Source organism: Balearica regulorum, chromosome 11 (genome assembly GCF_011004875.1).
Source record: "Balearica regulorum gibbericeps isolate bBalReg1 chromosome 11, bBalReg1.pri, whole genome shotgun sequence".
NCBI lineage: Eukaryota > Metazoa > Chordata > Aves > Gruiformes > Gruidae > Balearica > Balearica regulorum.
This window is the reverse complement of record NC_046194.1, coordinates 23059430-23183204: the sequence shown is the minus strand read 5'-3', so window position 1 is coordinate 23183204 and position 123775 is coordinate 23059430. Positions and strand designations below refer to the sequence as shown.

The 123775-nt window shown below is 50.3% G+C and overlaps 5 protein-coding genes across 9 annotated transcripts; 2 read left to right on the top strand and 3 right to left on the bottom strand.

The window, feature by feature from the left end:
- Nucleotides 1-2895: 2895 nt before the first annotated feature.
- On the bottom strand, nt 2896-11202 carry LOC142603320 (uncharacterized). The gene is made up of 9 exons (XM_075763047.1): nt 10194-11202; nt 9267-9359; nt 8576-8680; nt 7776-7885; nt 6666-6860; nt 5252-5414; nt 4236-4401; nt 3958-4052; nt 2896-3326 (listed from the first exon to the last, which is right to left on the bottom strand). Exons 1-9 carry the CDS (start codon nt 11050-11052, stop codon nt 3241-3243), a joined length of 1872 nt encoding a protein of 623 aa, XP_075619162.1. The 5' UTR covers nt 11053-11202; the 3' UTR covers nt 2896-3240.
- A 5350-nt stretch (nt 11203-16552) lies between these two features.
- Nucleotides 16553-22344, top strand: LOC104631121 (cis-aconitate decarboxylase). The gene is made up of 6 exons (XM_010310774.2): nt 16553-16668; nt 17270-17324; nt 19726-19913; nt 20094-20186; nt 20481-20686; nt 21426-22344. Exons 1-6 carry the CDS (start codon nt 16648-16650, stop codon nt 22342-22344), a joined length of 1482 nt encoding a protein of 493 aa, XP_010309076.2. The 5' UTR covers nt 16553-16647.
- Nucleotides 22345-26411: 4067 nt separating this feature from the next.
- Nucleotides 26412-28022, bottom strand: GLOD5 (glyoxalase domain containing 5). The gene is made up of 3 exons (XM_010301554.2): nt 27858-28022; nt 27173-27328; nt 26412-26966 (listed from the first exon to the last, which is right to left on the bottom strand). The coding sequence occupies exons 1-3, from the start codon at nt 28020-28022 to the stop codon at nt 26814-26816; spliced, it is 474 nt and encodes a 157-aa protein (XP_010299856.2). The 3' UTR covers nt 26412-26813.
- Nucleotides 28023-30207: 2185 nt separating this feature from the next.
- Nucleotides 30208-58941, bottom strand: LOC104631629 (exocyst complex component 1). 5 transcript variants are annotated; one of them, XM_075763742.1, is made up of 18 exons: nt 58888-58941; nt 55747-55954; nt 54259-54386; nt 50210-50369; nt 49206-49399; nt 44825-45052; nt 43164-43296; nt 41936-42045; nt 41128-41277; nt 40398-40491; nt 36006-36124; nt 35670-35783; nt 35256-35326; nt 34525-34765; nt 34184-34367; nt 33419-33618; nt 31135-31329; nt 30208-31020 (listed from the first exon to the last, which is right to left on the bottom strand). In XM_075763742.1, exons 2-18 carry the CDS (start codon nt 55868-55870, stop codon nt 30865-30867), a joined length of 2601 nt encoding a protein of 866 aa, XP_075619857.1. In that variant the 5' UTR covers nt 55871-55954; nt 58888-58941; the 3' UTR covers nt 30208-30864. The 5 variants fall into 5 exon arrangements, with proteins under 5 accessions (XP_075619857.1, XP_075619859.1, XP_075619854.1 ...); XM_075763739.1 differs by having other exon boundaries at nt 30209-31020; nt 49206-49402; XM_075763743.1 differs by having other exon boundaries at nt 30209-31020; nt 35670-35780.
- A 19420-nt stretch (nt 58942-78361) lies between these two features.
- LOC104634300 (BTB/POZ domain-containing protein KCTD12-like) lies at nt 78362-82296 on the top strand. Its single transcript, XM_075763738.1, has 2 exons — nt 78362-78490; nt 80134-82296. The coding sequence occupies exon 2, from the start codon at nt 80158-80160 to the stop codon at nt 81046-81048; it is 891 nt and encodes a 296-aa protein (XP_075619853.1). The 5' UTR covers nt 78362-78490; nt 80134-80157; the 3' UTR covers nt 81049-82296.
- Nucleotides 82297-123775: the final 41479 nt, after the last annotated feature.

Here is a 123775-nt window from a genome sequence, read left to right as displayed (position 1 = left end):
CTCTTTGCATGAGCATGTTGTCAAAGAAAATACCATTGATGGTTCTTCCTGAAACGAAGCCGTTGTCTGAAGCCAACAGGGTCCTGCCATTTTCTTACCTTGCTCCTTTTATAATGTAAATTATAGATTTTTCCATAGCTCTGAAGTTGCAAAATAATAGTTTCTATTTTAACCCCTGATTTTCCAATCACCACGATGCTCTCAAGTGCTTTCCTCAAGGGCTGAGACATCCCAGTCTTGATTTACCTGCCAAATAGCAGCAATGCAAGGCAAGAGCTGCTACCAAAATGCTCACTGTGCAACGTCCCAGGAGCCCACAGCCCCCACGGGTAACTTTTCCAGCTGGGCTAAAACTTGCCTTGATTTACCAAATCCTGGTCCGTTTGATGTGTGCACTGATCACGGCAGATGGGGAACACCACACCCCTCCCTTGAGCTGAAATGTCCTTCTGCCACCGACATGGAGACGGTCTAACACAGACCCACATCGCAGAGGTGACAAGGAGGGACCTTCTGCTTTTTCATTTCTTGTTCCAGCAGTTTATGGCCAATATTGAAAAACCTCATTTGCTTGGAAAGGTCAAGCAGTTTTTCAAGTATTAAAACATGAGAGAAGTCCCATGTTGTGGAACTTCACCACATGCTTGAAGTTAAGCCTCTTCTGGATGGTGGTGGACCTCAGCTGGCACTGAAATGCATTTGTTGAATAAGTACTTTATTGTACTGGGGCTTGCAGGAGGTTAACAGCTCTTTGCCCTACACTAATAACCCGGTGTTAGCGGTGGCCGCTCTCCTTGTTTGTCCAATGTAGTTACCTAATATTCTGTGGCAGCATCTGCAGCTGGGATGCAGATACACTGGGAGCACGAGAACCACGGGCAACTCCGTCCCGGTGAAGCAGCAGGACTTTATTGCACTGCCTCACTGATGACTTTGTTCTGTGCCTTTTTGGGTCCAGGCCAGAGAGGATGATGGTATTTTAAAACTTCCCCAGAAACCCCCCCCAGTAATCTTCAGTTTTCCCCAGTCTCCTCTGGTTTCCTCCTCCCCTCCCAGCTGGTCCACCTCACCCTGGCAATGCGATGCTGCTGACTTTCCCCTCATGCCAGATGGAGCTGATCAGTCTGATCCGTGCCGGGAGGTGCGGAGCATCCTGGAGAGGACAAAGGGCTGGGATGAGAAGGGGGATGCCTGGTCCAAAAAATCAGGGAGAAGGGGTGGCACAGAATTCTGCTCCTCACCTGAGGCTGAGCGTAAGGGCAGCAAGCCAGAGCCCTGGGCAGCCCCTGGAGCCGGCACCGACGAGCAGATGTTTGCTCTGCTCTCACCCCTGCGGTGCCCTGCCAGCACGGAGCCCGGACGGCACTTTGCGGAGGTTACGGGGACGTGCTGTCCGCTTACAGCAAGAGGAGTGAGCCGGTTTTAACCTCCGGGGAGGAACAGGGGCTCTTGACACACAGACTGGCCATATAGGTGCGTCCCGGCCGACGGCTCAGCGAGGCAGAATGCACGCTTGTGTGCGAGAGAAGGGCTCAGTGTGTGCGACGGCTTGTTTAGCTGTCATAAGGTATGTGCAGGGAGGAGGGCATGACTTAATTCCACTTACAGATGCTGGCACAGGCTGGAAAACCGCAGGAGGCTGGGAATACCCGGCTGTGCCTGAGCAGAGCGAACAGTGACTGCCCTCAGCCCGGGAGCGGAGGGTGCAAGTGGGTTTGCAGGGTCAGAAGGCTGCAGCGTGAAGGGGAGCCTGTGTTCAGAGCCAGGGAACGGCCGCCAAGGATTTTTAATCAGGAGTTTGGGGAGCTGCTTGAATGAAGGAACATCTGTCACCTGGAGCCAGAGTAAAAGCTGCTATTTATGGTGACTTCTGAGTGCAAACTAAATAGCAGGCTGCACCTCGTGGAGGATCAGATGGACAACAATCCCAGCGCCAAAGCAAGCTGAGCACGGTTAAAACTGGAGTTACTGTTTACATGTTAGTAACGAAGCGTGGGAGGAATCCAGCCCCAAAGGCTCCCAGGTTTGGCTGCTCAGGTCCCGGAGCAGTGTCGGGTGAGCAGGGAGGGAGCGAGCTCCTGCCCGGAGATGTAGAGGGGGTATGTGGCTTGAAGTCCATGAACAAGACAGAGATGCTCCAAAACAACAAAAAGGAAGAAAAGGGAAGGGGCTTGTCCCTTGGGTGGTGGGAGGTGGCACTGTGGTCATGCCAGGAGAGCAATCTCCCTGCCCAGAGGAGGAGAAGGAACAACTGCAGGGAACGGGCAGAGACCTGCCACTTGGACACTGCCTCCAGTACAGGAAAAAACATTACAGACAACCTCCAAACCTGTAATGCACATCTCAGTGTTTTGAAGCCTGTCTCTTACCTCTGGGCCCTAACTCATTGTTTCCTTGGTTGAGGGATGTCTTTATTAAAAGTGAGTTTCCCTCATCCCTGACTCCCCCTGGGTCTTATTTGCTTTGGGGGAGAGGAAAGTTCTGCTCTCTGCTCTTGGCAGAAAACTCCTTCCCCACCTTGTAATGCGGGTCCGTGTGCCTGGGGACCAGCGTGGGGACGGCCAGTGGCCCCCCAACCTTCTGCAGCTCCCAGCTTGGCCACAGACCCACATCAGCCTCCGCACGTTACGAGGAGCTGAGTGCCCGGAGAGCAGCTGGGGACTCACCTGGGCCAAGCAGGGAATGGCTGGGAAGATGCCAGAGAAGGACAGGGGGTGAGTTACTTGCTGTAAGCCTTCTGTCAGAATTGCACCTTCCAATATTTATTCCTTCCTCTAGTGCTTAGCTTGGTGGAAATCAAATGAAACTCAAAGACTTTTCCTTATGTTCCAAAAAGAGGATTTATTTAGTGGGTTTTAGCAGTTTAAAATACACAGATCTGAGTGTTGTGGAAGGGGATATACAAGCAGGCATGACATTCACAGTTCAAGGCGTTTAGGAAACACAGGCGCTCTGGGAATTCCTGCAATAAAGCATCAGCTCCTGATCCTGCTGGCACTCTGCGGGCAGGTCTCCCGGCGGTTTCAGGCACTTACTGGAGATAAACAATAAATCGCCGCAGAAAGCTCCCAGGAGAGACGCTGGGTGGGGACGTGCTACTGTTTCCCAAGGAGGTTAAGTGCTTGATTAGAGAAGGTATGGCTTTCACAAGGCCACGTGCTCCAGTGAGGCATGGGATGCCTCATGTCTTTTAGTGAGAGCAGATGCTGTGCCTTTGCTCGGGGGAAGTTTCCTTTGGTTTCAGACCGCTCTATTTTTCACTCTTTCAAATATCTGCATCACCTTGCCTGCTGGTACGCAGCCTTCTCTCACGATGGTGATGCCACCTTCCCGGAGGAAGAATGAAAATGTTAGCGTAATCCCCAAAGGGTGGAGGAAAGGGGTGGGGATATAAAGGAATATCTTGGACCGGTAAAGCCATCTAAATGCTCAGTACATCCAGATAATAAAGTTGTGTAGCAAGTGGGCCAGACACTTTGTCAGAAAGCAAAAACACCTACCAACGCTGACCCCACACTTTATTCAAGAGTTTAGTTTTCCACTGAAGAATCCCACTCAAATGACAACCCAGACCCAGCTAACGACACCTCAGCTTGTGCTGTTACATCATTGTGGTTGAGCTCCTCTAACGCCTTCGTTCTGGTGGTCTGCAAGAGTATATACACCCTTCCTTTCAGGAGCATCCACCCTCCCACTTGAAGCATTTTTACTCTTACAAGGCAGATTTTCCTTGCACAACCTTGTTTCTCTTCACTGCCTTGTTCTCTGTCAACACAGAGGTCCTCCAAGGACGCCTTTTGTTTGTTCCTCTTCATCAACATGTTTGCAAATGTCCAGGCACTCAAGAACTGTTACTCTTGGAGCACACTGTGCTGCCAGATTGATACTTTTGAAAGGAATAGAAACATCCCAGGAAAACGCAATTGCTGACATAGAAAGGGTGGTTCTTACACTCACTTTCATCAATCTTTGTGCAGTTGACCACAGTGGATGCCACCACCTCATCAGATTCTCCGTCACAGAGAACACCCTCCAGCTTATGGCCAAGACGCCTGTAGGGGAAACAAAAAAAAAGAATAGCAACAACACTGCACAGTACTTCATACTACATTGTGCCGAAGGTCCCCTCAATGCAGGGCATCAAATCATGATTTATACGCCGCTTAAACTTGCTGGCCGCCCACCTGGCAGGAGGTGTGCACTGCGATAGAAATGCCGGTGAACGGGGTACTCACGAGATGACCATGTCGTGGTGTGTGCTGTCAACCTCTCCACTAGGATTAGCGGATGTGATTGCCAAGGGTCCCGTCATGTCAATGAGGTGCACCAGGACAGTCAGGTCAGGCACTCTGATCATGATACTGTCTTGAGTTCCCACTCTGCTGTAGCCCGCTCCAACCCCTTGAAAGACAGACAGAGGACGTTGGCTTAGACAAGACTGGCACAACACCTGGCATGGCAGCAGAGGGACACCCCCTGTTTTCTTTGCAAGTGACCCTGCTCCATACCCCAACCAAAATTGCGAGTCTCTTTGTATAGTTTCAGAAAAGTTTCTTGATCAGAAATCCACAAGAGCAGCTGTAAGATTTGGGGACTAACTGCAAAAGGAAAAGATTAATGGCTGGAGATCAGCATAGCTGCCTTCATGGACATAGGAGCTACCTGTATCACAGAGTCTAACTCCTTGTGATCGTTGCCTACCCTCCCAGCCTCTCTCAGATACCTCTGCCTGTTAAGCACGCATAACTCCTACAGTTTCTTCAGTCTTTAATATTTTCACTGATTCCCAGAAGCCAGATTTGAGTGCGAATCATTCTGCTGCTCAGTGTTTTGACTTGGTCCATATGGCAGGAAGGAAGAGGCAGAGGAGATGAGAAGGGATGCCCATAGGAACCACGTTGTTCCCCCCCAGAACCTCGAGTTTTTGATGCTCCACCCAGGGGTTGCTCATTCTGAGCTAACAGCTATGGGCTTGAAAGAGGTGACCCTCCCAGGCGATGAGCCTCCCTTGCTTCGAGTCCGACTGGGTTAAGGAAACCATCGTGCTGGCTCACACTGTTAATGAGTCATTCCAGCTCATGAACGCTCTCTGCTAAACATTTACCAAGGCATGTAAGAGCTCCAGAGATGATTTCTCAGGATAAAATGAACAGAACCTCTCCCCACTGACATCCAAAAGGGTGTGTGGATCGCAGACCTGCTGTGCTGAAAGCATGAAAGAGGGAGCGAAGGGCTGTCCTGTTCATCTCACCTAACTTCTTTAGCCACTCTCCTTTCTTGATAATGCAGCCAATGCCACCAGGGTAAACATTTTCCATGAATTCCCAAAGCAAGGGGCTGATAGGGGGAGCAGCTGCTCGCAACTGGTCCAGGTTTGAGATAAAGATGCAGATGGGCTTCTCTTGAGGCCTGTCCTGCAAGAACCAGGAAGAGAGGAAGGGAAAAAAATAGATGAAGAGAGAAAATTTGTGTTGAGAAGATCAAAGCCCGCTGAAGTCCTAGTTTGCGTGCTTCCCAGGGACCAGGAGCCCCAAGCAAGCAAGATGCTATCTCTGCACAAAATGCTGAGCACAGGAGAGGACTGCATGCTGTGATTGATGCCACAGCTCAGATCTGCATGTGCAAATTGAAGAAGAGAGAGAACAGCAATCTGCCCTCGGGATCTTGGCAGGATGCATCCAAATCTCCCGCTTTAGACACAACCAACGCGGGGACAGCGATGCTCTCCTCGTTATCGGTGCTTTTAACATCTTGTATACCAGGGACCCGATTTTTTTCTTCTGACTTATGCTGGTATAGATCAAGGTCAAACCCACCAATTCATGACAGGATAATGGAAGGAGAGCCTAACCCCCTGGAAACCAACATCTACATGACCACTTCCTCAGCTCTTCACTGCTTTGAAATAAGCTTGCTGTAAAAGGAACAGTGATATGGAGGGGAAATCAAAAGAGCTCACAAAGAGGTGTCATTTCAGACCTCAACTGACATCAGTTTCAGCGGGGCCAAATGACTAAGGAACTGGGCATGTATTTACATTCTGTTTATATTATCTCATCGACAGGGAAGGTTAGCATTGGCACCAAAGCAGGACAGAAAAGACTGCCTTTGTTGCTGATGTTCACACTAAGCGCCAGCTGAGATAGTCTGTTATGCTTATTTCTCCAGGCTAGCCAGGAAATTGCCTCATGGAGAATAGACGGGGCCAGGCTGCAAAAGTTGTATTGAAGGTGCAAATTTTGGGTCTGATTCCAGCACGGAATGTCTCCAAAAGTCTGGGGAAATTGAGACCTGGGATTCTGATTCAGCACTTTGTAAGACAGAGGGGACAAATACAGGTTTGGACCCACTTGTGACAAGCGTCAGGGCTGTTCCAGTTTGGGTTTGTGCTTTGCCCCCCCCCAGTGAAGCAGGACGTAGATGTCTAATTCCAATTTCTAATTACCCAATGCCCAGAGCAGGGGGTGCTTTACCCCAGGTTGCTCAGCTCAGAAAATGGTCCATGGTGCTTTGGTGTGGCTGCTCATAAACTCTATCCATGGTCAAATTCTGAGTCTTAGGACAACTTTAAACAAGGGGCTCCCATTTCTGCTTCTGTACCTATCATCTCATCCGCAGGACATAAGCAGGATCCAAGTAACAAGACGACAACCTTGTATTCGCACCTTGATTCTGTAGACCTTCTCGATGGCTAGAGGGTGTTTGCAGGAGGCTGCCAAAGCATACACAGTGTCTGTCGGGACCCCACATACGGCCCCTGTGTTCAGCAACTCAGCAATGGTCCTCAAGCCACTCGTACGGTGGGACTTGGGGCAGATGCAGGGTGGAGGGTCTTCGGTGTCCTTCTTAGAGCTCTCAGCCTGGCGATAATGGTGGGAATAAGCAAACATACGAAGCACAGGGTAGGATTCAGTCCACCCAAATGCAGGTATCTCACTGTGCCATGCTCCCTTGATACTCAAAGGGCGGAGGCAGCACTTCTAGGGACTCTTCACCTAAAGTAGGTGAGATGGATTACAAGGCAGAAGTGATTAGTTCTGTCCCAGTAGTAAAGAAAGTCAAACAGACCATCTCGGGTGCAGACATTTGAACTGCTGATGCCTAAAATTACAGGGAGATGAATCCCACCCGTCACAGTGACTGCTTCCTGGAGAAATAACTGCTCTCCAAAACAACCTGAGAAAACTGCTAGGGTGTCTTAAATCCAGAGGAACTTGGGTAAGATCAAGTTTCAAGTAGTTTCTCATAAGTCTCCATGGTTAGAAGTGCTGATTTAATGGAAATGTCTCTCTGCAGCAGGAATTAGAGCTGTCAGATGAATCAGCCCAGTTAGGTGGAACTGCCCTGGTCAGACATACAAGATGGTAGAAAAAGTTTAAAGTTAACGGATACAGTGGGGAGCTCTTGCTGTCCACTTTGGGCAACTTTTAACTCCCTAATTGCCTGCCCCCAAGGTTATGGCCTTTGAAACTTCAGTCTGTCAACAATTCTTGGATTGGACATGGCTAATTCCGCAGGACCGTGGGGATAAGTGTTTTGGAGCGAGGTAGGAGTTTTGTAAATGCCTATTCCCTTTCTCCAAGTTTCCATACATGTTATTCATAATAGAAGAAATCTTGTTTTCAGCTCATAGCTCCCTACAAAAATGCTGTGACTGGGATTTTAAATGGCACTAAGGACATTCAATGGAAATTTTCTCCCCTAGGTAAGACCAAAGACCCTGGGAAATCCCTCCTGACCAGGGAAGCCACATTGTCATGCAAAAATTCTCTTACTGTGAACAGAGGGGGTCCCATCATCATAAGATCCTTCCCAAACATGCTGTTTGCAAGCGATGCTGTTGCTCCGTAGAAGCAGATGATGCTGAAGATGCTTAGCATCGCAACTGGAAAAAAAAAAAAACAAAACAACAACCCAGAGAGTCAAAGGCAGGAATGGTGATGACAAAGTTTTATTTTCTTCTATGTCTCATGACTTCCCAGCATTGCAAAGTTACTTCAGTCTTTCCTGTCACGCAACGTTTGCAATCCAGCATATTTGTGGGTCTAAAAATTCAAGGCATTTCCAGGCTTGCCTACCTGTGCATCTTTTGCCGTATGACTTTTTGTTTTGTTTTCCCTAGTGGAAAAGCTTCTGCAAAGCATCTTGCTAAAACTCTCTATGTAATTACAAATTAAATTCTCACTTGCTGCAAAGCCAATGCTTCAACAGAACTACAGCCATTCACACCGGTGGCATCCCAAATCTGAGCTCACTGAACAACTACTAGGAAGTAGGACTGTACATAACCTCCGGAGGTTGTCTTGATTCAGCAGTATCGGCCACACCTAAATGTTTATTAGAAAGCTCAAGGACCTGGGGACGGCACGAGGAAAGGTTTCCTCCTCCAGTTACGGAGCCGAAAGGCTCAGCATCTGTAGCTTGCACACACACCATTCTTCTAGGGAAAGATGACGCACTCTTGTGCTTGCTTTTTTCTGTTTTGAGCTTGTGCAGTACATTGCTCCCCAACCAGGGACCCACTCTCTGCACTCTGTAGGTGAAGGCTTGAGGGCCAAGTTCGCCTAAAACTCACTTTCAACTGGCAAAGGGAGGTTCTCCAATGTAAAGAGCAGAAAACAAATGGTCAAGATCTCCATTGCAAGGGTCGTGCACAGAAGCACCACGTTAAATGAGGAAGCTGTGAAAAGAAATAGAAACAGGAAGGACTTACATCAGACAATGGCCCATAAAAATGTGTATGAACCAGCAGAAGGGTTCCTAAATCAATTTAATCTTATTTGATTAAACTGAGCCGTCTGTGATCTGACTTCCCTGTTCATGGAGGAACAGAGAGGTACAGCTAGGGTTTGTTCAGCCCTCAGCTTTCAAGAGACAAGCTGCCAAACCCTGAATCTGCCAGTACACTGTGCTCACATGGAAAACACTTCTCGGGCAGCCAAGAAGATTCTGATTTACAGCAGCTGGGCTGGAGGATGACTGCAGATATATGCCAGTGGTCCAGTCCGTCTAACACTTTAACCTTATTTGAACCTTTTATTTTCTTTGAAATGTTCTTCCGTTCCCTTATGACTGTTTCTTCTAAGCCCAACTCAGCTTCTGTTACTGGCTGTGGGGGAAAATATTTCAGTTCTTGCTTAATCTTGACAGAGAGAACTGAGATTCCCTCACTTGTGCATCTCCACCTCAGAGTGATCACAGATGCAACTAATGATCTGGCCCCAAACACCCCTCAATAAACAATTACATGTAGTACTGAGACTTACCTAAAATAATTAAAAAAGCATTGAGCACCAAAAAGGCAATAGAACCAGCAGTGAATCCTTCACTGTTCTCCGCACTGATATTCACCAAGTGGCCTGAAATAGGACAGATTTGGTTGTGAGCAAACCGTGAAGCATGGTGTAACAGAAGAATCCAACATATCTGCAGTTGGCATGACTGCAATCCAAGCTAATTGATGGTGGCTGCTATAATGAAAATCTACCACACTGACACCCCTTGTTTCTCCAATGCAAAGCATTTGAGGTATTAACTGAAGAGGTGGTGATGGTTATCCAAAAAAGCTGATGATTTTACCTCCAGCTTGTAATAAACGGGGTCTGGCTGAAAACATTAACAACTTCTTGCCATACCTCTTAAGCAATAGCTTTAACTTTCCCCACAGGTGCTCATTTTAATAGGACCTGGCATGGAGACTGTATGAACGTGCTGCCCACCTGGAGTTAATAAGGCTCTTTAAAGCCCAGGACCATCATTCTGAGATCTTTCATGGCTGTGACTAAGAGGAATTGCTCCAGACTTCTGAAGGATAAATCCAGACCCTGGAGTTTTCTACTGCCTAAAAAGTGTCTCCTGAACTGTTATTCTGAGATAACAGCCCAGAGATGGTCTGAGTGCTGCCTCACAAGAGGTTAGCAAGGAAATCTTGGCCTCTGTTGGAGTTGAAGACACAACTCCCAGGACTCCTGGGAGCTCTGGGAGTACCAAGTGACTGCAGCGATGGCAATCAATCACATGAGTACAAGCTGGCATGTTTGGTCATTATCTTTTTTACAAGGAAGAATATTGGTAAACCTGGTGTCATTCAGTCTCCTGGGAGAAGGAGTTATGTTGGAGAAAGCAATCTGAAATTTCCTAAAAACATCCCTTTTTTTTGTGTAAGCAAAAGAGTAATCCTGACCTTGCATTACCTGCAAACCGAAGCCAGGTCCACGCTCCCCAGAAGGCAGCATAGCAGAATGGAAGAACACAACCAGACCTTCTCCCTCCTTGAACCTGGATCCTGCAGACGTACAGCTGTATTATGGCTCCTGGGATGAGCACAGAGGGTATGGAGAGTTGCTGTCTGCTGGGGTCACTGAAACTACCCTGGATGGCAGAGACCGCAGCCAGGCCATTGCAGATGTAGAACAAGGCATCTGGCACTTCAGCCCTGGTGCCGCTTGGGAAATTCTTGGATCTTGTGAAGAAGATTTTGGCAGCCATCAGCGTGGTTTGAAGGGCTGAGCTGGACATAGCCTGGACACCAACTGGAATCAAAGCCTTCTCCCCAATGGAGTTGATAAGGCTGGCAAAAGTGGCATACATTGAAAGAGCAGTGCAAAGGCTGCAGGCAGCCCCGAGGAACAGGTCAGCACCTGGCATTGGGATCTGATGGATGGAGGCGGTGGTGAGGATGATGAATGAGGCATTTTGCAGCATCTCCAGGGTATCTTTGTGGGTAGACATCAGAAACAGCATGCAGGCAATGGCCAGGAAGAACCACCCTCCAAACATTCCTAGCCTGCTTTCCTGAGCCTTGGACAACCCAAGGAAGGTGGTGAGTGTAAACTCTTCCCAGGACATCACCAGCCAGTAGAGGCTGTGGACACCAAACTTGGTAGTGTAGTAGACATCACTTCTCAGATAACTGTAGAAGCTGGACAGCAGCTGACAGCAGGAGATGATGGATATCCACGCTGCTCCAACACAGAAGTTCTTCATGTACCCAAAGAAGTAAAATGCAAATAAAAAGGGAGAGACAGTATCACAGATGTTGCCTAGGGCCATCGGCTCGGCATACTTTGTGTTCTTTTTCTTTTCTTCCCCAATGGCCTTGGAAGAGCTCTTCTGTGCTGACCCCAGTAGCAAGACATTGAAGAGAGGGTGCCCAAAGCCTGGAAGGACGTACCGTTGTGTGATGCCCTTGAGCAGGAGAGCCACCGCTCCGTACAGCCCACACGTGACAATGACAAGCTCAATGACACCTGACACTACCAGGGCCCACTGGCCAAACAGCGCAACTGCTTCAAACACCAGGGCAAGCGCGATGGCCCCGAATATGAAGGGCATGATGTAGTTCACTGTGGCTGAGCAGAAGGAGAGAATAAAGGAAATGGAAATGTATGCCACCAGCCCAGCCACCGCGCTTTGGCTGGCAGAGAGGTGGGCCATGCCAGTGGGCAGGAGGTGGCTGGCATTCCCAGAGGGCAGCGTTACGTTCTGCAAGGAGGGGTAAGCGGCCGCAATGATGCGTGTAGCCCCGTAGCTACTCCACAGAGCAGAGAAGGTGAGAAAGGCTGCACCTCCGAGGTGGTCATACTTCCGGAAGGCAAGAAATCCTGCCAGGAGCTGGACAAAGCCTCCAATCAAGATGAGGTGGACACCTGAGAGACACATGAAGAGGTCAGGTAGGAAGCAAGTCACAAGGTAGGAAGCTACGTCTCCAAGCTCTGAGGAACACCCTACCGCAGGTCCCATAACCTTCTTGTGACCAGCCCTGTGGCCTCTGTCTTCCCCTCTCATCCCACCTTATGACAAATTTCTGTGCTGAGCCTTGGTGCGTGGCCACCAAACCCCTTGGTATGCTCAGTATGTTGAGCAGGTCCAGGGATAGTTTGGATCTACGCAGGTAGGGTAATGGTCCAAACCCTTAATGGGCCATATTCCTGGCAGAGTTGCTGGGGAAGGAGGAGCAGCCACCCTAGGGAGCACATAGACCTTCTGTACTTTGGGGAAAGCCTACATTTCCCCACCTGTCCCACCAGTGCTGCCCATTAGTCCATGGGGATGACTCTCATAGAGTCCATCCCGCCTGGTGCTCTTGGGGAAAGGTCACCTCTGACCAGCAGCCCCAGTGTCCCCCCAGGAGCAGCATCACCCACCTGCGAGGATGTCCTCTGCTCCCTGTGGCCTGAGGCCGGTGTGCACCACGGTGAAGTTCTGCAGGCAGAGGAGGAAGGCGCTGACCACATTCGCGAGGAGACCCAGCACCGCCGGCTCGCTGTAGAAGACGGCCGCGAAACCCGCTGTGCTCGCCATGGCCCTTCCAGACAAAACAAGAGCGTCGGCGGTCGCCCCCACAGCCTCACCGTTGTCGGCGTCTAGACCAGCGCTGCTTTGGCTCGGGCGCTCAGCCAGCCTTCAGAGCCGTGTCCCTGCTCCAAGGAGGGAGAAACTGGTGACAGGCTCAGGTGTTTCCATAGTGCCTTCCCACTCCTTGCTCCAGACAAAGGCTCAATTCAAAGCAGAACTTTAGGTGCCTACTTTCCGGAGTCCTATCCAGAAAAAACACACACAACCTATTTAGGCTACAAGGATTTCTGGCAAAAACATGTTTAGGTGCCCCAAAGCGCTGCAGGTGGTGGTGATGGTTCCTGCCCCCTCTTCTCCAGGCTGCTGGAGATGGAGAGGAATGAATAGCCTAACACAAACGAACAAACATTCAGACGAAACCCACAAGGTATTTTTGAGCCATTCCAGGACATTTCTTATCCACTGTTACAGACAAACAGGCAGGCACGATGCGCACATACACAGTCTCCCTTCCAGATGGAATTTTCCAGCTCCATCCCTTTCTTGAAACCCCAGTGACTAAATAGTCTATTTTCAAACCCTTCATATTTCTACCATTAACTCGTCTATTTGCAGGCAGCCCCCACATTTCCATTCCTCTGCACTCCTGGGTACCATGAGCTGGAGTTTGCTCTCTGGAGGTTTTTGTTAGGAAACAAAGATGAAAATAAAACAGCGACGCTCTTGTTATTTTGGTATTTTTAGAACATTTTATGACCTAAAGGAGCTGGAAAAGGAGAAAGTGATGTATTCTGTTCTCAGCCACTCCAAAGAAGCCTTTTGGAAAGAAAGGAAAGCATGCAGCACTACTATTGATATGGGAAGTGAGGAGGAGTAAAGGAGCACAACCCAAAGAAAAAATATTTTTGTGAATATTAATGAACCTAAATCCCAGTGTCTGCTCTTAAACACACAATACTCCTGGGCAGACATGCACATTATGGAAACATCAGTGGCCTCTGGACTCCTTTGTTACCTTAAAAAAAAATTTTTTTTCCTTCTCTCCATTTATTCTAAAGGACATAGTTTTCACAAAAAAATGAAGAGTGAAGGATAAATTGACTCCTAAGTTCTGAACCGATTCAGCAACTTAAACTCTCATGAAATGTGGAAAGGGTAAAAACTTTCAAGTGAACCTTGGGGGATAATTAATTAATTCATTCAATTATTTGGTTGTGCTAAAGGTTAGATTTTTTTTTTTTAATTCAGAAAGAGAGATGCACCAAATCACAGTTCTGCAGGAGGAACACTCTTTTAACGTCGAGCATCTTATACCCTACAGACCTGAAGGAGGCCCTAAGAACCGATGCACCCTTAGCTGCAACCGAGCAGCTACCTGTGGAGTGCATGACGTTGTCGTCTTGTTTTTTGGTTTTTTTTTTTTGAAATGACATTCAGATATAAATAAGCGGTTTGGTTTAAATGGTTATACTTGGAGGCGGGCCACAATATTAAGTTCCTCCAGATGTTTCACTCTGAAATAGCTCAGACAGTGGCTTTCTAGGCATGCTGCAACAAGCCCCTGTTTTGAGCCGGTCTCTGGAGGAGGATGAGATGGGTTTTCTGGAGGAAGATGGGCTGGCCAGGTGACTGCTTGGCTCGCAGAAGTGGTTTTCAATTTGCCAAGGCTCGCTTTGTTCACAGTTCCCGCATAACTAGCCGTGTTAGCAGTTTTAGAGCCTGCAACACACAGCTTGGTTTTGTGAAGGATGTGGACACACAACTAGAAGGGATGTTTCCCTGCAGGGCAATCCTTCATAGGACATCTGAGAGGGGGAGGAAGAAATACCAGAATACACCGTGTCAGGCTACAGAGGTGTAAAGGGAAAGGATGTGAGAGGATTTAGACCAAGAGGTGGAAAAGGAGGAGGATGAAGGACTTCCCTTGGGAGGAGAATATTTTTTGGGGTTAGAAACAGCTGGAGACCTACCCACTGCTCACACCTACCCACAGCATCCCCCCACGCACTGCAAACGCACACTCATGGTCCCCGTCCTAAGACCATTTCAGCATTTGTGCATTGCTTCCCCCCTCTATTTCGTGCAACATAAGGATCCATCAAACAATTAATCCCCTCCCGTTGCTGTCTGAGGGGTGGCAGCACTAGTAATGCTGTGGGCTGCACCAAGACCTGGAGAAACGAGGGTCTGCGTGGAAACACTCGGAGATGTTTTCTGTTCAAAGCAAGCCCAAGCTTTGTTTGTCCCTGGGATAAAACCGCTCGTCGCTGCTGTCACTACCCGTTTTGTGTGGCTGCTGCCTCGGGCTCTTTGTAAGGACCTGTTTCTCTGCATGCACTAGAGAAAACTGATAACGTGGCACCTCTGCCCCCCACTCCGTGCAGCCCAGCAAGGAGGGATCTCCCTCCAAGTCTTTCCTTTGTGCTGAATTCTGCACGCTGGGCACGCTCAGCTGGGACTGATGCAAAGTAGCTCTTTGGGTAGAGATTGTGCAGGCAGCGCAGGGCGGTGTGGAGGCAGAGGAGGAAACGGGACGTCGCTTTCCAACGTGTAGGGGTTAGCAGCTCTCCGTACACACGGGGTACCAGCCAGCACAGCCACTGTCCAGGAAACCATGAGGATGGAGACCTCCCCATGGCGGGAGGCACCTGGGGACCTGGGGTGCTGCCAGGCCTTTCAGAGAGCTGGCTCTACCGAACGGATGGGGCGATCCTTCCCTTGCACAAATCCCTTGTGCAGCGAGGGCAAAGCCAAAGCCACCCTCTCGCTCACCCAACCTCCTCCGTCTTCTTTCCTTCTCCTGCTTGCCCCGGACATTCTTCAGCCTGGGGTTTGCAGAAATGGCTTGTGAGGTTCTCCCTCCATCCTGGCTCTTCTCCCCTCAGCGTGACCTCTGAGCCGTGCCCCTGCGGCCGGCGTGCCAGCTGGGCTGCAGCCTCCGAACATCTTTTCCTTTACTTGCCACCTTGTTTGCAATAACTTCCCTTCACCCCCTCCAGAAAAGGTCATTCCCCTCTGCACCCCCTTTCCACCTTGCTGTTACAGCCGGGCTTTGCAGACATCTCTCTGTACATCTGCCTTGCACTGGCATCTGCTGCCTGCGCTGCTTTACCTTGAATAATATTAATGGCAACACGCTGGTGCATGGACATTGTCTACGCAGGAGGTTGGAGCAAGGCTTAGCATGCCATGGGACACATATATAAATACCAAAACGTTAAATTTTCAGACACTTATTCCCCAGGGGCATTTTGCGATTAGTTTTCCATCCCACCTTATTAACGATAACAAATGTTTACACAGCTCTGAGAAAATACTGTGTCTCTCAAGATAAACACGTTAAGAGAAAGAAATGCAATTCTTTTTGGATAAGCACACAGCAAGATTAACAGTGCACAGCAACGCTACACAGCTGGAATAAATATCACAACCCTGACTCTCCTCTGGTGAAAAACCAGCACGAAGTTGCCTGAGATGCATTGCTAAGTTCACAGTGATCAAGGGTCTGCCTAGTATTCAGTAGAAAATTCAGGCTGGTTTTAAATGCAAGAGGTATCACACTAGGCTGTTATTCTGTACAAAATAACATGCAGCGTGTTAAATGTCCCCAGGTTTCACTAGTGGACAAAGCAAAAAGCCATGGAATTCCCCCAAAGTCCAAATATTCATTTGGGAACGACGGATCCCCACGTCTCCTGGAAGCTACAGAATTCATGTCTGCACTAACATCTCAACGAACCGGCAGCACATGGCAGGCACCGCAGAGCTGAGTATATAGAAGAAGGAGAGCTATGAAAAAATTCAGCCAAATGACAAAACACTGAATGTATTCGAGAAAAGCATCAAAGAAAACCACCAATGCCACGCTTCTCCCTCTGCAGCTTGGATTACCTGGTTTGGTGACACTTCAGCTCAATGGGAGGATGCTCTTGTCCCTCTCATTTCCTGGTAAGTACCAGTTTTATAGTCCTCCTCTGTAGGAGGAGCCTGGGACCAGTTACTTCACACATTGGCACCTGTGGCATTTTGGAGACAGGAATTTCCTTGAACTTTGTCGGTTATTGTCCTAAATCTTTTTTTTTATTATTATAATTTCCTGAAACCAGGGGGGTTTCCCTTCTGTTCAGCAGAGAAAAACCACCCCTCCTCATCTATTCCCCCCACCCTCTCAGTCCCCAGAGGCTGATGTCATCACACTTGAAATTCAGTTGCAAAAAAACAAAAAGCAAATTGCCTTTCAGAAGCATATATAAACCCTGACACCAAAGCACCTTTCAGACAGCCACCTCTCCCATCCCTCGAATAGAGCGGTGCAGAGCTGGGGATTAAGCAGTGGTAACAGCCACCAGCATGGTCTACTTAACCTTACAGGTAACTACTATTTCATGTACAAAACCTATTCATCTCTAATCTTTCCTTTTTCATTTTAAGGAGGGAATGTATTTTCCCGGGCGGTTCCTCAACTGGTCAAAATTGTCGTGACATTAAATGGGAACCTGCCCCAATACTAACAAAATCAGATGGTTTTCACAGACACTTTATTCATAGTTACTAACCTGCTCCTTCCATGCCTGTTCCTTTTATGTGTCCCAAACGTGTTTTGTACAGTGCCATGGCGGGGGGGTTGTTGTTGTTGGGACGTGCTGTGTGGTTTTTTTTCCTCCTCGTGTCCACTCTGAGCTGGTCCTGCTCGCGGCCGTAAGAGGATTTCATGGTAGGTCTGAAAGGGCTGCGCTGCCCCTTCTACTGTACGGCTTTATTTCCCTGGCTATTCTTGGCACTCTTGCTGGACTGAGCTTTGGAAAGTATTTTTTTTTTTTTTTCCCCTCCTTTCAATATGTAGTTCGTTTTATCCGCTCGTTTGATCTGTGAGTGTCTTACAATGCCATGTTAGAGGCACAACCAGTAAAACGGCTCTGAAAAAGTTCAAGGAGCTTAGGTGACAAATGCTCTTTCTCTGTCTTTACTCTAGAAATCCCAGAAGTTCTTGGCAAGCTCCCGGCAAGTTCACAAAACTGCTGCTCACGGTTTGTATCTCTCTGCAGAACAGCATTCCCTATCCTTTTCTAAAGAGCATCCCAAAATAATCTGGTCATTACTTAAAAAAAAAAACAAACCAAAAGTGCTGGGCTAAGCGCACTGAGATAAATCACTCAAATTCTTGGAAGACAAAGCATGCTTGGGGGGGTCTTGTGATGATTATTGCCCTCGGTTGCTGAAGAACAAGGAGAAAAGCAACAAGTGGTAAAAATATTGATTTGCTAGTCCTGCGCTAAAACGGACACTAACTGATTTAGAACCAGACTTTCCAAATTCTTACTCTTTGCTCATAAATGGTAGCTGTCATTGGGTTGCTCAGATCCTTAACTCCTCCGTTTGTCATTATCTCTTTGTTACATCTGATCTTGCTATTAATGCTGCTTGAAGGGATCCACGGATCCTGCTCCACGTCTCCCAGCCAGCGTGCTGCCTCCTCCTGCACCGCACGTCTACGGCTTCTCTGCTTCAGAAAATTAAGCAGAGCTTCGCTTGGTCTATTACAAGTTTGTCTATAAACTTATTTTAAAATGCATTATTAATACAATAAATGTAATGCATGTTACTTAACACTTGAAAACAAGAGAAATAATAATAATAATAATATAATCCACGCAGATCTATTTGCTCTTGGACAGCCTTATTAGAGTCTTTTTTTTTTTTTCTTTTAATTAATTTCTGCAGCACAGCTGCCATACCAGCACAAAAAAAAACCCTGGAGCCATGAAACGCTTTTAACTGAAGGGTTAATAAATATCGCTGCCTACTGAAGTGACAAAGAGCATTTGACGGCAGGAAGGAAGCAGTCAAAACTTTATGGGTGTAGGGTGATTTTAGCAGATTTTCCTCCAGCCTCTCCAATCTGGTTTGACTTCACCGTCTCCTTCTCCTTGAGGGCGTTGGTGCTTTCGTTTGCGGTGTACTGGAGATGCTCTCAGAGTACACAGAGAGGACGCGGGTTTTTGTCAGCAGAAAATTTCCAAACTGCTGAGTGTTACAGATTCCTATAGCAATATATTTCACGGAGCCGCTGCGAGGGGTGGATTTTATTTCGGTGAGTCACAGCAATGATGACATTCTCAGCTGTGTTTAGAAGTAGTTTTCAGACTCCTAGGCTCTAGGTGAGTCCAAATACATTTGCAAGCAACTGTGAGTCAGTAGGCATGACATTTAAGAATGAATACACACTAGTGAAATTAGGGAATGGCCTTTTTTTTTTAAATTGGAATATTTTCTGTTTAAAAAAATAAAGTGTCATATGTACCTGCTGATTTTGATGAGTGCGATGTTGTAGCAAAGTATTTTTATTTTCTTGCTTCATTCATCTTGACTTTTTCATGTGAATAATTTCATCTGGACATTGATACCATCTTTTATCTGTGTGCATCTGTGTGTATACCCCCCACGTACATATATACGTGTATATATATGGATTCGCAATCACGTAAATGTTAGCTATATTGAACTCTATAGTTTTTCTACAGATATTATAAATTACAGTGGGTCATAATAATTATAATTCTATGAATTATAAATTCATGAAAACAAAGCAATTTGTCACTGAAATTAAAAAGTACAATGGTCCCAAATCGGATATTTTCCGCAGAACTTTTAACACCTCCAAAGCTTTGGAAATGGTGACTTCCAAATCCAAAAGTGCCAGTAGTTCGTGCTGTTTGCCTGGCTCTACCTTACAGGTCATAAATACAGGCACCGATTTTGCCTTGGGAAGCTCAACCTGTTGTTTCTTCTCTATCAGCAAAGGTGTTTTCAAGGCAGGAAAAACTCCCTCAAACATCAAGCTCAGGAGATCTCCCAGCTCAACCCCCTTCTGAAGCCTAGGCTGAATCCTCTGATACGCTGAGCTCTGCTACGAAAGAACACAGAAAGTCTCTTTTTTTTTTTTAAGCACTAGCATCCTTTTGAATGCATAGGGCTTAAGAGCTTTGCTGGCTGGGTCGAGACACCTCAGTGCCTTGTAGGACCAAACTTCTGGATAAATCCAGGTTTTGGGTCTAGTCCTGCTTGCCAAAAAATAATGGAAGCTGTAGGAAGTTTTGGGTTTATGTGATCCACCCCCAAGAGGGCACCAGCAGTAATGTAGCCAGGGCACCTGTGCTGCCTTTTCCCCAGATAAAGGGGGATAATTTGTATTGACCCCCCAAAAGATGCGTGCTTGAAACCCGGGGTGGGGGGATGTGGCTGAGCCCTGAAACTGCTTCACTTGAACCTTCTTGAAGCCACCCCAGGGACATGCTGGGCAGATCCTGCACTCTCCAGCTGCCTTTGCCCTTCAATAAATTCAGTGAGACCAGAGGGTGAAGATGTGTGAGCTGTCAGCACAAGTCCCACATTTGTCTTTACCCCCTCCCCTCTCTCTTGGTGCTGCAGTGGTGGCCAGGAGCGCTCCGGAGGAGACCGTGACCAGCAGCTTTGCCTCCTTCATCCATGCAGCTCGACCCGAGCACTTGTCCAAGACCGTCTGTCACAGAAGCAAGAGGATGATCCTGGACAGCATTGGGGTTGGCCTCGTGGGCAGCACGACGCATGTGTTCGATATCGCTCTGCAGTACTGCCGGGTAGGACCAGCCCCATATTACCCTGTGGTTACATGGTCCCCACCCTGACATCACTGCCATAACCAAGGCTTTATTCCATGGCTGATGTAGGACTTTTGCCTCGCAGTAGAGGAGCGTTCTGACTTCACACAATCCCTGCTTCACTCAAGGTCCTCACCTGAATTTCTCTCCCTTTCACAGGAGCTGTACTCTTCGGTTGCCGTGAGCTCCGTCTATGGCAAGCCAGGCGTAAAGCTCTCCCCCACGCTGGCTGCGTTCACCAACGGAGTAGCGGTAAGGCAGGGTCTTCCAGGAGAGGCTCCACTTTGTGGTGCCTTCAAAGACACTAGTTAGTATTACAGGAAGCAGACTGGTGACCGGGAGGGGTAGTGGGGGACAAGAAGTCATGGGCTCCTCTGCAGTCTTGCACACCACTTTTAGAAGGACCAAACAGCCACCGTGGGGACCACAAGGTGACTGGGTGGATGCCGTTACAGACGTAGCCTCAGCAATATCAGCAAGGACCCCTAGCTCCCTCAGCTGCCAGCCCCCCACACCAGCATGTCCTTACCTCCATTTCTCTGGCAGACTCACTCCATGGACTTCGATGATACCTGGCACCCTGCTACTCACCCGTCAGGGGCTGTTCTGCCAGCTCTGCTGGCAGCTTCCCAGATGCTACCTCCAAGCACCAAACCCAACGGCATGGAGTTCCTGCTGGCATTTAACGTGGGCCTGGAAGTGCAAGGAAGGCTCATGCATTTCTCCACTGAGGCTCACGACATTCCCAAAAGGTAAGCCTCCTTTTCTTTACTGAGAAGGAAGAGGGTTGGTGAGTCGACTCTGGGTTTCAAAATGCTAATTTACGTCCAGCTGAACTCAGGATTGGAGTAAAGCCCTACTGAGAGCCAAATTCCAGTTCTGCCAGAGCTGATGAGGCACCACTTATTTCATATTCATTTGGTGACCTCCAGTGATCTTGCCTTAAAAATAAGCATCTACCACTGAGTCTGCCACGTCACCATCTAAAGTAACCGGGGCAAGAGCACAGGACAGGCAGTGGCCCACAGCCATGCAGGCAGCTTAATCGTGGGCACAGTCCCTGGCACAATTTCTGCCTGTGCCAACTGCCATTCACCAGGCAGTGCCCTGGTGTGGTCCAAGGGGTAGCATCGACCAGGAACTGTTACCCTTGGGCATGTTGGATGAGGCCACCTTATTTGTCTGGGGGGAGAAAGTTTGGCTGTATGGGCATAAGCCACACCACCTACTCTTAGGGAAAATTAAAAATTTCTTTCTGGAGATGCTGAGCTCACTCTGTTGTCTCCAATGAAGTTTCAAGTAGACGCTTAGTTTTTAGATGGCTAAATTTCGAGTTAGGTGAATCCCACCTGCACCAGAGCCATGAGGGATTTCCACTGGCTGACTTGGCAATTCATTTCCAGTCCCACAGGTAGGTCTGGTAGGTGAGGTGCTTGGGTGCTCCCCGTGCCGAGCAGGCAGGGATGCTCACATCTGCAATTTCCCCTTCAGGTTCCACCCTCCCTCGGTGGTCGGTACCATGGGCAGTGCTGCGGCCACTGCAAAACTGCTCTCTCTCAGCACGGCCCAGTGCTCACACGCTTTGGGCATTGCCGCATCGCTTGCAGGGGCACCCATGGCAAACGCCGCCACCCAAGCCAAGCCATTGCATATTGGGAATGCTACTCGGCTGGGCTTGGAAGCAGCGCTGCTGGCTGCCCGAGGGATGGAGGCTAACCCCTTAATTCTGGATGACATCCCTGGTTGCTCTGGATTCAGTGCTTTCTACAGTATCTATCAACCCAAACCACTGTCCACACCAAGTGACCATCACGAGTTCCTCTTGGAGAAGCAGGATATTGCTTTCAAGCGATTCCCAGCCCACTTGGGGATGCACTGGGTGGTGGACGCTGCCTTGTCTGTCCGGAACCTCTTCATCAACTACGCAGGGTCCTTCTCGCCCTCTTTGATCCGTACCATTGTGCTGAAGATCCCAGTGTCAAAGTACATCAATCGACCTTTCCCCAGCTCTGAACACCAGGCTAGACATTCCTTCCAATTCAATGCCTGCACTGCCCTGTTGGATGGTGAAGTGGGCCTCAGCTCCTTCACAGAGAGCAGCATCCACCGACCCGAGCTGAGGGAGCTGCTGCACAAAGTGGTGGTGGAGCACCCTGAAGATAACGTGGCCAACTTTGACAAGATGTACGGAGAGGTGGCGCTGCTCCTGCACAGCGGGGATGTCCTGACAGGCAAGTGTGACACTTTCTATGGGCACTGGAGGAAGCCTCTGAGCAAAGAATCGCTCCTGAAGAAGTTTCGATCCAACGCCTCTCATGTGCTTCCAGAAGAAAAAATAGAAACCATCATCACTATGGTGGACAACCTGGAGAATCTGTCAGATAGTTCCCAGCTGGCCTGCAGCCTGTGAGGGAACAGCAAGCGGGTTTTTGATAAGGGACTTGTCCTGGTGAAACTCTGATTCCTTTCTTCATTGGTGCTTTACTATTGATTTCCAATGTCAGGAAAGTTCTCACCCCTTGAAGTCAAAGTAGATGCTTTAATACTGAAGGAGCCCACAAGGAAGGAGGTGTGTCTGTGTCAGTAATTAGTACACAGATTAAATTTCAAGTCATGGTTGATGCTGTCTGAGTAGCTGAAAGGCCACCACAAATACAAAATAAATCCCATGGAAATCTATGAGATCCTGGGGTATCATCTGGAAGTCGGTTCCCCAGAAGGAACTGTGTCTAGATATTTTTTAAAGCTGCATTCAAAGTTTTTTCTGTGCAGAATGCCTAACCGCTGAGTCTGGGAAGAAGAGGAAGTTTAACTGCAAAATGTGTGCTTTTCTTAGTGCTCTTCTGGGCACTTTTCAGATCATGGTTAGTCAGTCATGCTGGCCAGATGAAAAATCTATCAGTTACTGTAAACAGCCCTGCCTACAAAACTCTCGGGCAGAGAGGGAATTTTTTTTCTTTTCCAGTAAAAGCCTCCCATTTCTCCAGCACTTGGGAAGTGTTTGTCACTTCTCTGTGTACAAGGGATGGTTCAAGGACCCTTAAAACCTGTATGTCTTTTCTGAATGAAAGGCAATCGGTAGGCAAGGAACCCTACATCAGTCCTACACCTACATCCTACGCCTCCCGTGAGGTGACCCCTGCCAATCCTAGGGCTGCACCACGTCATCCTCTCGGGCTTTGCACAGGTTGCCCAGGCACCTATTCAGAGCTGGCTCACCAGAGGTGGTCTCTATAGTCCGTGCGGAGATGGGCACCTCTGGATGGTGACTTGGGCACGTTCACGCTGTGACTCACATTGGGAAATTCCTGTTTCACCCCTCTCAGAGGAGGGAAAGCTTACCGAGGCTCAGTTCTTAACTCATCTTTCCAGCTGGGATGAAATCGGTACTTGTGCTCCTGAGTAGCCATTCACTGAAAGGCTTTCTTACCATACACACTTTCTGAACAGTGAGGTGGAGAACTGTGCGATATTAAACAAATACTGTGATTGCGGATCCAAAGGACTTGTTTCCAAATATGATCTTGATATAGGTACAGAATCTGTTGGAGAAGTGAGGGTTGTGCAAGGGGGAGCGAGATGGGACTAGACAGGCAAGAAGGAATGTGGGCCGGTTCCTTTTTAGCTTGCTGGTAGTGGTCTATGCAGAGAACTTCCCAGCCAGAGCAAAACTGTTTGCCCACCTGTTAATCCACTCTCTCATACTGTATAACATATTCACACTGAATCTTTCTGAATAAAGAACTGAAGTAAATTCATTTTCTGCATAAAGATTTAATGCTAGATTATGTAGACCATCACGTTTTTAGTTTTAAACTGATCATATGCAATACAGAGGCTTTTCCAATAGATGGGGGACCCAGCAGAGGCTAGGACAGGGCCAGCTAGAAGGCTGATCTGTGGCCAGTGATTTCTCCAGTCATATATTTACATTGAGCACGGGAAGGCTGATCGGTCCAACTTCCCTTTTATTGGGCCCCTTATCAGTTGAAGCAGTAAGTGGCTTTTCCAGAGCATCTAGGAGCTAATGGCATACCTGAGATTATTTTCGTTCATGCTATTTGCTCCAAAAGCCTAGGATCCTGAAAACGCCTCCAGTATCCCAGCCCAGGAAAGTCTCTCACTCATTAATTCCAGTTTCAAACAGCAAACATTTCATATCCTTAACTAATTAGGAGGTCCAAACTGCTGGCAAGGAAAGCGAGGTCTTAAAAGAGGCAATTTAAAAACTGGCCTGTGAAAATTATAGAGCAGCTTGTGTGACACTGAGTGCATTCAGCGATTAATGTGGTGCCACCAAAGTCCCTGACTTCTCCTCTCAGGCTGAATAAGAAAAGAGCCGTTGTCCTTCTTTCTATTGCTGTTCCAAGATAAATGACACTTAAAATTAAGAAAAGGAAACCTTTCTCCACAAACATATTTACGGTAGCAAGCTCGTTGAATGAAAGGACACTTGCAGTGCAGAGCCAGACAGGATCTGTGTTAGCAATCAATAAATACCTACAATCCCACGCCAGAAATTAATAGGGCTCCGCTGGAAGAAGAGAAGCCCTGACCAGTAGAGAGTGGGAGGGGGAAGCTGACGGGGGGAGCAGGATGCCGCCATCAGCCTCTCCCGTGGGCATCGTCCCTCTCCCGTGGGCAGGACCCACCCGCGGCAGGGCCGGAGGCGGCCGCGGGCCCTCAGCACCCTGGAGAGCAGCCGCCGGTCGGGGCCGCCGGGGGGGCTCCGCTGGCCGGGGGGTCCCGCAATGGGGGTCCCGCAATGGGGGTCCCTCCTCCAGCATCCTTCCCTGGGGGGTCCCTCCTCGGGGTCCCTCCCTGGGGGTCCCTCCCTGGGAGTATCTCCTCGGGGATTCCTCCTCAGGGTCCCTTCCTGGGGGTCCCATAATGGGGGTCCCTCCTAGAGCATCTTTCTCTGGGGGTCCTTCCTCAGGGGCCTCTCCTCGGGGTTCCTCCCTGGGAGTCTCTTAATGGGGATCCCTCCTCGAAGGTCTCTCCCTGGGGGTCCCACCCTGACGGTCCCTCCTCGGGGTCCCTCCCTGGAGGTGCCTCCATGGGGGTCCCTCCATGGGGGGTTCCTCCTCGGGGTCCCCTCCTGTGGGATCCCTCCCAGGGGGTCCGCTCCCAGGGCTCCGTTCACAAAGTAAGTGTTATGAGCTGCCTGTGTTTTTTCTCCCACGGCATCTCTTGTCTTTAGTTCCTGCAAATGGTTCAACTCGAGCCGAAAGCAGGTTTCATCCCTACGGTCACCACCAGCACAAGCTTTTGATAATCTGGAGCACTGAATTTTTTAGGGCTTTGCATTTTTTTTGCACCATGGAGAATTTTGGGTTTCCTACAAAATGCCAGCAGGAAAGAAAAAAAAAAAAAAAGAAAAAAAAGGAAAAAAAAGTACAATTCAAGGTTTATTTCAGTTTTAGAGACAATTTTGACCGTAGAGGTCAGAAGAGTCCTCTCTGCCTTCCAGCACCATTTCCGTGATGATAACATTGCTACCGCAGTGTGGCCAGCTGGGGAACTGCTCTCCTTGAAAACCCCCAAGTCTTTATTGTTTTATGCTTTTTAAATTATCAAGGAATTGCTTTTTCAATAATTAAAGAAAGAAGAAAACTTAGGACAGCCCCACAAGTAACTGAGTGCCATGAGTCAGAGTCAGAGTGGACTCCGCTGCGGTAAATCCCTGCCCCAGCTCTGCTGAAACACCTTCCTCCTCACCGGGATGAGCCATGCCTCCCTCCATGCCATGCAGGCAGCTCCATGAGCTCCTGGACAGAGGAAGACAAGAGTGTTGGCCTTCCTCTTCCCTGGTCCAGAGGTTCTCCCAAGCTCTGGACATGTTGCCATGGAGGGGTCAAGTTTTACCAGGAGGCTGCTGTTCCAAAAATTAATGACTGACTGTTCCAAAAATGAGTGACTGAGAGAAACAGTCCACAGGAACGTGTCATGCATGGGGATGGAAAGGAGGAGCGAATCCCTCCCAGCTGTAGTACAAGGCTGCATCCTTCCCTCGGCAGCTGGTGCAAGGGCCAGAGCAAAGCCCTGTTGCTGCCTCACTGGTAAAACAGGGCAACCAGGGCTGCAAGGAGGAGCCAAAGTTTTCTGCCTGATGCCAGTGTCTTCTTAGCACCTTGTTTCCCCCTTATTCTTGCATAAATCTAGGTGATCTCACTGACTTTAGACACTCTCCCCCCGTGCCATGCAGCTGTCTCATCTCTACACTTTCCCATCCCGGGTGACAGGAACCCTGTAACTATTTATGCAGAGCTGACTATGAGGCACAGAACTTCAGCTTCAGGAGTGTTTTGTGTGTCAGACACTGAGGCCAAAATCCCAGTTCCCAGGCAGGAAGCAGGTTTCAACAGTCACAGCTGGATTTAAACCACTGGCTTGGTGTGAGAGCCACCAGTGCCAGCCAGCCCGTGTCAAGCCAAGCAGGCAGACCGAGAGGAAGGGAGACAGAAACCTTCAGCTGTGTAAAAAGTGACTATGGAAAGAAGAGGAATGACAGGTTCTTTTGTGCTCATGGTGGACAGTGCAGAAATGAGGGGCTTCAACTGCAGCAAAAAGGGTGTCAGACATCAGGACATCTTGTCCCAACAAAAGTAGTGCAGCAGCAGCAGGATGGATCTTCCAAGAAGGTCAATGAAATCTCCATTGATGGTGATTTACCAAAGTGGGATTCACACCCAGGGGTGGGAACTGAGCAGACTGCCTTGGGGAAACTCTCAAGGTTGATGCACCCCCTACTTTTATGGCTGGGATTTGAGACTTGTCCTAGGTTTGCAAAATAAAAGCTTGAACCTGTAAACTGGCCATCAAAAGCCTGGCCTCTGCATCCTGTCTCCTGCTGGGACACAGGCAGAGTGTGGGTAGTGGTTAGGGTTCCCCTCCATCAACTGCAGTCGCATCTGTGCAGTACCTGGAAACCTCAATCAGGTTCTCATCGGGGTCTCGGAAGTAGATGGATGTTATTGGACCCACAGCACCGGTTCTGGCCACGGGACCTTCTTCAATAATCACCCCACAGGCCTGGGAGGAGACATAAGAGCAGGGGTTTCATGCTTAAGGTAGTCTTATCAGGGCCTTGTGCACTCTCCCCTCCTCAGCCTTGAAAACATGAGCTGTTGGGTGAGACAATTCTGACATTCCCCAAGACACAGTCCCTGAAAGTGTCACTTGGGAGGCTCTGGCTTCATGCCTCCCACCGCCCTTTGCACACTCTACACCTTCCTCACCTTCAGATGATCCTGCAGCTGGTCCAGGGGCACCTGTGTGATAAGGCAGATATCTGCAGAGCCAGGGACTGGGCACCGCGCCTTGGGTTCAAACTCCTTCCCAACCTCATGCAGGTTAAACTTCTGGTTGCCAAAACGTAAAGCTTTGCGATTTCCCTGTCTCCAAAGAAACGAATCAAAGCACAATGAGACTTGCTGGGCTGGAAGCCTTCAGCATCCACTCACTTTCATAGCCCTGAAAGTCCTGGGGACCTGGCTGTAGTCCTGCTAACTCTGGGCTCTTGCTGTGGCAACCCAAGACAAGAACTGGCCACTGCAAGGCTCCTAGGACATGCCTGGAAATGTGGAGTGACCCAAGAAAGTCCTACAGCCTCATGCAGCTATTTCCACACCGTAATGACGTATGTTTTCAGTTTGGGGCACTCTCCTTCCTGCCTGTGGGGCAGCCACACAAATAATGCACAGGCTGACACTGCAGTGGGAACAAAGATGAGGGGTGAGGGGAAGAGGGTGAGGAGGGAGATTTTTGGAAACTCAGAGCTTGATGGCCTGCAGCTTGTGTTGGTACTACCATCCCCACCCCAAGGAGGTGCCCCAGAGACCCTACCAGAGCTCCACAAAGACCAGCCACTGGCCCAGAACTGCAGCTCCAGGTCCCCTAGACCCAGCCTGTGCCCCATGTTACCTTGAAAGTCACCACCTCCATGCCCAGGACTTTGGAATAAAAGGCCACAGTGTCCTCAATGCTCTTCACAGTCAACACAAGGTGGTCCAGGCGCTGGATGAAACATGAGGGTGGACTCATACACTCCTCCTTCCAGGACATCCTCTCAGGGCTGGGAACCAGCATGCAAAACCACAGAACATGAAGGTTATGAGCAATGAGCTATTCAGGGAAATGGTCCAGGCAGCTGTGAACTGAACTGTGAATGGAGATCAAACAGGTTTTGTTTTGGCCTGCAGGTGGCACAAGTACAGAAGCAATAAATTCTCCTCCTTGGAAGGGCCTCGGACCTCCTCCGCTTTGCTCTGGTGGGACCTGAGCATGCCAGAGCCCCTGGCTGGGGCTAGATCTGGAGCACCAGAGGGGTGACCTCGCTGAGGGCTGATGTCACCAAGACACTGAGCTCCCGATGCTCAAAAACCTGTGTGCACCAAGGATGGACCATGTGTGCGATCCTTCCCTCCAACACCCTCTGGTGTCCTCCCGACCTCCTTCGTGTCCAGGTGTGCACACTCATCCAGGTGAAGCAAAGACAGAGAGTTAAGACAAGCTTGGCCCTGTCAGTGCGGTAGGCAATGTCTCTGGGGGAGGAATATTCCCAGAAGAAAAGGGTACCAGGGCTGAAGCAGCTGCTTGGTGTCCACATGGAAAGGGGCTGTGTCATTATCTTACAGGAAGGGGACAGAATCCCTTCTGGTGCCTATACAATGTAGATGTAAAACATGGACCATAAACAAGGACCATGGTCCTGACCAACACCATGAGGACGGGAACTTGCCACCAACATGACTGCGCTGTGGGACTGAGCCCAAGGGGCAAATGGCTGAGGGCTGTGGGACTGTGACATGGTGCCTTGGCAGGGGAAAAGTCACTTTTAGGAAAATGAAGAGTGCTGTAAATGTTTCAGTGGCCTACTTGTCACGTCTCTGCTTCACTTCAGCCCCATCTGCACCAGAGCAGGATGCCCGATGATCCTGCTCTGGTGACTCCGATGACCCTCTGAAGATCCCCGAACTTCTCCCTGATCATCAACACACATTTAAAGCAGGCTCAGGCTCCTCAACTCCATGGCAGCAGATCTTCCTGCTGTTCCCCAGAGCCTGGGGGTACCTTTGCACCAAGCTGTAAAAAGGAAATGGATTTGGCCCTGGTGGCCCTCAGCATGAGGGTACGGGGGACTCGGTAGCCTGGTTTTACAGTGGGTGTTCTATGTTGGGTTCATATCCTCTGGCGTTGCCCTTCTGCAGCAGAGTGCATGGGAAATGGCTGGCAAGGAGAGATTTCAAAGTCCTGCTGACACAGGAGCAAGGTCAGTGTAAAACCAGGTGCAGTTTCACTGGGTCATCTGCTCACTGCAGTCACAGGAGCTTGCTTGGAGCAGGACCCTGTTGTCCCCAAGCCCAAGCTGGGACTGCAGCATGGCCTGGACCGTGCCCAGTGATTGCATGGTTTTCCTGGGTGCTCCCACATTGCAGCACCCTCATGTCACAGCCTGCAGCTCCCAGCTCCTGCCGAGCAAACCTCACCAATACAACCCTCTCCTCCCACGTGAGCCCCTCAGCAAACAACTGCAAGGAAATGGGACTGCAAAAGTAGTCTGAGTACCTGCAAGAGAGGACAAAGAGCTGGGCAAGCGGGTGCTGGCTGGTTCCCTTATGACCGTCCTCTTCCTGCTGCCCCGAGCTGAGCTGTGCGAGCAGCAACGTCAGCGGAGAATGACGGGGCACGGGGAAAGCAACAAGATTAGAAACAGGAACTCCAAGCACCGCTCCCTGCAGAGGTGTACCTTGACCCAAAGGAACTGAAAGTCCAACTACACAAGAGTTGCTTGAAAAATTCTGGAAAAAGAGTCTGGATATTTTAGCCACCTTTAGCCATCTTTCCCTTTGCAAGGGGAAAATGCTCTGCGAGGCACTTGCTGTCCGCGGGAGCACTGCAAGCTCCCACTAGTGAAAGAGGTACGAGCTGTGGGTGCCATGCTAACAGCCAATATGTAGCAAGGAGCAATAGAAAAGGAGCCTCAGGGTGACGTGCACAGCTTTGGGCACCTTTTTGGACACCCCTTCCTGCAAACAGACATGTCCAAAGGGGTTCTCTGTGGCCCGAGGCAGAGTTAGAGATTTTCTTTTTATTCCTCTACAAAACCCAAATCTGTCAAAAATAAAATGGAGTTTTGAAAGGTCTGAAGCTCTCTGGGCAGTTGGCTGTGAGTAGTTCAGGCTGCAGACCCCGTGTCATCACTAAGGACCCGATTGATATTTTGTACTGAACCAAAGAGTTCGGGATCTTCAGTTTTTTAGAGAGAAGGTTATAATGGACAGCATGTTAGCCCCATGATTATCATCACAAGATACAGAGGCCACATTTTCAACAACAAAAAATTTATTAGTGAGTTGTGACGTAGCTATAGGATGCTTCATAAGAAAATGGGGTAAGAACAGGCAACTCCCCGAGAGATCAGTTTGGGTCTTTAGAACTTTGCTCCACTCCAGTTTACTGGCAAGTAAATCCTTTCTTAGCTATAAGCAATAAAACTTTTGATATTAATAACTCTGAAATTTCACCTGTCTCTAGTGAACCCTCTTGTTTTAGCACAGGTTCACCATGAAATCTGACAGTAGATAAAAGACTGAGTTCTTGGAGAGAAGATGCCTGTTCATCTGGTGGTCTGCTGAAGAGGTACAGCACTGTCACTCATTTTGGCAGAAATTTGAGGTTTGGGAGGGTTTTTTTACTAGCTGCGTAATGGTTTCTTGGAGTAGGGAAGCTGTGGTTTGGGTCTGAGAACTCCACTTCCCCAAGGGAGATCTAGCCTGAGAAGTCAGAGGCACTTTGGCATTAAGGTCAGGATAGGACCCCTGTATTTCAAACTTCAGCTTGGGAAGAGTTTTGAGCTTAGCTCATAAAGATGTAGCTGCAGACAAGGGTTCCTGAGCTGCTCCCAACAGACATCCAGAGAGGGTTGCCTCTACATGTTGGACAGAGTGATGGAGTTGAAGTAGCTCAGCAAGTCCTCCATGGTGAAGTCCATGGCAATCCCTGACCCTGCATAACAGCGTTGGATCAGATCCTCAAACTCTTGGTACTGACGTATGAACTCCTGCTCCATTGCGTGCCACACCACCTAGGGAAAACAGACCATCAGCTCCCTTCATCAGCCCGTGCCAGCTTATACATGCCTTGCAGTCCTGAACCCCCAAAACATCATAGCATTACACCTGCATCACACTCCAATTACCGGCAAAAGGTTTTCCTCTGGGGAGAGATACTTGTGGATTTTCCTGTAGAGAGTCTCAAGGGCTCTTTTCACTTCCTTGCCAGGGTATTTTTCAATGACCTTCCTCAGCTCTTGCTTGCTGTAGGCCAGCTGAAAGCTGACCTCTTCTTCTTTCACCCCTTGAGCCACACGGGCTTTCACTCCTTCAAAGAAGTGCTGGAAAGACAAGGAGACGTTCACTGATGAGCTGCCCTAAGGTGGACTCCTGGGTCAGGGCTGAAACCTGACCGCTTTTCCCTTCCCGTGTCTAATTAAGTGGAAATGAAGTACTGGAGATTGTTTATCCTCCAGGAAAGCAGGGCATAGGGAATTCCATCAGTTCTCTTCCCTGCCTGCTCAGCAAGCAGCATCTCTAAGGGTTGCAGTACCATGGAGCAATGGGACTGCTGGATAAAATCACTCATGTTCCTTGGTGCTTCATACAGCTTTCATCACTACAGAGGGTTCAGAACCAGAGGTGGGGTTGGGGGATCACAGAATCTGCAGAAGTGTAAAGCAAAACTCAAGTTTTCTCAGTTCTTCCAGGATGTTCTATGAAAGCAGGAAAGGCTGTTCTGTAGGGAGGAGTTTCAAAAGGAGCACATGTCCCACCCCAAGCATGGCTGTTGCTTGAGAGCCCAGGGCTGTGCCTACCCCAAGGGTTACAGACCTTAACTAGCTTTTAGAGAAGTACCAGGAGCAGTGTAGTTCCACAAAAAGCTCAATGCTAACAAACTTTTTTTTCTGCACAAGCTTTTCAGACACAGAACCTGTCAGGCTGGAAGGGACCTCAGGAGATCTCTAGTTCAACCTCCTGCTCAAAGCAGGTTCAACGCTGAATTCAAACAAGGGTCCCTCAGGCATTTCTCAAGGTAGGTCTTGAAAACCTTCAAGGATAGAGACTGTGCAACCTCTCTGGACAGACTATTTCAATGCTTTATTATCATTATAGTCATTTTTTCCTTCTGTCCAGCTGGAACCTTCCTTTTTACATTTTCTGACTGTTCTATCTCATCATCCTGCTGTGCACCTCATTAATCTCCCAGGGAAGGTGGCTACTAGGTACCTCTGAAATCGTTTCTTCTCCAGGCCAACCAAGCCCAGCTCCTTCAGCATCTCCTCACCATGTTGGTGGCCCTCCACCGGCCTTGCTCCAGTTTAGCAACACCTCTTGTCACAGGTGGATGTGACATACATCTCTATCTGTCTCTGCCCCAGCTGAACATGGTATTCTGCATCTGGTCTAATAAAGGCTGAAAAAAAGGGAATAATCACTTCCTTCAACCTAATATCTACCCTCCTGTTCTTACAGCCCAGTAATCTGTTTGCTGTCTTGGGTAATTCAACCGCAGTTTTGCTGTGGAGAAATACCCTAAATCCTAAGGATTTTCAGAGGGAAAGAGGTTCCTAAATGTGTTAGCTGTTTTCAAAAACAGAAATGGGCTCCGAAATTACTTAGGCCCCTTTGCAACTTCTCTTGATCTTAGTGAATGGTGCTCAACCCTGAAGAGCTACGTGGTCTGCTAGAGAAGGCCATGTCAGGACTCTGGAAATCCCTGAGCAGAATGCAATCCAACTACCCTCATATGTTACTTGCTTTGCTTTGTTGTGAGCAATGAAATTATACTTTCCCTCACAGAGGAAAGATTTGAAGCCATTAACAGAGCAGGGCTGCAGGTAGCACGAGACACCGAGCTGATCTTCCAAGCAAACCTACAAGATGTTTGACAGCAAAGACTGGAAACAAATTAAAAGTAACAGGCCCTATAAATAATTCAAGCTGATCTCAGTCTGTGAGACATTTTCGGGCAGAGAGAAGAGAGAAGGAGCGGAGCAAGGAGGGGGTCTCAGGAGCAGTTAGCTCTCTTAGCTCAGTTAATGAAGCAGCCACTTGGGAAGCGTGAAGCTGTGTTAGACTTATTAGCCCAGGCAGCCGTGCAAAAAGAAACCAGCATCTGCCAGACACAGGCACGCAACCCGGGCTGGGGGCCTGAACAAGTCCTCACAGCAGTGCACAGAGGATGAGCTGCAGAGCTGGTACCCGCATCTGATGCTGCTGAGCCCTGTCCTTGCTGGGGCTGTGCTGCGTGGTGAGACCCAGCAGCAAGTGGCCAGAGAAGGTGTGGGAGCATTGGGGATGTGACAGCACGCTAAATACAAACCCAGACTGGATTCGGGGAGGGTGTGAACACCAGTTAATTCATAATTTTGTGAAGTGCAGTTGCCCTTTGAGACCCAGGCAAGGGTCGGTTTATCCTGTACTCACATTGAGCTTCTCCAGTGGCTGGCCCAGGTACTTGATGACGTATTTCTCCATGTGCTCACTATACCTCTGCTTGGCTTCTCTCTTCTTGCCTTCCAGGCAGTGGATCTTCTTTTTGCACAAGAAGCAGTGAAAGTGGTGGAAATTTTCCATCATGACCATATCTGTGTTCACCTTCAGGTTTGCTGAGGACAGACTGTTGACTTAAAAGAAAGGAGCAAATCAGGTATGGAGAGAAGACCCTGCAGGCTGAGTCAGGAGGGACATGAGATGTAGATGCTGCCAGGCTTAGGTCACCAGTGAAGAGTTTAACCAAGAGCTCAGGTGACCATCACCACAAGTTGTTCAGCTCTTCAACCACCTTGCCTTGCAGAGCTTTGGGGTTGTGACATTTGATAACCATTTACCTAAATGGGTGCAGAGACATCCAAGTCCAGCCCTGTCCAAACCTGTTTCTGACCTGTGTGCCACCCTCCGTAGTGGGAAAGGAGAGGTTGACATCAGATTCAAAGCTAAGCACGTGTGTCTCAGCCCTGTCACAACTGGGACCATCCCGGTGTGGCAGACACCATGCGCATGGCATGCCACACTCTCTGCATTTTATGATGCTCCCAGGCTGTTGCTCGGTGAAGGCAGTTTCAGCAGGGGCAATGCCAGGAGGCAGGTAGCTTGCACGTCCCCTGCTCTGGTGGCTCAGCTGATTGCTGGTAACTCCTGAAGCTGCAGGTATACATTTGCCTGACTGATGCATCCAGCCTTTGTACTCACTGCTGCTGAAGACGCTGCCGGCCAGCCTGAGATGTGCTTTGTCCAGCTCCCCTCTCCGCCGAGCTGTCCTGAACACCTCCTCCGACAAGTTCACAAACTCCTCAAAGCGGCTCACGGAGGGCAGGATCCCGCCTTTCATCTTGCTGGGCATCTTTGCCTCCTCGATCTCTTTGCACAAGGTCCCCTGGCAAGAACACACAAGACAGCAGTCTCAGATCTGACGTGGTCCCAGACTCATGGGGCAACTGCCTTTGATGAAGAACATGTTAGAAGTTTAGAAGATACTGGAGGAGGTCAAACATCGCTCCGGTCTACTTGGGCTTACTCCTACTGACACTCACAATGCTTTTGTTGAAGCTGCTCTTGGCCAGGAGCAGCATGTTGCCCAGGAGAGTGTTGAGGAAGGACGAAAGGAGAGCTGAGGAAGAGCCCCACATCTCAAAGATGGAGTCGTTCAAGGTAACCAGGACCTGCAAGCAGCTGAACGGGTGGACCTTATTGCAGACATCTAGAAATCCTCTCAACTCCGATTCCAGGCAACTGAAGATCTCACTTAGCAGTCGGGTTGTAGGTTCTTCTAGTCTTTAAAAAAAAAAAAAAAGAGGGTAAGCAATTAAATGGGGAGGGACAGAGGGATGCTCTTCACTGTCTGTGCTTGTGGGAGGAGGTTGAAATGCCCTATTTTGCCAGACAAATGAAAAATATCAGTGGTTTCATGCTGACATTTTTTATAAGATTTCCGTTCCATAGCATATTTTCATTTTATGATATTGCTAATAAGGAAATAAACCTGATCAAAACACAGGCTTTTCCTGATCCATCGTGAAGCAGAGCCACTGGGCTGGGGAGATGCAGAACCAGTAGGTTCTGCTCAGCCTCTGCATGCCCAGCTATGATGCCTCCTTGATTTTTGCTATCCAGGGCGAAAACCTGAAACCACTTAGTTGACATCAGGATGGTCAAGACTGAAAAAAAAAAGAAATCCCTGAATCAGTTCCTCAGGTAGTTCCTGTAGGACACGCCAGACCATGCCCCTGCCAGAGCAGCCAGATGTATCTCATCACCCACGTACTGGCTCCGAGGCTTGGTGCAAGGAGGGTCCTCTGGAGATGCCATGCTCTCTCCTCCCTTAGTGGCAGATGTCTGAAAGAAAGAACGGGATGGAAATTATGATTTCTCTGCCCTCTCTCAGAGAGGAAAACTTGAAATCTGGGTTTCATTTCTGCTGCCTCATATTGGAGTCCTGTGTTTAATGCTTAGAGATCCTGTGATTTTGCTGGAGCGATCGATTAACTTCAATTCAATTTTCCTCTGCCAGCAGGAGGTCTTAAGCTTCCCCACTACTGACTGCAGAAGTCAAGAGCCCAGGAGACCTCAGGTATCTGACAGGGGTAAGCAGCCACCCCACCGTGCCTGCTGAGGCTTACATCAAGCTGGAGGGAGGACCAGCTGATGGGACTGGAGAGGACATAGTCCTCACACTTACCTCCAGCACCTGCAGGTCTGCAGCGCCCTGGCTTAGCTGGAAGAATTGCTCAATGAACTGCTGCTCCGCCGTGCAAAGGGGTTGCAGCTCTCTCAGCACCTGCTTCAACATCTGCTTAGAAACCATCGGGCATGTTAGAAACCTCTTGTAGCACACACTGAGGACACTGGAGTAGATGTCCACCTGAAGTGACATCTAAGCCAGGTCAGCAGTACAGAACATCTCTGCTTCTGCTGCAGGTACACAGCACTAGAGGAAGGACCACGGGATGGGTTGCAGCACTGGCACAGCCCATTTAAGACACGTGAACCCTTTAGAAAAACCTCAGCTCCCTACCTTGATGACGTTGCCTTTGTCCAGTGTGTCCTCCTGACCTTCTCTGCCCCCAGGGAGACTCCATCGGGACTGCTGCCTGCTCCCCATCGCCATCGGCTTCTCTAAGCTTTCCTGAAGACCTGCACGGTATGTTGGTAGGTGGTAAGACATCTCCAGCCCTCTTGGCCTCTCCAGCTCCTTTCATCATTTTAATAGATTTAAATGTCTCTTTTTTTATGACTGATCTTATGCGTGAATTGGCCTTTTCCTGTTGGATTCAGATATATGTGGGATGCAGGTTTTGCTCTCATTTTTTAATCTGCCTTCTCAGCCTTTTCTCTCTCTTTTTCATTACTCTCTTTTTATTTCACTGTCTGTGATGCTTACCCTTTTACTGTTTAGTGCTTAATACTAACTCTTGAGGACCGGGGAGTGAAAAATCCTGGGTGATAAGAACAAAAATCAGCAGAAATGCCTGCGAGAGTTTCAGGAAAAATGTTTGTTGCTTAGTTTTGATGGTAAATTGCCATAAAACAATATTCAGGGGGAGGGTTGGCTTTTTTTCAAAAACTAGCCTTTAAAATTTATAAACATTCACCTGGAAATTAATATACTTTTCAAACATTACCAGTTTTTGCCACACTGTTTTCACTGGGTGCCTGGCTTAAGTGGAAAAGTTTAAACATTTCTTTGAAATGTGCATGAAAAAAATACTATTATGCTCACTGAAAGAAATCAGTGGGGAAACATCCCTATTATTTTCTAACTAATTCTAAAAATTGGTATCATTCCACTAACCCCAGAGGTCCTGGGTGAGTCAGGCCAGCTCTCCGTTTCTCATAGCACCTGAAATATTCTTATTTGAGCCGCTACCTGCAGGGCTTTTACCTTTGGAAAGGATTTTTCAGATGCCCTACACGCTGAGCAGGGATGAGAGAGGACAGACAGCCCTGCTCACAACCTCAGCCTTGCTAAAACCATGGAGAAAATTAATAAGCTGCTTCATAATATTTTTTCCCACCTTTATGCAGTGGGTGATGATAATTTCACTTGCTGGGAAGTGGCAAAATCAGGGAAAAAAATATCTCCCCACAGCAAAAAGGAAAGAATTTTACAAGCATGTAAATTTTAGTGTGGAAAGGGGATGGGAAAATGAGGAGAATAGACTTAATTATTGGCTCACAATTAATTATAAACAGCTTGGGGTTTGCCTTCTAAACTCTCCCATAATACTGAAACAAGGCAATAAATCATCAGGTGGTATATTTAGAAGCAATTGGCATAAATAATCCTTTACGAGAGCAGAGAATCGACCCTAAAAATTCACTGTGACAGTAATCAGTACAAAGAAAGAGGCACAGACAGCTGAGCCAACCTGGGATATTTTAAAGCAGGGATGAGGGATGTTATCAGGCAAGTGTCCTTGCAGCCTGGGCTTTCATCCATGCAGCCGCTCACCCCAAGGAGCAGCTGAGCGGGTGAAACGTCAGGGAAGACCTTGGATGAGGCTCCCGCAGAACTTCATCAAAGCCAAACCTTCCTTGCGAAACAGCCTGAGACCAACCAATTTTGCAGAAAATATTTCAGCAGGCATCTCCGAAAGTCCCCGGGAGCTGGGAGAGGCCGTGCTCATTTTCAGTGTCCATCGCTCCCAAGCTCCTTCAGCAGAAGGACATGTCCGTGCATTGCCAGGGTGCTGCTGACCCCGCTGAGCCAAGAAGAGGTGAACTTCACCTCTGGAGGGAGGTGATGCTCTCCCTCCTGCCTTGTCCCCAGGGTCTCCAGGGCCAGGCGGGTGAATCTCAGTTGGTAGCACCGCAAGCCCCAGGGAAGGTGCCTTTCTGCAGCTGGCAGAATCTCCGTGGATACAATTTTCTAAAAATTCCCACTCTTACTAATCGCACTGTACAATGATGTGGTGGCTGTAGTCTCGATGTGCTGCTCACATGAACGATGGGCTGGCTGAGCATCCCCAACCACGCCTGGGGCTTCCTACCTATCCCAAACCTCTTTCCACCCCAGAGAGCAAAAAGCACCGTGCCAGCACACCCCAAGACAGGCAAAACTCATCTCATCTCCTCCTGGCCGTGGGAGCAACGGGCAGATGCCCTTGGGTGATTTATAACAGTGCAGTAACAGGCTTGTAGCCATCGTTCTGCTCCTGCTGCGGTGGGTTTTGCAGACACTGGATTTTCTCCTGGGATTTTAATGGCTCCCATTTTATGGGACTCGCATAGGCATTACAGATAAACAAAGCATTGAAAGAAAATCAGCGGTTGAACATTTTCCAATAGGGGATCAGACAGACCGGCTGCAACACCTGCCCAATGCTACCTTTTTTTAAATTTAACAAGCCCATTTTCATAAAAGGCCCCTGTAATAGCCATCTCTGCCCCATTTTAACGGCTTTCTGAGCAGACCGTCTCTGGGAAGAGACAAACTTGGGTTTTTTTATTTTCTATCACCCAGCAGAATTAAAGTCCTTTGCTCAGAGCCCATCAATCATTTTCCAAATAGGAACCAGGACCTCTTTATCCTGTACACGATCTTTGTTATTTCCTTCCATTTAAAGAAAAGCAGTCACCCTTCTTCAGGAAATGGCGCCTGATCACATTATCTTATAAACCACGGATCAGAGTTTGCTTCCCCACTGCTAATTCCCCAGGCTTGCATGCTGCCAGTACATTTATTACCTCTTATCAGGAATTCTTATTTTTAAGCGAGAAAGAGCACATTTCCCCAGGAAAATCTGTGTCCAGGAATGGAGGAGAGGGGGGGTGTGAGAGGAACTTTATCTTTTTCAGCAATTTGTTTTACCCATTTGTTTTTCCTCAGGCATTGCATCGCTGATGAGCTGGAAAGGAAGCATAGGAACGGTGCTCTGTTCTGCTCGGGGCCCTCCACTTGGGCCAAGACATCCCTCAGAAGGTGTCATCACCAACCCATCGCTGCCGGCTTGAAGGTCCACCCTGGTGTCCAGATCACAGCAGCAGGGACTGCCAAAGTGTTCGAAGGGTGGGTATTCCCAGATCCAACGAGTGATGCACCGAGTGCTCCAGCACTGCTGGGTCCCTGGCACCTCCAAGGAGGGAGGAGGACATTCAGGGTGACAACGTGTGGGAAAAGCTGCCAGCAGAAGCACTGTCCTATTCCCACCCTTGTGCAAGCTGCTGCTAGCACAGGCTCTCTCTGTCCCTGCTTGAGACTCACCAGGTTCTTCACAGATCCGCAGAGCAGGGAGGAGCAAAACACCCAGATATTAGCTCTCCCCTTTATGGCCAATTCTGAAACCGAGGGAAAGGGCCCCGGAGGGCTACAGAAGTGGAAATCACGTGCAATGGTCTGATCCTGCAGCAAGGTGAGCTTCAGGGTAGCTCCCTCCAGCTGCCCATGGCCCAGGCTCCCTAACTATCCCTTGTACCCCAGAAGAATGGCATGGACTTCACCCCAGAAGACAAAGGATGGGCAAATATCAGGGCAGTTGTGTCAGCTGGACAGGGACTATTGGTACAGTCGCTGCTGTGAGGCCAGCACAGCAACTGCAGGGAGGCAGGATCCTTCAGCCACCGGCCCCGTGTCCTTCCCTAGGCTTCATCCTCTGGCTCCGGGATCTGGACACAAGTGATGAAGTAGGTGCAGAGCTGGAAGAAGCCGAGCTAGCACTCTGATAGACACACCATGCAGACTGGTTTTTGACATTCAAGCGGAGCCAAGTTGGCATGGAACTTTCCATTACAGTGCTTTGTTTTGCTGAAGGAAAATATGACTTCTGTGCGATCAAAAACTTCCAGAGGAGACAGATCAGTTTCTCTTTTTGTCTTCAGAAACACCTGACTGGAGTATTTTGAGTCAGATGCAGTGATTTCTGTTGAAACAATCACCTTGGGACAACACAGCCCCACAGTCAGCTCAGTATGAAATCATTCTGCTCTCACAAATATTGCTATGAATACACTCGTGTCTTCAGGGACAGGCTTGGTGCCATCTCTTTACAGGGAAAAAGAGTGTCTGAGGACTCTGTGACCAGCTCTGCTTGCATGAAATATGGACCAGGCATTAGCCAGGCAGTCCCACATCTCCCTCTCTTACGGCTCCTCAGGACACGACCTCAGCCACCCATGCATCATTTCCGAGTCCAGCAAAGGGAAGGCACAAAAAACCTAGAGCTCGGAGAAGCAGCTGAACAAAACCGGGTAATACACAGAGCCGAGGCTCACACAAAGGCTGCCTGGTGTAAAGCAAAGTCAGCTTTGTCTCATGCTGCCAGCTGCAGACCCAGTCCAGGGAGGAGAAAGTAAATTCATGGCACAGAATCTGGGGAAGGCACCAGTGATAGAGGATCATTGCCGTGTTCCCTACTTGCAAATAAAATGCTGCTTAGCAGCACAAAAGCCGTATTTGCAAATCACTCACTTCCTTTTCTTCTTCCCAACAAGAAGGTTTTGGCTTGTTCCAAAAAGGCTTTGATTTCCCGGTCATAGAGTCTGCTGAGGTTCTGGGCATAGACCTGGAAAGACAAGACCGACAGAGACATTCCTGGTGTATCTCATCTCTCTATGAACAGTGCCCATTTCATAGCTTTTTCTTCAGCTGCCCACTTGAAACAAAAGTCAGTAGATGGCAACAGACCTATTGGTTTTGGTGTGTAAGACCTTTGGAAAGGCAAAAACCAGCATGAAAAATAGAAAACAAACCTCAGTGATATAAAAAGAACCACCTCAGTTACTTACCAATGTCCTTATTAACAGAAGAGGCCCAGGACTTTAAGATGCCCCTTCCCTAGAACCCTTTAAATAAAGCAGTGTTGAATAAAATACAAGATTAACCACATTCATTTAATGCTCATCACTCTCATTCAGTAGAGAAATGGTCAAATGAAAGCAAAAAAGACCAAATTTTAATACTTCAGACCTTTTCCTTCAACAGAATGTCTGCCGCCGAGTCCCAGGCTGCTTTCTGCCAAGCACAGAGGTCCAACATCATGTGGCCAAGTTGGCCAGACACTCTCCTAAAAGGGCCAAATGCTGGAAGCTGGTGGGTGGTATGGGTTTGGTGAAACCAAGCTCTCATCACGAATTAACCAGTTTGACTAATCTGTTCCTGGTGGATGGTTTGCAATATTTGTTCAGGATTTCAGCCATACCTTGGGGAGATCACAGAACAGGACGGGGTTGGCGTTCCTCAGCCAGGCCATGAGCGGGGTGTAGGGCACCAGTTCTTCATGGTGGTGTCCATGGCTTGGTGCAGATAACTTGTCAATGGGTTGCCCAAGAGCAGGGACCTGAGCATTACCCTAAAGCAACAGAAACGGCAGAAAGAGTCAAATAAAACATAGCCTTGAAAAGTTCTGGAAAAATAATTGCTTCATAATTGCCCTTGAATTCCCAGAGTCAATGCTTGAAAGTAAATGCTAAAGATTTAAGGAAATAATGCTAAGGATTTGGGAGTCGCTCCTTTTCTCTTCATGAAGTGAAATCTAGAAGAGTAACATTTTCCTTTCAGATTTCTGCCCACAGAAATACTGTCCACTGTATCTTTTAAATTGCAAGACAAGCACTTGGAAATGTTAATCAAAGGATCAAGGGATTGGCTTTTATCCTGGGATTTTACGTTACAGATGAACAACCACCCCCGAAGTAAAACAAGAAAATTTAAAGCAAAAATCTTCAGGGCTAAGCACTTTTTAACATGACCGGAGGATTAATGACTGTCACGGGAGGGAACCTGATAACCTGATAGACACGGAGTTGGATTTCCTCCGCATGCCTGCAAAACTAACCAGAGGGCTGGGGGGCAATGGCAGGGTGAAGGTATGTGGAAAGACCTCTTTGGGGAGACGCTTTTGGAGAATCCTCTTACGGTGGCATTCCCTATACCACTGGTACTATTTTACCAGACTATTCAAATCTCCCAGGATTTTGAGCCGCCACCACGTGAAGAGCGAAGCCCACCTGCAGCTCAAAGATGCTTGTAATGTGACTGATGAAAGCATTTTCAAAGTTCTGCTTGAGTGTTTCAAACATGATTAGTTGCTCAGCCACAGACTGCATTTTCCGGTAACCTTGAGAAAAAAAAAAGAATAAAAAGAGAAGGTATCATGGTGCAGAGTGGCACGAGCTGTCGTGGCTGCAGACCAATGTCACTCAGTGCACTGACAAATAAGACAGGTCTTCAAGGAGTAGGTTCTGGGGTAAATACTACCACCCAAAAGCCAACAAAGGGAAAAAGATTTGCTGTAGTACCAAGCAAATACAGACAGACAGGGAGTTTAAAGTAAAAAAAAATAATAATAATAAAAATTGCAAGGATTGCAAAGCATCCATCAGTCCGACCATGGCCAAGGACAAACGCCCAGCCTCCTCACAGGGAAAGCATGGGGTTTCATGCCAGGATCGAGCCTCTGTGCACCGGCAAGTCTCCAACAACACCCACAGCGGATACTGCTACAACAAATTATCAATTTTTCCATGCTCAAGTACAGACAACTGGGTTGCCCCAAGAGAGCACAATTTCTAAACACATCTTTCCACCAGTTCCTTTCCAAATTGTAAGAGGTGTTGTACATAGATGGCCGACAACAGTCCCTTACATCCAGGTATTCAGAGGAATTGTATAGATGCTTGCCATAAGTTTGCCTCAACTTTAATGTAAACTGGACCAGCCGGTGCCTGAGTCCCGCGGGAGGTGCCTCCAGACCTGCCTGTGGTACGCGGATGCCCCAGCTTGCCCGTTTGCAGCATGAATTGGATTTCTCTAGGAATGGAGCCAATCCTCCCCCCCAGCTCCTTTTCTGCATGGACGTTCAGAGGGGATGTTACATGGGCTTTCCCAGCCCTGCATGACCGTGCTTCTAGGTGAAGCTGCTGAAGATTTTGAAAGCTTCAGCAATATCTTCAGAAGAAAGCCGACCCTGCAAGCCTGTTTCCCCAGCTCACAGCTCTGGGTGTGCTGCAGGGTGTTCCACATACCCCCAGGTCAGAGCTGCTGCTTAGCTTCCCAAATACATGCCTGCCTTCTATTTCTTTTTTTTCTTTCTGGGGCTGCCCAGAAAACTTGTGAGCTAATTCCTGAGAACACCATCTCCGGCTTCAGCGGTTCAGGACACCTGCAGAGGCTGGGACAGCACAGGACGGTGCTGCGCGTGCCATTTGCAGACATAAATCTCTGCTCTCTACTCACCGGGCTGTATCTGGATGTTCATGCACCCAGATAAAGCCTCTGCTGCAGCAATGCAGGCTTTCACTTTGCTGGGGCTGGAAAGATCTGCCTGGCTCAGGGCATCGCAGTGTTCCCTGCTGAGGTTGAGGTGGGTCTAAAAACAAAGCCAGAAGAGAACAGGTACAAGCACGGCCAGCTTATCCTTCCTCATCCCACCCAGAAGGCTGCTGGCTTGAAATAGCCAAGTGCTACCTTCAGCTGCCAGGCTGCATGAGTCCATCAAGAAGACCATGCTGCTCTATCCCCACCAAAACCAAAGGTCTGCATGGTAACGACTGCAGCGGCTGCCAACCTCAGCATGAGTTTCCCCAAAGGGCCGGCACCTCTGGGATGACTGCTGGCCGCAAAGTGGTGGGGAGGAGAAAGAAAAAAGCTAAGGAAACTGCAGCTTGAGTTACTCAGAAATGAAAATGTCAGTGGCATAGAGGTCACCATAAGCAGTGGAAGTGAGGATTGGTTGTGCTATTACAGCACAGGTCTTGCATTTATGGTATGTTATGTTTGTAAATAATTTGCTTTCCCATATTCCCAGAGCTCATCGAGAGTCTTTTCACTGGCTGTGCTGCCCCCTGCACCAGCATCTCTGTGGCCATGAGGTTCTGCAGAGAAAAGCTCTTTACTCCACAACGGATGCTGAGATGGGCTGATGTGCACAGAGTCCACACTGACTTAACAGTTAAGTTACCTTCAAGGATGGGGAAAAAAAAAAAAAAAAAAAGAAAAAAAGAAAGAAATAAAGCAAAGGAGAGAAAAGGGATGGGGAAAATCCCATCAGTGGGAAGAGAAGCAACAGAGTCCCTGGTCAAACAGGCTCTCCAGGGCAACAGGGAGTCCCCAGAATGCTTTTCCCACAGTTGATGTACAGTTTGCCTCAGGACCCACTCAAAGTCCCCAGCGGTTTCTCTGCCTGTGAGGTTATCAGTGCTGTTGGGAGCACCCTTTGACGAGGGGTGGGTGTTGCACACTCTGGCTCTAATTGCTCATTAAGTACTGTGCTTTCATATTCCTGGGTAACGATGATTGGCTATTGAAATGACTATTATCTACTAATGAGAGCTGGTTTTCCATAGTACAAAGATGTAGACTGAAAGCTACCAAGTGAAGGGAGGAAGAAAGCAACTACAACTGCTTCCCACAAGAAACCCCACCAACCAGACACAGGTACGCCTGGACCTTGAAGGCACAAGGCTGGGAGGATCTCAGTGCTTTGGGTGCAAGGGTAAAAGCACTGCCCCAGCAGCCTCTCAGCCTGTAAGAAGAAGGTCCCAAAGCTGATAGTGAAAGGCAGACCACAGCATCCCAACTGAAAGGCTGCAGAGCTGCGTTTGGAAGGTCCTCGGCATGACATCATTTGAGGCTCATCTTGCCCATGAAAAGGACTTCAAGGGACCCCTCTTACAGCCCTGGACCAGAGTGAGGGTACTGTGTCTGCTGCAGGTCTACCTGTAGCTCATCCCAGCTGTGTGGCTGTCCTTACATTATCAAGACAACAAACTCCCTCATTTCTAGGCCAGGGAAGCCCTGTAGACAGATCATAGTTTTCAGAGTGTTTGAGGCTCACTGGAAGTTTTTTCTAATAGATTCAACAGGCTGAAGATTCATGTCTTTGCAAATCCACATACCGTGAGGAAGAGGATCTCATCCATCAGCCTTGTCTTGTTGGAATTGATGCGATGCAGCAAGGAGTTTTCCTGGTAGATGTGGTCCATCTCCTGCTTCACGCTTCCCAATAACTCGTCATAGATCTGCAAGGTCTCCTCCACTCTGGCCACCTCTGCCAGGGCCTCGTCAATGGAGCTCATCAGCTGTGTCACCCGCTTCTCAGAAGAGATAATGGCTCTAAGGTTGGCCTGTGGAATGGAGAAACAGAGGGCTTCAGCACTGTAGCAGGGACCAGTCACCACCATCTCAGAGTCAAATACCCTGACCTTCGCCCTCCCAAGTCAAAGCAGAAACCCTATTATTAAACCGTGCAAGATGCCGTTACAATCGCAGCCGTCCTGCATCGCGACCTGCACAAGGTCAACGCCTTATCTCTGCACTTGGTTAAACTCTACATCAGCAACCATCAGTAAGTCCCGAGTGCCAGGGCAGAACTAAACCCTTCCCTGAGCAAGGTGTACGCTCAGAGGACTTGCATCTGCCACAGCAAAGAGGTTACTGCGGAGTCACCGGGCAAATCTGACCACGAGCAGAATACAGTCTGTGAAGGTTCAGAGAGGGTGCCAAGCCCCGCTGGCTTCTGCACCCCACTTTCCCCCCCTGTGCACTAGCAAAGTCCCAAGTGGACCCTGCATGGAGTCTCCAACCCTCAATCCCCACAAGTGGTGAAGTCCCCTGAGGACCTGGGTGTCCATCCCACAATATTTGTAAGGAAACACGCCAGCTTTGCGGACCACGGCCATGCCAAGTGCCCGTCAGAGCACATTTAGCACAGCTCTGGGCATTGCCTCTGCTGCCAGGGTGTTACCCAGCTGAGCTGCTCTGGCAGTGGAATTAATAAACAGTTAAATCATGCATGAGACATGCACATATATATGTCTCTAATATGGAAAGTGATAGTGCCTAGGGAGGTCTCGGGCGTTTGTTTTGACTGGTGCTAGAGATAATAACGGCGCGTTAATCGCTGCTGACAAGCCCCGCTAGAGATTAACTGCTTCAAAATGTTAATTGTATTGTTTTCAGGGCCTATGTACCATGCGGGATATCAAAGAAAACAATCAATAGACACGGGCCTGGGAGGCGTGAGGCTTCCAGGCTGCTATTTTTCTCTCCATTAATAAAGCTTTTAAAGAAGTTTGTCTTTGCTGATATTTCAATTACCTGACGTCTTTCAGAAGAACAACGGAAGCATCTGCACCCCCCCAGTACGCCCTGCGCTCCTCTCACCCGTGGGAAATGATGGGAGGAAGAGAAGCAAAGTCTTGTCGACCCAAGTCAGGTTTCTGTGGCTTGGACTTACCCTGTGCTCCGAATTAGAAATGTGTCTGAAATCACAGCAGATGCCGGGCATCTGCAATCCCTGCGTTAAGGAGATTCTCTTCTGCAAGCTCCACCTGCATTGCTATCGGGATAAAGATGAGCCGGCAGCTCCAGCTCCCGAGGTGCTACATGCAGGACGAGATGCTGGAGCAGCGCAGAGGAGCTCCTGAAATGTGTGAGAGCCGCTCTGCAGCGCACACCTGGACTGGGAAAGCACGGATTACACTCTCCTGTGACAAACGTAGTGCCATTTGGGGAAAGTGGGAGAAAGGACTGTGGGGAATGGCTTCAGATGTAGGCAAGGGGTCTGGAAAGGCCAGAGGAATGCTGTAGAAAAGAAAAGCCTGAGATCACAGCAAACAGAGCAAAGCGTCTCTATCATATACACCTCGCTGCGAAGCGACGTGGCTTTCCCACGGGGAGCCCAGTGATGCCAGCAGGCTCCGCAGTCGGATTCGAAGCCGGGCTTGCTAATGCACGCAGTACTCGCCACCCAAAGCACCGGCGATGCTGAGGGAATGCTCCTTTTGCCCAGAGCCCAGCCAGCCTACGCGGGCCAGCGCGAGGGACCCGCGAGGGAGCAAACAGCTCCGCTCCCGGACTGCTGCTTTCCAGCCGCACGCCAGGGACCCGCCGGACTCTGCCCAGAGCTTCACATTTTATTAAATGTTCCTAAATTACAGCCATAAACCTCCCGCGAGCCCGTCACCGCCGTGCCTTCGGATTGTCTTATTAGGGCTTAACAGACCCGGGGGGGGGGTTGCCTTGAGCAAAGCATCACCGGTGACATTGGAGATGCTCTCCGGAGAATCGCCGCTCGGGTAAGGTAATAACTCTGCTGCTAGAGGCGGCACAAAGCTGCCGGGAGCCGCCTGCGTTTCAGCAGGTGCCGGGATCCTGCGAGTACGTAGGAATACCAATGTCAAAATCAGAGCTCGCGGGCTCCCCGGCGCCCCGGCCGTGCTTTCCTGCCTTCCCAAGCAGACAAGCGCTTCCTTGCCGTTGGTGCAGTGTTTCGCAACCCCCAGAAGAGATGGGTTAGCAGAAGGTGATTAGTATTGTAAGAGGAGGACAAGGTGTTATCACTGGGATGTGGGGAAAAACATTTAAATATATGCATGTGCCAGTCTAACTTGCTGGTATTAATAACACTTAATGTCATAGATTAAACCTTGGAAATAGAAACATCTCATTAATTAATTTGTATTAGCAATAAGTGACATTTATTCATTAGAGGGCATTAAAATAATGTATTCGTCAGCACCTTTCATCTCAAAGAACCCGATAGAGATTTATTAGCTACACTCATAGGGTGTTTTACAGCCGGGAAATAGAGTTGCAAAATGCCTGTATGACTTGCCGAGAGCAAGCAGGAACAGATCTCCCGAGTTTGGTCCTCCAGATTAACTACTACGTTTCCAAGTGTAGTAAGTCATGTATAAATATAAACTGGGAATGCAGCAAATACTGGAGCTAAAGGAGGTTAGATTTAGGGTTTGTGGTTTCTTGTATGTTTTAGGGTATTTGCTTTGGCTTCTTTTTTCCCTTTGCTCTTCAGCTACCTACCCATAAAATGCTAGCACCAGATATATTAGCATAAGATAAATCCTCAAAGCAGCTATTGTATTATTTTGCTCCAGCACTCAAAGCAGCAAGTTATCCTCTGCAGAAATGCAATAAAATGCAGCAACTCTAATAAAGTAAATAAAGCTCACTAGTCTGAAAATAACATGTGCCTTCTTCATTGGCCCCTTCTACTAGAGTTTATCTTTTACTTTTTATCTCGTCCCAGCTCAGTATCATTTTTTCCTCTTTTTTCTCCCTATCTGCTGCTTTTCCTTCTGCAGGGATCATTGTTGGCCCTTTCCTTTTCTTCCAGGCATCCCTGCCTGTCAGACCCCCGTTTCTGCTCTTCAGCACCCCCCACTTTCCACATGCACTTCCATCTCCTCCATCCCTACTCAGCAGCCTTTATCCTTCCTACCCAGTTCTTCTCTGTTCTCCCCTTCCCGAGGTAACTAATACACTTGTGCTCAAATTAAAAAAAAAAAAAAAAAAACCACCACAAAAAACCCCCCACCCACAAAACCCCTGAAATAACAGGAATTTTTGCTGTTTCTGTGATAGCCCTCATGGCAACGTGGCAGGACCCATCCCCATTGCTTCTGCACGTCCTGCTTGCGGATGGCCGCGCTGGACCAGGCACGCCGTGAGCTGCAGACCTGGCTGCGGATTCGGCAGGAGCCTGGGGAGCTCTCGGTGCCCCGAGATGCCTGGCACGCTAACCCTCCCCGTGGGACACCCGGCGCCGTGTGCAGACAGGGAGGGGAAGATGCACAGCGTGGGCATCGTCACCACGTTTTCCCCCTTGGGACAGTTCCTGTAAATCATTTCCAGACGTGGTTAAGGCTGTGGGATTGCTCAAGGTCGCTGCTGACCACTGACCTGGCTGGAGGCACAGCTTGTAAACTCAGCAGTAAGGGCCAGAGGCAACAGCCCAAGACAAATTTCTTCTGCGCTGGTGACTACGGATGCTCCTAATTCGCACCACGTGGGACACAGAGACCTTGTGCGCAATGCGAAGGAGATCCCGGAGCTCCCCCATCTCTTCCACCTCCCTCAGCCAGCCCCGGAGCACCTCACTTCATTTTGACCCTGACCCATCCCTGTGCTTCTCCAGAAATAAAAATCCCTCACAGCTACACGTCCACGTGCAGCCGGGCTCCGCGTCCCTCCCCGCAGCTGGGTCTGTGCCACTGTTTTGTTTCACTCCTTTGCAAAACTGACAGTGGGCTTCCTCTGCCCTGAGCTGGTCAGTCACCGCGTCCATCGGAGAGACACCACTCAAGCCAACATCTCAGGGATGATGCCTTTTGAGCTGACGTAGCACAGCACCGAGGTGACTTTCTCTCGGGTCAAGTGCTCTCAGCAAAGACCTGCCGATACCCAGAGACTCAATCCAGTGCCTCTACACTGCAGACACCTTCTTTTCAGCTGAGTCGCAGCCCTTCGCGCCCTTACCTCATCCAGCACCTGGAGATCGTTGCTTAGCTGCTCTGCAAAGGCCACGGAGTTGTTCACAAGGGGCTCGTACTCCTCCATCAGCTTCAACACGTCAGCAGCTTCCTTCGGTGTCATCTCCTGGTAGGCACTGAGCTCCTCCTGGCTCTCAGTCTCCGCAGTGTCCTTCCTGTCTTCCTGGGACCTTTGTCTCCCTGCTTGAACAGGAGGAGATGTGGAGATGGCCTAAGCCGCCTAGTTCTGTCATTTTATTAGCTAATATTAGCCCCAGGGGTCCCATTGAGTCCAAGTGACATGAGTCCAGCGGTCTCGGTCTGCTGGTCAGTTGGGATAAGATCACGGCATGGAGTGAAGAAAGATGTGGATGGGATAAAGGGTCAGCTTTGTAAAAGGAACAAAATGGACATTTGGAATTTAATTGGAGTTCTGGTTGTGTTTTTACTTGCTCACCTCTCCAGGACTGTGTGTTGGGGCATGTTGATATGTTTGTTATACAAAGCTGAGACAAATTTCAGAGATGAACAAGCTTCTTCTGATCAAATATACTGATAGCCATGTGTTGTAGAGTAAAATATATTTTTATATCTGTATTTCATATATCTTTATATCCATACATATCTGTATTTCTTGCTATACTGCTGGGGACTGTCACCGTGAAGCCAGCCAGTCTCCCCCTGGCCTGTCATTACCAACACTTTACTGCTCACCTTCCCCAACCCAGAGTGCAGGTAGCATCTCTGGAGATAAGATAAACTCTCCATCTATTTTTCTTCCCAGCCTAGCACTGCATCTCCTCGGCAAGGGTCAGTGAATAAATCAGACGACTGTGCCTCCAGATACACAAAACATGGATCCTCCTGCTTCCCTCTCACTGGTACCCACCTCAGCATCTCCCATCATCCGCATTCACTGTTGGAAATTTATTCACCTCCCCTTCCTAAAGCAATGATAACAATGATGCAAAAAACCCAAACCACTCTGAGTGTGACAAGGAAACTAATTACCTTCCGCTGCACAAGAGGGGACATTCACAAACGTGATAGAGCTGGCGAGGAATCTGTGGTTCAGCTTCCACAAGCATCTGATAAAGGTTTTCTTCTCGTCAAAGCTGCTAGCGGTCCACTTGTAAACCTTATCGAACTGCAGATCAAAATCCAGGCTCGCCTAGATGTCAACAGTTAATTACCACATCAATTATACGCCACTTGCCACACCACATGCACTCAGCACAGCTTTGCAGCACATTTTGATGGCAGGCGCTGAACGTTGGAAAACACCTTGCGCAGCGGGAGGAAAAACACCTCCTGGTTGAAGGAGGGAAGGAGACCACCCAGCAAAAAGCCTGGCTGGCATAGGTGACCCCAGGGAGACCAGTGCCACCGGCCACATCATCCCGATGACTAGACTGGGTCTGGTGGAGCTGCACAGGCATAGTCAGACTCAGATCTGGTGAAGGGCTAAAATGGGTTATTGCCCCCAACATGCCCCGATGCCATGGACACCGACCGTGCCATGCCCAGGGTAGCTGTTGTCAGCAGTTTGATTTGAAGTCTTGCAATCAGTGAATCCCCTGACAAGCTCTGTACTTCCAAGCTGACAGCAGGAGACTCCTCCAGTTAACAGGAAACCCTTCCTCGTGTTTCCTTCCTGCAGGTATAGACATCTTTCCCTGGACTTCTGCTGCTATCCCAGAGCAGCTGGGTAGGATTTGAGAGGTATGTTCATGGCACTTGGCAAATAATCATAGGCGTGATAAAAGCACTGAAAATAAAAGGGTGTATGGCAGTTCTGACCCTAGAAGTGGACGTCAGGACACCCATAGTGGGTCAGACCAAGTTCCAGCGTCCTGATGCAGCATGCTGATTTCAGATTATATAAATCCCTCACCTTTTACTGCAGGTTTTGGGGGATGAACACTGATGAATTCTGACAGTGTCCAGTGGCAGATGCTTGAGAGCAAAAGCATTTAGAAGGCAAGCCCAGAGTTATATTGCCTTCAGGATTCCCTGCCAGCCTCCAGCAGCCCGTGACCTAGCAGCTCGCCGAGCCAGAGGTTGCATCCACAGCGCTGTGTTTAACAGCCCTTGAAGGACCTACTGTCCCTGATCTCCTCTAATGGCTTTTTGAACTTACTCATAGCGTTGGCATCTACAGCATCCTGTGGCAATAAGCTCTGCAGCGTAATGACGTGCTGAATGAGAAAGCTCGAATAACTGGAGTTAAGCATCCAGGGTAAGCCCAGCACCCACCCTGCCTCCCACTGCAGATATTCCCCTCCGCAATCCTCATCCAACCTGAAATCTCAAACCTCTCTTCACTCAAGAATTGGGAACACCCAGAGAAAACCCAGAAACAGGCTTCCACAAGCTCAGTCCTGAAATCCCCCCAGCAGCGCTGTGGTATCACGCGTGCTTCACCTGGCATCTCCCAGCGGCCCCATTGCCTGGCAGGGGAAGGTCACCTGAGATAACAGGAGCATGGACTGGGGAAAAAAGAAAAAAAAAAAAAAGCACCCTCGGCATTTCCCCGTGTTGTTTTCATCCATATAAGTGTCAATATTTCTACATCTGTCTTTTCCCAAAGGATGTGTAGTCTCACGGAGGGGAAACTCCAGCCCCAGAAGACTGAGGTTTTGCCACGAAGTGGTATATAAGTGGAGAGAATAAGGGAGGTTGCTGAACTTGGAACATCCCACAGAAAGAAACTCCTTCCTGCACCATCTCATTAGCTCTGCTGCACAGCGTCATCTCATCTTCTGGAGAACTTAGAAGCCGTACTTATAATTATTGATACTAATCATCATAACAGACATAGAGTTTATGAGGATTGATGCAGTCCTACGACACTTCAAGGGTCGCTTTCTAAACACCTTGAAGCAATACATCACGCCTCCGCATCGTTTTGCAGGCTCGGTAGCAGCCCCTGCAATGGTGCAGAGCAGTGATGTCTGGGGGAGGAATTCACAGCGCGCGTGGTTTATAGCATGCCTTATGAGGAGCTATTAAAGCAGGGAGGCATCCGTTAACCGCTTCATAAATATTAACGCTGTTTTGGTCAAGGGAGCCGTAGCTTTAAGCACCGCTGGACTTGCAGTGTCAGGACTTTGCTGGTGCCAGGGAACAGAGGGCTTCCCAGCGCACCAGGGCAGACCTGACGACCAAGCCCTCGCTGTGCGTACTGAATATCAACCCGCAAGCTGGGGTTTGCCTGTGCCCGACGCTATCTGCTAAGCAACAGAGGAGAGCTCTTGTTTTTTGATTTCCATGGACCTGCCAAGCCATTGGAACAGGAAGGGACTGTGCTGACTTAAGCACTGGGCTGCACTGGGGAGCGTGCCTCCGTGGTGGGACCTTGAGAGATGTCAACACATCCTGGCTGCAGCCTACTGCTTCAGCCTCTCCTCTGCCTGGGGACCTTGTGCAGCAGCTTCAGCTGGTGAGTAGATCCCATCTTAGGAATGGTATGGAGAATTCTGGCTGCCTGCATTCAAGAAAGATCAATTCGGCCTGGAAGAGGTAAGGAAGAGGGCTCCAGGCGTGATAAAGGGAAGAGAGAAGTCAACACAGAAGAGGAGACTAAGGGGTCAGTCTGCTTAGCCTGCCAGAAGGAAGGTCAATAGGGGAGGTGACAATCTAAAAATACATCTGCAAAGGAGAAGAGCTGTCTAACGTAAAGGACAGCCATGGCACAGGCACAAACAGGAATGATGTGGGTAGGAATACAGGCTGGGAGTCATAAGAAGGCTTTAGCCATTGGGACAACCAAGCTCATTATTTGCCTCCCAGTAGGAGGGGGTTCAAAGATACACCAACACTTTAAGATAAAGTATGATCAGTTTTTCTTATTGGGAGGTCGAGTGAGGGGGAAAGGACTGAAAATCCTGGAGGTATCTTGTAATCCTAACTCCTCAGGAGCCAAAGCAGTTCAGAAGACTTTGTGGAGCCAGGCTCATCTGCTAGATGAGAGCTCAGGCAGGATGAAAGCATGTATTTCCTTGTGTACAGGAAAATGTAAGACAATGAGATATCAGTTCAGTTCTACCCACAGGATCAAGATGCCCTGCAAACCTGCAAATATGATTTTCCTTTCAGACATGCTGTGCAGATGTACTTTATTTGTCCTGGATGTAGAACTGGAAAGCTGTTCTTTTCCTCATTTATTTCTATGCTTGTGAAAACCCAGGCACCTTGCCAAAGCCCCTGGAACATTCACATTAATAAAAAAACTAATTATAACAACTTTAACAACACTCTGCCAGCCCCAGCAGCAGAAAGGAGATATCTTGTCCAAGCTTTCTTGCCCAAAAACCTTAATGTCACCCTAAAAGCGCAGACTCACGCTGACTCCAGCTCTCCATAATCCTTCTTGCAGTAAATGCCTCTATTTAATCTTTAAATACCCTATGCAAATGTCTGTCAAGAAGCTTTGTCAACATGGATCGACAGATGGGCCTGACAATGTGTTCTGCAAATGCTGGAGACCTGACAAGAGCAGTGCTTTGCAGCCCATCTCTCCAGCCTCTGAGGGTTGCTGCAAAGAGCCTCAGGAGGTCTTCTGCCTGAGGGATGAGGAGAGTTTGCCCACTGATTTTGACAGAAGGTCTCACCCTGGTCATTATTTCACCAGCCTGACATTTCCTAATTTAGAGAGGGATAACTCAGGAGGAAGTCATTCCAGCCTCAGCATCCTGGGCGCAGGCATCTCCCTGGAAGACATCATCCAAAAGCACTGATGTAGGATGGAGGAACCATCCAGTGAGAGATCTCAGTTCACCACACTCTAGGAAACAGCTCTGAGGGAAGGCAGAAGGCTTTTAAATGTTTTTGGTGGTGGTTGTTTCCTCAAAATTAGCATCATTCATGCTGGTTCAGTCCTATATTAGGAATCACACACCCCAACACACACACACACCCCCTGCTGCTCTTCCCACCATCTAAATGTATGGGCTGAGCTCCAGAGGACCCGAATCCCCCTATGGATCCAGGTCTTCATATCCATATCTCTCCCCCATGACCAGTTCTACCCTTTGCCATGGAAGGAAAATCAATCCTACCTGATTGAGAGTCTTGCCATCTACCAGCTTCAGCTCTGCTAAGGGCCACCTGTAGACTATCTTGTACTGGTCTCCTCGGTCTACCTTGACCTTCACCAGAAACGGCTGCATTGGCCTAAAGGTGTCCACTGAGGATGAGGGACAGGAGAAAAAAAAACAAACAACAACCCACAATATTATTGTTAGCCCTGTACACAACAGCTCAGCTGAGTGGAAAGCTACAGATGGACACACAGACGCTGATTCTGCATTGTGGCTCTATGGAGAGATGCTACAGGGTTTCTACTGACTTTTCTCTTCATTGAGTATTTACGTATGGGAAGCGCTCTCTGGGGTCTAATCCAGAATACCTTGACGTCTAGGGTGGGATTCCCAATAATTTCAATGAGTTTTAAACCAGGTCATTGCGCTCTACACAAGGCACAAGTAATATCTCAGCAAGATCCAAATGTGACGGGAACAGGGCGCCCTAGTGCAATAAGATTTATCATCGTTACATACCATATTGCTGGCCCTAACAACAAACACACAGCATTGTTTGGCTGATACCCACACTAACGTACCTCATCAAAAACCAATTCCAGTGCCATTTAGCTTACAGTCACCTCTTGCTTCATCTGGGAGGTGCTCACTGTACATCATTCTGGCTATTATAATTCAGATCTCCCGTAGGAGCTGGCTATCTCCAGGTATCTCCAGAAAGCAGACACGGACTGTTCCAGGGATAACTCATGTATTTTAGATGCTAATTATAGGGCAGCTACATCATCCCTTGGAGATATTCCTCCTGCCCTCCATTGACTACAGAGGGAGTTGAAGCACATCATTTAGGCCAGAAATTAATCCTGTAGTAGGTGACTATGCTATCTAGAAGCTCGTTGGCAGGAAAGTCTCCCCTTTTGTAAGTTTGTCGAGCAAATCTACGCTAACAACTTCTCAGGAGTGATTGAACAACTGGAAAAGCATAGACCAAAGGAGATGGAAAATTTCCCAAAGCACTTGCAACTTTGGGTCCTAATCAGATAGCTACTTACTCCTGAAATGTCTGGGTGCTGTTAAAACTTTCACCAAAACTATGGAGAGACAGAATGAGGCTGTAATGCTGTGTGTGTTAGAATGGTTTGTTGCTGACCTCTAATGACAGATTTGATGCAAATGGTAAAAGAAAAATAATCTTACATTGGTGGAGGGAGCAATCTGGCAGACCCCAGCTCTCTCCAGCCAGCTAAAGACCATCCGACACTCAAGAAGGAATTTGTGCTTTTGCTGCCAGTTCTTGACAAACTATGCTGACATGGCACAGGTCCTGTCTTTGGATTAAGATTTTCTTCATTTAATCTTAAAATACAGCACTCCAAGTAGTGGTCATATCTCTTCTCCCAAATTAGAAAAAGAGCCATCAGAGGCCAAACTCTCTGACTAGAGCTGCAAGAAACCTCCCTGGGTTTGCAACTCAACCTGTCTCCTGGTCCCCCCCGGGGTTCTCACCCACAACACAGAGAATGGACATCTTCTTCTTCTTCCCTGTCTTCCAGACACGAATGGTTTCCAGCAGCCTCTTCTTCTGCGGGTTGAACACATCTTTTTCCAGTGAGCTCCAAAGAGAAGCCATGGTGATGTCCGAACACGACAGCGAGCGGTACCTGCGTGTGTCTCCTGGTGATGCTCGCGGTCACCGCAGGCTGCGCGGCACCTCCTGTGAAACACAAACAGGCTGGACAGACGATCCACACGCCAGCTCCATTCGTCTCTGTTGTCCTGCAGACAGCATGAATGTTAATTGTTGCAGACTTGAGGCCAGAAGGGCCTTTTATAATCAGCTGGTCTGAATTCCTGCCCAGCACAAGCAGGACACGCCAGCGCATCCAGCCCTATAAAGCCACAATAAAACTTTCTTAATTTCTTCAAAAAAACCATCCTTTTTGGTTCCAGCTCAGCATAGTGTCTTGAGCAACAACAAGGCAGGCAAAACAGGTTAGCAGCTACAAGCAATCGATTGCCTGAGTATTTTTGCTGGCCCACATTGTTTCAGCGCTTACAGCTCAAGAAATCGCCCTCCCGGGTCAGACGACGCAATGCTCGAGTTGAGCTGGGGTGCCCTGCAGTCAGCACGGGGTGGACGCACGTAACTGTGCAAGTCCCTGCTGCGAAAAAAGATTCCCAACTCCGCTTTGGGAGCTCAGGTCTGGGGGATTCTGCCCCTCGGAGGTCCTGGGGGCTTTAGCTCAGCAGAAAGGCACAGCAACCCTCCGGTCCAGCTGCCCTGCCAGCCTGGTGCTGAGCAGCCCAAGCATGCAGAGGCTCCGCTCACGGAACACGGGGCGATGCCGGAGCCTTGCAGGAGCGAAAGCAGAGCGCTGGCTGTGGAGGGGGCTCAGGGGGGCTCAGGGGGGCTCGCAGGGTTGGGGGGGGGCAGGCGGCTTGCTGAGACATGTGCCTTGCAAGAGATGTTGTGCTGTCTCTCCCGTGCCAAGACGGTGTGGGGCTGGCAATGCACAGCCCCTGCAGCCTCCCCGGCCACATCCTGCCACCACAGCCCTGCACCCCCCTTGCTGTGCCCTTGTGCTCCCCAAATCTCTCCTCGTCGCCCTGGGCTGTGCTCTGCTCAGCAGCTCCCCCCCACCGCGGACCTCCAGCTGTACTTCCTTCCTCCTCGGTCGACAGCTCTGGGATTCCCCACTCCCTCCTCAGTGCCCTAAAAGACTCATTTTTGGAGAAATAGCAGGGGGAGAGGGGCCTCATGCCAGCACCACTGCTTCCCCCCCACCCCTTCCATCCCCGGTTCCCCCCTCCCACGGGTCCCTCTCCGATCTCCTGCGGCCATGTGGCCCAGGGCAGATGCTTCCCCAAAACGGCTGGCTCGCCTTCCCGAGCACCCTGCCTCGATCCCCGGGGCTCGGATCCAGGAGCAGCAGAGGGAAAGGACCCCCACGCAGAGCGGGAAAGCGCTTGCAGGTTTCATACGCTTGCTGTCTCGTTAGCAAATCAATATTAAGAGCCAGCGGCTCCTAAATTCCCAAGGAGAACCCAGCTCTTTTGGGCTTCCCCGGCTCCAAGCTGATCAGGTAATTAACCTGAACCAAGGGGACAGCCGAGGGAACCCGGAGCCCAAGTGCCGTCTCAGTTCCTGGGGCTGAGCCCCCGCTGCAGACTGCCGGGTTGTATTCCCCCCAGAAAGCTCCTCACGGCAAGTGCCCGCACCCACCTCTGAGACCTCCAGCCAGCTGAACGAGTGCAAATTTTTTGGTTTCACAGCCCAAGGGGAAACAACCCCCAACTTCTTCACCCCCTCATTTTGCTTACGTAGCTGAACGTGCCTCTCCAGAGCCCGAGAATGGCTGCGATGTGCGTGACTAAAAGTCACCTAAGGAAATCGCAGCTTTAAACCTTCGCAGCATCTCCTGACGTTTTGCAAGAGTAACACGGCCACCACTTTACGGACGAGGAGAGGGCAGTAAGAAAGCAACCTAAAAATCCGGGGGATCTCCCCCGGCTGCCTCCTTAAAAGCAACGCTCAAAGGTGCCGGCGGAGGGTCCGAGTCCAGCCCGCAGAGAGCCGGGCAGCTCGGCTTAGTGCTAGGCTGGAACCGGCGGGATGTAGTTGGAGGTATTGAAATACACTGATTCAGGTCAACCCCATGCAAGAAGGAAAGGATTTTGTTTAAATCGCCTCAGCAAAAGCAGTGTTTTTAGCAAGAGTGCGTTGCTTGCTCACAAACTTTTTTTTTTTTTTTTAAAAGCCACAATATTCTTACTCGTGTGAACACCCGGGAACAACCAGCAGTTGTATTGCAGCCTTTGATCCCGGTGGGGAGGGAATAAGCCAAGTGGCTACAACGAAAAGGTTGCGTTTAATGCAAATATTTTAGTAAGAATTAGGGTAAATAAAAATATAGACTGTAGGAAAATAATAATATTTTGAAGACGCACTTTGAATGTTTCCTAACAGAAATTCATTGCTATTGAAATTTACTGGTTGCTCTGCAATGAACTGAAACAAATGAAACCTTTAACATAGAGATGGGGCTTTCAGCTCAGCCACGTACTTAACGAGCTTGAAATCACATCTGCAATTATTTCAACTTTTTCTGCTATGGCTGTGACAAAAAAAAAAAAAAAAGAAAAGAAAAAGAAAAGAAAGAAAGCTGCTGCTAAAACGATTCTGTCACCAGAGCATCTCTTTGAATGCAGCCCCTCACCGGGTTATCCTGGTTTCTCCATCCCTGTCAGCTTTTCAGTCTCTCTGATGGCATTGACCTCCAGAGGCAGACAGGATGGCAGCCCCGAGACCTGGCCGTCTACACCCGCTATTGCTTTCGAACCCACTAATTCCTTTATAATAGCACTTGAGCAACAGCTACGGGAAAATGATTGAAAGCCGAAGTAATAGAGGGCTCACTGCTCCCTGAGAAGTTCATGCAGAAAGCACAATACTTTCCACGGGTGTAATTGAAAAGCTGTCTGCAGCGGAGCCAGTTAACCACCCCCCCACCCCCCCTCATTTTCTAGAGACCTAAAGATCTCCGTGAAACCTTCCTGAAATTTTCACAGAGGTGCACATCACCCATCCAGACAGCTGACAGCGAGGAAGAGCGCGTTAGCGAAAGGAAGAGCGTTCAAAGACTTTACCAGCCACGTCTTGCTGAGGATAAATTGCGGGACTTCAGTCGCAAGAAGCCTTAGAACAGGAAACAGTTTGCTGGTAAAAATGAAAGCTTTAAGAGAAAAACAGGAAGCCTGAAGAACCTGCGCGAAGCCCGTGAGCTGCTGGCTTGAGGTCGGGGCAGGAAATCCCTCGTGCAAATGCTGCGGAGACCAGGTGCAGCTGAGAGCGAGCAGAGCGTCGGGGCAGCTGGAGGCGAAGTGGGTTTTGACTAAAAGCAAAGCAACTGCCCTCCGTTTCCGCTCTGTTTCGTTCAAGAGAGTCGAAGTGCTGAACGGAGAACAACGATGGTTCAGCCCCCCGTCGGATGCTGTCTCCCTCCTTTAACAGAGGGTCCCAGAAACCTACGGGAGATTTGGGAGTCGGACAGGATGCTCATGGCACAGTACGTGCCCTCGTTAAGCAAGATGCATAATCATGATGCATAATTTAGCTTGAAGCATAAAGAAAGCCTCGTGCTGTTTCCTTTAGCACCTTGGGATACACTTTAGTACGAACCCAAAGCCGAGTCAATGCCCGGGTGTCATGTCTGGGTGCCAAACGTGGCCGAGGAAAGCTCTATCTACGTGCCTGCTGCGTGTGGTGCCTTGGAAAAACAACTTCCTTAATTTGCGAGCTTCGGGGACATTATGTGCACTCTGGAGGGTAAATTAGATGGGGCAAGCATGATGGAAGAGAGAAAAATACGATCGCACCGCACAGCAGGACTGCATTAAGACATTTACTGCGAGACAGTAAAGATGCTGTGCCGGGGCTTCCATTCATGACTTCATATTATTTCCATAAACTCGTTCTGTTTAAGAATGAGCGGATTTTCTTCTCTTCCAGCCAGCTGCGCACGCCTTCACTATCATTCACCTCCCTTGCACGAACACAGTTGAGGAGAATAACTCGTCCAGATGCCAGCCTGGCACACGAGCCCCCATTGCACTAGGAGCAGGGAGGGGTTTTTAAGACCATCCTGCTCGGCTAAAAGAAAAATTCAGGAATAAAGCAGGAAAGAAGGAGTTAGCGTGGGATTTCTGGCTTTGCTCAGGCAGTCCCTGAGCTCGCAGAAAGCTGCTCTGTAGCGCGGCAGTCCCAGGCACCGGCTCCCAGACAGACCATTCCCCTGGATTATTTCCCTCGAGTCTCATGGCTGGCGTAGACACTGAGGAATCAAAGGTTTTATTTTAGGCGGAGGGTATGTCTAGCCTTCTGAAGGCTGGGGAGGAAAAGAACACCCAAACAAATATGTTGAAAAAGCCAGCCGTTGCTGGCATGCGTTTCCCTGCCCGCATCTGCAAACAGGATGAAGCAGCTGTAAGAGTGATGCAAACAACCAATTAATCTCAATTGCTGCAAACTCATAATCCTAATGAATTATTTTCAAAAATACAGGGGCCTTTTTAACAGTTTTCATGCTAAGAGAAATTAGGAAATTGCATGTACAAATAAGCTAATAAGGAAAAGGGAAATACAAGTGTGGAAATACAGTGTGCCTTGCATTAATTTTTCCACCCAATTCCAAACGCAGCAATAATTTGATCATTTTAACATTCAGGCTGAAGGAATCAAAACCATACACAATTTGGAGTGTCTGATTGCCATTCCCTGGCAGAGATTAGCAATCTGCCACAGTTTGATTTTCTCTTCCTTCCCAAAACAGGGAACAGAAAGCCGGTTTTGCCGCAGGGCTAGCGGAGAATTTAAGCCATTTAATTTTCTGCTGTGGGGACTTGTAGTCATCATTTGATGTCGAATCTTATTTTTGGTGCTTAAACAGCCTGCGTTCCCAGAATACCCAACCATTTCAATGCTTAATGGACGGCTCCTGCCATTGCCCCTGAAAAAGAGGTGGCAAGCAGGACTTCTCAGGAAGGACTCGCTCCGGACCATTAGAAGACTAGATATGCATGGGCAGCGCTGCTCCAAAAATGAACAGAGGGTCCCAATCCTTCTCCTCGCTCCTACCGTGGAGTTTCTTCAGCCTCCTTGCTGCACGTGATAAAAAAAGAAAATCCCCTTTGCCTTGCACCAGCAGCAGCGTGGGATATTCCCGCTCGGCACACGGCTGCCGCCCGGTACTGGGAGGGATGGCTGGGAGGATGGGGAATGGCTTGGTACGGGCAAACTGGGAATCTTCCCAGTTTCGAGGCTGAGACGACGGTGACAGATTAACGTGAGGCAAATGCAAGAAAGGAGGAGCTGCCTTGTCCTTGTCCTTATTCTGACTCCTGGTGTTTAATGTCTGGAGGCAGTTGACTCGTGTCGAAGGACAAGCGGCAATGCTGGTGCACGCTGGACGCTGTTTTCTGCGCTCTCCTTTTCTCGGAAAACCCCACAGGGAGCTCCGCACACACCGAAGGGGAAATCTTCAACCTCCCTGCCCTTCCCCAGCTCTCCCCCTGCCCTCGCCCCCAGCTTTCCTGCCTCGACTTCTGGCTGATCCTTTTTCTGCCTTTCTGAAACAGAGACCTTGGGCAGGAGGGGACCGGGTGTCAGTGGGGGCTACACTGACCCCACGGGGGTCACCCCACTTTCCTTGTCGGGTGGAAACCTCAGCTGCTCTCCCCTTCCACGCTGCCCAGCAGTTTGCAATGGTGATGTGTTGCAAAGCAGATGGAGACCGGTGATTTGTCAAAAGCTTTGCAAAAGTCAAGTGTCTAGACTTTTCGGTATGGATTTTCCTTTTCGGTTCCTTCTCTGATCTCTCCAAGGAGATTAGGATGGGCTGGATGGGCATGGTTTGCTTCTGGTTAAAATCTCCTGGCTTCCTTTTGTCAAGCATTTCGCTTTGTGCTGTCCCATCAGCCGGTGCATGGAAAGTCCCTGCTCCCTGGGACCAAAATTATCCCAGCTGCAGCAGAATATCTGCCTCACACCTTCTTCTTATCGAGTCAGACAGCAGTGAGCTGAGCAGCCCTCTGACAGCACCTTTGATGCTAGGAAAGGTGGCCCCATGCTGCCATGTGCTCGGATGTGGCTTTCATCAAGAGCAGCAACTGCTTTCTGAAAACAAACGAGATGGGCATGAGGTCAAGGTCATCTCCCTCCTACCTGTGTCTCACATCTGATCTGCTTTTCTTGCCACTTCTTAAACTCAATGACAGATGAGGAAATATGGCGCAGTGATCTGCTCCAAAACGTAGTATCTCCTCATTCTCAGTGTTACAGGCACCGGTCATGGAGACATCATCATTTGTCCATGGTTACTGCTACAGCTGTGTCCAGCCCTCCACAGAATGGTCCCATTTTTAGGCTGGTACCAATGGTGTAAAGCTGGAATAAGCCATGCAGCATGTGCCCAGGTCAGACAGGCTGGATTTCCCGTGCCAAGTAGCAGCTCTGCTGAAGCTCACCTTTTTGCTGGGCTCTGGCTGGGGGTATGGCCTGTTGCCTTGGGATGTTGCCAACACAGGCAGACTCTTGCCTTGACCTCCCGATGGGACTTTCCAGAGTCCTTACATAGCTTCCCAGTGAGTCTCATGTCCCCATCAGCTCCGCTGCTTCAGTTTTCCAAAGTTCTTCAGCAACAGGGCTTCTCTCTCTCATGCACTTTGCCCTCGCTCTTGCACCAGTGTTGCTCAGCAGTTTGGGAACCTAGTAGGAATATCAAGAATTTCACCCACCCCAGGTCAAACCCCAGCTGGCTTGTCCCATCCTCCTCCTTCCCAGGGAAAGCAGTTGGAAGCATGCTGTGCTACAACATCTTCCATGTTACGATGAAGGATGAGAGCTGACCTATGATGTAGAGGAAAGACGAGAGCTGAACAATTTACGTGATGACTTCCCTTTTTCTTTTCCTTTCTTCTCCCCAGCACCAAACCATAAGCATTTCAAGAGATTGACATCCTTAATTCTTCAATCAGTCTTTTGCAGTTGCAGATGATCGGCAGTGTAACACTGCTCCTGCCTCCGATCAGTGCTGGAGAGCATTGCGAGTGTGCCCCAGGCCACGTCTGACCGAGGCTCTGCAAGGTGCCGGATGTCAACGGTAAAGCACCGAACACAGATATTTTCAAAGCTTCTGTCAAAACACATACGTGGGGTAGGAGGAATTAAAATTGCAGAGGCAGCTGCAGAGCTGGACTTTCTTAGCTTTGCAGTGCCCTGCTTCGTAAACACAGTAGCTGTCTTGCTTCTCTATAGATTTGGAAGTGAGAGGCAGGAGATGGGAGGAACAAATGAGCTACAGGGTCCCCTGCAAGAGAACGACGCTTCAGCACCCTTGGCTCCCGTCGCTTAGCCGGGAGGGACCTGCCCTGCAACGCTGGAGGGTGAGCGTCGAATCGTAACACACCCCGGACCTCCCACGTGAATTTGGACAAGATTTTTTTCATTGCTTCCTTGTGCCATGAAGCTGCGAGCTGATGGGGATGGTGCATGCGTGTGTGTGCGTGCGTGCGCAGTTTTCAGGTATGTGGACAAGACCTGGCACGTGGTGGTCTCCGTGGCTTGCTTTCCACCTGCCTGCTGGCCTTCCCTCCTGACCTGCCGGACTGCGGTGGCTTCGGTGACCACATCGTACAGACAGCCATGTGGGTGTCTATCCATCTTCTTCGTAAGACAATGCTATTTAAACATTAAAAAAAAGTATGATTAATAAAACATCATGCCTTGTTTTCCCTCGCTGTTTTCACCTCCTGTGCTCTTTTCTCACATTTTTGCTGGGCTGATGGTTTTCTTACATGCCCTAGATAACTCATCGAGTTTCATCTTCACTGCTCTTTCCACTCGCCTGCTCTTCCATTTTTTATGAAGACTCTTTCTTGCTCTGCTAACATGCTCTTAATCTCACTGGTAAATCAAGGTGGCTGTTTGTCTTTAGCTCCTTATTTGCTTTCCTGAACACGAAGATAAATCTAGGCACTGTGCCGGAGCTAGTTCAACAACAAAGCTGATTTCTTCCCTCTTCATTCCCATTCGCAGCCGTGCCCAGCTGGCAATAAGCTGCGTTTGGGATCTAGGAATGTCCCCTCTCCATTTTCTGGGGTGAAACTGGTAAAACAAATAGAGAGACTGAGAAATTACATCTCCCAGGCTCTACTGCAGAAAGCTCTGAGACATAATGTTACTCCAAGAGCCCAAACTGGGGTCAGTGCAAAGGCTCCCGTTATCTTCATCTGATGTTCTCAGATTTACAAACTCTGTAACTTTTCCACGTCTTCCTGCTGATCTCTCCAGACACTGAGTTAGGACCAGGATTGCCCTGTCGTCTTTCCCACAGAGGAATTACATGTGGGGTTAAAGAAAAAAAAAAAAAATTAAAAAAAAATCACCAAACCAGCATTTTTAGCTGGGTTCAGAGCAGTTTCATACGTCTGGAAAGGATATAGCAACATAATCAAGATTTATGAAAGACAGAAAATATTTTAGGAGAGGCCATTTGTTCTGTTCTATATCCCATAAAATCTCCAGAAGTTATTTGTCGGTTGATGTGGCAGCAACACTCAGCACCGCAGCTTGGGAACAAAAGGCCACTCTGCGAACAAAGAGGCAAAGCATTAAAAGACACAAAACAACATCTTTTTAGGCCACGTATAATTGCCCTGGGGAACTCGCTGCCTCAGGATTCAAGTCAAACAAATGGCTCCGCAGTTTACAAATACCGATCTGAGTCTACCTAAAGATAACCCAGGAGGTGTGTGAAGCGGTGGCCACCATCCAGGCACGGACAGCGTCTCCTCCGGAAGGTCACATCGATGCACACGCTGGTCTAGTACAGGAAAATAGAGTACCGCGGTGGAAGTACAGCATCCAGCGTTTGCTGCCGATGGAGAAAATAAATCAGGCCAAGCGAGGCACCGGTTTGTGATGGGGAGGAGCGGGGAGGTGTTTTGCCCCGTGTTCTTTAATGGCAAATTCCCATGGGATGAGTTTTGATTCCTCCAGGTTTCTTGCTGTGCAAGCAGAAAGGCAACGCGCGCGGGGATGCGGGGAAGCTGCAGAATTTGGGACCTTCCATCTAGAGGCAACGTGGCTAATCCCCTGCTCTGCCCGCAGGATTAGCCCTGGGCACATCCAGGATGCTGGGGGGGCTCTTCCCCCCCCAGAGCAGTGCCGGGGTGCTCCGAGCTGGTCTCTTGCTCTGTTTCCCATCTCATGGAGAGCAGAGGCACAGGAGGGCTGACGGACTTGTCCGGGGCAGTGTGGGGAACTTATTTTTGCTCTGTGATTCATAGACCAGCCCATTTGGCATCTCCACCGCTATCCCTCACCTCTCTGGGCAAGGTCCTGATGCCGAGGGCCCTTCACCTTTCTGTGTGAGCAGACCTCGGCGGGTTCTTAGGTGGACCCTCAAGTCACTGGTGGGTGAAAGAGCTGCACATCCTCATCCTCCCTCGGAGCGTGTGTTTTTAGGGGACGCTTGGAGAGAGCCGGCCACAGCGGAGATCCCACTAGAGGGTGCTGCCCAACTCTGCTGGGAAACACCAAAGGCTCTGCCTTGCTCCCGGGCCTCCAAACATCCCTGCTAGCTCTTGGTGCCTTATTTCCCTTGCAAGCCCTCGCTGCCTTCCCTTTCCTCCTGATTTATCTCCAGCACAGTGAGCGCTGTATCAGTGCTGTAGACTGTCACTGGCAGCAGGACAAATAAGCCCGTCTTTAGTTTAAGGAGCCACTTTCTCTTTTCTTTTTGTTTTTTTTCCCCCTCGAGTAAACACAAACAATAAAGCGAGTGAGTCCACATGAGGAGTGGAGATTACAGGATGACCATGTGCTCGTCTCACTTTGCATCCAGCAAATTTCTTCCCCATCCCAGTGACATACAGCAGGACCAAATAGCATTTACCCATCTCTGGACCATCTTAGAAGACAGCCTCATCGGTCCTAAGTGTCTCCCGTGACCTGCAAGACCTACATGGATGTCCTCAGGGGAGCTGGGGGGGACTCTGCCTTGTGTCTACCTTCCACCCAACCCACAGCACTTTTCTTCTCTTCCCTGAGGCAGCACCGGACACCTTTCGTGGCAGATGATGCCCTGAACGGGTTCCTGGGTGCACGGCCGGCCAGAGTCCAGGGTTGCACGCACCCTCCGTCCCTCAAAAGGCAGAAACCTCAGCTCTGAAGGACTCTCAAAATACCCAGCCCTTTAGCCTGTCTCCAGCAGTGACCAGGGCTACTTGCCCAAAAAAAAGGCAAAAAACCAGGGCAAGTGTGTAGTGATTTCCCTGTCCACCCAAAGAAAATCCCTGGTGGGCTCCAGTTTAAGGATTTCCTCAGCAACCAACAGCCTCTTCTTGTGTCACAGCTGTGATGGATCCTTCTGCCATGAACTCATGTTGCTCTCTGAAACCAAATGCTTTTTCAGCCTTCACGCTACCCTCTAGCAAGGGTCCTGCAGTCTGAAGACACACTTCCAATGTTTAACTTGTTTTGTTTGGCTTGAAGCTGCCACCTGCCAGGTTTCCTCCAGAGACAGAGCTTCCATCCTTGTCCTTGCTCCGGATGTGCAGGGGCTGATGCAAATACTCCAGCGGTGACCCAGGGTGTTTCCCAGTTAAGCAATCACTCACTCTGCACAGCGGCTGCACTAAAAGATAACATCTACCTTAAAACTATTTAACGGGAAAATGAGTTTCATTGCTTACCATTTGCATGAAATATTCAACATTTCGTCCACAGAGGTTTTCTTCTGCTCATTAAGCCGGCGTTAAGCTTTGACATAAGCTGGTTTGCCGTTTGCTGACAGTAGGTCTGTGCAATGCCAGAGGGCAATAAACTGCCACTCTGCAGCGGGATGGCCCCTCTGTCCTTGCTTTCTAAATCCAGTTGCTGCCATCGGCATTGCTGTGGGTCGGATGCAATGCCAAGCCTTTACTGGCAGCAAGGGATGAGCTTGATGAGAAGAGGTAACAAAGGGTAAAGGGTGAGGGAAGGAGGAGAGTCCTGTGGTTCAGGTGGTGGCCCCGGTCCGTTTTCTGAGTTGGCTGGGAGTTTTCCAAGAAAATGGAAATACTGAGTCATGGATACCAAAACTTTTTTGTTGGAGCAGCGGTTTTGAGCGACATCTCTGACATCTCCCTGGAGAAGCTGTCTTGGGCTCAAAGTGGAAGAACCGCGCAAGAGCAGGACCTGCCGCCCTCGCGCAGCTGGTCCCTTAGCAGTTCGGATGTGACAAAGACTCACATACCTGTAGAAGAGCCTGGCCCAGGTCCTTACTAGGCTCGGTTCACATCAAGGATGGAAACATGCAGGCTGGGGAAAAACTCCAAAACATCTCGGCTTCTGCTCAGTGCCAAACTTCAACATTTCTGAATTTTTGGTTATGGCCTTTGCAAGACATTTCCTTCCTTGTCATTGCCACTCCTGGTGTGACCGTGGGGAAATCGCCCACCTGCCTGTGACCTGGGTCCTCATTCGTAGCACGAGGACGGTGATCCTGATGGTCCGTTTCGGTGGTAGCCACTCCGTAGCAGAGATTGATGTTTGCGAGGGAGGTGAGCACCGCTTTGAGACGGGGGAGAGGACACAAGAATGGGGACAGAGCAAGGGTACGGCCGGAGTTAGACCACTAGCAAAATGGTGATGGAGGGTAAAGCCGTACGTTACAGCCAGATGTGTTGCAGGGTAATTACAGTGAGCTTCTTTAAATTCCTGCCTCCGATTTTATGTCCATCCAGCATTTTTTCATGCTTCCTTAGCCACAGTTTTGTGGCCTTAACAGCTGTTGTGCTTTTGGCCCAGCGCCTGATGCATTCCTCTGGAGGGGAACGCGATCAAGCGTGTTTCTCCTCAAACTCCCTTAAATATTGTGAGTGTCATCTTGCTTCCGCCTGAATGACACTTCTGATGCTCAGAAGGAGGGAAGTAATAAGAAAAAGACAGAACATTCTTTCCAATCAGAGCTGTGGAGTGGGCATGTTGCAGATGCAGGAGAGGTGCTGGTAGCTTTGGTGTCCACCTCCTGAGTCCTCCCTCACCTCTCCTGCAGACTGCCTGTGGGGTCTTTGAGAAGTTGCTTGGTCTGTAAATGGTCCCCTCGCTTTCTTGTTTGCAAGGGCAAAAGAGGTCGCTGACCTGTGTTTGGAAAACTCTTTGGCATTTTCTGGATGGAAAATGTTAAACACCGCCATTATTTTTCCAGCACTGCTAGTGTGCAGGTTGCCTAGCATTGCCATGGCATCATTTCTGGCAATAATTTAAGCTAAACACATGGCAGGGCTGGCAGCGGAGCATTTCAAGCAGGTAATGTGAGGGCAAAGTCTGAGTCACCTGTTTCAGCGGTGGCATGACCATTGCTGTCACTCTGCTCTCTATGGAAACACAATGGCAAGTAGTCAGGAGATGCCAGGGAACAAATGCTTTCGTGCTTTCAGTGCATCGCTTTGGCTTTTTATCAGCGCTTGTTAAATCCACTTGTAAAACAGCTCTTAAGTGGCATTTTACTAAGGGGGGTAAGCTAACCTTTGGATGGGAAAAGGGTGACTTAAAACAGAGGTTGCGCTTGGGTGAGGTGAGACTTTATGTTCTTTACCATCTCCCGTACGCAGGCTTGCAGAGAGGATCTGCGCTGTGGAACACAAGGCACCTGGATTCATCCACTGAAGCATGCTATGAGGTGGAATTTCAAGGTGGAAACCAGCTTTGGGACAGAGCTGTGAGCCTCGCGTCCCCCTTTGCTCTCTGCTTGTGCTCAGGGTGGGAGGGCAGGAGAGCAACCACAGCTCCTCCATGGTTCAGCTCCACAGGGGAGGGAAGCTGATGTTTTGGCCCCTCTTCAGAGCTTTGTCAGTGCTGAACTGCACATCTGGAGGATTCACAGGGGACAGCACATCTGGGTCTGTCAGCAGAGCCTGCGTGCATGGGCTGGTGGATGAAAGATCTGCCATCAGTGGGGACGCAGGAGTGTCCCGTGGGTGAGTCCTGCTGTCTCGGACACCCATCTCAATTAGATAGAGCGGCCATCAGGTTAAAAAAGGCAAGAAACCCCATCTCACTCCTTGGGATGTTTCAGTATAGGATGGTCACTCCAGAGGTGATAAACACACCCAAAGAGGATGGTAAATGAACCGTCCCCATCATGCCCAGACCCCGTCCTCTGCCCACCCCACATCCCAAAACCACAAGTTGCCTAAAGGCAAAACGCGGAAAACAGCAATACAGTTACCGTCTACGCTGGCTCTGATGCCTGGAGAGCACAGAGCAGGGCTCAACCGCTTCTGAGGCCACCTTGGCGTGTGTTTAGCCAAGCTCTGTCGGTCATTATTTATTTCCGCATAACCACAACACCAGTGCAACTGTACTGTGATGGACTGCGTTGTCAAAGTTGCATTAAGTTTATTCTTTTCCTTGACCTTTAGGGCATTATATAAATAGGCTACGACTGCGGTAGCCCGTGCTACGCTGTGCTGCAAGCAGCACCACGTCTTTTAACGCTGAAAATTAACACAACAGCCTATAGGAGGAACCATTATCCAGGGGCTGAAGCACAGGAGTGGAAGGGCTGGGAGATTTGGGGTTTTCTTCTGTCTTTGGCTGTGTGGTACTGGGAGAATAATTTTAAAAGGGTGATAAAGAAGAAAACAAAACAAACAAAAAAAACCAACCCCCAACCAGATCCCCACCTAACGTACCTTGGCCTGCAATTCAGTGTTTAGTGTGTGTCTTTTTGTGTGTGTCTGTGTGTGTGTCCCACCTGGATTTCATAGCAGTTGGAGCTTTGTACGATACATGCAGAGATGAGATAAAACTTTGATCCAACATGAGTTAAAAACTGGGAAGTTATAAGAGTGATATAAGTTATATCACTCTTTTCCCCTATGTTTTCATAGTTCCAGCACAGCGAGATGGTGATAAGTATAATGAATACTAATAAATATCTATTAGTTCAGCACATTTAGCTAGCTATTAAGATTTCTTTTTCTGATAGATTGTACAGATAATCAGATTAATTAGATTAAATGGTATCTAGGAGAGGAAGAGAGAGAGAGATTTGCCACATAGGCTAAACTGGGGATGTAAGAACTGAGTTTTACTGTCAGCTGGGAACCACACAGGAACTGGCCCAGGAGAAAACAGGAGGGAGTGAAGTTGCAAGGCGTCCCCTCAAGAAAACAATTCCTCTCCCCACTTTCAAAGCCTCCGACAGGAGATGGGGGGGAGCTAGGCAGGCTCGGATCAGACATCTGAAAGCCAGGCTTAACTTGGAAGAAGGTGGAGGGCAATCAGCCAGAGACAGATTTTCTGCTTAAAAGCAACTCCTTGAGAGAGTCCCCGTTCCTCACAATTGATCGGCAGCAGATAAACACGCTTGGAAACGTCGAGCGCACGTAAAATGCCATTTTGTCACTCAGGGCAGGCTCTGAACGCACAGGCTTCTCCTGGCACCGGGTTTTGAGCTACTCGAGTGCAGCACCGCACGGCGTTCACTGTCACCGTCGTATCATTCCTTTCCCCTGGCAGCTTTTAAAGGCTAAATTGACTGTTCAGAAAGCTCCCCTGCTTCCCCCGGCAGGTTCCACAGCTCTGTCCCCATGCCATGCTGCAGTCCCTTGAAGGGTGCTTGGGAGTCCTGCGCGGCAGCCTCCGCGTCCCCAGCGGGACTCTGGTCTTCAAAACCAGCTTCACGGGAAGATCTTTCCCCAACTGGAGTCAGAGCTGAGAAGTTGAGCTGGAAAAGTCAGTGCTGTGCTGCGAACACCCTTTTAAGCACAAGGAAATCTCTCTTCCGAGTCTTTCTCTCGCTGCTGAGTGTTGGCACTGCTGGTGTACTCAAAGTCACGAGGCACGCAGGGCGCGTCGCCAGAAAAATAGTCCAACAAGTTTCCTTGGCATAGTGCTTGAATAAGACCGTGCTTTCCAAAACTGATCCTTGGCTCCCACGGTTGGCAAAGTCACATTGATGCTCTTGTGCCTCGGTCTCTCCATCTGCAAAATGGGGGGCAGTAAATCCCCCCTGCATTGCCAAGGGGGCTGGAATTGAGTCCGCTGATGTTTCTAACCCACCTTGAGATCTTGCTCGTGCTAGCCCATGGCTGGTAGCTTGCTTTGGATCTCAGTCCTCACTTGTCTTTGACCTGCTGTGGCAGTGGTGAATCAGGCAAGGCTCTCCCCCTCTCTGTGTTTCAGGCTACTTGTGAAGGGGCAGAAGGGACAAGACCTGTCTGAGCTAAAGGATGATGGCGACGTGAGAAGAAGTGGAAAGAACAAGCCACGCACCCATTCAGGCTGGAGATGAGAAGGGTCTCGGCATGATCTCTTTTAGTGAGAGTTGAGGTGGTAAAAATCCTGGCCCCTTTCTAGGTGGAATTTGATACATTCCGGAGACGGTTTGCACGATGAAGCTGGTGTGATAGCACAGGTTGGGACTAGATGACCTTGGAGGACTCTTCTAGCCTACACTCCTGGCAGACTTACAACACTGCATTGCTGTTGGCGTGTGAGAGACTGTGTTTCTGGCAGAGAGAGACCAAAGCTACGGAGTTTGATGCTATAGCCCAGTTTCCAAGGGGCTGTAGCACGGAGACAAAGAGTTTTTTCAGGCGCTCCCATGCATATCACAGAAACAGCTCGGTCCTCCCTTCTCCTGAGTCAGAAGCGTTGAGGTTCCTTTGCCCCTCAGGCTGACAGCAAGCTTTCTGGTCTGCTGAAAATGCTCCTCTTGTCCTTTTGTGATTTGCAGGGTGTCCTCACATCATGTTGAGCATATTGGATTTTTTTCTCATCTGCAGCACTAATACAGTACTAGAAACTTGTCTGAGCTGGGAGACGTGGAAACGTCCGAGGTCAAAAGCCCTCCCATTTGCAGTAGAGTGTGGGGAGGGCAGACACAAGAGCTTGCTTTGGGGTACCCTGGGTTTATTGCTGTGATTCGTTCAGCAGACAGGGCCAGCAGGCTTCTCCGATGGTCCAGAGAGATTCACAACAGCTCACTCCCTTCCAGGGCAACACCGAGGTGTTTCCAGATCCAGGGTTTCAGAGGACAGATGGGCTGGCATGTCTCTTTTACCCCACATTCTCCCACCCTGATTCAGTCCCAGCCCCAAGCTGGGATGCAATGAGCAGCCTGCCAGTCGGGTTCGCGGAAATGCCGGCTTTAACACAAGCGTGTGCCAAAGCAGATCCCTCTATCCCCCTCCGCTTGCACCAGCACCGTCCTCAGGCTGGCTGCTCTGCCGAGCCAGATGGCATCTTCACCCCGGGGCACCGCGTTGGCAGAGCCCGAGGAACAGACCGTCTGCAGCGAGGCTGACACAGGTTCCTCCCGCAGCCCTCCTGCCACCTACCTCGGTTTAGACTTTACGTCGTCTTCTTATCACATCTCTCTATTGTGCGATGCCAGCTTGGGTCTTACTGGATAGCACCTAGATATATTATCCTCTCTGTATGAAAATCTAAGTGTACACGGGAAGTTTTATAGCCCAGGTTGTTTCCAGCTCACTGTCTAAATGATCCGCATCCTGGAAACACAGCGGGCAGGATGTTTGCTTTTGCAGAGAGTACCCAAGTACCTACAGGAGAGTGACACATCGTGATAAGCTGCTTCAGCAAAAGGTCGACCTGGCTGGGCTACCGGCTCGTACTGAGGGCAGAATTTGGTCTGGAGAATTCACTTGGGGGGGAAAAAGACCTCCGGAGTGCTCACAGTGAGTGCAAGGCAGAGAAATATTGGGAGTACTGATGTCCCACTTTCTCAGAGGTGCTCTGCTGCTTTTCAGAAGATGCTTCTGCTATGACCAGGCTGTTCCTAACCCCCCTTCCCTCCGAGTACTAAAGACACGGTGAAATATTTCCAAACCTCCTTCAGCATCCTTCCCCACTGGGCTTGGCTCTGGCAGTGGTTGCCTGAAATGCAGCGGCGTTTGCAGCCCTAAGTCATGATTTTAATTTACCAGCTTGAAAGGGGTCATGAAGAAAAGGCTGCGTGAGACATCTCTGCTTTAGGGATGAGTAGTTTCAAAGTGGCCATCCAGTTCCTGACTCCAGATGGTGAAATGAGATCAGTGGATACGTGTGTTCCTGTTACTGTTAGCGAGTATTGCACAGGGTGGAAACGGATCTCCGATACGGTATTGCCATCATCCCTGATGTCAGTGGTGATGATGCCGGTTTCATCACTCCCGGAGAGGATCCTAGAAAATCCTCCTGTACTGATGACACCAAACCCTTGATCCTCAGCAACTCCCACATTTTGGGAGGAGTTTGCAGCCCAGTCCTCATCCTGCTGCTGATTTCTAACTGCACTTTGCTGCAGAGACATCTAAGCCTCCATAATGAAAAGCCAATTAAAGCGCACCATTAAGCGCAGCACTTTTCCTTCCTCGTCCAAACCTATCTGTCACGGAAAGGACACAGCAACCGTAGTGCAAGTTGGCAGATGCCGCTAAAAATGGGAAAGATAAGATGTACAAGTAAATTATTGACACGCCAGCCTGAAGTCTCAAACGGGACCACGACAGCCGGGGTCAGACGTACGTGGCCGCTTACCCGCTCCGTTCCCAGCGCCGCAAAGCCACCTTGAGCTCCTCCCCGAGCAGAAGCAGATTAACCACTTTTTATAGAAGCTGGCGATGGCTGAAGTTTCCATGCTACTCATTCAGCAGGGAGAGCGGGGGGCGGCGGGGGGGGGTGTTACAGGCAGAGCCAGGGAAGGATCGTCACTTCTATTTAACTTCACGTGCGCACGTGGTCTGTGCCGACCGGCAGACCTGGACGGCTCCTGGGGAAGGGAGGTGAAGGAAGAGAGCCAAGGATATGTCTCGGTGATGATGGTGGCGTCTTGCTGCTGATTTATGGGCATCGAGGAGCCTGCGTGGGATCAGTGACTCAGGGGTGAGAGCCCCTTCGACCCTCCACTATTCTCGAAAACCCCAGGGTGGGACTTTAATTAGTACGTGGAGAGGGAATGGCAAGAGGAAGGCTGAAAGCAACACGGCACAGAGGAAGAAGAGAGGAGAAATGCAGATGGGGAAGAGGGAGACAGAGCTGGAAGTACAGGGGAGGAACAGAGATGCTGTAAAGGGTAATTTTCCTGCTGGCTGATGGTGATACAGCCAGAAGACCCTGAATGCACTGAAAATCATGCAGTGCACCGTAAGTCTTGCACTCAGGGCTTCTGCTGCCTTTTAAGGAGTAGCTGCACTTTGCTTAAGGATGAAAGATTCCCACATTTAGCCCTCATTCGTGAATCATAACAGTGGCACAGTGGAATTTGAACCTCTGTGTGCTGGACCTTTCTGACGTACATGAAATATGGGATTTTTCCTCTAATAAATATTCCTCCCTCAACACACATTTCTCCTTGTTATCTCTAGATAAGAAACTGATCAAGCAGATGTAGCAGCATCAGTTCTCTGTGACAACATCCTTGCAACGTGATGTATCACAAGATCATCAGAGCAGGGCGCAGAACTGATTTATTATTTTTTTTTCTCTTTCAGCTGAGAAAAAAAAACAGGCAATGGAAAAATTTGCGTCTTATTTTCAATCTATAGTCCTTTCAGCCCTTAAAAAAACCCCCCACATATCTAAGGACCTTTCAAAGAGTTTTGGAGCAGCACAATGGGGCTTTTAGCAATGCTCATCGTGACTGGAGGGCGGGCAGCACCCCCAGTCCGCGGATGAGGAGGTCGAGGCACCACGAGGTGAATTGTGAATTGTGTCCAAGCCCAGAAAACACGAAGAGCTGGAAATAGCAGCCAGGAAGCCATGCCAGCGCCTTCCTTGCAATCACCAGACCACAGTCTGTGTAATAACAGAGTGGACACAAACAAACACACATTAAGCCCATTCCTTCCTTCTCTTGGGATGCGGATGAATCACAATTCGCTGTTGCGGTTGATAAGTCTTCAGAAGTCAGAGGGGGACCCAAATTCTTGTTTCGTTCTTTTTTGGATGAACTTGTGAAGGCTGGTTTACAAAACCTCTTGGCAACTTCTGAGTTTCCAGACCCCCTCATCGCTTCTACGGTGCCAAACATCTTCCCCTTCTCCGGAGATCACACTTCAAGTTGCCTCAAGACATGTCAGCCGTGGCCTGGATGCTCTCCGTTTCAGCTCAGGAAAATATTTGCTCCAATTTGAGTCTTGGTAATGTGGAGGACAAAGCTCTAAAGCAGCAGAGCGCATGTTCACTTAGACGGGAAGGTCCGCTGAAGGCAGCGGTGTTACGTTGCCGAGACAAGCGCAGGGGTTGGCGTGAGGACTGCAGAGGGCTGAAGTGTTGCTCAGATGATGGTGGACGGGAATTTGCAGGCACGCTGAGGCTAATCCATCTGAGCACCAACAGGAGAGGAAAGTGCCATCTAATATTCACCACTCCAGTCCAAAGGGAGGCTGGAGGAGAGGGACTGAGCTTGCTCTTCCAGGATGTAGTGGCACAGACATGGGGTAAATACACATCTTGATGTATTTGCTACATGCCTGGAGCATTGAGCAGCTGGGGTAAAGTACGGTTTCTCTGCGGCTTCCAAAGACCTCAGCACCAGCATCCTCCCTGCTGTCCTCCTCTCACCATGCCTGTCCTGGGCTCCCACCCTGACTCTCTCAGCTTCCAGGATAACTCCGCTGACTCCAAAATAAGGTCCCCATCCCTCCAGCCTCGCAGGTCCCACAGGGATGCCACCTTGCCAAGGGTGCTGGGCAGAGCATTTTCTACGGGGACCTTCCAACTAATTCCCCCGGGGCAGCCTTGCTTTTGTAGCCTTCCAAATGCATTATCAAATTCAGGTTATTTTTAGGCTCGTTTCCTAAGGAAGCAAGATTAATATGATCGCAGTGCAGACACGCATGCGTGCATGCTGTGTGTGAGACAGCGTGCCTCTGCATTTGCCCTCCCCCATATATTTTGAATTCTTGGGCCAGTTTCACCTAAGTTTGATGGAGCACTATAAGGTATCAGAGAGATCACTTTCTGACGCAGTTGGGGAAAATAGTGGGCTGGACAGAGGAGAAACTTAATGTGAGTACTTCCAGCAAATAAAGGCTAATATACTGACCAGACAGACCCCCTCCGGCGTGCCCTTCCTGCACATTCAGAGCCTTTGCCCTTGTTGCACCGGTGCGGGGAGGGAAGCGTAAGCCACGGGGGCTGCTTCAGACGAAACCCACAGCCCCCCAGGCCCTGTGGCTTGGGGGATGTTGAGTGGGCAACACCTCCCACTAGGCACACCAGGGTGTTTTACGGAGTTACAGCCCACCGTGGAGGTTTTAATGCAAAGTGCAGCTGCCCGCACACGGCCCGCCTGTGATTTGCATCTGGCTGCTCACATTTGCACATGGCCAAAAGCCTTTTTAACCGGGCTCCTCGTTCCACGTCTGCCCATGCTGGCAGCAAATAAGGTTTTGTAACACTGCCACCAGGATTTTGGCCGGGGAGAAGCACAGAAATTGGTACAGAGAGTTTTTTTCTGTGTCCTTTGCTTCTCTCCAAGTCCCTAGTGGGCCAGGACGGGTGAGAGGGAGGATGGTCTGAAGTGCTGAGCCATCCACATCACTAATAATCACCAGCCTTGAATTCACAGGGTGCTGCTGAATTCAAGACACCTCCGCTAACGTGGGATTTTTCAGGGACTGCTCTCACCTGCTTACATGCAAACAGAGGTGCTGGTGGATAGCCCTGCAATTTACAGAAAAACAAGCAATATTTTTGCTTATTTCCCTGATGGGACATATGCAAAAGCTGATTCATGAGCTCATTTCAATACCCAGGCTGTCCCCTCCGCTGGGTGTGCTTTGCATGGCCATGCCACGTTTGCTTTTCCATGCCAGGGCGTTCTTTGCATAGACCTTGATCACTATAGAAAGACTAACACCTGTGGATTTATTTTTTCAAAATACTGACAGACCCAGGGAACAGCATCCCGGCTTGTTTGTTCAGAGAGACATCCCATCTCTAACTGTACTTTTGGTGACGGTATCACACATCTGTGCGATGGTACTGCTGAGATACCAGAAAAAAGCAATGAGAAACCCAAACAGAAAAATTCCTTGGTCCTAAGTTCCCAGGCTCAGTGCGGGATCTGATCTTTAGGTGCAGCACTTACAAAATTTGACAGGTACACGCAAGTAAATTCATAGATAAACTCAGGTCAGCTGTGCTGTCAGAGAAAGTTGGGTTTTAGGCTACGTTCATCGGACTTTTGGGAAATGGGCAAATATTGAGACGTCGTTTGGAGTCATTCTATTTTCCTGTCTTTACAGAAAACTGGCCTTTTTAAACAAACAAAAAAAGAGATGGATTCTCTCTTCGCGTGCCTGCCTTTACCAGCACTAACAGCAGATTATCACAACCGGCCAAGCTCTTTACCACCCCACCAGGTGTTATTCATACCTGGGGAAAAGGGACTTCTTCAGTCCCTACAGCTCAAGAATATAAAGTTATTGCGGGAACAGTAATATGGACCAAACAATTGGCAGTTTGAACAAATTGTCTGGGGCGGAAAAGTGACCTTGTTTCCATCCCTTATTTCCTGTCTCTGCACAGCCTTGGCCAGCTGTGGGGCTCTGTGGCTACACGTTGCCACGTGGACCACGAGGTGTCCCCAGACATAGGTGCTCATATGAGTGAAGATCAAGCAGAAGGGACTCCAACAAGCAGTGGACCTTTGGACAAGGATCTGCGGGCCTTGAGCATCCTGCTCTGTGTCATTACCGCCCCGGGTACCTGAGCCAGCCAAATGAGAGATGATACGAGCTTGTTGGAGCTGCACCACCACCACCACCACCCCCTGAGCACCATGGAGATGCACCTCCCCATGGCAATGGAGATGTGGGATTTGGGGCATGAGCTGGGAGAGCGGGAGGATGGCTACAGGCTGGAGGGATGAGGGATGCTCTGGCAACCAGCTGGTTTGGGGGATCGCTTCCACCTCTCACCCAGGGTCTTGCATCTGCCGGCGGTTCCCCGAGCACGCCAAGCCCCCCGGTCTGCGGTTTGTGCTGAGCCCCACAGCTGGCCAGCCAGCGATGCACGCCGCTGGGCCAGTCTGGCTGGGGCTGCTGGCTGGACACGCTCTCCTGCCAAACACCCGCTCCTGCCTGCTCCTGCCTGCTCCTGCCTGCAACAGGGGCAGAGGGCCAGCGCCTACTCCCACCACGGCACCACCAGCGAGCAAAGCACTTCGTGCACCGCAGCGCAGCACCTTGAGGGCTGCCGTCCCCTTCCCACGGCCAGCCGGGGGCTGGGGGTGCAGGGCAGGCAGCCCCCGATCCCCCGGTGGGACCTGCCGGGGGGGGGCACAGGGTGCTCTAACGCTTTTCGCCCAGCTGGGTAGTGGCATTAGAGCCAAATCCTGCTTTGCCAGGGGATGGGACGGGCCCTCCCCCCCCTCCCCGGGATCCCCTGGCCTCGCCTGGCCCCGGCACGGAGCTTCCCGAAGGGGGGGGGGGTGGGTGCAGGGACGGGGGGGACGGACCGAGCCGGCAGCGGGGGGAGGCGGGGAGGGAGGGCGGGGGCGAGGCGGGCCCGGGGCCGGCGGGGGATGGCGCTCACCGCCTTCCCGGCCATAAAACGGCAGGGCCAGGGCCGGGCGGGCAGAGCGGAGCGGCGGCACGGCACGGCACGGCACGGCACGGCACGGCACGGCACGGCACGGCACGGCACGGCACGGCACGGCACGGAGCGGCAGGACCGCTCTGCCCTGCGGAGGTAACGGGGGCGGCGGCGGGGTCCCAGCCGCGGGGGAGGGGGGGATCCCCCGGCCGGGGAGGGCTCCGGCTCCTGGAGGGGTGGCCGAGCCGGTGTCCCCGTGGGTGTCCCGCTGCCTTTCTGCCGGTCCGGGGAGGGCTTGCAGCCTGCCCGCAGAGGTGCTCGGTGCAGGCGGGGGGTCGGCTTTGTGTGTGTGTGTGTGCCGTGTGTGTGTGTGTGTGTGTGTGTGTGTCCCGCCCCCGCAGACCCCCAGCCCTGCCGTGGGCAGCCCGGCTGCAGCCCTCAGCCTCCGCCACCCGTGACAAAGGGAGCTGGCTCCAGGCGCAGGCAGGATCCTGCCTGGTCTTCAGCGACAGGGAACAGCGGCGTGGGCATGTCACCAGAAAAAGGGGCTAAAAGCCACTGCGGGAAAGGATTTGGGGGGCTGGAAGCCAGGTGGACCTCGCTGATCCTCTTTCCGATCTTTGCAGTCTTTTCCTTGGCAGAGACTTGCCCAAGTCGCTCCTTGCTCGAAACCGATTCTCCCTGAGCATCCCTACGGGTGCGGAGGAGATGTGTGGCCATGAAATGCAGGCTCAGCTCTCCCCACCACCCAAAAGTGCCCACAGAGTTTTATCTTTGCCCTTTGGTTTCTCTGAAATTTGCTTTAGGATCCTTTAGTGCTGCTGATCCTTTGCTGGTGTTTCTTGGCTGTGGGACCAGCCCCCGGGGGGGTGCAGGCAGCCAACTTCAGAGCTGTCCCAGGGCTGCACTAACATCACACCGGGCAGAGCGTCAGGCCGACCCTGCCAGGCAGTTAGGGACGATGCAGGGAAACCCCTTTTCTCCATGGTCTCCCAAATCCCTGCACGAAGCATGGTTTGGCCAGGCTGGATGAGGAGTCTCGTCTGCTGAGCCAGGTTTATGTAAGCGCTGATTTGCGGTGTCGAGAGATGTCTTAAGAATCAGCTCGCCTTTGGAAAATGTATAAATACATGGCATCTGGCCCAAGGCTGTACCAGTAGCCCAGTATTTGTCTTGGTCCCAGAGCCTTGGAGAGATTCTGCCATCTCTCACCTGCTCTCAGCTTGGCCTCGAGTCTCTTATCGAGTACTTTCCAGGAGCAAGGACGGAGCAGGAGTGCCAAAAGGCACTGTCCCTCTGTCCTTTGTAGTGGTATCTAGCGTTGCTTTTCTGGCAGGCCTGCGGGTGCTCCTTGCGTGGGACTACAAAGTCCCCTCCAGCTCACCGGTTCTGCAGGAGACGCCGTGCCGTAATGCGGTCCTCCCCTGGCACGCTCGGCCGCTCCTCCCGCCTGGCAGGATGCTGGGTGAGGTGGGTCTCCGGTCAGACCCAGGGTGTGACGGTCCCGGCTTTCCTGTTGTTAACATCAGTATGGCATCACTGCGCCTTCCTCAGCAAAGGTGCTGAGCCCCAGCCCCGGGAGGGCTGCATGTGGTACGGAAGGGAAGGTGGCGTTGGCTAATGCTGCTTATTCCAAGATCCAGGGATTAGGGAAGAGAGAAGACTTCCAGATTCCTAGAGAGACAGGGGGAATTTTTTTGCTGACCCAAAGCGAGTGCGGTCTGCCTTGGGATCGGTGGGACGATGAGCTGCCCTTGCTGGCAGGATTAACATGGGCACGTTGCTGCTTTTTGTTGCAGGTGGGAAGGCAGCGGTAGCTCACTATGGCCCTGGCAGACAGCGCGGGCTGTGCCAAACCCAGCGAGGACTTTCCTTTCCCCGAGATCATTGAACTCAATGTAGGTGGACAAGTCTACATCACCCGCCACCCCACCTTGGTCAGTGTGCCTGGCTCACTCCTCTGGGAGATGTTCACCCAGAAGAACATCCGCTCCCTGGCCCGCGACAGCAAGGGACGTTTCTTCGTGGATCGGGACGGTTTCCTCTTCCGCTACATCTTGGATTACATGAGGGACCAGCAGCTGGTGCTGCCCGACCACTTCCCAGAGAGGAGTCGCCTGCAGCGAGAGGCCGAGTACTTCATGCTGCCGGAGCTGGTGAAGATGCTGGCCCCCAAGCTCAGCAAGCAGAACTCGCTGGGAGACGACCCATGCCAAAGCGACCCGGAGGAGCTCTCCCCCAACGCGGATGCCACCCGCAACCTGACCTCCGCCGGTGCCACGCTCCCCAGCGCCGTGGGGGGTGGCCCCGGGGGTGCCGTCACTGCCAGCACGGGTGCTGCCAGCACCGACGTCCGCAGGGCAGGTTTCATCACCATCGGCTACCGGGGCTCCTACACCCTGGGCAGGGACAGCCAGACGGATGCCAAGTTCCGCAGGGTGGCACGGATCATGGTCTGCGGCAAGACGTCGCTGGCCAAGGAGGTCTTTGGTGATACCTTGAACGAGAGCAGGGACCCGGACAGGCCCCCAGAGAGGTACACCTCCAGGTACTACCTCAAATTCACCTTCCTGGAGCAAGCCTTTGATAAACTGGCCGATGCTGGCTTCCACATGGTGGCTTGCAACTCCACAGGCACCTGTGCCTTCGCCCACGACCAGACAGATGACAGGATCTGGACCTCTTACACCGAATATGTTTTCTATCGTGAGTGACACTAAAAAAACCAACCCCACAAACCAAACACCGACTCTCCCTTTCCTCTCCTGTGCTGGCTGTTGCCTAGAAGGTAGACATCCAACCCCTGAATCCCAGCATCCCCCCTTCCCTCCTTTTGAGTTTGTTCTTGGGTTTTTTTTCCCCCCCTCCTTCCTCCACGTTGAACCTGTTCGGCTCTTCCTTGTAGCAGCTGCTGACCACCAACCTTCTTCCCTCTCTCCGACTTCTGCAGTAGCCGCCTGTAGCTCCCAACCCTCCCTGGATGTGTGGACTTGGACACTATCGTGTACGTGTTTTGGGTGGGAGGGAGGGATATGCTGGACGGTGCCCTGGGCTGGGATTCCTGCAGCTGGATGAGTTTGTCCGGGTTGGACACTGAACTCTGCGCCCGTGCAGCTCCCCGGGAACGTGCTGCATACGCTGTATTCGATCTGCCGAGGGGCTCAAGTGAGAAAGCGTTGGTTTAAGGACATGGAGAAAGGTGGGAAGCGGAGAGGAGGGCGGGCGGGGGGGGTGGAAAGATGCAGCCTCGCAGCACGGATGTGTTGCCATTAGCCCGTGTAAGCAGCTTAGCGTTTAGACTGTCAGTGCTTGGGAAGGTTAGATAAAGACGCACCCTGTGTTTGCAGTTCTGATTCTGCTGCTCTGGGATGCTCCGGGGCTTTTTTTCTTTTTTTTTTTGGGGGTGGGGTGGGAGGGGGTGGATAGACAGATGCTCTGTTCATGCGTACATGGAGGGAGGTGGGGGGGGAAGCGGGAAAGGCTTTACACGCTGTAGGGTGTAAAATGCTTATACATCTCTGAAACTAGTTGGAGGTCTGTCAGGAAAAAAGTACCTTCTTTCCTTTGGAGTACGGTCTGGGCTTCAGAGGGGTGGGCTGAGCGGCAGTCGGGCTCGGCCGCAGCCACGACTTCACAGATTAAAGGGAATCTTTGCCCGATGTGAGAATTTTTGCCACTTTGGCAGTCTCTTGTGAAGGTCTCTGCAATCACAGCTCTCCGAGGCCTGCTGTTGGGCCTAGGGCTGGCTGCCACCGCTTTACTGCGCCTGGGCAATGTGTAATAAAGGAACAAAAATGACTCGCCTCCGTCTTCGTGTGCCGAGGTGCAAAGCAGGCAGTGCTGGGTGCGTGCCCTGTGCACCCGGAGGTGTTGCTCGAGCAGGACACCAGCGCTGGCGTGTGGGCAGGGAGCAATGTCCTTTAGCGTTTGGATTCAAATAAAGAGGAGAAGAAAGGAAGACAAACTTCCTGGAGACCTCTTGCCCTCCTCTGACCCCTTGCCCCTTCCTCCTCCTTGAACCCTCGCTCCCATCCCCACCATGCCGAATTGCAACTCAGCGCATCCCTGCGGAGATGCTGGTGCAAGCGGTCAGGTCCACCCGGCTGCAGGCCAGCCTTGGATGATGCATTCATCCCTGTCGCTCAAACGGGGTCTTGCAAGCTCTGGCACGAGGGGTTGCCTGACGTCCCCAACCGCTGCCTGCGCCTGCCGGCTCTTGGCTCCCTCCCGCCCGCCATCCAGCCCTGGTCCTCTGGCTGCTTCTTGAGCAGCCCCTGCGAAGCCCTCGGTGCGGGGAGCTACAGGATCGCCTCGCCAAAGGGGCATTTCTCCTTGGGGTTGGGTTGGGAGGAAGGTTTGCAGCCGGTTTCCGAAGAGGTGGGAGGGCTGCGGTCTTCTGGTACGCGGGGCGAGCAAAAACTTTCCAGCGAGGCAGATCCTCTGCCCTGACGGAGGGGAAGGTGAAAATGGTATTTTTATAAGGGCCCGTTCCGCGTTGCAACGGCGTTTCGAAGAGGAAATGACAACTGGCTTTAAAAAAAGAAAAGAAAAAGGAACTTGAGCTCTGGGTGGGGAGAGAGAGAGGCTGAAGGACAGAATTAAAACCTTTTCAATGAAGGGGGAGGGGACACATTTGCTTGTTTGTTTTGGGTTTGGCTTTTTTTTTAACTAAAGGTTTTTTCTGATCATTAGTAATTAGGACTGATTGGAAAAAAGAAATTGCTGCCTTGTGGGAAACGCTGGTGTTTTGAAATTTGCTTTTTCCCCTCTGGAACTGGACTGAAAAATTGATCTCGCAGGAGGAAGCATTTTTCCTGAGGGAGAGACCGTAATGGCAAAGTCAACATTTAGGTGGTTTTGATCTGTTGGGTTATGTGATCTGGGCTGCTAAACCCAATACTCTGAGTGAAAAAGGATCGGAGCAGAAGAGTTTACTTTTGAATCCTTTTAGAGCCAGACAGTTTTCATGAAAACCGATACTTTGTGAAAAAAAAACCACATCTGTTGACATCTATCTCTACAAAAAATACAACAAATTTGGGTTTGTTTCTTTTCTTTGCATATATGTAGTAATAGGAAGAGTGTCCTTTTGCTGCTGCCCCTGGCTGGGAGGAGAACTTGGTTAATGAGATCGTTAGGAGAGACCATTTGCAGGGAAAGGGTGGCACGGAGAAACCATCGCTTTGAGGTCCTCATCCTCTGAACAGTCATGGCAGGGCAGTCGAGGTGGGGATGGCTGAAGTGAGTTGGGAAGCTCTCCCGGTCTCCAGGGCTTCAAGGAGACAGTGCAGAAGGTGCTTTCCTGCTGTCGCCTGTTTTGCTGGCTTTTCCTAGGAACGTGCCGGCGTTTCAGTGCGTTTCCAGACCTCAAGCTGCCTGCTGAACCGTGGTGGTCTGTCTCTGCGTTGGGCTTCTTCAAAGCACTGAGACCCTACTGTCCTTGAGCTTGTGATGATCTCCCCTCAGCATCTCCCACCACCCAGGATGTCCTTAGGGACTCAAGGGGAAAATCAAGTGTTGCTCAGTTTCCTTCCCTTCTGGATGTTGGACTTGCAGGTGATTTTTTTTTTTTTTTTTCCTTCCCAAGGAGGTGGTGTGACCCTGCTCTTCAGGCAGTGATTTCTGCCAGTGCACAACTGGATGAAGTCGATGCCCCCCCAGCTAGCACTGAAGCACAGCACCAGATCCTGCTAGAGGAGCTGGTGGCAGCAGCCTCTTCGTATCTCGGAGCTGTAAGCAAAGATCCTCCACATACACTGCAGGTCCAGGGCTTTGGAGAGGATCTGGCCATGGGTGGCTTTGATCCAGCGTAGGAGGGCTGGCACGTCCAAGGACGGGCACGTGGGCTGTGCGTGGGCGGGCAGAGTGCAGTGCACACCTGTAGTAAGAACGGGTTGTGTGTGCGTTGGGGGATTAGCCACGTCGGCTGCAAAACCCTGGGGCCGGGAGGGATCCCTGTGATTATTTTAATCTGACCGGCGCTGAGCAGTCATCGGGTTTTCTGAAGGGAGTCCTGCTGTGAACGAGAGGTGGGGACTGTGTCTAAGCTAGAGCTGGTCCATCCCCAGATGCCAGACCACCTGCACCTTGGCCTCGAGGATGGTTTTTAGGACAGCGTAAGAAGCCCACAACCCAAGGGGGGGGTCTCCATGTGGCAGCAGGTCCCCCGTGGAAGAGCGTGGACCACGGTGGGGGAGAGCGTCCTTTGGGAAGGCGTCCGGTCTCATTGCAAAGCTCAGCAGCTGCTGAGCTCACCAGAAACCGAGGAATGTTTTCATAAAGGGCTTTAAGCTTTCAAAGCTTGTTTGCTCTCTGAGGGGTAATATAACTCACTCTCTCATTTAGAGATCCCCAGAAAATCATCCATCCCAAAATAATATCCCTTGTGCAAATGAGGCAGAACATGAACTCGGGCTGGGTCTGCGTTCCCAGGCGAGCACCCTGCCCACAAATTGCTGGTTATTCGCTCGGCGTCTCGTTCTGCACAAAAACCGCAAGAACCCAGCTTTCCCCATAAGGAAAAGCCAAATTCCGTCTGTCTCCACCAGACACTTCTGCCACCCCAAGAGAACATCTGAAAACGTTTTATCTCCTAGTTCTGTCTTCAGCCCCTCTCTAAGGGGACCCCCTTCGGTGGCAGAAAGGTCCTGTCCTGCCCAAAAGCTGAGCTCTCCCCATCCTGCCAGGAAGCAATGAGGATGGAGCAGATCAATACTGGGAAGAGGAGAAGCAGGGTCCTGCGGGGTCCAGAAGATTAGAGAGGCTAGAGGCAGAAAACCCCATCCCTGTCCTAGAAATCCCATCCTGCCATGGGAGACCCGAGAAGCCCAGGCTGCTCAGCGCACCACAAAGATCGCGACTGACTAGATTGCGGTGTTGGAATAGCGAAGGACTTACTGATCAAGAAGCACAGAACGGGTAGAAGCAGCGGTAGCTGGAAGCTGTAACCGACCTCTTCTAATCTGAAAAATAAAACCCAAAAAAACCTACCTTTAACAGCTATTGAGAAAAGCTGTTGGAGAGATGGGGGTTCTCCAATTCTTGGTGCAGAAACTGCAGCCTGGATGTTTTCTGTAGGAAAGGGTTTAACAAAGCAAAGCTTTTAGGCTCGGTTTAGCAGCTGACACCAGTTGGCAGGAGGTGAGACAACATGCAGAGCATTGCTCTGCTCTGGCCAGCCATGGAGAAGCCTCTGGGCCTCCTTCCTGGGGCCACGGGAGAAGCAGGAGAGGAAATGCAGCTGAGCAGTCAGTGTTTGCATTTTCTGGAAGTCGTGAGAGCCAGAAGATGCTTTGGGTTGGGTAAGCTGTTCCGGCAGCTGGCGGAGGGCTGCAGGAGCACTTTGCCAAATGAAGCTTGTTCAACCTGTGCTGACAGCTTGTTCTGAGCTAAAGCAGGTTAGACTTTGTGACTTTGTGATGTGCAGATGGTTTTCCTAAAAGGCTCTTGCCGTTAAAAAAACTTTTGCTTAATTCTAGGTGGCGGGTGGCTGGGAATTATTACCCACCCACACCCCCACACCACCCCCCCCCCCCCCCCGAGAGCTGTACAGTATCTGACGGAAATATGTTCTTGCAAATAGACTAAACCAGATTTCATCTAAATCATGTTTGAGTCCACAGTACAACCCCTGCATCCCAGATGTCTGTCCCCTCTCCCTCCCTACCCTCCTCCAGGCTACATACGCTGTGATGCAGCGTCCGCTTTGCCAACAGCATCCTTAAAGTGACCCTAAAGGGCACGTCCCAGCCCCCCAGGGCAGCGGGACAAATCCGCCATCAGAAATAGATTTTCTTCCTGTTCACAGACTAGAGCACAGAAAACTCAGCACCGTGGTTTCCTAGACTCAGCCCGAAACTGGATGATGTGGTTCAGCAGGAGGCTGAGGAGCGTGCAGCAATTATAGAGGATAAATACAGCTCTTTACTGCGTACTGTCGAGTGCCGTCCTCTCTTGCAATTCTAATCGGGGACACAAAAAGTCTCTCCTGCCAGCAGCCTGAAGAAGAGCATTTGTATGGGAAGCACAGATCACCTGGCTGGTGTTACCGGAGGAGCTGTACGAGCCCCAGCCTTGCTGGATTAATTTAGGAGCTCTGGCAAAGGCTGGTCGGGGCTAGCAGGCAGGGATGATCCGATGTTCCTGATCGTTGGAGCGAGTGAGACGGAGCCTGGCCTTGTCGTGGTCCTCTCATCATCGTTTAGAGGACCTCTGTGGGAAGGCAGGGAAGAGGAGCACGTCGTATCCTCTTTCTCCTGTCCTGAGGTCCTCAGCATGTGCTGACGCCACAGCTGAGCCCAGGCCACCCATCCCTGATGGGAGGAACCGTATCAAAGCCACCACGGGCAGAGGACGGAGACTGGTGCAGCCTGCCCAGGCCACAGCAGCTCAGCTCAATCCCCTGCCCAGGGTCTTTCGGAGAGCTTGATGGTGGACACCTCGGTGCCTACCCCAGGGACCGTGGCTGGGAAGAACAGCCCCCTCTCACCACAAGCACACGGAAGGGTGCTGTAGATTTTGGGGCCGTTCCACAAGCGGGAGCCAAGTTTCAGATGCGATTCGGATGCACGTCCTCCGTTACCCAGGAGGGCTCCGTTACTTCAGGCTGCTCAGCCCTTTCTAAACGTGCAGGTCCCTTCAACGTTGAGGAAGCTGCCCCCAATGCCTAGATGGTTTTAGCTCAATTTCTTAAGGAGAAAGGTTTGTGTAACCTCACACAGCGTGTTCCTTCCCTTTTCTTAAAGGACCTGAGTCTGCGGGCTAGTTTCACTCCAACCTGGCAGTGTTTCAACTACTAGGAGACTGCTAGTCTCATGAAAATCTGTTTTGGGGTATAGCAGACCTCCTCAAATCCCTTTCCCCGCCCCCCCGCCCAGAGCATGAGCTCAACTTTTAAGAAGCAAAACCACACAAGAAAACAGAATTTGTGGGCTCCCCGCCCTCCGCAAGCTCCACAGACAAGCAGCCTGCTGAGCCTGTGCAGGAGCTGGCGAGCCCTGGAGCGCACCAGAGTCGAGTTCGTGTTTAATTTACAGGTCCCCTGTGCAGGCAGATCGAGGTACTGAGCAGAGCTGGAAGATGAAGGATGCTCAGATGCTTACTGCTTATGCTTTGAGCCTGTAGAGCATTCGTCGCGCCTCTGCCTTGGGCAGCAGCTTGCTCGTACCAGCTCTTCCTTCATCGCAGCATAGTTTGACCAAGGCGCGTGGTCAAATAGCCCCCGAGGTTAGAGAGGTTAAGGGCAATCCCTAGAGCTTGGAAAGGCATCTGAGCCCGAGATGCACCTTGCAGCAGTCTGGCAGACGTGAGCACGCTGTGTTGGTGACGGAGGATAACCAGGCAGAGACCTGCAAAAGAGCCGCTTCGTCCGCAGAACTCTGCAGCAGGTCTCTGCCTGTCGCTTGGATCTGGAGGGAGGCGGTGGTACCTCTGACAGAAGGAAAAGTCCCTAATGGAGAGGCAGCAGGAGAACTACTGGGACAAATGAGTGGGTTTCTAAAAACAAGAACTTTTTATTTAAGGAAAGGGAACATAAAAATCCAGAGTAAAGCTCAATGGGAGGGTACGGGAGCCTTGCGAGCAGCCTTGGGGATTTCTGCACGGCCATCCCAAATTGTCAGCTCCAGGGCACACAGCCGCAGAGCCGCCACGCAGCCTGGGGCCACGAGGGCCACCAGAGCCTGGGAGCGGGGATCACCCTCCAGACGGGGCTTTCGGAGGGGCCCTCATGCTCCCCGCTCCGCAGAGGAGGCTGTAAAACCTCGGTGCTCCTAGCAGAGCGGGACATGGAGGGCTGGGCAGGAGCAGCCCTGGGAGCTCCCAGTGGAGCACGAGGAATCGTTGCCATATAAAGAAGCAATAAAAACAACCGGCTTGAGGCTTTGCTATTCCCCCTCTGCACACCCCAGCATCAGCTCCTGGCTGCAGCCCATGCCCCGGAGCAGGACCGCGGGGGGTGCTCAGCGTGGTTGGGGTATGGTGCCCTTCCTCTGGAGGGGCTGGTGGACATCTGCCACACCACTCTTTCATCCCCTGCATTGTGAAATTTTTCCATCCCCACTCAAAACCAGGGCTGGGCACGTGACAATGAGCAGTTTTGGGTGCTGGTTGTACCCTTTAGGGGCAGGAGGAACATCCTTGTCCTCGGGGAGAGATGCCTGCCGGTGCTAGCAGGGTCTACCACTGCCCTCCCCTTACTGCATCCCATGAACGGGCACTGGGGGCAGAGGAACCACCGCTTCTCCAAAAAGTCCCTTGCAGCTAGCTTCCCCCCCACCTGCACAGCCTGCACCCTCATTTCTCCTGCTCCGGGGACCCCTGGAGAGGGGTGGCTGCCCCTCCAAAGCTCTCCCTAAGGGCAGGGAGAAGGCAGAGGTGGCATAGCCAGGATCCTCTTTCCCTGCCAGTGTCCCAAAAGACAGAGACTCCCTAACGGGGTGCCTGGGGTGCAGCTCAGTCTCCTGGGGGGGGGGGTGTTTCCTTTCTGGCATCTGCAAAGACAATGCTGCTGCTGTGCCCCAGCTCGGGGCTCCTCTGCACCGGTAATCCCGTCCCACCACCCCCAAAATGCATCCACATAAGCACTGCTCTGCCCACCCTTGGGGCCACGCTTGTGGACCTCTGCTAGCCTCTGCGTGGCTGCCTCAGCCCTCTCGGCTTTGCTGGAAGCTGCGATTTCACTAGACATTCATCTTGCAAGTTTGTTAGGATTTTAGTTCAGAGCCCTTTTCCATGACAAGGGAGGGCTAAGAACCAAAAACCAAACAAAGGCATAAATGTTTAGGGCTCAATGACCAAAAAAAAAGAGTAAATAAAGGAAACTGTAAAAGAAAAAAAAAAATTCAAGTTTTCCTTAACCCGGTCTTGTGCTTCAGGGTTGGCCAGACCGTGTTTATCAGTACCTGATTAGCAGATACTTGTAGCCAGAGGAGCTGATGGCCCAAAGAGATGAGGTCTAGCGAACCCGAAGCAGGGCTTCTGCCAGCTCTTCACTGGGTGTATTGCAGAGGAAAAAGCAGCAGGAGCAAGGGAAAAGAGCAAGGATCCTCTTTGCACATCCCTGCGCAGCCAGGCGGGTCTGTGCTTTGCTGGATGCACCAGGCTCTGCTTCTCCCGCGGTTCAGGGACCCCGCGGAGGTGGCAATGGTTCCCTTGCAGCGCCAGGAGCAGCAGCGTGAGGAGTGCTGGAGTCTCATCCCGACCTGGAACAGGGATGGTGCAGGGATGGGCACGGGGTTCAGCCTTACCCTGCACTGCTGCAGCCTCACCCAGCTCACCCTGCCTCAGTTTCCCCAACCTATAGGTGCAAGGCAAACCAATCCTTTTTGGTGCTTATGGGGATGCTCTGCCGAGCCAAACTCTCCTGGGGGGGTGATGAAACGGATACCCCAGCACTTCCCTCCCCTCTGAGCCATCACAAAACGCCTGGTCCAGTGTGACGCAGGGCACAGCCTGTCCACGTCTGCTCTCCACCTAGGGACCTGAAGCCAGCAAGCACAGAGAGGGCACTTCACCCTTGTAAGCCAACCTGTTTTAAAATAGCCTCCAGTCCCCACAGTATAAATCAGAAACCCACTGAGTTACGCTGTTTTGCCCCAGCTGGGGATCACTTCCTCAGAGCTGAGCCTTTCAACCAAAAAAAAAAGAATAATGCTCTAATCTTTCCCCTCTACAGCAGCCCAACAGATTACAGCTCATTTAGCAAAGTCCCACTCGCCACGCAATTACGCCCCGCGTATATCTATTATTCCCATTACGCCTGAGTTTTCTGGTTAATATATTATTTTAATCAACTCAAAGGATTAAATGCCATTAAGCCCCCCGGGAGGATGGTCTTTTCCAGCTGCAAGCGGACAGCGCAGGGATGCTGAGGGTCAGTGCAGGGATGCTGAGGGTGGGCACATGTGTGCCACCGTGTCCTCGGGAAGAGGAACGGGGGTAACAGGGCGGCAGGGGACAGGACCTTCCCCTGCACTGCTGGTAAAAGCAACAGTTTAGTAGGTAAAGTCTGTAGTTAACGGAGGAAAAAAAAAAAAAAACTAAGAGGCAAGTAAACAGGAAACTGTTTCGCAACCCTGCAGTCACCAAAGCTTCCCCCGGCTTGGCTCAGCTCCGCAGCTCTGCCAGGGACCTGCCTGTCCCAAAGTGCCCCCAGGGATGGGGTGTCTCTGCTGGGTCCCCGGGCTGCCCGGCTCGCACGGGATCTGGTTTGCGTGTCCTGTTCACGTGGACGTTGCGGCAGCGAGTTTGGCACCCTAAAAAGCAGGATCATACCTCGGCCGGCCGCACGCTGCGGAGGGGGAGCCAGCTTGCTCCCCGATATTTCACAGCAGGCTTTGCACGGGAAGGGGAGCTGCCCAGGGCTTCCCATGCCGTCCAAGAGCTCCTGCGTTTACCAGTGATCTTGGAGCAGGCAGAGAGACAGAGCTGCCCTGACATTTGTGACTTTTTTTTTTTTTTTCTTTTCTGCGGAACTTGCATTTTTTAAATTCATGTACAATGCAGCTGGTTTTCCAGCTTCTCATCTGTGTAAGTGGAAACTTCTCCTTTGACTTCAGTCACTTTCATGGAGCAACTCCAAACCTGAAGAAACCGAGGGTACGGCCAATGTTTCCCTATGGGCGTTCCCAAAATATTATTGTTCTTTGCACGCCTGGAGAGGATTTAAGACAAAACCCCAGGGGAACAAAAAAAATCAACAAGACGCCCTACCCTGCAGCCTTTTAACCATAATTATTCTCCAGGGGAACTGAAGTCCCCAGGTCCTAGCTTGGAAGGATTCCCAGTCTTCTAGAAGTCACACTAGCAAAACAGGACGGGGTTACGATAAGGGCTTGTTATGCCAAATACCTCCGTGCTCATGTCCCTCCCACCCCCCACCCCCCTGGATTTAGTGTTGTAGCTAACCCCACCTTCCAGCAAACCACGCTTTTGCAGACTCTGGAAAGCAAAGATTATTCCTTGTGACGGGATATATTTGTATTTGCCAGGAGTGGTGAGGTCTCAGCACCGGGGACCTTCACCGTAGGCAGCTCTCCTCCCTCCCTCCCTCTGCAGGAGCTGAGGTCATCCGTCAGTGTCATGTCGATGAAGGACAAACCGCCCTGTCTCTTGACAAGCAGAGGGCTGGCAGGAGTCAGGAAACCTTCCCTTGTCCTTAGATTTACTAGCAGACACCCCAGCAGTGCTGGTTCCTCCTGGAGGAGTGCAGTTCCCTTCCCTTCCCTTCCCTTCCCTTCCCTTCCCTTCCCTTCCCTTCCCTTCCCTTCCCTTCCCTTCCCTTCCCTTCCCTTCCCTTCCCTTCCCTTCCCTTCCCTTCCCTTCCCTTCCCTTCCCTTCCCTTCCCTTCCCTTCCCTTCCCTTCCCTTCCCTTCCCTTCCCTTCCCTTCCCTTCCCTTCCCTTCCCATATTCAAACCTACCCGCTTTTAATTCCAGAAACTTTGGGTTTCTTTGTGTAGTCAATCATTAAAAATACATGAAAAATTTCCCCACCGAAATTATCTTTTGATGAAAAGGCAGGAGAAAGCGTTATAACATGAAGAAAGGAGGAATTTTTGTACAAACCATCAAGCAGGGGCTGCAGGTTTCCTACAGGGATGTGCACAGCTCCCCAGCCCACCCAGGGCAGAGGAGGTTCCTCCGTGTGCTCATGGCCAAAATTACAGACATCCCCCAGCTATCAGTGGTCACTGGGACCTTCTGCGCAGATGTACATCCCACCAGCGATAAGATCAGCAGCGCTGTGTACTCTTAGATAATTATCAAGAGCTTGGATGGAAAACTTGGAGGGTGTCAAGACAGCTGTAGCATAACGCGTGTGCTCAGGCTGAGCCCTGGTCCTGCGATGCCAAAGCATGGATCACCTCCTTGGAGGTTGGCAGCTGGCCTGGAGAAGTGGGAAGGCAGCAGGAGACAGTGTTCCCCAGGAGCTCGGTCATCCCCTTCTCCGTATATCAGTGCTCTGGCAGGAAGGGGACTATCGATGCGAGGCCAGCATCAGTAGGGAGGCTGGTTACAGCTGAGGTTGCAGCTTCAAAACAGACCCGTTGCCAAAAGTGATTATTCAGTTGCCTGAAGCTGGCGGTTCGTGTAATCAAGTAGGTTGATCTGCTCTCACTTCAGCATCTTCAAACTGGATGTGAAAGTCTGAGCTAGCTGTCCCCAGCACCTTTGATGTTGGCAGCGGTTGCCCAACAGAAGGAAGCAGTGCCGGCGGGTCAGACGCCTGTCTGGAGATGACACCTAGACATCTAACACAGGGGCATTAGAGGTGCAGATGTCTCTCCACGGACTCCAACAGGAGCCCCCAGAGACACCTAAGTTGCAGAGTACCCCTGCTGACACCCATCCCCACGAGGGGATGGCGCAAGAAGCCAATCAATCCAAAACCAGCTTCTCTGCTCGACATCCACCACTGTCCTGGATACTTTTGGGTTCTGTACCCATCAGTCGGACCCAGGCTGTGCCAGGGAAGACACAGCAGAAAAGTGACCCGGTGCTGAAAGAGGGCCATTAAGCAAACACAGACTCCAGGCACCAAACCAAGAGAGCGAAGCTCTCTCATGGGAGGTCTGATGACGCACGATAAAATAACGGCGTGCTGGAGCGACCCATGTGCAAGGTTTCCTGTGAAACAATAATAGATGGTCCTTCTGGTAGCAAAACTGATTGGGAAATTCGAGTTAATGAACCAACGGATGCCTCTGCCAGCTGCTGAATGAGACAAGGGAGCGGCAGAGCCCCGATGCTCCGTGCGTACGGTCGCTGAATGGCTGTGTCAAACAGGGAGGTCCCCTCATCCTGCCTTAGTACCTGGAGCAGGCAATTATTTCCTGTTAAAGCTGTTTCTCACAAGGCTGAGCCATTAGCAGTTACTGTACATTTCTAGAGATGCTCCACATTTGACTTTCCTCCCTTTTCGGCAGCCCGGGGCTGGCACCCACCAGTTGTACCCTTAGGTCTGTGGCTGAAGAGGCAAGTCTTCAGCCACCGAGGATGTCTTTTTTAAAAGCAAATTTGTGAAAAATAGGTGAATTCCAGCAACCTGGCGTGCAGCTGGGGATGGACTTTGGGGTGAAGGGTTGATGCTGACCAAGACTGAGGCTTGGAGCGAGGGGAGGCTGAGCTGTGGGATGCCAAGCGAAGGACCAAGCACAGGCTCAGGCAGGGTTCTTGCCCCGAATCAGCTCCCGTGGAGCTTCAGAAAACAGCCCAGCTCCATCACTGTGAAGGTGCCCACCGTGACGGAGGGTCCCATCCTCCACAGAGCATCCCCTCACCGCAGACAGCCCAAATCCCCAGCTTCCCCCTGTACTACCCCCCCCCCGCCCGTAATCCACAGCCTTAATTACCAGCAGACACCAACATGCTTTTTTGGGGAGAGGGGGCGGGTGGAGGAGGGAATTCCATTCATTCGCGATTGCGTTTGCTCTCCACGTCTGGAATAACTCAGCACCACCTGCAAAACAGCCTCTTTTCCACTCCCCCCCGTGCGTAATTTTTCCAAAGCCCGAAGCCGTCCCCGCGGGGGGAGGACGTGGCCCGGAGCCCAGCCCGACGCTGCATCTGCACAAACAGGGCTCGGGGACACATCCATTTGTCGGGAGGTTTGAAGGGGCTCAGCCGTTCACTAAAATAACATCCCTACCCTGTGTTTTAACCTTTTGGAAAACACTGCCCCAGCCTTTTCCAGACAGCAAGGAAGAAATTGCAGGCTTGGGTCTTTTTCTGTGGCTTGGGGGAGTTTATTTTCTCTCGGGCTGCGTTTTCCAGGACGGCACTTCCTGAGAAAGCCGCTTGTCTGGGATCTTTCGGCATTAGCTCAGCCCTTGGTAATCTGGAGACCCCGGGTCAGCGGGTGAGCCACTTGTGAAATGAGTTTGTGGGGCCCATCCCCACTGCGGAGGACGTGGGGACCTTGCCTCTACCTGAATCTGAGCCTTGCTGGGGCGGGGAGCAAACCTGAAAAACACAGGGGAGACGAAGGAAAAACAAAAAATAATCCAGAATAAATAATTTTAGATTTAAAACTGGGCCTGCAGCTCTAATCTCTGTATGGCTGGGGCTGGCACTAATGCTTTTGAGGTGAGGTCTGGGCAGGCAGGTCTGGGTCCACCTGACGTAGCCCCGTGCAGCATCCAGGGGCTGGATCCTCGATGGGCTCCGGTCAGCTACGCTGGATGCCACGAGGATTTGGGTACTGGGGTTCAGATCTGGTTTGTAAGCACAAGTGTCTGCGATTCATCTATCCTCATGGATTTCTTAAGTTCTTTTTGTTATGAGGACAGCAGAAGCAGCCTGGGTTTCCTCCGTGCCCATCACCAACCCTGGTACCCACTGGGAAGGTCAGTCCCCATGGTCCCTTGGGGACCACGGGGTCTATGGGGTGAGTGTCAAGCACCCAGAGAGGGGGGTGGGAAGCAAGTTCCTTACCCATGGCAGCCCAAACCCTTGCACACCTCAAGGTCAGACCTCTCCTCACCTGTAGCCTCTCAGAAGCCCTTTTTCTCTCGGGGAAGATGCTTTCCTGTTCTCCTTCCATGGGTAGGATGGGCCACCTCCCCATCCTGTCCCTCTGCCGCGTGCTACTGCCCCATGTCCCCTCACATGTCCAAGGGCTTGGGCAGCAGGACGGGGGGAAGCAGAGAGGTGCAGCCACGTTGCAAGCAGGAACAGGAGCAGGTGGTCTCCTCCGGACACCCCACCCCATCTGGAGCAGGGTCTTGCTTCCCCCTGTGAATTTCCTTGCCTGCCCTTCGGGAGCCTGCAGTGTTCCCTTCACTTGGAAACAAGCTTGCAGAGCTGTGGCGTTGCTGGTTCCTTCCTCTCCATCACGGAGGAGGATGGGATGGGATGGGATGGGATGGGATGGGATGGGATGGGATGGGATGGGATGGGATGGCTGCTCCAGACGTACCATCTGCCCAAGGTGTTTCTCATCGCACAGCACGCGTGGTTCACAGCGCCTGGGCAGCCTGCCAGCCTGCTGCCAGCCAAACTGAATTACACAAGAGGCAAAGCAGAGCTAAATTTATACGTTAAAACACAAAATCGCACAGAGAGGGGACTGGCTCCCCAGGGCGATCTGGCAGAAGATCGCTGCCACCCCCTCCCCGTCGCTGCCCCTGCAGCCTGGAGCCGTCCTGGACTGCACATACAAATTAAAAAGCGTTGGTTTGGAGCTGTGCAGATGCCCACAAAACTATTTGGCAGAGACATTTTAGAACTCGAGGCCAGCAGCTAAGCGCATGACATGCTGTCTGGTTTGGGCAGTTTTTATTAGTAAAAACAGAGCCAGTGGCTCTTTGTCCAGGCACCCCAAGCTGCAGTGGATATGGAAGGCTGTCAAGATACAGCTCCTGCAAAATAAAGGTATTTGTTAATACCCCCTCACTCCCTGTTCACCAGAGACCTATTGGGCTCTGGTTTAATTTGAGTAAGAGCAACATGCTGAAAGTAAGAGCATCCTCAGCCTCTCCCTGGTGCTGGCTGTGATTTTTAATTCCCAGAAACTCTGTGGCTGCACCATGATGCTGCCACAAGCCACATCCAGAGCTGGAGCAGGCTGTGCTCTCTCTGGGTCCAGGGTACGGTTCTTGCCTTCTTCCTGCACTGCTCCATACTCCTCCTCACCTCGGTTCTCAGCCTCCCATGTGCCAGCTGCAAACACACTGTTTTCAGCCCCGCAGGTGGCATTTCAGCCAAGGCATCCCAGCATCGAGCTGAGAACCTGCTGAGCTCGGGAGGACACACAGCAAATAGCTGGATAAAACCCCAAACTGACAATGCAAGCTCATGAGCCCAAGCGTGTGACTCCAGCTCTGCAGCCTTATTCATACAAATATTTCCTGACTGTTCACTTTTCACGGCTTTTCCCCAGCAGTCTCGCTGCTGTTCCTGAGGTTTCCTACCCAAAATAGCCCCTGCTGTAGCTAACTGGGGTGGGCAGGCAGCAAAAAGTTCCTGCAGTGGGACAGGACAACACATTGATCTTCTCCTAAGCAAGATTTTGCAGCGGTACAGCGAGAAACATTGCTGAGATGAATTCAGCGGAAAGCAAATGCCCAGCCAGCTCTGAAATTGCTCTCGGAGCGGTTATCACCAGTTCGCTGTCGGAGCAGGAAAACACAGTAAGTGAGGCACTGCGGGAGTCTCTCTGCGGAGTGGCTGTAGTCGATATTCTCATTAACAGCTCTGATGATGGAAGAGACAGGACCCGTGTAAAACGCAAGGGTGGCTCCGAGCCGGGAGGGCTTGCCGGCGCTTAAGGGCACAAGTTTAAAAGGGTGGGGACCTCTGCAAAAAGATGTCTGTGAGATAGCGATGTGTTTGCAGGAGCCTGAGCCGTGGGAGACATGAGGAATGTTGTTCTTCTCAGCCTGACACTGGGACGGGAACGCCCTGCCCGCTTTGGGCTGACGGGTTAAGAAAGATGTTGATGAACTGGAGGAAGTCCAGATGAGAAGCACAAATAATAAGATGAGGTTCAGAAACCATAGCTTATTAGGAAATGTTAAAGAAGCGGGGTTTGTTTAGTCTGGAAAGTAGAAGACGTGAAAACAGTCCATCATCAGGCAAGGTTTAATTATAAAATGGATGGTAATCAATTGCACTGTAAAGTCACTGGAGAAAGGATGGGAATAGAAACACTTAATTCACTGCAGCGAGGGTTTGGGTTGGACATCACTAAAAGGTTTCTATCGGCTGCAGTAACATGCAGCGCCAGTGAGGCAGGTCTCTGGGGGAGGACTGGTATGTCCTTCCTGGAAGATTTAAGGGTAGACAAACATCCATCAGAGATGATCCCCTAGGATCCTGCATCTATGAGCTGAGAAAGGGAGGATTAATACATCCGTATCCACTCCCATTTCCTGGGCAGGCCCCTGAAATTATTGACTATAAAACTAGGGGCCAGGTCTTTGTGTCCCAAGGCAAGAAGCATCACCAATGTTTTAACAAGGGATGCCACTGAATCCAGCCGTAGCCTGGAATAAATATCTTGCCGTGTGTAACTCCTGGCAGAGGAGAAGCAATAGGTCCGGCAGTTTAAATGCAAATGCTTTCTCACCAGACCCAGCGCTCACCAGACGGGGGTACACCGGGATGCTCTTTGCCTGCATCCGCCACCCTGCTGGGTTAGACCACCTTGGAGCCTCCTGAGTGTGACCGAGGAGAGGATGCTGCGCTCTCATTTCCGTCTCAGCCTTATCTCTGATCTCACTGTTTTACATTACCTTCTCTTCCTCTGCTGTGCCAGCGCCTACCTGCACACCCCCCTGCTGCTGCTGCCTAGGAGGTCTGCTCATTAGCCCTCACCTCCGCCCGCAGCCCTATCTGAACTGGCATCTCTTTTGGCTTGCTGCAGGAAATGAGCTGGGGAGGAGGTGGGGGGCATATGCACAGCACCTAAATTTAAACACCTTGCCATATAATAAACAGAGGGTGGAGGACTCCAGCAGGCAACCGAAAGCGCCCAGATGAGGCTCTTGGTGCCTCGTGCAACCCAATAGCTTGTGGGGGGGTTGCTCATGAGCTCTTCAAGGAGTCCCAGATTGTCCTGGCTTTCCAGCCCCCAGGACCCTCAGCCTGATCTGCAAGCGCTGAACGGCACGTGGCAGCGGCGGTGTCCCCTCCGCTCAGCATCTTCTGCAACCCCCCCGCCACCCCGCCGCCCGGCAGCCACAGCCCTTCCCGCGGGATGCGGTGGGACGGAGCAGTGAAAGAGGAGTCCTGCTTCTCAGCCAGGGGCTTTCTCCTTCTTGTCTTCACAAAATACTTGTGGTTTTCTCTGCCTAGACCCTTATTTCTAAGGAGAAGCTATGGCTCACCATAGGGCCACCAAAACCAGACCGTCTGAAGGTACCCCTCACTACCAGCAGCATCTTTTTTGCCCTTTACGTGCCACAACCAGACTGAAATCAGCCTTGATGTGAATTTTAACAGGGAAGAGATAGCGACAGGCTTGTCTTCCTCCCTCGTCTTTCCTCCTGGCAATCCCGCACAGCAGGCTGGCTTTTCCCGGCGTGCAGGGCAGTGTCTGCCCTCACCTACCTGCGTAGCTGGCAAGGAGATGTAATACAGCAAAGCTGTGTTTCATGTTTCATGCCATTTCACATCTGATCTGAAACAAAATCTGGGACTTTTTTTCTTTTTTTTTTTTTTTCTTCTGAACACTAGAACCAAATAAAATAAAAAAATCTAGCCATTACTTAAATAATCGGTGGATGGGAGCTCAGTGACACCAATTTAAAGGGATTTAGCTCCAACCTTAAAGCCTTGTGGACTGCAATTTTCTGATTAATTCTTCCACAAACGACAGGGGTAAAAAACATCCCGGCCTTGACCCTGCTTCTGTTAAAGACACGTTGCAGAGAGTGATCCTCTGAGGATGGGCAGAGGCAAGAGATGCTGGACCACGGGGTTCGGCCGCTCGCAGTCATGCTGACACCGGAGCCTTTCTACCCATCACCTGCCCTTTCTCCTCCCCAGGCATCTCCTCCTGCCTGTCTTCCTCCAGGCTGCATGACCATCATCTCATCATCACTCCTTTCTCAGAAATAGGAACTCAGCACTGGACGTATTCTGTAATCAAATCAAACCCGAATGATGCTAAAGGAAAACTGGAAAGCTTTCTAATAATGAATAAACCAGCGGGGATTAAGTGCCCTGGCCCATCTAGAAATGATACACGGGCAGACTGAAAATACAAACTATTACATTAGGAAAAAATATCAGGAGGAGAGGATTTGTCAGGCGGGAGCGAGCAGACTGAGGTGGAACCTGGTCTGGTTCGCAGTAGCCCCACTCCGGGAGAATTTCTCCTTAACCTCAGCCTGTGGACGATGCCCAACACCCTGCAGCATTGTGCTTTCTCTCTCCTATTATGTTCAGTCTTACCTAAACCAGTTGTGGAAGGGGGGCTTCCTTATAGGAGGCTTTCCATTAAAAACACGTGGGTTTATGGTTATGGCAATGCTTCCGTCAGCTTTCTCCTTATTTCCTTCCGTTTTAGCCTTGACCATCCTGATCTCACCCTTTTCGTTGTAGAAATCCCTTTATGCCTCTCGCAGTTTTACTGAACGGCTTTGGGCACACTTTAATCCTGTTTGTTTGTCCCGAGCAGTAGTAGCCAGGACTAAACTGAGAGCACTACTCTAGTCCCAAAAGATATTTTTATTTTTTCTGTGGTTTCTCATCCTCCTGCCCAACGCAGCCTACTCTCCGTGCCGCCGCTGAATGCTCAGCTTTTCTTCACTGGGGAAGAAAAGTTGGACATGACCCGGCAGTGTGCGCTGGCAGCCCAGAAAGCCACCCGTGTCCTGGGCTGCGTGTCCAGCAGCGTGAGCAGCAGGTCGAGGGAGGGGATTCTGCCCCTCTGCTCCACTCTGCTGAGACCCCCCTGCAGTGCTGCGTCCAGCTCGGGGGTCCCCAGCACAAGGACGTGGAGCTGATGGGGTGAGTCCAGAGGAGGGCACGGAGATGATGGGAGGGCTGGAGCACCTCTGCTCTGGAGACAGGCTGAGAGAGTTGGGCTGGTTCAGCCTGGGGAAGAGAAGGCTCCGGGGAGACATTATACAGCCTTCCCCTTAAAGGGGGGCTATAAAAAGAATAAGAAAGATGGGGACAAACTTTTTAGCTGGGCCTATTGCAATAGGACAAGGGGGAATGGTTTTAAACTAAAAGGTGGTAAATTCAGACTAGATGTAAGGAAGAAGTTTTTTACAAAGAAGGTGGTGAAACACTGGCACTGATTTAAAACCCGCCAAGGTGTATGAAAAGTTCAAGTGACGTTTTCTAATGTGCATTGCCTTTCACTGCTTGCCATTTCATTTAATGCCTGCTGGCAGGCTCTTCATTAGCGTACCTCCACGAGGTCCCCTTGCAGCTTATACTAGCCTCGGCCAGCTGATACTATTTTCTATCCCCTGCAAAATTTTTTCTACTTGACTGTTTGCCCTTTTCCCCTTTCATCATTAATAAAAGACTTTCATCCTAACAGGCACTCTCGGGGATGTCCTATTATTATATTATTTATATGTTGAGAATGAACTCTTGATTCCATTTCTTCTTTTCTCTCTCTTAATAAGCTTTTAATACACCGTGGAAGTTAGACAATCCCCCTTTGGCTATTGAGTTTCCTTAAAAGCCTCTTTGATGGCCTTTATCAAAAAGCACTCAGGAAAATGTATTAACTGTTCTCCATTATCCACTATTCTGTTGACTTAACATAAGACGAACCGATTTTTTCCCCCTGTATATTAGAAGCACACAGGCAGTTTTTAATTCTGCCTTTAATTATTATTTCAATTTGCTTGCTACATACAGAAGCAGTTACAATTCCTAAATGGATCTTTGCAAACATGCTCAGGTGAACCATTTATTTGCTGAAAAATGCAGGTTTGGGTTTAATTAAAAGTAGTTGCAAATTCATCAGGAAGTACAGGAAATAGTGCTGAAAACTCCTTTTCTGGCATGTGAAAAATGTGTTTCCTTCTGCAGATTTAAAAAAAAAAATTCCAATTTCCCCTTTTCAAACAATATTTCAAGATTAAGTGTAATTTTCACCTGCTTCTCCACATTGTATTAATGGGTTTCTAGGGAAAATTTCTTCGCAATAGCAACTGGCTAAAACCAGAGAGGGAGAGATGTCTTGTTTCAGCTCGCTATTCTTCCGCAACAAAACCAAATGAATTAATAAACCATTTGGGGCTCTCCTCCAGACCTTCCCCTCCTCCTCAGCAAGCAGAAAATAGGGTTTTTTATACCTTTCTACAGCTCAGGGTTTCAGGGATGAAAACCAGGAGATGTCCTCCAGGCCTCCAAGGAGCAAGAGGGCAGCTCCTTGGCTCCTCTGGGTGGAAAAGGCATGAGCAGGGACACGGTGGTTGTGATGCCCAGGCTTGTGACCCCCTCAAGAGTACCAAAGGAGACATCCTAACCCAAGGGGACTCAGTTGGTCTGCTCAGAAGTCTTCCTCATCTCAGGGGAAGGGCTGCACTAGCCCGTTGTCTTGTTCCTGTACCTACAGAATATCTTTGGGAAAAAAAAAAATCTTCCCTTCAAAGAAATGCTGGTTTCTGCCAGTTCAAGGGCATCTCTTTAACTGAAATAGTAAGATGGGTTTGAGTTGGTGAGTTTTTTTCCTGGATTACAGGGAGTGTCAGCTTACTCTCTACTTCAAAAAGGTACAAAATGCTCCGGAGGGGTGCAGCAGGGTACCGACCAGAGACATTTCGAAAGAAGGCCATGCATCATGTGCTGTAAAACCTGGCTGGGTTCATGGTGACCATCCAAGGGAAATAATTTTTTATGGGACAGGACCACAGCACTCTTTTTCTTTCCTTGTATCCCTCCCAAATGGTTGTGCTCATGTGAAGAGAGGCCACCAGAAAGCCATCATAGTGGAGCGGAGAGCCAGACCCACACCTTCTCCTTTGTTTCTAGGTCCTGTTGTGCGAGGCCAACTCTCCAGGCAGCTGTCCAGGCACTGCAGCCTTCCAGGTAAAAGCACTGCAAGGGATGTCCTAGGGCAAGCCTGGGAGCAGGCGAGGGTGCCAGTGAAGATGGGGGTTCAGGTCTGTCTGGGCAAGGAGGTGTCTAGAGTATTCCGACTCGTGATTCCCAGATGGCCCAGTGCTTGGTCTCACTGGCCATGAGAGCCTCCTCGGTGGCTTCAGTCCCTTCACCCCACTTGTAGAATAACATCTAAGCTGTTGTGTTTGTTGGACAAACTTGGTTGGAGACCAGAAGTGGAGCTGAGCCAACACCTTTCACTGAGGACTTTGAAGTCTTCCCAAATCCTGGTTTTTCATCTCTTCAAAAGGTGATCAGAGGTGGATTAGCTGGAGAGGAGGCATGAAGGAGAGACAGCCACCTCTCATACAAGCCTTTAACATTGGAGCGGGGATTCTGTTGAGCATCTGCATGCGTGGAGATGCCGGCCAATGGGGCGGTTTGAAGGACACTTGAAAGCACAGCTTTCCTCTCGCACTGCTCAGCTTGTGCTTGGCTCCTGGCGCTAGACAGGGAGATTTTGTTCTGCACGTTCCTCAGCTTTTGGGAAAGGCTGTGGTCCAGAACCACAAATAGTCATTGCCCAAAGGATTTAATGCTCCAAAAAGGAAATGGAAAGTGGAAAACTGCAGCTGTAACATGGAAGGGAGGCTTCCCAGGGCTGGATTAGACTCTGGCAGATTTTCCAATGAGTGATATCTTGGTCTCAAACTCTCTTTGAGTAGGAAAAAGTGCAAAGAATGGGAGAAAGGTGAAGTGGGAGGGACACTTTGCAGGCTCTAGGCTTTGTCTCTTTTGGGGGGTGAGGAGGGTTTAGTTCTCTGCAAATAGTTTCATCTCTTTATGGCTCACTGCTGGAAAGAGATAACAATGCTTCTGCTGTCTACTCTGGGTGGAGAAGGAGTATTTGCACATGTGGGCTGGACCCTTGTCATAAGGATGGGGTGCTCAGTTGGACCCAAGGGTCTACCTAGTCCATCTCTATGTATTGGGACAGGCTTCAGCTTGTGTAATTGATGCAGCTGCAGTGATTTGGGCAGATCTCAGCTCCCCAGACTGACACCAAAAGAGAAAGGGAATCCATGAAGTCTGGCGTGAGTCTCCAAGAGGAAGAGGCTCACCAGGAGCACCAACACACAGAGCACACTCAGGCAGGTTGCTGTGTTGTCCCACCCCAACGTACTCACAGATCTGGGTTGAGCTGGACAGAGTCTCTGCAAAATAGGACAAGAATTTCTGGAAGGAGGAGAAAGAGGAGAGGCCATCTCCCCCTTTCTTCTCACCCAGAAGCTGAGTCTCTGCTTTGTGGGTCTGTGCTACACGTACGGATATCCCCTGCTTTGTAAGGACAGGCTGTGCCTTCTCACTTTGGGAAATTTAAGCCCATTGCTTTTCTTAACCAAATGCAAAACGCAGCTCTTCCCTTTGGTGTTGAGCAAAAAGAAATTTGGTTTGCATGAAGAAAGGATTCCAGTTTGCTCCTTCCCCCAGTATATCAAGAGTTGCAAGGATTCCCACCTTTCCCTTTTGCCTTCCTGCCACTAACACCCCCAGCTTGGCCAGCAAACGGAGCAATCGCCCAACCCTCCCTGGAATCTCCCCACGAGGCCATTAGTTGGTGGAATTTCTGCTTGGCAAAAATATCTAGATAGGAAGTGAGTGCAGTTACATCCGCGTGGAAGCTGCCGATGGGGCTGCTTTCTGAAAGTGTCTCCTGGAAATTTCAGAGAAAAGCAGATTCCTGTGCAAAGAAAGGCAGCTGGAGCCATTTTTGTGCCGCAGACGCTGCCAAGGAACGATTGCTGGGAACAGCATGTTCATGTGTACGGTCCTGCTGGAGACGACGACCTGGGGAACACCTTCCCAACCTTTCCTCACTGACTCCCTTGCTGCCTTGAGGCTCTTGAAGGCTCTTCCACTTTGCACACTGGGGATGTGGACAGGAATTACTTGTGTTTTTGCAAACTGGTGATCCCAAAGAACAAGAAGGACTCGGGTGCGGAGCTGTCTTCCATGCAAAAGGGCAATGTATGGCTGGGTTTCAGCAGAAAACAGCAAGGTCAGACAAGCCTAACATCTTTCCCTAGAGATAGCAGGGAGCCTGGATAGGTGAAAATGTTGAGCCAAGACAATTTACAATGACTTTAACTATCATTTTATGATTTCAAGGCTGTCCCTTCCAATCAAACCATAAACTGGATGTGATATACAGCCTGCCTATACATTGCACATATGGCACTGATTAAAGAGCAAGATGAGCTAATGGTGTTGAAGTCATTGCTATGAACACATGCGATCCCTCGTATGCCTGCAGCACCCCGCAGCACAAAAAACTCCCAAGGCGGCGTGTTGTATGGTGTCATTATGAGGTTGGGGTTGTTTTTTTTCTATCATGAGATCTGAGCTCGGTCCTGACTCTGCTTCTGCATCCCTATGTGACCACGGGCATTACAGGCATTTGGTTCTCCCCCCACATCACTGGGTGACATCCTGGATGCTGCAAATCGGGCATCTCTCTCGGCAGTAATTCCTCATCCAGGCCAGTTTCACCCCACTGAGCGGATACCGTGGGTGCCCTCGGTAGCTCGTGCTGAGACCATGGAAATGGGAGAAATCCTGCAAGTCAGGGGGAGGATGTGGAGACCAGAGGAATCCCCTGAAGGACATGGAGGCTGATTCCAGGGAGATGGGGTGGAGGGTTTGCCAGTTATCCTCCCTTGCAAAAAAAAAGACAAAACCCACAACTCCATTTGTGAAGAAGGCATGGAGTTTCCTACCTCACCTTTGGCTCCAGACAATTAAGCAAAACTATTTATAATATGTCCTTCCACGTCAATTGATCTGAGTGATTCACAAACTTAATTAATTTAACCAAAGGGGAGAATGAGAGAGTGAAATATTAAGCAGGACTGGAAAGAAAAACTGGGGTGAAACAGGCCTCTGTTGCCATAGATTTAACCTTAACTCTGTCCTGAAATTTGCCTGGTTTTGCTCAAATTTAGAAGGAAATCACAGGTTCAAGCAGTTTACATCATGTCAAGATGCCTTTTGAAATTTATTTCATAAGGTGCATCACTAAAAAAGAAAGTTTAAAAGCTCAAGAAGTGGTGCTGGCATGGATTTTGATTTTAGCATCTTCCTTTGCAGAGAAGGATGAAACTCTTTGTGTTTGTTCCAGCCTGCCTCCAAATCCAGGCTTCCAATCCCAGAAAAAAATCCTTGCAAAAATGGAAACTCCAGCCATTGCCCAGCTGTAATTTTACACAAAATGGGGATTAATGCAGTTCTTCCGGCGGAGGACGCAGAGCCAAGCACAGACCCCTCTGCCAGCTTGCGGGGGAGGTGTAGGGGGGGGCATTTCATTTTCCCTTAACGGAGGTGTCAGGAGGGGCAGCCGGGCTTCTCCGCTGCACCTCTGCTCCCAGGCTGCACCACCTCCCCGTGCAGAGCCTGAGGGATTCACCCAAAATCCCAGAGAATCGAGGAAGAGTGCTGGAAGAAGAACAAACTGCTGGGAAGATTCCCCCAAGGTGTGCAAAGCCTCTGCAAGGAAAAAACACTCACCCTCAGCCGGTCGGCACGCCGCCGCTTCTCCTCCTCCTTCCAATCCTATTAGTATTAGAGAGGGATAGAGCTATAAGAGGAAAAGCCCATCTCTTAGCAGCGGTGCTGACAGCTTGCCTTTTAAATCTTTAATAAGCACCAGCTTGCACGGCCGCTCTCATCTGCTGCACGACAGCACGTGGAAGCAGAAATGCAGTGGCCTGGTCCCTGCTGAGGGTACGCTGGGTGCTGGGCGGGTATTTGGAAGGTACCTGGGGAAATTCAGCCATTAAAACGCAGCGTCGGAGCCTCAGCGTTGCAGTTCTTACTCCATCAAAAACACTTTCCTCTTCCACTTGTGTGCCAGGACCTTAATTCAAGACCGTGTTCCCTTGTCCCATATGGAGGTGATGGCTGCTGCTCCCTGCGCCCTGCGATCGAGGGCATCTGTAACCGCAGGAGAGGGGGGACAGGTCTGCCAACAAAGGACAGCAGGCACCACGACTTCTGGGTGGCTTTCTGCCCTCTTCATCCCACGCAGCTCCCAAAAGGGTTTGCAAGGACCCTGTGGCATTGAGTTTGGCTCAGACTTCCTCCTCCAGATCTCAATTTGGGACTGCAGACAGTCCCTCCGCTTAACTGGGTGCAAAAATAGCCACTCTGGGACATTAATTAGAAACCTTTATAGATGCACTGACAGACGGTGACCACAAAGACTTCGCCAGAGTCTCTGGGTGAAGATTATTGCTATGGGAAGTAGAAGGCCATGTTTACAGCTTAGGAAGGAGTCAGGAATTGACTCTCAGAAACCACAATTAATGACAGTGGCGATGATAGGCACGGAGCGTGCTGGGATTCTGCTGCCCTCTCCTGGATGCAGCATCTTGTTCTGGCCCATCAGTGCTGGATGGTGGTGGTGGAGCACAGCGAGGTTGTCTGCAAGGCTGGCCCCTGACATCCCGTCTTCTGGCAACCATAAGCCATGGAAAGCTGCTCAGCTCTCGGTCTTTCAGAGGCTGGGGCACCCAGTTGCACCCCTTGCTTCCCATGGCGAGGTGGAGCACATTTTGGGTGCACGTCAAATCAGGGTGACCTTGGCCAAAAGCTTCTTCTCCCTCTGCAAGAGCAGAGACGGCGGCTCATGGAGGGCTTGCGCAGACCCAGAAAAAGCTCCACTTGGCTGCCGTGTCTGTGGGACAAGCAGTGGTCCAGCTTTTGGAAAGGGAGACCACAGGCGTTGTTCCTAGGGTGGCACGTGAAGTAACCATCTCAGATGAGTGGACAGCTTATGTTCTGGTCTAAATCTGGTTATCAGCTGTTTGACAGTGATTCTCAGCATGTGGGTTTGGGAGAATGGAAATATCCACCCTGAAGATGAGCGGCAGCTCAAAGCGTGGGGAAAATGGAGTTCGGAAGAGCATCGGTAGGGATCGGGGGCACAGCAGCTGTACCCAGGAGACAGCTGTGTTGTGCCCAGCGCTGGATAAAAGCAAAGCAGGCTACGAATGCTTCAGCGGGGTATTTAGCACTGAAATATTTAAATCAGAGGAAGAGCGTGTCTGTCGCAGAGTACCCGCACGCAGCGTGTGGGTGCATGGGAGCCGGGGGAGAAAGTAGGGACCTGAACGTGCTTACGAGGCGCGTGCCTCTGTCCTGTGCAGCTGCAGGAAGCGGGATGCAGGCAAGCACGGATGCTAGCACCCTTGACACTTTTTCTGCCAGACCCAACCTATTTTCCCAGCCCTTTACGTGTGTTTGCAGAGCAAAAAGGAGAACTACGAGGATGAGAGTGTGTAGTGGACCGTGCACAGGGCTGCGTGTGTATGCACAGATCTGTGTCCCACTCTGACCTCACACCCACAGTGCACACAACAGCCGCCGGACACGTACGTGAGCAGCCGCTGTTGTGGGCAGAGCGAGTGGAAATGGAGCAGCCTGGATTTACTGCACTGCATGCCGACGGGATGATCCAGCTCTGAGGCTCAGTCATGGAGAGGAAAAATCCCTTGTATGGGGCAGGAACTACAGTGAGGTCCCAAGCTGTATCTGTGCTGTATGGCAAATGTAAATGTCTGCTTAGAAATGTCAGGAAAGAAAAAGATGGAAGAGCTGGAGCACTAATCTTACTTTAGGATAAATACTTTGGTATTTCCTCACTGTTTGCAAATTCAGTGTAAATGAAGCAATATCTTGAAAGCCAGTTATATAAAGGGTAAGGAAAGAGGCAGAAGAGCTTCAAAGAAGAGGGAAGAAGAATAGCAATACATGGTGGGATGCTGTAGGAGGTGGTTACAGGCACTGCCCGAAGCTGAAACATCACCCTAAGAAGGAGTCTGGGAGGCAATGGGGAGGATCGCGGCAGATGCTGTCCATCCCCAGCCCGGGCACCCAGCGTGGTGCTCTGGGAGGTGCTTTAGACTCTGCGGACAACCAGGTGTGGACTGTGATCGCCACACACCACCCTGGCCCCTTCTCGCACTCCCTGTGCATCACTTGCCTTCTAAGAGTTTCTTCTTTGGGTCTTGATTTTTTTTTAGGTAGCTCCTGGCTTAGCCTGCCTATTCCCCAGCCTTCAGAAACAGAGCACAGCCCGAAAAAACACATGTCTTCTTCTGAGCCCATCCTGGACCTCAAGACAGACATGGCAGAAGCACTTCCAGGTGAGAAACATGAAACATGTAAAAATACCTATTTGTTGGAGGTTCACAACAAGAGGCATGAAGATGCAAACCCCAGTGTGGTGACCTGCTGCTTTGCTGATTTCACCTGTCTTTCCTTTGCTCATTTAGAGGGAACCCAGTGAAGCAGAAACCCAACTGGTAGGCCTCATTTCTGGGGCTTCTGACCAGATAAGACTTAACATCCTTTCACGATGTTACAGCCAATGACTAGGAGAGTCCAAGAATCCCTTTTCTTCCCCAAAGATCAACGCCAAACAATTTCTGTGCTTCATTTTTTCATATTTCCTCTACAATCTTTTCAAAACTGTGGATGTAGACGTGTCCAGTGATGATCTGTGGCTGGGGACAAATTCATCCTGGACAGAAATGGGTGGCCTAAGAAGAGTACACACCCTCAAAGTTTGCCAGTGACTGTCAGGAGCAAATTGACCCCTCTTTTAAGTACCTGCTGAAGCATCTTGTTGGTTGCTATGGCAAGGTTAAGAAATATTTCAGCTGGGAAAGAAACCTGGCATTTCTTTAAGGACACCAAGAGACGAGTGGTAATAACTGATGCAATAACTCACACTGGGCTTTAGCGATGGTTTGCTCCAGGTAGACGCTCCCAAGACTAGTCCATGCTCTTGGAAAAACCTCCTGGCCTCTTCCAGCTTGAAGGGCTCAGCTGACCAGGAGCTGCTCCTCTTGGCAGAGCAGCACCTCTTGAAAAGCGTTTGCCATACACAATATTGATGAATAATTCCTGCCAAGAAATAGGCAATACCCAAATGGATTGGCTTGACAAGAAGTGCCAAGTAAAAGCTGCTTTTGCTTCACGCGGTATTGAAACACCTACCCTGGGCCAGATGTTTTGCTGATGTAAATCAGCGCGGCTCCGTTGGCTTCAGTTACAGGAGCTTACAACATCTGAGGGCCTGGCTCTGCACCATCACCGGAATTTGACCTCTTGTGTCTGAATTCATTCTGCTTTGCCAAAACGAAACGTGCTATAATTCCCACCCCGGCCATAAAGCTGCAGCCATTGCACTCAAAAAGCACGATCAAATGAAGCAATCATGCAAAGTCTCGGTCCAATAACACTGCTGTCCATCACGTACATATTAACCACCCCTCAGCTGGCCCTGCTTTAGGAGGCATTTCACAGTTGCTCCAAAGCAACTCCTCCAGCAGATTGCCTCCATACGCTGTTCTCAGACAGGACTTTGTAAGTCCTGGGACATCCCAGCATCAGGGGAAAGCAAAACTTCTGGCTACCAGCGCCAGAGAAGGCAGTGAGGTTGGGAGACCCTCGGGGAGGGGGGGGTTGGATTTGCTGCTTTGTCCCCCACCTTCCCCAGGAGTGCCAGAACTGAGGCAGCTTAGTGCAGATGCTAAATTAACCAGTGACATTATCACTCGGGTGATTATCCACTGCTCATGAATAAGGGGGGAAAGACTATTTGGACTGCACAGATCCACACGGAGCAGGAAACCTTGTCTCAAACTGACAGGTGAGCTCATACCCTTCCAAAACAACAGCAAAAAAAGATATGTTTGAGGAAACTTAACCCCTTTGCAGGGATGGATCTGAATTGCAGCAATAAACCGTGTGATGGAGGCAGTCAGAGCAGAGAGTCACGGCCCCGGGCCCCGCGCAGGCACACTTCTCCCCTCGCTCAGCAGCAGGCTCCATCCCTAGCACGGCTCCCCACGCTTGTGCGGTGTCAGCTCCCGCACCTCCGGGGAGAAGAGGAAATCAGGAGGAAGACAGAAATTAAACCCGCCACGGGATGAACTCGGAACAGCAATTATCCCGCTGATGGATATGGTGTCAGCCTTCACTGAGGGGTTTATTGAGTGGCGAGCGCTGATTTAGATCACGGTGGGGGCTTGGCCCCGAATTAGCTGCAGAAACGCACCCTTTACGGCATTTGTTCCATCTCCAAACAGAACCTGGGTACTGACAGAAGTCACGTATAACAAAAGCTGGCTTGAGTTAGATACTCGCTTGTCAGTCGTGACAGACACGCTGATTTAAATGCAAAAAAGATCCAAATTACACAGCGTTCACATGCAACTCCCGCAGAGCACGCTCTCCGGAGCTGCTGCATTTCTCCCCTGCACACATTTGCAGGGTGGAGGCATTTCCACAGTGCACCCATTCCTGCGGCGTGCGTATATATCCACAAGCACTCAGCAAACATTTACTTCGAGGAACGCTCTTGAGAGTATTTTGTTTCCTGCAACCACACTGCCCGGCACCACGATCCTGCAAGCTAAACATCCTTATAAAAGGTGAAGTTGTGACCTTCATACACACAGGAGGTGAAAAGGGTGATGTTTGTGAGCCCGTCTCCATCACTGATACACTTCCCAAGCTGTTCTTCGTGTCTTTATCACACGGGGCCTGGGAGGAATGGGGGAACAGAGCTACTGCCCACCAAGGGCTGCTGCTGGGTTTTGAGCATCCGTGGCACACATGGCACCAACACCAGCAGATACCACTGACCAGCTTTCCTCCATCTTTCAGAGCTGGACCTTCCCTCCAGTCAGCCCTCAGAAACAAACCTGAAATCCCCAATTCCTGAACCCACCTTGCCTCCTGCTGACAGCAAATGACAGGGAAAAATCTGTTGTTTTTTTTTTTAAGGTTGGGCTTTTCAAAAGGTGCACCTTGCTTGTTTAGATTTTTTTTTTTTCTACTTCTTGCTGAGATATTGCAACAGCAGGAATTGATTATAAAAATAGCAGCAGGGGTTTCTGTCACCCATGCAATGAGTTTTGGGCTCGAGCCACTCTCTGCACCTGCGCATAAAAGATAACCAGCCTAGCCCGGCGCTTTCTGCTGAGCTTGGTACCTTCTGCCAAGGGATCCAGGTCTCCCTGGAGAGCCAGCTCAGGGCTAACGGGCATCACCAGAGCCGGGGTACCACCTGCGAGCAAAGCGCGTTGGCACGGCTGCGCGTAAAGCTCCCTCCCAGCGCTACCCGCCAGCTGGATTAACGCCGTTAAACAGAGATTTTTAGAATACGCCCAGCAAAAGCAGCGCCTGTGCTGATAAATATATATATATATATATTGCTCCCCAGGGCATAGAAAGGACATCGGGTTTTAGCAAGGAAGTTTAAAACCAGAGGGTGTTTGTCCGTCCTGGCCCTGGCAGCGCCGGGTGCTGCCAGGGTTGCCATAGCAGTTAATCCATTCACATCCCTCACCAGCGCTGCGGATTTAGCAACAACCTTTGCTGGCACAACCGGTGTAACCGCGGCTCTTGGGAATGCAGAGGCTACGCCGCAGGCAGATAGGGTCAAAGGCATTTATTTATGCCGAGTCTTGTCCTTTGATAAAATAAGGGGGATTAGAGCCAACCAGGAGAGCAGACACCGGTTTTCGGGCTTGACTTTTCCATAAACAATTCAGGCAGAGGCAAGACCTGAGACTGATGAGGCCTAGGAGCTTGCTGCTTCGCATCGGGCGTGGGTAAGGTGTGGATACACCCTGTGCATCCTGGTGAACACCCAGCCTGTCCTGGCCACCGCCGGCGATCGGTTAACTGAACCGTCTGAAGGCAGAAGCAGGCTGGCGCTTTGCAGGGGACATACAAAATCCACAATTGTTTCCAATCCACAATCCACAATCCATGCTCTGACATATAAAATCCACAATTGTTTCCATCACCACCTGCTTTTTGGACACAGTCTAAGCTCCCCATCGCTATCAGGCTGTCAAATAAGAGATGATGAGAAACATTTTGGACGAAGAATAAATCTGTTTTCTGAACGTGCTTTTAGGGCAAGCAAAACTTCGGTTGAAGTGAACTGTTTAGGTCCGCATACACAAACTGGCCATACTCTTCCAGCTCTTGCTTTGAAACTTTTCTCCATCTTCGTGCCACAACACCCTAAGTTTAAGAGGCTAGAAAGGAGTTTAATAAGCTTGTAAAGGAACTGAGTTGTTCCTGTTTGACCCCAAGCGATGTGTTGGTGCTGGTTTTTCATTTAAAAACTGGAAGGAAAAGAGCAGTTGAAATAAAGCCGTGGAATAGAAACAGTCTGAGATGCACAAAGCTCTGCTTCTGCCCGTGGCGGGGGTTTCCCTCTGATGCCCAGCTCTCTGCTTGGCTGCCCGGTACGGGCTCAGAGAATGCTTTTGTTTGGGACAAAAAAAAAAAAAAAAAAAAAAAAAAAAGAAGAGAAGAATCTCCTTTTCTATTTTGGGGAAATTTGGGTCTCTGCAGCAAATGGTGGGAAAGGAAAAGCAATCTTTGAGGCCAACGCAGTCTGAGCTGAAGATCCCCCGTTTGGCTGGGGAAGCACCCCAGGAATGAACCGCTCTTCACCCGTGTGTGTTAGGACCTCAGGACAACCCCCATCAGCTGGAAGCATCAACAGACAGAAGCAAACCCAACGGTGCGAGGCTGGACCCTGGGCTCCTGGCACACGCCAAGTTCATCTTCCCGTCAACCACTCCGGAAAAATAAAATGCTATCCAGAAAAGCAGCAAGGGGTCGGGACAGTGTGTCCTTCCCCCTGCAAAGCATGAGCTCACCATGTACAGAAGCCCGTTAATTGCACTCAGCAGGACTTCTATCAGCACCATGGGGCTGCGTCGGAAGTGTCACTTCTGCACTCTAATTGATGCTCTAAAGCGGACAAAAGCGTCACATAGGAAGCAAAGTCTAAGAAAATTAAAAAACGATGAGAAAATCAGTCTACATAACAGATCTCTTTTCCCAGTTCCGTAGGTATGAGGTGCACTCAGAAGACCTGCGAGGTACCCTGGGACCATCTTAGGAGCCATAGCCCCATATTGCCATATCGCGGCTGGCCCCACGGAGACTCTCCCTGACAAGACACACAAATGTGAGGAAAGCTTAGCCTGAGGACAAATGAAGTTATTTGTCCAAAGCTGCAGAGAAGATCAATGGAAATACCCTGGAAGACCTAGACTGCCTCAGAGTCCAGGGCAATTCGGTGTCAGGTTTGGTCCAGGTCAAACTCTAGCCAAAGTGATCCCCACGCTCTTGAAATCACTTGCACGCAGAAAGAAAACACACACTCGTCCTCGTAGCACACCCCAGCCCTTTAGCTGGGGTCAGAAAAACTCTGGTCTCATGGACAGGATTAAGCACAGATCCCTAGACCTAAGCATCTTGTACCAATCATGGGATATCTACTGGTGGCCAGTGTAGAAGAGTGGCCCAGATGAACATCCACTCCTTGACATCTGCAAGTTGTTGGATCCTGCAAATTCCAACGCGGAGCTGACTTTCCTCAGAAATCTTCTGCAAATCTGCGTTGCTTTTGGCTCTCCTCCAGCCCTTTGCTGTTTGGAAGCACATGCGCCCATGCAGGTGAACTCGTGGGCTGTGATGCTTGGCCAGGAGGAAGCTCGCGTTTCAGCACCGTATGGGGAGAAAATAAAAACCCGCTGAGGTCTGCATTCCTCAATGAGTGCAAGATCATTTCTACAGATGTTAGCATGACAGCCAGCCAGAACAGGCTACGAGATAACATGCCCTTGGTGAATGAAATTGAACAAAGGTAAGTAAATTGTTATGGGCAATTAATGAGTATTTCCAAAGACAAGTCGTTAAGAGTCACTAGCTCCTTTATGCAAAGTCTCTCGGCTACCTAGAGATGGCCTAAATTACTTTATCATACCTAAATTAGCAGAATTACACTGCTGGTACCTGCAAAAGATGTGGACCAAGCTGTGCACAGACACAGGGGACTGTTCACTGGAGGGGCACAGGAATGGCCTGAAGATCACCTTCTCGGCAGTTTCAAAGCAAAGAAATAATGCCCTGAGCAAACCTATCCTCTAGCAAGGGATTTTTCAGTGTGGATCCACACCGTTGTGCCGCTCTCCCCAAGCTCGGCAGCCCACGACGCGTCTCAGGCAGTCCCAGATGCAATGAGAACACAACAAGAGCAGAGAGATTGCAAAGGGGTGGAGGTTGCACGTTCGTAGCCTGGCAGCCAGCCTTGCCAGACCCTGCAAAGGAAATCGGTGTGCTCTGGCACAGAGAACGTGCAGGAGCAGTACCCAGGAGACCTGGGTTTTGTACTCAGCCTGGTGACCTTAACAAGTTATTTCACTTCTCCCCGCCTCAAATGGAAATAATGTGATGTAAAATGTGCTGAAAGCTTTAGCGGAAAAAAAAAAAAAAAAAAAAGCTATATCAAGCCAGCTACAGTCATTGGATGGTCTAGGAGCTACGATGCTGGAGAAGAACTGAAAAGATTTGAATTCAGTCTCCAGCTAAGCCATAGGTTTCTTGTCTGTATTTGGGTGCATCAGCTTATATTCCCTGTGCCTCAGCTCCCCATTTCACAAACACAGTTGTGAGGCTTGCAGATAAGATGATTAAAGCAGTATAAGAACTTAGAGACTTTATTCCATCACTCAAAGAATTTGGGGCAAAGATACATCCTTGTAAATTCCTGGAGAGATTTGCCAAAGAAAATCCAGCCTTCAAGGTTTCTGCTCAGTGATGGATGACATTTCTGCCTTCCACCTCTAGTAATGTCAGTGCTGGAGCTGTTCAAGTAAATGTCAAAATAAAATAAAAAAAAAAGAAGAGGAAGGAAGAGAGGAAAAAACCCAACGCTATCATTACAAAAAGTTTTCAAGGAGAAAGAAAAATCCACCTTGACATTTTCTGCTTCTATGGGGGGCAAAGTCTAGAATGAAGAATTTAAAATAGAAGTACTTTATATCCTGCTTTATATCTCTGCTAGCAGATGTACTTAAAAAAAAACCAAAACAAACCAAAACCCAAAACACCAGCAGTTCAGGAATTTAGACATTTTAGAGAAAAGTCTTTGCTTCATTTCCAGAGCTCTTTGGTTTTGAGAAATAAAGCAGCAGCTTTCCCTGGGGGTTTGGTGGGTCCACCCTGAAGCCAACCTCAGCTGCTCTGGGGTCCCCCCTGTGTCAGCCCCCCCCGTGCAGACTTCCCGCACGGAGACCCGGTGGTGGAGCCACCGCCAAGGGCATCCATCAGCTCTGATAGTGAAAAGTGCCTGAGGGGATAAGGAAAGGAGAAGAACAAACCAGGAGAGAAAAGGGACAGGGAACCCCCCTGCCCAGGAGAAGCAAGGGGGGGGTCTCACCAGGACAGGCTCTCCCAGGCAGTGCTGCTTTTGCTATCTGTATTTTTGATCAGGACTCAAACTCCCTTTTGATTGCTTTCACGTGTTAATAGCAAAGATTGGAGCACATCTGGTCAGGGCAGATGTTGCAGCACTAATTGCTGTTCATTTTGGGCAGGTGCATTACTGCTTATCGAAATCCTAAATGTTACGTACTCACGGTACCTGCTGAGCCCCGTGCGCTCCCTCCTATAAAGTCCTACATGGAAAATTACGACGTGAGCAGGGGAAAAGGGTGAGGATAATTCACGCCCCGGTGGCAATCGCTTCCTATAAACCCCATGTAACGGCATTTTCACAATCCACTTTTGCTGCGATGGCCAGAGCGTTCGTAATGCGAGGGTAAATGTATAGCCCCAGGAGTACGTAGGTGGGTATAGGTGGAGGGCTGGAAACTGAAAGGCAGACAGAGATGGTACAAGGGAAAACCTCGAGAGCGGGAAATGGGAGGCACTACTCAGGTTAAAGCTGTGCAGCAGCGCGGGTTTTTTTAAGTGCTTTGAGAGGAAGTGATGAAAACCGCTGCCAGGTTAATACTGCTGCTCAGAAAAACAAATCTCGTTATTGTGAGGGGAAGAAAGTCTCCCTGTGTCTGATCCGACTAAAAAACCAGCCGTGCAAATGAAAACAATGACAAGAAATACCCCCCGCCCCATCCCAAAGCTTTCAAAGAGCAGGAAAGCCCATGTTTCTGCCAAAGATATTTAGAAAAACAGGAACTTTAAGGGGGAAACAGAAAAAAACAACAAACTTTCAAAACAAATCTCTGCTAAACCAGCCAAATTGTGAGAACGTGTCTGCCAGCTGTGGAGCAGGGTCTGGCCCTAGGCAGGCACAAACCTGAACCTCTCGTGTGCTCAGAGCCCTCAGCCACCTGAGGACACTTCTGCTGTCCCACCACCATGTGTCACATACCCATGGCACCCCCAGAGCCCCACGAGCCCATCTCCTGCATCCTCTGCATCACTGGGGCGTTTCGTCCGGAGAGCAGCACGGTAGTGACTGTTGGGATAGCACCAGCGTGCCTTGGCTGGCATCAGCGATAAGGAAGGATGCGTGGGAAAGGTCTGCTGGACCGGGTGAAGACCCCTCTCACTTTCTCGTCCATGCTAGGCATGGGTATCAGCAAACATCCCTCGAGGTTCAGCTGTAAATGCATATGCTGCTCTTTGCAAACCTGAGGAGGGGGTGCAGGGAGGCCCTCTGCTAAATGCTTTCTTAGCAGTTCCCATTAACTTTTCTCCCCGACTGATTTTCCCTGGCAGCTGGTAATTGAAACGGAGTGGCTATTTCCCATGCAGAGTCACTGCTTGTTTTCCACTGTTGTTAACAGACAAAAGCATGTGCAAGCCCTGCCCGAGGTCTGTGGGAGGCTGTGCGATTGGTTCTTCCATTTCAGACCTCCTGAGATTTATTCTTCCATTTCAGACCTCCCTGCATCTCAGTTTTCTGGTTCGGACCATTCCTGCGCTCAGCATCCCTGGGCACTGCTGCGGACCAAGCCATAGACCACAGGAAGCCCATAACCTTTCCAGGACCACCCAAGCCCACCCGGGGCTGGTCCCAGGGCTCAGACAACCCAAGGCTTGGGGAAGGGCTCACCAACGTGGTGTCTTGGCTTTGCCTGCCCCGTGCCCAAGTGAGCCGAGCTACCCGCACCCCCTGCGTGGCTGCACCCCAGATGCTCCCGCTCCTCACGCAGCTCTCTGCTTTCCTTCCCCAGACCACAGCAACCCTGAGGAACAGAAGCAAAGCCACGAGATGAGGCAAGACCCAGGTAGCCCCAGCGCTGGGGATGACTTTGCAATCTCCGGCACAAACAGCCATGACAAACCCAGCCCAGCTCCGGCCATGGATGAGACCTTCCCAAGCAGAGACCCCGAGGCGGAGGCAAGGGATCCCAGCCCCACCAACTCCTTGCCATGGCCAGAAGCTCCCGAGGAGTGTCCAGCCCGCCCCAACACTCTGGACTTCTCCAAGTCCCTGAAGAAGCTAGAGGAGGTGAAGCAGACGGGGCAGAGGCGAAATAGTGACCACGCGGCGGTGAAGGAGAATGGGGTGGAGGTCAGCCCCGCCACGGCGGTGGTGGTGAACGAGGAGAGGCGGGCGCTGGAGTCCGAGCTGGGGAAGTGCATCGAGGACTTCCGTAAGATCAAGTTCCCCGTCACCTTTCCCAACAAGAAGCGGCAGTGGCAGAGCGAGCTGCTGAAGAAATACCAGCTGTGAGAGGAGACCTCGTCCCCTGCCCTGGGGGAGGATGTCCTCCAGTACGTTGAGTGTCTCCACCGATGTTTCCTGAGTAGTAGGTGGCAGAGGCTGTCCACGCTCCCAAAATGAGGAGTGTAGGTTGCTCATTAAGCCCATCGGGAGGCCGTCAGGAGGGATGCATGATATCCTAAGTGGCATAAGCATAGGTGGAGGGGCGTAGAAAAAGGAAGGAGGCCCAGGGTGAATGTTCAGGGCCAGAGCTACCATCCAGCAGAATTTCCTACATTTATGAGAATGGATTTTCCTGGCATTTCAAATAATAAAATATAGTTGGTGTCGAAAATTACTTCCCGTCTCCTCGTCTCTTCGGTACAGATGTTTGAACTTAGCTGTTCAAAACTGTACAAGTGGATTAGACGTTCATTTTTCCTGCAATTAATGGGAGTTGTACATCTGACTCCCCTACGTTCTTGCCAAAACTTCTCTGTCTGTAACGTTTGCAAAAGGATTCAGCAAAACCTTCTTTTCAGGAGAGGTCATGATGTTTTGCAGACATTTTCTTTTTCTTACACAAACACTTGAACACTGCCCAACCTTGTGTTTGGGCCTCCAGCCAGAGATGAGCCAGTGAGAGGGAGGGTGCTGCCCCAGGAATCCATGGCTGAGCTGGCCAACATCACCTCCGATGACCAAGGACCCCCACCTTGAAAGGAGAATGGGAGCAGCTCAGGTGTATGGGGCTCCTCCACAGAATGGGTGACCATCTGGGTGAGCTGTGTGGGTCCAGATCAGAGGAAGGGGTCGGGAGGGTGACTTTGGGGTGGAAGTATGTTACAGACCACCCCATCAGGGTGAGGAAGGGCACAAAGCCTTTAAACAACTTGAGGAATCCTCTGAGTGACAAACTCCGCTCTCATGGGAGACTTCGACCTCCTGGTACCTGCTGGAAGGACAACGGGTCAGGATACAAGTGGTCTCAGAGATTTTGGGGGAGTTTCATGGATAAGTTCATGACAGAGGTGCTGGATGGGCCAACTGGAGGATGCACAGCTGCATAATGGAGAAGACCTAGTTGGGGCTGTGATAGCCAATGGCAGCTTTGGTCCCAACCACCAGAAACAGTGATTCTCAAGGTCCTGGGAGGAGCAAGGAAGGCGAGTAGCAGAGTAAAGACCTTGGCTGACCCGAGCTGTGACCACGCTCATCCGTCTGTTCCCCATCACCCATAGGAGCCCCATGAGACAGTCCCCCCCCATCCTGCACCCCACCACCCCCACCAGCTGTCTTGTCCCCCAGCAGGCCAGAGAAGTCCATTGCTCTGCAGACAGCAACTTTCCTCACCCCTAATTCCTGGCCGTGGCTCCTGGGACGATCCAGGGATATCCCTGCATGTCGCAGAGGAACCACCCGGTGCTCTGACTGTGATCTCCGAGCAGCTCCTCGGATGGCAAATAACCTTTTTCCAGATTAAATGAAAATGAATGGAATGAAAAACCTGCCAAGTGTTTGCTGTGGTGAAGCTCTGCCAGGAGCGAGGAGTTGCTCAGCCCCTCGGGGAGCAGACAGGGAGGCCAGATCCACATTCTTCTTCCTTTTACATGCAGCCACACTAGGAAAGTGTCTACAAGAACATGGAGAGCCAGGGAAGTGTGAGATAATGCCGGGGCAGAGTTGGCAGCCAGCAAAAGGCTCCATAAAGTGGGGGGAACCGTATCATCCCCTGCACAGGACCTTCGGTTCCCAGGAGACGGACACACATGGAGCTTATAAGAGCAAAAGTGTCACGGGAGGGGGCTGAGGCAGAGGCCATCAGATCTGGAGCGTGTCCACGGCCGCGCTGGAGGCACTTCAGTAGAAAGAGCTGCCGAAGACGATGTTGGTGCTAAAACCAGCTGTCAAACATCCCTGCAGCTGATCTGGCAATTGAAGGCAGCCCCATCTCTGTCTATTTTCCCCAAGATTTGTGCCTTGGGGATCACAGCTTCTCCCACCCAAAGACAAGGTCCAGCCAGGCTCTTCCACGTGCTTTGATCAGCCTCCAGCCACCAGAAGTGCCAGCCCTGCCCCAAAACCGATTCCTCGGTGGCCTGAAATATTTATACCTGACACACACAGGGCTCATTCAACATCACAGAGTGTTTCTCGCCAGCTGGGAACAGCTGGTAAAGTGACTCATTCCTGTTTATCCTTCAATATTTGTCCTTCTTTATTCAAAACGGCGCTCTGTTCTGTTTGATTCAGGGAATTTATTTTCATTTATTTTCACATCCCAGGAAATTCGCATTTTTTCTGTGCTCTCCTCCAAAGTCAATGGGACGCAAAGCCCATTTTCTCCCAGATACTTTGGTCCTTGACATCAGTGGGAGCAATTTCAAGTTTCCACACGCCAAGGGCAGAGCTTGACTCGCCCTGAGCAGAGCCCTGGGCACGGGGTCTGGAAATCAGATCTTGTTCCTGCCGTTGACCTGCTGTGTGATGCTGGAAACATCAGGTGCTCACTGTTTGTGCTGTTATCCTCCTCGCCAGTGATTGCACATCGTCTTTGGTGCCAGCTGAAGGCGTGTGAATGGGTGCCTGGCTGCTGCAAGGTCACCCAACGCTTCTTGCCTGCAGCCGCGAGCGCTCTCCCCGTCTTGGTGGTGGTGCAGGAGAATCAGAGATCGCTGGGACACGATGCTGTCTCCTGCCAAGGGAATAAACATCACAGCTTCTCCTCTCCATTTATTTTCCCCAAATGCCTCAGCTTTGCTGAGCAGCAGGAAGCCATTAATTACCCAGTGACAGTGTTCCACAAGCATCCCTTAATTGAATGCCATTATCCCTTAATTAATTAAATACCAATTAATTACCAGGAACATTGCATGACATGTAACAAATGCCATCAGCTACTTGAGACGGAATAATTTAAAACCCGGTGAGCATGGCCCAAATAATAATGATCAGGAATTGCCGGGCAAAGAAAACTAACGATCTTAGTGCCATTTCCCTCAAGGCAGGTTGGGATGTGCTTGTGGGGAAATCCTCCCTCCAGACTCACGTCTGTCCAGGAGAGCTGGAGGGGCTTTTGCTTTTCAAGCAGGCAGAAGCCCGGGCGGGCATGGCTTCAGCTGGTTTCCTCTGGCACCACCCGTGAATTCAAAGCTGGTCCAAAATGCTGCGGTAGCTGGGGACTCGTGCCACTGATGCTGAGTTAAAGGAAATACTTCATGGGCACACAATGGTGAAAGTGGTTGTCTCATTTGGTTGAGTAGTATTTGTACGTAAGCAGAATTTTCATAAGCAGGAAAATGCAAAATGTGGACTTTTCTTTCCAATCTGGAGCAAACAGAAACATTCTTTTTTTTTTTTTTTTTTTCTCCTCCATGGAGGAGGAACATTGAATTTCCAGCAGTAACCTGGCAGGATGGATTTCTGCACACAGCAGCACAAGGGATAGCCCTGCCCCTGAGCACGGGGACACAAAGCACGGGTTATTGCCATTTCCAGGATGAAATCCCTAAGGTTATGCTGCTTGCCACACAGGGCAGGAGCAGATCTGAGCCTCGAGCTTTGCCACCCAGTTTGCTGCCATAGGGCAAGACACCCCCAATCACCATGGGCTGGGTCCTCTGCTCCCTTTAGCAGCCCTGGTTTTACGTCTGGAGACGTGCCCTGTGCAACGAAACCCACTTCTTTGCTTCTTTCTTAGCCATGCAGGGATAAAACCTCCCCGCTGCCGGAAGGCAAGCAGCCCCCATGGCATTCATCCCGCGGGCATCGCAGATTCGCAGCCTCTCTGCTCGTGGCAAGCCTGGAAGAGTGGACAGGAGAGGACCCCGAGGTCTCACAGCTCTTGGCCGCAGGGAAAGGCAGCAAAGCCGGGCACGTGCCAGCTTCCCCCATCCCCAGCGGTCCTACCCGCACAGCCACGGAGGAGTTAAAGCCTTACGCGGCTCTGAATCCTCTGCCAGCCGAGTGGAGATAATAGCCTTTCTCAGACGAGCGCTTAATGGCCGTCAGGGAGGATTGTAAATGGATTATATTTTTATTTTAAACTAGCAGTAAAGCCAGGAGCAGATCCAGAGAGGGGAAACAACGGCACATGCTGGATGCAAAAGGCAGACAATTGAATAACTAGCCTTCCAAAAGTACCCCCCTGTGTAAATGTCTCTGTTTCTAAAGGTTACCATCAGGTACCTTTCATGTCACCCAAGCGCTCTCTCCTGCGCTCTTATCTTGCAAGGAGATCTTCATTATAGGACTGCTTATGAACTCGCTCTGCCTCTTTCTTCAGGCACCAGAAAGCTCCTTGCTGCCAGCAGGAAAATCAACCCACTTCAATAAAAGCTTGGGGATGGGACTCAGGGAGAGCTGTTTCTAATTTGCAGCGTTTTATCCACCTCTGACACCTCCTCAAGGATGGAGGCTGGCATTAGCCCAAGGCAGCGGTGTCCGCCCAAGATTGGGAAGGGAATTTAGCTGCAGGAGCAACTTTCTTGCAAGTGATGGAGAGATTCATGAGTAAGAAACAGGTTTGTTTTAGCACAGCAGTCTTGGGAATGCCCTTCAGAAAACCACTTGGCTTTGCCAAAGCGATGCAGAGGTGTTCCGGGCTGTCTGGGAAATTTAGGCATGTCTTTCACCCTTTTCCAGTTGGGCGTGGGAGTCTTCCCAGGCTTCCCAATGAGCCTCATATACACCGAATATACAATAAATCGTATGTATTGCCCTCAGAGGTGGATATAACTAAACAAGCTGCCGAGCGCAGCCAGGGAACAGCGATGGTTGCAAACACTTGTATGACTGTGCCGTAAGTAAGTTCTTGCCAGCAGCTTCCTGGATCTTCTTCCCGCCCCAAAGGTACGGAAAAGCCACCATTGATGCTCTCCCCAGCAGGCATGTCTTAAGGGGGCGGGGGGGCTGAAATGTTTAGGACTTGGGAAACTTGAAACTGCTTATTTTCATTTCAAAAAACAGAGCACCTGATCAAAATAGTTCATTGTGCAGCCAGCAAGGAGAAAAAAAGCCTGCTTTGGTTTAACGCATACAGTGATTTAATTGATATAATGATCCTAATGTTCTACTAAAGGAACGTTGCAGCCTGAGTTATGTCAAATAAACTCGTTTTTTCCTCTTCTGCAATTAATATGATCTATGTCTATTTTCCAAGCATGGGGAGATTAAAACTGGGATCAATGAACTGTCTGGAAACTATAAATCAGGCAGAGAAGAATCTTGTATTAAAGGGAAAATCCCAGATTTGACCCGCTGGTGGGTGACACGGGCAGGCAGAGACGCTGCGGAAGGGTTGTCAAGAGGATTTCTGCAAGACTGAAGAGCTCGGTGGGGATCCTGGGCTTGGCTGAGGAGGTGCGAGGGGAACAGAAGTTTCTTTCCCTCCCCGTAGATGAAGTTTTCTTTGGTTTTGATGCCAGCTGTGGGCACCTTGCAGGCAGGAGGGGGAAGCCCGTGCCGCTGCGGGCAGCCTGCCTGCGGGAATGATGGATGGGTCTCAGAAGTAGAGAGGAAAGAGAGAGATCGTCTTCTGCTTGGAAGAGACTAAATCACTTAGTTCCTATTCTATTAACACCCAGAAAACCCAATGGGACTTTGCCTACATAAGGAAAACTTATTATAGCCTATAAGTAACCACCATTAGTTACAGGCAGCGCCAGCCTGAACACTGCAGGGAAATTAAGCTGTTTGTTTAATGCTTTTTCCATGCTCTCTTATTAGACATAAACAGCTTTGATCTCCTGGGACTCGCCTCACCAGGCCAAGGCCAATGCTTTTATCTATTTCTACGGAGGGTTTTATTCTCATCTCTTATTCTTGCCGTTCTCCGCTCTCGCCATTTCCCCACAGAACAAGCATCACCAGAGCGTGATGCACTGGTGCAACGTGGAGACAGCCTTGGAGCCCCATCCCAAAGTTTCCCCCGAGGACGTTGCTTGTGCCGGGTCCTCAGGAATCCCCTTCCTACCTCTGCAGGGAAAAAACCTGCAGAGCAATGTAGGCTTGGCCACAGACCTCATGGGTAGTGGGCACATTGCTGAGGACTGAAGACCCTTGCTCCTAGTTAGGTCTCATTATTTTACTAGCTAATGCTATGTAATTTCTCAGCAATTATATATTACCCACAGGAAAATTACAATGAGGAGGTGCAGTGGGACCCACTTGCTGTTTAAAATGCAGGAACAGCCACGCGCTCTAGCTGTTGTGTAATTAAATAAAACTTGCTCGGTAGATGAGAAAGCAAGTATTGAGCAGCTACTTGGTCCTCAGAAAAACTTGCCGAGAAGTTTCCAGCAGAAGGGTTTTCCACTGGAGAGGCAAGAAGGCAGGAAAAGCTAAAACATCTTGCAGAAATCCACAGAGAGAG

Coding starts and splice junctions, on each gene's coding strand:
- LOC104634300 (XM_075763738.1), top strand. CDS start 80,158: ATGGCCCTGGCAGACAGCGCGGGCTGTGCCAAACCCAGCGAGGACTTT.
- LOC142603320 (XM_075763047.1), bottom strand. CDS start 11,052: ATGGCCCTAGGCAACATCTGTGATACTGTCTCTCCCTTTTTATTTGCA. Junction 4,402..5,251: donor AGAGTGGCTAAAGAAGTTAG/GTGAGATGAACA, acceptor CTGTCTTTCAAG/GGGTTGGAGCGGGCTACAGC. Junction 3,327..3,957: donor CTGCACAAAGATTGATGAAA/GTGAGTGTAAGA, acceptor TCCTCCGGGAAG/GTGGCATCACCATCGTGAGA.
- GLOD5 (XM_010301554.2), bottom strand. CDS start 28,022: ATGCTGGTTCCCAGCCCTGAGAGGATGTCCTGGAAGGAGGAGTGTATG. Junction 27,329..27,857: donor TGGAGGTGGTGACTTTCAAG/GTAACATGGGGC, acceptor CTTTGGAGACAG/GGAAATCGCAAAGCTTTACG. Junction 26,967..27,172: donor AGCTGCAGGATCATCTGAAG/GTGAGGAAGGTG, acceptor GTCTCCTCCCAG/GCCTGTGGGGTGATTATTGA.
- LOC104631629 (XM_075763739.1), bottom strand. CDS start 55,870: ATGGCTTCTCTTTGGAGCTCACTGGAAAAAGATGTGTTCAACCCGCAG. Junction 50,370..54,258: donor ATGGCAAGACTCTCAATCAG/GTAGGATTGATT, acceptor GTTGACATCTAG/GCGAGCCTGGATTTTGATCT. Junction 31,021..31,134: donor CAGAGGAAAACCTTTTGCCG/GTAATTGGAGTG, acceptor TGTTTTCCCTAG/GTGGTGTGGCACGCAATGGA.
- LOC104631121 (XM_010310774.2), top strand. CDS start 16,648: ATGGTCTACTTAACCTTACAG. Junction 16,669..17,269: donor TGGTCTACTTAACCTTACAG/GTAACTACTATT, acceptor TCTTTACTCTAG/AAATCCCAGAAGTTCTTGGC. Junction 20,687..21,425: donor GCTCACGACATTCCCAAAAG/GTAAGCCTCCTT, acceptor TTTCCCCTTCAG/GTTCCACCCTCCCTCGGTGG.